This window comes from Sycon ciliatum, assembly GCF_964019385.1.
Source record: "Sycon ciliatum chromosome 5 unlocalized genomic scaffold, ocSycCili1.1 SUPER_5_unloc_1, whole genome shotgun sequence".
NCBI lineage: Eukaryota > Metazoa > Porifera > Calcarea > Leucosolenida > Sycettidae > Sycon > Sycon ciliatum.
The window spans coordinates 474,982-596,877 of record NW_027044462.1 but is presented as its reverse complement, the minus strand read 5'-3'; the positions used below and the strand labels follow the sequence as shown (position 1 = coordinate 596,877).

Genomic DNA, 121,896 nt, shown 5'->3' with positions numbered 1-121,896 from the left:
CATGTACATGTATCACAACCAAGTACCAACAGGAGAGTAATCATGGAGAAAAGTACCTATCGATAATGCGTGCACCCAGGGTTTTCCGGCAAATTTACTAGTTCAGCTATTCCATCCTTGTATTGTTCTGAACGCCGAGGGCTCTAGTGAGTTTATGCAACACCTAACAGCCAAAAATCCAATATGTTATGACCAAAGCAGCGGCAGAGAAGTACAAGCAATATAGATACGTGAATTTACCAATTTTAGGCAAATTTTGACAGTTTTTTGGATTTTTCTCCAGAATATGCACGGTGACCCCTATTTTCGCCGCGGTAAACCTGTTCCAACCCACTTATAGAATGTATTTGAAGTATTCACATATGGGGCAAACTCAAAATAAGCTGCAAAAAATATCCAAAGTTTCATTTTTTGCGTCTTTTTGTTCTTCTCCAGGAAATGACGACCTGGATCCCATCGTCAACCAAAGTGTACATTTTTCGATGTTGATATCATCTTAGTCAATACCTCGAACAGTCCGTAAAATTTTAGGTCATATTATCTGTCCTAACTGATGTTATGGACGATTTCTCATCAATTTTGGGATTTTGTGTTATGTTGTGTCATCAAGAAAAAATGTGTTTTTGGCAAGACCTATTCGGGCAATTGAAAAGCTGATGTTACTAAGTGAAAATATAAGGCTGTAGCTAATCAAACCTTATGTCAGATTGGGCTGATGTTGAAATTAAATTTTTGGGCCTAACTGTCCCGAACCCCCTTAAGACGTGTAAAAGTGCAGAATATTGCATTTGGTTGGAAATGAGCAGAGTGTGTGTAGTGAATCTAGTAGTGCATTGGGTTTTATCCACGCCTTCTTGGCTTCATTTCCACAAACTTCAAACTTTTGTACCCGTTATGATAGTACCCTACACCAGTGTACTCTCCATCACTACATCCGTACAATCCATTGACATTGACATAGTGACACTGGTTATACCACCAACCCACAGGTAAGGCCTCGTTTACGGGCAAAGCAAGCACCGGTGCTTGCTTGGTCCATGATGTGTTGTTCTGTTGCAATATTTCACTAACCTGGGCTGCTGTCATTGCTCTGGAAGCGTCGCGCTCTGTCCCGCTCATGCTTTGAAAGTGTGGAATGGCCATTCCCCCGAAACGAGTCGGCAGCCTGAGCATCACAAAATCCTCCGTGGTGAATGCATCTCGACCAGTTGCAGCCGGCAAGAACTCAGTTTCGATTACCTTGTCCAACGCTTATACTGCGTCCTCCGGAATGGGAACCGTACGAAAGAGGTAGACCCAACGACCCCGCAGGCCATGAGTCAAAGCTGCATAAGCCGCGTGAGGCTCTGTGCTGGCAAACTTTGCTAATGTGCGTAGCTCCTCGCACCAATCATCAACCCTCTCCCCCACTTGGCTGGCAACATCATCGGTTATACCACCGACCACCCCTGTAATTATTGGAACAGTCACTACTCCATGAGTCATGATCACGATCTCGAGTACTGAACTGTTGTCCATTGTTGTAAGTCATCCTGTCCACCAAGGTAGGGCTTGAGAATCCTGAAACGTGTAGTTTGTAATTGTTAGCTTCACCTTCAACACGGAATGTTGACCACTTGGCATAATGCTTCTCTGCAGTTGTTGCGAACACCATATCCATACGCAGTTCATAAGTACTACCAGCTTGTGACGTCAGATAGTGTAGTGTACCTATACCCAGCCAGATCTCTCCAGAAGCTGATCCGAATCCTCGTCTGTATGCATTCCAGTCACGGTAAAAGTCCACTGATCCATCCTGTCTTCTCTGAAACACAGTCCAGCCACCTCCGTCAGTCTCTCGATCACAGTAATCAGCGAATCTTGTTATCGGTGTTCTGCCATTGAATACATCTGACGGACCAGAGTCGGTTCTCTGGCAGAGAAATGATACTGCAGAATTAGGAATCAGAATAGTAATATAGTCATTAATGGAGAATTGTGCCAACGAAGTCCACAATGATTTACTGCAGACGCAACCTAGCCATGAGAAGAGAGGAAAGAAGTAGCAGCACAACACAACAATGGGAAGAGTAGGGGCTCCAAGAAGGAATCTATGCTAGTGAGACAAGCCAACAATAAACGCCGATCTGTGGTCTCGGCGTTACCGCGAGCTTGCGCAGCATGAGAGTTCGTATTTTGTATTCTTTTATTTTACTTCGCAAAGTCAAACGGGATCGTTGCCCAATAATATGACAGCGCAGGGTAGGGGGGGGGGGTGACATTACATAATAATTCTCTGTCGTAATCAAATGTGTCGGTATTCAGTTGGGAGGGATAAAAGAGTTAAAGAATGGCAGAAGGCTAAAGAGTTGACGTGGAGTATAGATATACGTGCCCATCACCAAAGCTACAAGTGACTGATCATAACAAAACTTCCAACTTCTTGTTGCATTACCCGGTAGTGGAAATGTAAAACTGCGTTTGCAATATCTGAAGGTAGGCAGGCATAGTGGGATGGTCTAAGACCATGATCTAAAAACAGAGGGTACCAGGTTCAAGTCCTGCTTGGAAGCGGAAGGGGTCCAGCCAAGTCTAACGCGAACCGTGAATATATTTCTCTAAGCCCGATTTTGGTCGAGTGAGCACAAACGGTAGGGTACTAAGATTCCTGGGCGCAAAGGTAAAACAACTGAGCCTCGTTTCCGCCCTAAGAAAGCCTTACTCTCCATAATTATAACAGCAGCTATCAACCTCGCTCTCCATCTTCCACTCACTACTTATTTGAAGTAGTAGTATCACAGTATCGCAGATTCTACATTCTGCAATACCAACACGTCATGAATACGTCTTGAGAATAATTTAACATATCAACAACATTTGGCTTGACTTAAAGTCTGGATAATTGAAGGGGAACAGAACACGGGATATCTCACGACGTTCGGAGAACATTGCCAATAACCTCCTCTACAATTGAAAATTCTGGAAAATGTACCTGGTACAACTTGGCTGCATGGCGCCTGCTAGTTAATCACTCATGACATGATCAGGGCTCATTCGGCGAAATTCAAACTCAACTCGATCGCGTTTGGGCTCTAATGCCTCTTGGAAAGGTCTTCTCTCTCACCTACCTCTAATTATGCCTCGTCTTGGCATGGAAAAATCGCGGAATGAAAGTATGTCGGTCAAGTTGATAGTTACAGTGCTCTAGCCCCCCCCCCCCCCCCCCACCGCTGGCTTTCCGAAACACCTACATACCTACCTACGTACCACCGCCCCACGAGCAGGCGAAGAAAAGGCAGTGTTGCGCCCGGATAGACAGTGTCCAGATAAGTTCTTTCGCACTATTAGTGTTTCCACACTGTGACAGGCATGCGTGGCGCCGAGGCATCCCTCTCTAGGACGAATATGGTAGATATCATATTGGAGAAGAATCATGGATTGCAGTATTTTGTTGTCATCAGCCAGCTTTGAGGCATTTTGTCACCGTGTCTGCTTCTTTGGGCAATCACATGATAAACTAGAGGGTCATGGGAATCATACAGGCGCAGTGGTAGGGCGTTTGTAAAAGCTGTATAAATGTTTGCCATGTCAATTTCAATATTCCATTAAATATTAATAAATAATTGCATTTTACCTTCTTGACTTTCCTGGACTTCGTTCAGCCTTTCATTCTGTGGTAAATCCCAACAAGAACAATCAACAATGTAACTTTAAACATTTGTAAAGATGAGGCCATAATTAGATTTCTGACGATCACCAATTTGATTTGCTTTTCAAAATGCACAAAACTATATAATATTTATGACAAATCCGTTGATCCCCGAGCTGCAATAATAATTAGGACAGTTTGGGGGTTCCCCCGTTTCGTCTCACTGGAATCAGTAGTACCAGAAGCTGCGATCGCCTGCGATCGCGAGGATAACAACTCAGTTGTAGAACATTGCTTTCATACCGAAGGTCTACAATTATTATAAAATACACATCCCGAGTTACATGCATATACAAACCACTGCTCTCTATTAAGCCTAGTTCACATTCGACGGGGCGCGACGGGACGCGACGTAAGGATCGACGGGAAGCGACGGGATGGTCTGACGGCGTCCAATGTGAACATCAGGGACGGGAACGCAACCGTACTACCGTACAGATTGGGAAGCGACGGGAAGAGTTGGATCGATCCAACTTTTCATACCGTAGACGGGCGTAGACGGGGACGCAAGCGTACAAAACGGCTGCAATTCGAGTGTGAACAGGTGACGGCGTCGTGCGCCGACTACTCCCGATTCGTACTTGGAATTTTTTAGCATTTCGAACACTGCGTTTCTCATGATAACTCACAAAATGGCTGGCACGACTTGACTTGAATTTTAGCAACATAAGATCTCATCTCACATAATTTTTATTGTATTTAGGGATAGTTCAGAAGCGTGACAGACAAACTATTCTATCATTTCCTGGAGCTATTATTTGAATGCCACTACTTTCAGGTCTAATTTTTCGGTCTTCATGAAAAACTGGTATCGTGAACTTGATTCCGCTTCTTTCAAGGAGAAATAATTGAAAAGAAGTCCCGAAAAACGAGAAATTGGGTCCGAAAGTCACCCCGTCACGGACCGTGCCGTATGACTCGCGCCGTTCGACGTTGAACGTCGCAACGACTGCTGCATGTCGCGTCGTACGAATCGTACAGGATTTTACAGCTCACGCCAGCCCTCCCGACAAGCCCTAACGTCCCGTACCGTCGGCGTTGCGTCAAATGTGAACTAGGCTTTAGAATTGCAAACGAACGCAATCCTTGCAAGGCCCGCTATCCTGCATAAGAGGGTGGTTTGGCACTTGAGTTCCTTCGGGCGTGGTTTCTTCTAATCCTCTTGTGTTTCCAATAACGTACTGAACCCGAATGGAGACCCAAGGATACTTTATAGTAGAGAAAAAAGGACCGAGAAACTACAAGTTACGCTATAATGTCCACTAACACCACCAGTTACTAAACGATCAGCTCATGTGATAACATTGCGCGACACTAACCGACGGTACTGACGTTCTACAACAAACTGGCTAACAGCTCTAGCACATCTTGGATGCGCACTCCAACAGCCTTCCAACTCGAAAGGTTCTAAATTATAGAAATAACATGTGGAGGGGAAGGTGAGCGCAACCAAGACAAGCACGAGCTGAAAGTCTCAGCTGCGAAGGACGTTGGCGGATGTTCATGCATGTCGATGACGATACTGGCAAGACATAGCCGAAGTACAGGGCTGTTTTACTGAGGCATTCGGTTTTGCATGATTCTTGTTCGCATAGCTTCCCTTTTTAATTCTATTGATCTTTGCGTCTTTGAGCCACACAAGTTGTATGGAATGTTCCTTGCGTCCTTGAACCGGGGTTTGACCGTATTGTCCAGTGGTCTTGCCAGTATCGTCATTGACATGCATGAACATCCGCCAACGTCCTTCACAGGTGAGACTTTCAGCTTGTGCTTGTCTTGGTTGCGCTCACCTTCCCCGCCTCATCTTATTTCTATAACTTAGAACCTTCAAACTTGGGAGGCTGTTGGAGTGCTCATCCAAGAAGTGCTTGAGCTGTTAGCCAGTTAGTTGTAGAACATCAGTACCGTTGGTCAATGTCGTACAATGTTATCGCATGAGTTGGTTGTTTGGTAACTTGTGGTGTTAGTGGACATTATACCGTAACTTATAGTTTCTTGGTCCTGTTTTTCTTTACTATGAAGTCACCTAACATCATTAAGAATTATTATCATAACAATGATGCACGTTCCACCTTTTGTGGCTGACTGCTTGCACGGTGGGTGCCCATCTCCAGGCTTCGGACGAATGTTGATGAATATACATCAATATTACAGGCAAACACCTCTGTATGGCATTGTTTGGATTGTATACTGGCTGATTACATGCCCTCATAAAGCATTCACTATCTTGTACGAGAAGTGAGCCTAACTTACATCAACTCTGATTCAGTCATGGCAAAGTTACTTATAGCTGGGTAAACACATGTTCAACTCGTACAATTGACGCAATCCGCTATATCATGAACTCACCAGGGAGGCAACCTGAGATGACATACGATTCATAGTGGAGTTTACATTTGTAAGAATCTTCGTGCCCAGTTGTTGAAGATATGATATCATCTCTTCTGCCAGTACGTAGTTCAAGTTTCAGTTGTTGCACATCCTCACTGACTTGATGCAATGTGTTGGATTGCTGTATAAACTTAGCTACATCCAGCCACTCCGGAGAGCAATCAACACAAAAATCACGTTTCGTATAGGATCGATCGGGTTAAATTTGCTTTTCAGGAGGACTGTTTATCCCCAATCATTGCCACGCATCATCGAATTCCTAATGGTTTTCCAAATCGCTTTCACTACCTTTTTATCAGTGTATATTGGTGACTAAGCCAGGCAATGACAGCTACCAAAATCATTTTAAAATTATCAGCAACCATCGTTCATCGGTGAACGAAAGCATTATCATTTTACGTACTCTATAGAAGTCATCTTTTATTTATTTATTTTATGTATTGATTTCACTCAACTCGTGGTTCATGAGCAATTGGAAAGCAAAATGCGAGAGAGGGGTGATAGCCAACCACGGCAAGAAAAGGAAAGAAAGGAATATAGAAAAACATGAACCGCGCCTGGGACCGATCGGTGTTGATGAGGAGAATGACACGGAGGACGACACTGAGGAAGAGTTGGTAGATGAGACGGAGGACGAGGTTGCGGTTGTTGGAGACGAGGAATCAGATGGTGATTGTGATCGTAAGAAGTCTGCCGTTTTTCTTCACTTGTTGTCTCATCCTAAGTGTCTGCAGGTGTATGATGATTTTAGTTTTTCTGTTCTTTGTCGTGCACGGTATGCTAGTCAGTTGAAAGCACTTGAGGCTGTTTGTATTCGTTTGCATAAGCCTGATCTTTGTAAGCAGAAGAACCATGTAGTGGCGTTAAAATTGTTTTCGTAGGTGCACAGCATGATTGTTTGTCTCACTACACAGTTTTAGCGTTAATATTATTAGTTTCTCACCCGCCGTTGCACTTAGCTCTCACTTCACTTCTATTGTCTCACCTTCCCTCATTCTATTTTGGCACTGTATTTTGTTCTCGTAACACATCATTGAATGTATATTTAATCATTGTTCAGCATGGTTACTCTTCAGTCACGACTTTCCACTGATGAATGTGACAAGAAAATTAATTCTGGTAAACTTTCATGACTTCGTTGTAGTGTGGCGATGACTGCAGAATTTGTTCTCTTTATTGCTATTAGAGAATCCAGCAATGAGATCCTATCGTACTTCATTATGCGATCGGAGTGCATTTTTAAAGCTGGAAAGACATTTTGATGTCTTAACATGCTGGGGAAGTTGCAGCGAAAGGCTGTAGGACAAAAACAGAGGAGACTTGGTAAATGCGGCTGAATTAGCACGGGGAAGTGAGAGACTATTACGAGTGGACCGGGACAGAGAAAACCAATTGAATACGGAGAGATGAATGGGGATTTTACATAGGCGAATTCTGTGGATCAAAATGCAAAGTTGCTGTTTGCGATTATCTTGCAGTGGCTCAGTATTGCTGATACAATACAGCTCAAGACTAGGAAATAAACGCTGCTTGTTAAACAATATTTTAGGAAGAGATTTATGTTGGATTTCAAATTTGTTCACAAGATGTAGACTTAGACTACACCAATACGGACATGCATACTGGAAAATAGGTAATAGATACGAGCGATAAAACATAGAACGGCATGTATTTGGCAAATGAACACGATGAGGATATTGAATGCCGAGAACACTACTAGTTGTCTTGCAAATATAGTCCACATGAGGAGCCCATGTTAGACAGTCGTCAATAATAATACCAAGGTGCTTATGTTCATGGACAATTTCTATGGGCGATGAGCTGCCAGGACATGATAAAGACACATTACAGAACTGATCACTAGTACCGCTACAGAAGAACATAACTTTGGTCTTACTAGTGTTCGGTCTCAGCTTCCAAGTCGACATCCAAGAAATTGTGGAGTTTATCTTTTTCTGGAGGTCATTAACTAGCAATTGCCTGCAACTACATGAAGCGGAAACTGTGGTGTCATCGGCGAACAGTGAAACATTAGGGACAGACATCGGTAGATCATTAACGTAGACTAAAAAGAATAGTGGCCCCAGGATTGACCCCTGTGGCACACCAGAATTAATTGCCTGGGGAGACGAGAGGGTGTTTCCGACGCGTACAGCCTGTAACCTGTCAGTTAGGTAGCTTTCAAAGAAAAAAGCAGGTTGCCACCAATGCCATAGGCATCCAACTTGGCAATCAGGCCTCTATGCCAAACAGTGTCAAAGGCTTTCGCCAGGTCAAAGAAGCACATGCCAGTATGTTCTTCCAAATGTCGGGCCTGCATGATGTTTTGGATTAGGTGGACTAGGTGCAGAGCTGTGGAGTCTCCTCGCCGGAAACCAGACTGCATGGTATGCAAGTACGGGGACAAGTGTCGATATAGCTGATCGTACACAATGCGCTCAAACAGCTTTGAAATACAGCACAGTAGGGAGATGGGTCTGTAGTTCGTTGCATCCGACCGGCAGCCTTTGCGCTTATAAGTTGGGACCACTAATGCGTATTTCCATGCGGAGGGAAAGATTCCAGACGACAGAGAGATGTTAAAGAGCAGCGATAATAGATATGCTAGGCTGTCTTGGAGGTGTTTCAGGATTTCGTTTGGTATACCATCGTAACCAGGAGACTTCTTATTCGGGAGACTGCGTATGTATCTGGTTACAGTACGGGATGAAATCGTCAGCGATGTAAACGTTGACTCTACAGGTATTTGGTGGATAGGAGGAACTAACCATTAAGGTCTATCCTTAACGCAGAAGCTGGAAAACTGCTCATTCAGAGCATCCGCAATATCAAGAGGAACAGTGGCGGAACTTTGGTCAGACCGTGTGATTGCTGTTGGACCAGAGCCCAATGACGATGCTGATTTACGAAGAGTTCTTATAAATGAGTGAAGTGATGGATGCTGGCTGTCGGTGAGAGAAGTAGTAATGGACTGGATGCATTCTTTATGGGCTACACGTGATAACGTTTTTGCTATATTCCGCTGACGTTTGTACTGCGTTGCATTGGACGGGGTAGGGTATTTTGTATAGATGCTGTAGAGGTCATGCTTTCTCTTAATGCCTGCCCTGAGCATTGGTGTCATCCATGGTGGATCCTGGCGTGAAGGGCGGCTTCGGTTTCTGGTGGTTGACTGGTGATCGCGGTGAGAAGAGCAGACTGAGAGAGACGATTCGAGGCCAGACGAGAAGTTAGAAACGGCTGTATCAAATTCAAGGCCGCATAAAAGGTCACTCCAGTGAGTTGCGGCAATTTCAGCATTGACGCCTTTCCATTGCGATTGAGTGAGCAAGTGATGGCTGAAGCGAGGCGGTGCAGTGTCAGATGTGGACTCTCGAGACTGTGCTATTTCGTTAGCTATGGAGAACCTGCCGAGGACGATTAAGTGATCGGAGGCACCCAGGAGGCTCAGGGATTCAATGAATGTGAACTTCTCGGGAATGTTTGTGGCGACCAGGTCCAGGCAGCCACGGGGCTCATTGGATGTTAGATGGGTGGGGAACGTAACAAGTTGAGACAGTGCTATGGAGCGAAAAAGGTTACATAAGGCAGAGCCTGCAGCAGATGTTGAGTCGGAGGCACACCAGCTCTGGCAATGGGCATTAAAATCACCAGTTACAATGGTAGATGATGGAGCAGGTAGCTTAATGAGAGCAGTCCGCAGATTGTCTACAAAATATTATAGGTCAGCAGCGTGCTGGTTAGGGGGTCTATACAAGCAGGCAAACAACAGTGGTTGGGATGAACCTATGGGAGTAGCTTCAACAGCAATTGCTTCAAAGTTCTGTTGGCGAAATGAGTGAATCTCTCTCACTTTGCTGAAGGCGGTAGTGAGCACCATGATGGCAACACTCCCATAACCTCTGAAGGGGTCAAGGTTAGAGGGAGTTTGCGGTCGGTCACGGCGGCATACTGCATAGTTCGGCAAGTGTAAGGTATGGTTGGTGGTGAGCCAAGTCTCGGTGATGCAGATAATGTCAGGCTTCTTGGCATTACAAAGGATGGAGAGTTCACCGAGTTTGTCGTTTATTGAGCGTGCATTTATCACCGCAACAGACACGTGGGAAGAAGATTGAGTAAAATGGTTAGAGGAGCTGGAGATAGGATAGAAGGGTGGTGCAAAAAAATTTAGTGTAGAGTCCAGGCTCGAGGAAACGGTTGGAGTAGTTGGAGGGTGTGGGTTGAAGGGGAGACTATTGGGATTTAGGATGCATGTACTGCTCATTTGCCTACACTGTCAGAGGAGAAGCGCCGTTCGCGAACACGTACGGAGGCAGGCAAGAAATCATCACGTTGGACCGTGGTGAAGTGCTCTTCAGGAATCACAACATGGGCATAAGCCAGTCCAAAATAGCGTGTTTCAGCCACAGAGCATTTGATGATGTGAAAATCTTTGTTTGCGCACCACTTAGCTATTGCCTCAGCATAGCAGCCGCTGTCTATGTTGCTGACGTGGAGCGCTTTGCACCTTACACGGGAACCACCGCGTAGGAGACCCTGTGTTGACTTCTTTGTCTTGTGGAAGTATGATGTGACTGAACTGTGCGTGCACCGTGTGGGTGTTTGGTCAGCTGGGCGTTGGTATGCCGGCGGTGGAGTACTACGGTGTGGCAGGATCATCAGTTGGGCGCTGTAGAGCGGACGCGTGTTTGTGAGCCTCTGTTCAAACTGTACGGGTGCGTTGGGATTCAAATGCTGCTGCTGTGAACGTGGGGCTGGTGCTACGGTGGAATTCAAATGCTGTGGATGGGATGGGGAACTACTCGTGCATGTAGGTTCATGGTGATCAAAGGCATACCGGTAGGTTGGGTGGGCGGGATAATTGCGTGGGTTTGTGATTTTAAACTAACGTCTGCTAGCTGGCAACGGAGAGACTAAACTTCCGCTTTCAGGTCTACAATGGCGGACATCTGGCGAACTAGTTCCTGCACTGTCTTGGCCAACTCATCAATGCCAGGACTTGCTTGCCTATTACTACTAGTATGTACATGTGACTGACCTGCGTTACCGATCCCGTGTTGGCGAAGCAGGCGGACCATGGCAACACGGTTCATATTGCTGGTGACCGAGATTTCATTTTTCTTGGCCAGAAGTTCGTCAAAGCCGAGGATGGCAAGGTCGGCATTAGATAGATCCTCAGACATACTATCTCCACTACCTCAGAATTACCATACGTGGAAACTAGTGGAAAACAACAGCTTAGTCATGCTCTGAAAGTCCGATTCATGAGGAGCAACGGAATTTGCATCCATGGAGTTCGGAACTTCGATGCTTTTGACTAGGTAATACCTTCCTTACATAATTATGTAATGATACATGTCTGTACAGTGCGGTCATTGTTTTCTCGTGCAGGACAGGTTACTCATAGACTTCGGAAATAACTGCAAAAATGTATATTTGCAAGACAAGCTGCTTGGAAATCAGTTGTTTGCCCGTGGAACAAGACTGACAGGAAGGTGTGAAGCGGCAATAGGTAAAAGGTTAAGCTTGGACATCATTGCCACACACCGCTTCTCACGTGTATCACCCAGGCAACTCACAACCCACTAGAAGTTAGTAATAACATATGAATATGATGTGTCTCATTGTCTAGGTCACAACTACTTGGCTACGTACCCTCCCCCCTCCCCCCCCCCCCCCCTCCCCCCGCAAGCGCCCTATTACATTATCAGGGAGTTGGAAGCATCAGCCAGCCCTGATTTTGTAAACCGTTTGAATTTGTTCGTTGTAGTGATCTATCTGCCAACTTTGTAAGACGTAAGTAGCATTTACTGATGCTTCCTTGTGCACCAAGGATACATGGTGGAATGTCTTTGGAAGAGAAAACGTCATTGTTTTTGATTATGATGCGAGCCAAGATATGGATAAGTGATGGGTATTGTGAACATGATCCCTTCCTAATGATTTCTTTAACACACTACATACAACCTTCCACTTGATCAGATCAGCATCGACGTGCTCTCTTTTACACACATACTTTCTTCACAACGTGTTCCAATATACAGTGGTGGACAGTGACAATGAAATGATGATCCTCTCTGTCGACATGTTGCACCGTTCTGACATGGATTACCAGAGCAGGATGGCGGTGCTGTGAGGTAGGGATGGCAAACAAAAGAAGAACAGGATGAAAGAATTCATTCAGAAAGTGATGAAGGAAGCAGCATTTTGAAGTGATAGTTTCACATATCACAACACGTAAATAAAATAACACTTGATCTCCCATCTATCGCTTGCAACCGTACAAGTAAAAGTAGGAAATGCAATGTGTTTGCTTATCCTAAAACAGAGCGAACGAAGATATACCATAATTATACACATGCTTCCATCCCAACAACGGTCTCTGATTACAGCGGGGAAAAATCATGATTGGTTTTGTGCCCCAACAGAAGTAGTTTAATAATAACTACCTGCCACAGGATCTTCACAAGATCTTCAACAAGAACTCAGTGAAGGTGAGCTACAGTTGTTTAACGAATGTAGCCACCATCATGCGTGGACACAACAACAAGCTACTCAGCCCACAACAGGAAGACCTGCCATGCAACTGCCGAGCTAAGCCTGACTGCCCTATGAGAGGAAAGTGCCAGACACAGCTGCTGGTCTACCCAGCTGAAGTGAAAATCAGTAATGTTAAAGGGAAACTGAACGCCAAAAATAAGTATGGCTTATCCGAAGGAGAATTGGGCACTGATTCCGATGAGCTATGTCTCGAGCCGATCAGAGAAGAGGAACCGTGTCAAATGTCATAAATAACACCTTCCATATTTGGAAATTGGGCTTGATGACGTGCGTACTGCTTAGCTGTCACCATGCTGTGCATGCTCAGCAGTGTAATTGAATGGAAGAAAACAATTACTTTGGTGTTTTGCAGCTCTATTTCGTTCCCTGACGGTAACCAAATCTAGATGTAGGAATCTGTAGAGCAGGAGAGTGACACATGTCTTCCCGAAGGCTGTCCAGGCTGCAGTGGTGATGAAGAAGACACGATCATCACCCCGAGATCGATTGTAGCGAATTGGAAAACTCATGGTGAATTTGCTTCCACTCCAAGGCAATGTCGAGGTATGAAGGGTGCTTGTACTGCCTTCCAAAGTGAAGAGGAGATGAACATGGCTGTGCATAGCTGTTGTTCTATGCCAACTTACCTACTCTTGCTGGTACCGTAGTGCATAATTGCAAATTTCGTGGACGAACAACTCGAGTCACTAGTGGCTAGTGAGCAACACTAACAGGTGAGATTTTTCAATTTGACAAAAATTGTTTTTGTTTGAGAACTGACAGTGGCAGTCATTTGACTCAGTAGGTGTCTCTCTGCTGCTTCTTTCCCTTCATCGGTAGGGTTGTGCTTGAAGTAAAAATAAATAGAAAATGTGGAACAAAATCTGATCATGTAATTCGAATTTCAACTTCAAAGTATGTGTACATCAAATCACAAAAATTTCAAGGTGGTGCTGTGCATTGAAAAAGACTGGGAGCTGGCAGCAATGGAAAGGGTAGAAACGAAACCAGTAATGTAGAGTATTCATAAGGTAGAGGGAGATGAAAACGGGAGAAGAGTACGAGTAGTGTCAATAGACAGCATCGTGTTGCATACGTTGTGAAAATTGTGTGAATCTAATAATTGGCGAAGGGTAGTGATTAGGCAGAGTATTGTTACAATACAAGGTACTTTGTGAGCAGATAGCAATCAATATCACGGCATGGTTTAGACAGGAACTCATAAATGTCACGAAATTGATAATCCAAATTAGTATTATCCCCTGAGTAGTATTTTTTTATTATGGTGTTCTTCTGTGTTTACATGCAGAGCCTTGACGTTGCTGGACGAGCGACAATATAGTACATAAACATGTAGCTCATGATGTGGAATGACTGCCGTATCGCATTACCAATGCAAACCCATCCTGTGTCAGTGCAGCCATCCAGCAACTTGAACTCCCCGGACCAGATGCCGCTGCAGCTGAACACCATGCCGATGGAAAGCCAGGAGTTGATAGCGAAGCATTCTGGTCTGCACAGTACAAGCCGGCAAAGAACAATTATGAATTATAACGCATTGTAATCCTTCCCACACGTCTTTGTAAAAACAAACAATGCCATTATCACAACACTTGATCAAGCTTCTTGATGAAGGTATTTTCCATTGTGCTGGCCCAGCATCTGCACCAGGAAGACCATGTACACTTACACGTATCTTGTGTGTGTGTGTTCGTGCTTGTGTGTTTGTGTATCCGTCTGTGTGTGTGGGGGGGGGGGGAGGGGAGTACATGCACACATGTGTATGGGTAGGAGTGTGTGTGTAGGGGGGGGGGGGGGCGGTACACGCACATGTGTATGGATGTGCGCGCTGCATGCATGTGTCTGTGGGATGGGGTGGGAGTGCACGCACATGTGTACATGTGTGTGCGCAATATAGCATGTGTGTATGTGTTCGTTGATCACAGGGCTCTAGGGTGTCCCAGCGATCCTCCTGATTCCATAAACTTAGTGATCATTGTGATTTCATGTGCTTTGAAGTTGAATTCGCAATACATGTACTGATGCTTGATTAGATTTATGTTCCACATTTTCTATTTATTTTATTTTACTTCAAGCACCTGTACTATTCAAGCACAACCCTACCAATGAAGGGAAAGAAGCAGCAGAGAGACACCTACTGAGTCAAATGACTGCCACTGTCAGTTCTCAAACAAAAACAATTTTTGTCAAATTGAAAAATCTCACCTGTTAGCGTTGCTCACTAGCCACTAGTGACTCGAGTTGTTCGTCCACGAAATTTGCAATTATGCACTACGGTACCAGCAAGAGTAGGTAAGTTGGCATAGAACAACAGCTATGCAAAGCCATGTTCATCTCCTCTTCACTTTGGAAGGCAGTACAAGCACCCTTCATACCTCGACATTGCCTTGGAGTGGAAGCAAATTCACCATGAGTTTTCCAATTCGCTACAATCGATCTCGGGGTGATGATCGTGTCTTCTTCATCACCACTGCAGCCTGGACAGCCTTCGGGAAGACATGTATCACTCTCCTGCTCTACAGATTCCTACATCTAGATTTGGTTACCGTCAGGGAACGAAATAGAGCTGCAAAACACCAAAGTAATTGTTTTCTTCCATTCAATTACACTGCTGAGCATACACAGCATGGTGACAGCTAAGCAGTACGCACGTCATCAAGCCCAATTTCCAAATATGGAAGGTGTTATTTATGAAATTTGACACGGTTCCTCTTCTCTGATCGGCTCGAGACATAGCTCATCGGAATCAGTGCCCAATTCTCCTTCGGATAAGCCATACTTATTTTTGGCGTTCAGTTTCCCTTTAACCCAGGACGTGTGTACTTAGGAGCAACAGAGCCAACTTTCAAGACCCGGTACGGAAACCACAATTCTTTTTTTACTCTCTTTCTCACTCCTGTGTGCAGCCACACCATACGTGCTCCCACCCCTAACACCCCTCAGTCACATGCACACCCACGTACACACGCACACAGCAACAACAAACAGCCTCTGCGGGGACAGCAGCAACAGCGGGGACAGCAGCAACAGCAAGCAAGTGTATTGTCAACTCACGGCGACAATAGTAAACAGCTTTAAAAAAGAAAGCAACTCATCTAGATCATCGAAATTAGTGCAGTCTGCAATCTGAGCACACCGCCAGCGGTGTGCTACGGAAATATCCAAACGACTCAACAAAATAACCATTCACTAGGGCGGGCGGGCATGGGCACTACACTTGCAAAGCAAGAAGAAAAAGAATGCCGCAGCCGGAGCGCATGCTCCTAATATCTCGCATTTGCGAGCAGCAAATGTTACGTCATGCAAAAGAAAGACAAAAAAGAACTACATTTCTCGTTTCTTTCCTACGTCAGCCAACGAGAAATGAGGCATTTCTTTTTTACTCTCTTTCTCACTCCTGTGTGCAGCCACACCATACGTGCTCCCACTCCTAACACACCTCAGTCACATGCACACCCACGTGCACACGCACACAGCAACAACAAACAGCCTCTGCGGGGACAGCAGCAACAGCAAGAGCAGCAAAGCATAGCTAATGGATGGCCAGTGCCCTTGACACTGAGAGCATTGCTGAGAGTGACTCCTTGAAGTACATCCGCATGGATGTTTCGCTTCTCCAGCCGCCCTGACGTTGGATCAGTCTATCCGGGACTCCTGCTGCCGCGGCCACCGATGCTCCCCCAGAACGCAGGCTATGCAGCCCAAATGCGCTTGGGTTGAAGTTCGCTTGGCACAGCGCGTCCTGGATCAGCTCTCGGGCACGGCTGTAAGACATCTGGTCCCGGACAACTTGACTAGCGTTTCCTTGCCGAATACAGCCGAACAACTTCTGGTGGCCTTCGTAGCCACCTCTAGACAGCAGTCGCTCTGTTAGAGCCACTGGGCATACTGCTCCATGCCATCTTGACAGCAGCACCCAGTTACCTTGGCGCAGTTGATCATTTTTTCTCACTTCGAGAAATAGTGCCATGTAATCTTCCTTGATTTCGATCTCGTCGACGTATATGTTTGACAAGTCGTTCCACCGCAAGAGCCCTGCGAAGCCAGCGGTCATCAGAGTCGCTGTCTGCAAGTTCTGCAGTGATTCATTGCGCAAGAGCCTGGTAGCAACTTGGTTTAGCATCTGCTTCGTCATCGGCCTCTTCCGGTTCTTCGACGCTGCCAGCAGTCGTTTGGCGGCCTGGACTAGGTTCCGAACCTGTGCGTTGTCTGTGGGGTCCGGTAGGCCTCGCACCTTGTGCGACCAGGCCAACGCGCAAATAGCGGATATTATTGGTGACGCTGTCCGTGCCTCCTGGAGCAGCTTCACGACATACAAACATATATGCCAAGACTCGGCTGGTACGCTCGGGATCTCTTGACTGCTAGCCCACTCTTGCCAGCGCTGAAATGTCGACAAATACTTTGTCACTGTTCCCGGTGCCCTACTCGCCAACATGACTTCTGGAATCTTCCTGGATAGGTTCACGAGCTCCTGGGTTGGCTCCACTTGAACCGCCCTCAGCTCTAGGCATGAACACAAGATCATAACGTGAGGCGCCTGTCAACAGAGTCATCAGCATTAGCGTCGGCTTCAGCATCTGCAGCGGCTATCAGCATCACTTGAAGAGCATTATACAACGGCATCAGCAGCAGCGTCTGCCAGCCCTGTGGGCTACAACATCGTCATCGGCATCACCAGCAGCAGCATCCATCCGCCCTGCGGATTATGACATTGTCAGCAGCATCTGCCTCCTGCCCTGCAGGCAATGGTGTTCCCTGAACACCAACATAGGACAATGCCTCGTGCACCGTGCACTCACATGTGCTCGCGCCACAAAACCACAGCAATCGTGTCAGTACGCAAATCAGCAACAGTTATTCTTCATGCACACTCTTAAAGCCAGCATTTCTGAATAATATTGCTTGCCCCCCAGCAAGTTGTAAGGGCAGGTACCTTCCAGAAATGTGTTTTCATCATGGGGTAGCACCAAAACTCCTTTTACAAATGGTTTCCAGCTTTGCCTCCCATGTAATTTTGGCCACCAATCCGCTGACACCCACTTAGGCACAACCAGTGTGCCATGGCCGCAGCACATTTTTAACATACTCAAAACTCTGGGTATTAGGTGGAACGGAGGTGTAAGCCACACCGTTTCCATTGACCAATCAACCGTAAAGGCATCGATCGCATAACATCCCGGATTCCACCACCTTGAACAGAAACGCTTTAACTGTTTCGTCCTCAGACTCGCAAAGCAATCTAGCGTATGGGGACCCCACAAACGCTCGATTTGTTCAAAAACAGCCGGGTTTAGCCGCCAATCATCTGTGTCAACTATTTTCGAATAGTAGTCCGCCAATTCATTTTGTTCTCTGGGAACCCATTCGGCAATCAGGCGGATTCCGTGTTTCATGCACACCTGGAGGATTCGCATGGCCTCCCTTTGCAAATGCTCCCTTCTGCTGCCCACCTGGATAATGTGCACAGCTGCCTGGTTATCGCTTCTGTGAATGCAGATACCTCCTTCTAGTTTGTGTGCTAATGATTCAAGCACCAACGCGATTGCTCTCAATTCTCTCCACGTGGAGCTTCTTCGGTCATTCAAAATCTCATTGGACCACTCTCCTCTGGCTACCTCGACTGCACTGCCGTCTACTAAAAATCCGCCCCAGCCAGAGTCGCTCGCATCGGACCAGGTCAGGACCGTTGCCTTTGGGCAGTTTTTCCAAAATGGTTTGCCGTGCCAGTCTTCAAAAACCGTGCTCCAAAATTCCAAGTCGCACCTGGCCGCATCCGGCCATTTCACTGGGGCGTACCAAGAACTCCTAGACAATATCATGCTGTAGAATGCCCTGGTACGCAGACGGCAAATTGGCCCGAGCGCAAGCGACATAGACAACAGGAAGCCGGCTAGCCTCGCCACTTCCCTCGCGGGTGGCGCTGCTAGACCGCTCAGCCGTGCTAGGCACTCTTTAAGCCTCGCCACTCTGCGCTCTGTCGCAAAAATTCGACCCTCTTTGAGGTCAATGCGCATGCCTAGCATTTCGACCGTTTGTGATGGCTCCCACTGGGATTTTTGTTCATTGGGCACAAACCCAGCTCTCAAGAGGTCAGCTTTCATCTGTTTTGCCACCACCTTTGCCCCTTCGACAGTAGAGTGCCCACCAGACCCGTCGTCCATGTAGAGCTGACATCTTATGCCCAACTCCCTCCAACGCCGCAGTAAAACACGTGTCACTTTTGTGAAAACATAAGGAGCCGTGGAGAGGCCAAACGGTAACACGCAAAATACATAGGTTGTGATAGTTCCCTCCGCATTAAACCACTTAAACCCCAAGTACTTTTGATGCTCCTGTGCAATTTCAATGTGGTGGTACCCGCTTTTCAGGTCAAAAGTAATCACGTAGTCGCCCTTTTCGTAGACTCTTGCGACTGTTTTCAGGTCTTCCATTTTGAATTTAAATTTCGCCAGATAAGTATTGACGTACCTCAAATCCAAAATGAGTCTTAACTTTTTTCCATTATTTACCACGCCTAAAGGGCTGCAAATCATTGCCTCCTCACTCTTGACCTCCTTTATGCACCCTCTTTCCATCAAGTCTCTAATTGAATCTGTGACAAAATCAAATTGGCACTGAGCGCTACTGTGATTTTTTTACAGTTTTCGACCTTGGTAGCTGCACAAACGGGAGTAGATACCCTTCACAAATGATCCTTAGCACAAATTCGGATGCCCCATAGTTTCCCAAAATGGCTTGCACCTAGCTAAACTGCCCACCACCACCCCTTGCCCCTCTAGTTCCCCTTGATCGTCAGATTCACACAAGCCCGCCACGCACCCCTCGTCAACAACACTCAGCACCGAATACACTTCATCATCTATTACATCAGGGGGGAGTCCGTCCGCACAGCCCTCAGAGCTATTTCTGAGCGGCTGGCTTCTGGCAGAAATTGATGAAGTGGCCTGGCTCGCCGCAACGGAAGCAGACTTTGGGGCCAGGCTGGATGGGGTTTCTCCCCGGTTGCGTCCTTGGTGCCTTGCTGGGCCCAGAAGGCGACTGCTGTTGTGGTGGCTGCTCAGCCCCTCGTGCGGCTGCTTTAGGGGTGACCACCCCGCCCCTGCCGAACCTGGATGGGATGCCCCCCCAAAAGGGCCGCTGCATGGCCACGGACTGCACGGCTGCATTCAGTCTCTTGCTCTTTTCGGCGGAGGTCACAATGCTGAGGATTCCCCTCCCTCCACAAATTTGTTCGCCACCTCTACCCCATGGGTATCGGCGACGGCGAGCCACTCTTGCCTGTCCTCTAGAATGTCCTCACCTTTCTTTAGGTTTTTCGTTGCGCTCCTCAGCCGGTCGGATTTTAGTGCCCTCCGCACTTTCTCCAGGCGCTCCTGGAGCCGGGCGTTGACTGAGTGCTGGTGTTCATACGCCACGTTCCTCCATTTACTGGGGCCCGTTGACGTAGCACTCGAGTGATGGCGATGACGGCGAGCCTTCCTGCCGGAACTTTTTGATTTTTGAATTTTTTGGACCTGGATCTCCGGCTCCTGGGGCTGGGTGACCGCGATGCACTGCTGGCACTCGACGATGATCTAGATGACGACGACGACGGCGACGACGATGACGGAGAACGTCTCCGTCTGCGACCTCTGCCGCGTGGGGATTCCGGGGCCCTGGCCCTTTCGAGCTCGATTTGGGCCTCGAGCAGCCTGATGCGAGTTGCCTGCTCCTCCAGGCGTGCCGCCGCCGCATCTTTCTGCTGCGCGTCAGCCTGCAGTCGTGCGGGTTCTGTGCTTGCAGCACGGCGGGTCCTTTTTCGGGGAGGCATGTTCCTAAAAAGGATCCTGAAAGTACGTTGAAAAAAAACGGGATGAGAAATACACTACACTTGCAAAGCAAGAAGAAAAAGAATGCCGCAGCCGGAGCGCATGCTCCTAATATCTCGCATTTGCGAGCAGCAAATGTTACGTCATGCAAAAGAAAGACAAAAAAGAACTACATTTCTCGTTTCTTTCCTACGTCAGCCAACGAGAAATAAGGCATGTACATATTCAACCACAAGCAGAGAAGGAAGAGCACCAAGCTATCCAAGTAAGTCTGGAAATTGAAGGAGAGACAAGAAAACTAATCGATCCAGTGGAGTGCTTTGGAACGAGCACGAGCTTACAGCAACATCAGCAAAGGGTGCCAACTCTGCCTCTCGGAGAAGTTCCGGATGAAAACCGCGGGTAGAGCAACATGTGTCAAGAAGAGAAGTGATCTCATCTGGAAGTGTAGACATTCCAACAAATTCTCGCTCGGAAACCACGCTGGGATCACATGATGAGATATTCAGTGTTTTCACACACACACAAACGTACACACACACACATACATGTACACACACACACACACACACACACACACACACACACGAACGCACACACACACACACACACACACACACACACACTCACCCGAAACTTTCCTGTCGTACAGTTCCACGAACAACAGTTTACAGGGTGCTCTTTTCATGACAATTAATGACGTGAAATTTATCTACCATGCATGCCACAGAAATGTTAGATAGTGTGACTAACCGTCAATTGAACTTCAGCTTTTGCTCGTGATTCAGACTACAGTGTGTTTGGTTTAAGCAATTAGTGACGTAAAACAACATAGAAAACAGCTGGTAAAGTGTGTAGCGCTAGATGGTTAATGTTCAGGTGGCTAGTGAGAGAATGCGGGTGATTGTAGTAGACAGGGAAAGTACAGTATATTAGAAAGAGTGATTGTATTCTTGTAACCACGATAGCTCGCTGATAAGAAGTATAAAACGAAAGCGCTCCTAGGAGATCAATGTGTTGTATGGTGGCGGAGAAGCTGGTTATGAAGATGCGCGCAATGCCCTGAAACGGTCAACACTCCCTTAGTGCATGTGGCTATTAATATTATGTTAAACAAAAAGCATTACTTGCTTTTTGGAACCCGGAGATTAAGAATCGAATGGCAGGTTGACTCTCCTGCAAAAGAAATTTATCGGTGGAAAGAGGTATAACATATTTCCAAGTATAGCCAAAATCCATCATGACAAGAGGAAACCAGTGAAAACGTTTAACAGTGCAGAATGTTTGCAGTTCGATTCAAATGAGCACAGTGTGTGAAGTGAATCTAGCGGTGCTTTGGGTTTTAGCCACGCCTTCTTAGCTTCATTTCCACAAACTTCAAACTCTTGTACCCGCCTTGATAGTACACTACACCAGTTGTGTCTTCATCACTACGTCCATACAATCCATTGAAATTGACATGGTGACAGGTGTTATACCACCAACCACCCTTCCATGCATTAGAACAGTCTACAAGACTGTTAGAGTCATGGTCACGATCTCGAGTACTGAACTGTTGTCCATTGTGGTAATTCATTCTGTCTGCCAATGTTGGGCTTGAGAATCCTGAAACATGTAGTCTGTAATTGTTAGCTTCACCTTCAACACGGAATGTTGACCACTTGGCATAATGCTTCTCTCCAGTTATATTGAACACCATATCAATACGTAGTTCATACGTACTATCAGCTTGTGACGTCAGATAGTGTAGTGTATCTAGACCCAGCCAGAACTCTCCAGACGCTGATCCGAATCCTCGTTTGTATGCATTCCAGTCACGGTAAAAGTCCACTGAGCCATCTTGTCTTCTCTGAAACACAATCCAGCCACCTCCATCAGTCTCTCGATCACAGTATGCAGTGTACAGTGTAGTCATTTTTCTGCCGAGGAATACATTTGACGGACCATAGTCGGTTCTCTGACAAGAAAATAGCCCTGCAGAAGAAGGAAAAGAATACCAAACTAGGTGCAGTGTATATGCACGTTCCATTCAGCAAAGCCCTGGGTGACTGTGAAAAGCACTATGTAATAATGGCATGTTAATACTGCTAATCTCTTGCTGAGTTCGTGGAAATAAAGCATCGCATTTGCAAATATTAGTCAAGTCCGATCTGTGTTGAGTGAGCGCAAACCAGGAAAGCCTCTTTGGAGTCTGGGTGCAAGGATAATACAAATAAGCCCCCGTTGCAACCCTAAGCAGCTTTACTATCCCTGGAAGTATCAACCTTGATCTCCATCGTCAGCAACAAGCACAGATTCTGCATTTTGCAATACCGAAACGTTGTGCATATGTCTCGAGATGTATTTAGCATATCAAAAACGTTTTCATGGGGATGAAGTTTCCTCGGAAGGTCCTTCAGGATTCCTGGAAGGATACAGAAGCCTGAATCTGTCAAGACGTTGGGCGAACATTGCGACCAACCTCTTCTCTTTGAATGAGAATTCTCCAAAATGTTCACTGCTACACGACGTTAATGACATCCCCTATTCAATTCCCAATATTTCTTTGTTTGCAGATGATACCACTGTCCTTGCTTCCTCCCCATCTCACACCACCCTGTACCCCAAAGTTCAGACCTGTATCAACGACATTGTTCACTGGATGAGCACTTGGTACCTTAAGCCAAATGTGACCAAAACCGAGCTCCTCCTTTTTCCCCCTCCCACAGATCCAGTGCCCATCTTCCACTTTCCCGATGATCTCGGTCACCCTATCTCTGTAGCGCCCCACCTTAAACACCTTGGCATTGTCATAGATTCCGCCCTCTCCTGGTCTCACCATGCTGATCATGTGTCGTCCAAAATATGCCGATCTGTCGGCATAATGTCAAGTCAATTGTCCCATTTGCCCAAAAATTGCCGGATTAATTTTTATAAATCATACATTCTTCCCCTCTTCACGTACGGCTTCCCTGCCTGGTCCACCATTAACGAAACCCACATAGGTAAATTAGAAGTTCTCCATCGCCGTATACTGCGCATCATATTTCGTACTGATCGTTATATCACAAATCTAGACTTGTATGCTGCTGCATCCACTACCACTCTGCAACATTACCTTGATGCTTCCAAGTGCACCCTGGCACATTCAATTTTTCTTGACCGGAACCCTGCTCATTTGCAGTCCCTTAATTAGTTCAATTCAGGTGGCACCACCCGAAGCTGCGTTCGTCTCCCCCTAGCTAGATCTACCCTATTCGTAAATTCCCCTTTCTTTCCCTCCTACTCCACGTGGCTCCAACTACCTCCCAGTGTTAGACAAGCTCCAGATATGCCCAAATTCCGTACCCTCGTCAGACAGCACTTCAGTATCTCCCAGTAAACAAAGTCACAGTCACCACTTCCGCTGCATAGCTCGCTGAGCATCCCATTGCTTTTAAAGTTGCTAATCCCTTCCCACTTTGTGTACGTGCTCTTCATTTTCTTTTTTTCTCTTCTTTCGTGGTTGGTCTCACCCTCTCCTCAATTCAATTGGCTGTCTTGACATGCCACGAGAGGCAGAAATAAATAAATAAATAAAATAATACATCTATACTGCATCGCACTAAGCTGGCAAACTATTCACCAATGACGTCATCAGGGATCGTCCCCAAAATTTAATTCAAAAAGTCGTCTTTCCACTCGATTCGATCTCGTCTGGATTCTCGTTCTTGGTGGAGAGGTGTTCTTTTTCACATACGGTCGTCATGGCATGGAAATTAACATCAAAAATGAAGCATTCCCGCGCGAGTTCTGAAGATGTGTGCTGACCCCCTAAGTAAGCCACTCTCCAAACTGTTCTCCCTTAGCTTCTACAACATGGTTATGCCGACTTTCTGGAAGACAGCTAGAGTCACACCCATTCACAAGAAGAAGTCCAAGAACCTGCCTCAACACTACTGACCTGTGTCTCTGCCGTCTATCATATCCAAAGTGATGGAAACAATTGTCAATCGTCAGATAACCAGTTTCGTGGAGTCCCACAATGTCATCTCTGCGAAACAGTTCGGGTTCAAAAAGGGCCTGAGCACAAGCGACGTCTTAACCAAGCTCCACTGTGAATGGTCCAGAGCAGCCGGCCTAGGAGGAGCCGCCCATGTTTTGGCGATAGATATAGCAGGCGCCTTTGATAAAGTCAGCCATGCTGGCCTGCTGCATAAGGCTTCCGTGTACGGTCTAGACTGACCGCTTCTGGGATGGCTGGAAAGCTACCTACACAACCGGCGCCTGCAGGCTGTTGTGGGCGGCCAAGAGTCCTCCCTGCACCATATCCAAGCAGGGGTATCACAAGGTAGCATCCTTGGACCAACGTTATTCCTCATGTACGTGAATGACTGCGAGGACACCTTGCCTGCTGGTGCTGAGCTTGCCACGTATGCAGATGACACGACACTGCATCAGTGCATCTCTGCCACCGCTAGCATATCCGACTCTGCAGCACAACTCCAGGAAGCAGTGGACGCCGTCTCCCACTGGGGTTCCAAGTGGAAGGTCACCTTCGAGGCATCCAAATCTCAGGCCCTCATCATCGACCACCGCAAGCCTCCCCCAGCGTTCCCACCAGTGCTCTTCAATGGAGTGACTGTTCCTGAAGAGAAGGAAATTAAACTTCTGGGCATAGCATTCGACTCGCAACTGTCCTACGCAGCACACTTCCGGGCCGTGGCCTCAAAGGCTGCCCAACGCCTACACTTCCTGAGAATGGTTGCGCCCCTGTTGGACTCCAGCGGCCGCACGGCAGTCTACAAAGGCTTCGTGCGGCCAACAATGGAATACTGCTGCCTGGTGTGGATGGGGTCAGGTACATCCAGACTGGACAAAATCCAGCACAAGGCGCTGAAGGTGATTGGCCCAGGCGCCTGGCTCCCCAGCCTGAAACACCGCCGACTGTTTGCTGCGCTTTCGTTCACGTTCAAGCTGTCCTACCTTCCAACAAGCCCACTGAAGCCCATCTTCCCACCTCCAGCCAATCCCCTCCCAGTGGGTGTTCGATCCACTAGGTTAGCCACGGAGACTGCCCACGGCCACCCGCTCCAGCTCAAGTCGACGCTGCCCGCGCATTCGTAGCAGCCTCCAGTGTTCCTACCCAGGCTGCATTATTCCCTTGTGGAACATCCTACCAGCGACCATTCTACCAGCAAAGCCACAACCCAGACAGCTCCAATCATTCAAGGAAAAATGCAACAAGTATCTGCTGCACCTGAGCTGGCAAGCAGCCACCGACGCCCTATGAAACGGTTTAGACCAGTGCCTCACTAGCATCTTCCCCCCCCCCCCCCTTACCACAATGTGACGTTATCTTTCACTCTGCTTCTCTCACGACCATCTACCCATTGTCCTTGTTTCTCACTATTATTCATTTCCCCTCTTCCTCCCCTCTTCATGGTTTTACTGCATTATGGCGCGCTTTGTCTGGTTAGACGCCGAAACCTTTGAGGTCGGCAGAGCAGCCTGGCCCCGCCACCACTTCTCGCACATATTCGGGAATATAGTGGACTTTCGTATCAAAAAAGAAATAAAAAAAAGCTCGAGGACTCCAAGAAACCGGAGCTGACCTTGAATTCTCTCCAGCAACCACTGGCATGATACTCGAGGGTAAAACGGAGTGGAATACGAGCTTAGAAGTTGATAGTTATAATTCAGGGATGAATTTACTGTCATATTTTTGCAAAGCAGTTTCTGCTATACGAAATCACCATTGTGTAGCAGTCTTTGATTTTGATTGGCATTTTTTTCTTTGGAAGTAGGGTATTTACCACATTGTCCTTCTTGAGAGTGATGCCTGAAAGCCCATTTGCAAAAATAACGACTGAAGCATACATGTGCACGCAGCTTGAGAGTGCCTGCACCACGTACACTGCACTGTATGCATATCACTTGATAGCACAGGCCAGGCATGGATAGTCTGTATGTATCGCAATTTTCTGCGAGTCACGGTGACTTTTGAGTAGCAGTAGATTGATTTTGCATGGCAAACTGCGATGCGATACAGGATAAATTCATCCCTGTAATTATGGTAATATAACCATCTACCTGCTGGATACCTCCCTATCTCTCTACCCACGTAACTAGTATCTACCTAACCACTGTACCTATCTACCTACCTACCTACCTACCTACATACCTACCAGTAGGCTGCTCTAGTGCTGCTGCATCGCGCAATGCCCGCTACATTTTGTAGTTTGAGCACTCTGGCGCTAGAGCGACGAGCTACCTTAATGTCTGTGGTGCCTCCTTTGCACCATGGCTGGTAGCTCGGCCTATTTAACTCGTAGCTGTACTGATGAGGCCTTTATGGCAGAAACAGCTTGCTGTCTACAGCATTGGGTACATACCTACCTACCTACCTACCTACATACCTACCTACCTACCTACCTACATACCTACATACCTACCTACCTACATATCTACCTACCTACCTACCTACCTACATACCTACCTACCTACCTACCTACATATATACCTACCTACCTACCTACCTACCTACCTTCATACCTACCTACCTACCTACCTACCTACCTACCTACCTACCTACATACCTACCTACCTACATACCTACCTACCTACATACCTACCTACCTACATACCTACCTACATACCTACATACCTACCTACCTACCTACCTACATACCTACATACCTACCCACCTACCTACATACCTACCTACCTACATACCTACATACCTACCTACATACCTACCTACCTACCTACATACCTACATACCTACATACCTACCTACCTACCTACCTACCTACCTACCTACCTACCTACCTACCTACATACCTACCTACCTACCTACCTACCTACATACCTACCTACCTACATACCTACCTACCTACCAACCTACCTACCTACATACCTACATACCTACCTACCTACCTACCTACCTACATACCTACCTACCTACCTACCTACCTACCTACCTACATACCTACCTACCTACCTACATATCGACCTACCTACCTACCTACCTACCTACCTACTTACCTACATACCTACCTACCTACCTACCTACCTACCTACCTACCTACCTACATACCTACCTACCTACCTACCTACCTACCTACCTACCTACCTACCTACCTACCTACCTACCTACCTACCTACCTACATACCTACCTACATACCTACCTACCTACCTACCTACCTACCTACCTACCTACCTACCTACCTACATACCTACCTACCTACCTACATACATACCTACCTACCTACCTACCTACCTACTTACTTACCTACATACATACCTACCTACCTACCTACCTACCTACTACCTACCTACCTACCTACCTACCTACCTACCTACCTACTACCTACCTACCTACATACATACTGACCTACCTACCTACCTACCTACATACATACCTATATACCTGATAATACTACCTATGTACTTACCCATAAACATGTACATGTCCCAACCCCTGCCTTAGGGCGCGTTCAGACTACCGATAAAAAGTGACCGATAGGGAAAGTCGCCAAGGTGATTTGATCACGTGACGTTACTGGCACGTTACCGGTGGGAAAGTTTTACTGCCGCGGCTGATGCGGCAGTAAACTTTTACCGGCAGTAAAAAAGTGCTCAGGCTGCATGCGCGCTGCGAAAAAAAGGGAAAATCCCTTGTCAGTGCCGCGGTGAGAGCTGAAAACTTCACGGTCACGTTAGTTTGTTATCGGTAGTGTGAATGTCCTTCACGGTTTATCGGCATTCACGGTTTGACGGGGTTCACGGTAGTCTGAACGCGCCCTTACCCACTTGCGTGTAAACTTAACCTCGCCTACTTGGAGTGAAAGGTTGCATTAGCCTAACAAGATACTGCTTGTACGGCAACAACTAGTTCAAAACGCGATAAGCAGTACAACATGTCGCAAGACGATTAGCAGATTGTATCCTCACTTACTGATATTGAGTATTTTCATTATGGGTCATGAAGTGCGGATAGTAAGGAAATAACAAATCCCACACCTGCAGATCGATGCATCCCTTCCCCTCATTGGAACTTTTCTCACCTGAGACTTCCCAGTTTGAAGTATGTTGGTTTGGGCTTTGTGGATGTGTTGGAGATAGGAGCCAGGTCGTCAAATGTCTCAATATCCTTGTCGGTTTTGTGCCTTTAGGTGGCGCTATCTTACAGTACAAGATCTCGTTACCCTGGTGGACTGTTAGACTAGTGTTAGTCATACTTTATATTTCATTATTATTGCATTACATGTTTACCTTGATTTCCCTGGACTTCGTTGAGCTTTTCATTCTGTGGGAAACCCCAACAAGAGCAAACAACATTGTTAATAATAATAATAATAATATGCATGTAAAGACTAAAAAGGCATTCGCACTCACAAGCTTGTTTCCATAACTCTGCAAAACACTGAACATAGTTTTCAAATTTTTACATTAATTTTCTTTTTAGCATCGTTTCCGCATTTTCGCATCAATTTGGGGTGCAAATCTACAGTAATTGTTTGGCTTGTATAATAACGGATTAGATGCACTCATAAAGCATTCACTATCTTGTAGGGGAAGTAAGCTTAATCACACCGACTCTGGTTCAGTCATTGAAAAGTTATTTATATCATGATAAACACATGTTCTACTAGTACACCTGATGCAATCCGCTATATCATGAACTCACCAGTTCGGCAACTTGAGATGACATCTGATTCATAGTGGAGTTTACATTAGTAAGAATCTTCGTGCCCAGTTTTTGGAGATATGAATCAATACGATTGATATCATCCTGTCTTTCAGCACGTTGTTCATGTTTCAGTTGTGAAACATCCTCACTGACTTGATGCAATGTGTTGGATTGCTGGTTAAACTTAGCTACGTCCAACCACTCTGGAGAGCAAACAACACAAAAATCACGTTTCGTAGAAGACTCGACCGGGTTCTATTTAGTTTTTCAGGAGCACTGTTTATTCCCAATCATCGCCACGCATCATCGAAATCCCAAGAATTTTCCAAATCGATTCCCTAGCCGTGTTGATCAATGTATTGTGGTGACTAAAACAAGCAATCAAAGCTACAGAAATCAATCAAGATTCATTCTACGTTTTACGATTATTGGCACCCATCGTTCAACGGTGACAGGATTATTTTACATCTACGTTCTCTCTAGAAGTCATCTTTTGACTAGGTAATACCTTCCTTACATATGTAATGATAGATGTCTGTAACGCGCGGTCATTATTTTCTTGTGCAAGACAGTTTCCACTTCGACGTCGTAAAGAACTGAAAAATTGTACATTTGAAAGGAAAGCTGCTTGGAAATTGTTTGCATGCAAGTGGAACTGGACCAACAGGAAGGTGTGAAGCCGCAATGGGAAAATAATTAGCTTGGACATCATTGTCACACACAGCGTCTCACGTGTATCACCTAGGCAACTCACAACCTACTAGAAGTTGGATAACGATAAGATGCCAATTGGATATGTCACAACCAATCACCGACACCCCCCCCCCCCCCACCGCAAGCGGCCTATCAGATTATCAGAGAGTTGGAAGCGCCAACCAACCCTGATTTTGTGGACCGTTTCAAATTGCTGGTTGTACTTCTAGTGATCCCACGTTATCTACCAACGACGTTTGTGCACCGATGATGGATTGTAGAATTTGGAAGAGAACACGTCATTTTGTTTGATTATGATGCGACCTAAGATAAGGATTAGTGATGGGCATTGTGAACATTATCCCTTCCTAACGATTTCTTAAAAATAGTACAACTTCCCACTTGATCAGATCAGCATCAATTTGTTCTCTTGTATACTTACTTTCTTCACAATGTTTTCCAATATACAGTGGTGGACATTGACAATGAAATGATGATCCTCTCTGTTGACATGTTGCACCGTTCTGACATGGATTACCAGAACAGGATGGCAGTACTGGGAGGTGGTAAAGGCAAATAAAATGGGAACAAGCTGGAATGTTGTAGCATTTTAAAGTGAGAGTTTCGCATAGAACTCAGAAGAAAGGCAAACAAAATACCGTTGAATTTCGCGGATTCCCTCCACGCATCTCATATGAAGTACATGCACATGTGTGTTGTGTATGTGTTTGAGGGAAAGAAATAATGTGCATATCGGCAGTTTGAGGATCACATTCTTCGTTTTTCCGTGAAGTGAAATGTCCCGAGCAAAGTCATTTTTAGGTCAAGCGATGCACAGAATGGTAGACTGTGGCCTGCCACCAGAATAAACAGTCTAACATACCAACATGTTTGCCATATATTGTGTTTGCACTTGTACTTGACGAATGTAAAGTGTGATGAGTTCTTTAATTAAAAATCTACAAATGAATTTGACAAACAAAATGATCCTTTTTTAACTCAAAGGGATCAGTGTCATTCAGTGATAAGTTCAATATGGTCATAATACTGTATATTAGTATCGGTTTTGTGTCTGAACAGCCGTTTCTTCAATTTAGTCTATCATTTGGGTAAACATAATTATGGACTCGGACATAATTATCTCTGGTACAAAACGGAGAAGGACAAAATGTTACGTGCTATGACTAACTGTCCACAAATGTAACGAGATCTTATACAGTCAGTTGTCAGTTTTGTGCCATTTTGTCGCACTCGCTAACTGTATAAGATCTTGCTACGTTGGTGGACAGTTACTGAGGTAGTTATAACGCGTAACATTTTGTCTTTCGCTCTTGATTACCTGCCTGGATTAAAAGAAAGGAGTAAATGTTGCAAGTTATAACTGACTGCCCGCTAACGTAACCAAATAATGTACAGTCAGCGAGTTTGACAAAAAGGCACAAACTGACAATGAGCACTGAGACATTTGACGACCTGACGTTGACTGTCTCAATGCCTCAATACTCCGTGGCCCTTTGTGCCTTTTTGTCGCACTTGCTGACTGAATATCATTTTGTTACGTTGGTGGGCAGTTAGTCATAACGTGTAATATTTAGTCCTTTCTTTTTCATCCATGATTACTTTGGCTCGACATTCGAGTTCAAATTCAAGTTTCGTACCTGTCTCACAAAACTTTCCAGTATGACCATCTTCACAGTTGCAAATGTACGAGCCTTGCCCTTGTCGAGAACGTGTAAAGATGCACTTTCCGGCATCGCTACAAGGGGGACTTTGGCGACATTGCTGAAGCTGACCGCCTGCATAAACCAAGAATCACGAGACAAAACATGCCCGATCAAATTGAGGAAAGAATGCTTATAGGAGAACCGAAGACAAGAATGTTCAAATGGAAACAGAGAAGGGCCAAGGCTTCACAAGTTATCTGCTATTTGTGTGCAACATTAGCAAATACCGGTATACAGTGCAAGATCCCCGTGAGTCAGAACGTGCAACATCAGCAAATACCGGTAAACAATGCAAGATCCCCGTGAGTCAGAAAGTGCAACATTAGCAAATACCGGTATACAATGCAAGATCCCCGTGAGTCAGAACGTGCAACATTAGCAAATACCGGTATAGAATGCAAGATCCCCCTGAGTCAGAACGTGCAACATTAGCAAAAACCGGTATACAATGCAAGATCCCCGTGAGTCAGAACGTGCAACATTAGCAAATACCGGTAAACAATGCAAGATCCCCATGAGTCAGAACGTGCAACATTAGCAAGTACAGGTATACAATGCAAGATCCCCGTGAGTCAGAACGTGCAACATTAGCAAATATCGGTATACAATGCAAGATCCCCGTGAGTTAGAACGTGCAACATTAGCAAATACCGGTATACAATGCAAGATCCCCGTGAGTCAGAACGTGCAACATTAGCAAATACCGGTAAACAATGCAAGATCCCGAAGAAGTCAAAACGTGCAACATTAGCAAATACCGGTATACAACTCAAGATCCCTGTGAGTCAGAACGTGCAACATTAGCAAATACAGGTATACAATGCAAGATCCCCGTGAATCAGAACGTGCAACATTAGCAAATACCGGTATACAATGCAAGATCCCCGTGAGTCAGAACGTGCAACAATTAGCACAAAACTGACTGGTGTGATATTTTAACATTCAACGACCTGATTCATAGCTATATCACGTCTAGAATTCACAAAACAACAGCCATCCGACCTGGAAGGTTCTAACTTATGACATGACGTAAGAAAGTGGAAGTAACCAGTTGACCACGCTCAAGACGAGAACAAGCTAAAACGACACAGCGAACTATGAATGTAGGTATTTAACAGTGCCGCTCTCTACGCCTAATAGACAGGGTATCTGTGGGGTAGAGGGGGGGGGGGGGGGGGGGCTAGGCAGTCGCTCATGCTGCAGATGTGTCCTAATCTCAACATGGTGTAGCATTGCAGCCTGAAAGGTCATTTATAAATAGATGTACAAAGTACGTGTACCTTGAAAGTGTCTGTACATACCCAAACAGTGCGTAAATCTCCTGAAAATATCCTCTCCACCCAGAATATAGGCCAAATTTGCAGGGTTTGCGCTGTCAACTGTCAGTTGATCGACTGGTGGTGAGAGGCTTTGCAAAATGCTTGTGATTGTGTGAATACTAGCCTGAGGAACTTGTGATAATTGAAGTGCTCGAGTGATACATGATTCCATGCCTGCAGTGAACGCAACGTAAGGCATACAAACAAGGCTTCTGCGTAAGCAAATAAAATGAACAAGAAAAGGTTTCAAGGCGGGGAATCCGGTGCAGGGGAAGAGCCTCCTGTCCGCGAGAGACGGCAGCCCCTATCGACTTGTAGTTTTAAGTACCGATATCCGCTGCATGGACTTGAAGTGTGTGTGTGTTGTGTTTTGTTCGTCGGGTTCGCGTACCGGGCAGATCAAGAACAAGGAGTCGTACAACTCCCTGGTTAAGAACCACCTTTCCGCTTCCGTGGGAAGCCACCACCCCATGATCAGGCATCAGATGCGGCTCTTAAACGGTGGGGGAAGATTAATGAATTGAGGCCAAAGGCCTCAATTCCATTTGCCACATCCATGTTTTACTCATGCCAGGCTAGGCCTTGACGGATTATGCTAGCATAATTTTTCGCATAATTCCTACCAAAATCGAATAATCGCATAATTCGAGGCAAATTGCATACGAATCGCATAAAATTGTAATAATCCGCCTGTTCGCATCAAATTCCATACAGTTGTACATGTTCTACAAGTACAAGTACAAGTAGATGCACTAGGAAGTTGTAGGTTTACAACTCCCTTGATAACATGTCCAGTCCATTACAATCAGTGATGGTCGTAGCTAGGTCGGACGATGCGTTGACCCCGTTGAACTTTTGCTACTACAGTACAACGCCCTCTACAAAAAAAATTCCCCTGTTATTTTGCACAGAACCATTATGCATAGCAGCATATGTGAGCATAATGCGGCATAATATGATAACTTTTGGCATAAAAATAGCATAATTCTGCAATTTTTTCAGCAATGCGAAAAGCATAATTTCACGAAAATATTAGCATAATCCGTCAAGGGCTATGCCAGGCCACGAGTTCCCAATTAACTGTGGGTCGCAGCACGGTTGGAAAGAATCCTTCCACTTTCAAGGAGGACTTGAATCAAGGAGGACTTGAACCTGGTAAACCTCGTTTCTCAATCATGGTCTTAGACCAACCCACTGTGCATGCCTGCACTTGAAGTACAATATATTAATCCTTTACTCAATTTATGCGTTCAATGCGTGCCATTTCAGGAAAACGCGACAACCTTCACACACATACATTGTACATCCGTCCAACATCATTCTGACAAAACGCTTCACAGCACTCACACTCTTCAGGTATTCGAATGCTGTATGAATCCTTTTCCTTTTTCTTTTTCTTCTTCTTCCGTTTTTGCATTTGATATTTACATTACAGAGTTATACATATCCACAGTGACCAATACACAAATTTGTAAACGTTTAAACAATAATAATGTGCTTTGCACTTACAGTATTACAATCTTAACTATTCGTATTGGATTGCGATTCGCTATACATTCCCTCACTTCTTTCAGTCCTACGCCAGCCAACGAGAAGCAACAGGTATTGTCTAAGATGCATGTGATTACATAGGGCTTGCTTATCGCTTATGGCTTGAATAGTGCCCCTGTGTCTGAGAGTCAATGAAATATAAAGTTCTCTCTGGAATGGTGCCCGTACTCCCAACAAAGGCTTGTAATCAAGCGGAAGTGCACGTTTGCTGTTGTTTATAATCTTAAATTCTTGCACATGTACATATGCATGTACATGTACGTTAGGCATTTCCAAAATCGGCCCCGATTTATTCGCCTACTCGGCTTTTCGATCTGCTAAGAGAATGTCCAAACTCGGCCATATTATGAGCCCCAAAGTCAGAATTCGGCTCAAAGCAGTACTTATGTATACAATAAATGAGGAGGCCTTGGGTTTATGACCAATAAAAACTAATTATAAAACCTCGGGGGCCATCGGTTTTATTAATAGTTTGTATTGGTCTTAAACCCTCCGCCTCCTCATTTATTGTATTTAGAATCAACCAGTAAAAACTCCTACTTCATCTCCAACAACAAAATTAGTGGACAGCTGTTATTTGTGTTGCTATGACAACTCGTGTGCTGGACGAGTATTTGTTGTCATTGGTTCAAGTTCTTTTACTCTTCATAGGCTATCAGATCATTTTCCTTATTCGGTCTATTTATAACCAGTATCTATAATGAGAGTGTGGTCTGTCTCCATGGTTACCGGTGTTCATTTCATAACTATAGCCACTTCTCCTTGTTAGACATTATCTGGAAGGCCCATTCTTGTATATTCCAACAGCAGCCAAGGGAACTAGCTCTCTTGGTTATGCGGCCTGGGTCCGATCCTAAAAAGCTGTTTTTATGAACTGTTTTTATTGGAAAGGATATGATTATGTTGAATAAACGAGGTTTGTGTCTATGGGAGATTGACTTGGAGTTTTACGAGTTAATTCTAATATTTAATAATACTCAATCTGCGGACAGAACTGTTTCGTAATAATAATAATAATAATAATGACAGTTTGTTTGTTTTGTTTGTTTGTTTTTTATTATTTCAGTTCGTTGCCTCAACAGTACAAAGTACAAATATCAAGAGGGACGAACGAAAAGAGAAAATAAAGCAGAGCAGAGAGGAAGATACAACTGAAAGGAAAGGAAAACTGAGAGAAACGGAGAAGGAATGTGGACTGGGCGGATTCATGAACCATTACTAGAGAGAAGCGGAGAAGGAATGTGGACTGGGCGGATTCATGAACCATTACTAGAGCAGGTCAATGCATGAACAGAAGGGGCAAGTCCGTCGATATTCATGTTTAAAAAATTCCAAGCCTTATATTATTGGTGAAATACATTTTCAAAAAGGAGGGGATATAGGGATATAGTCAATTTGTCGTCATTTAGAGCGTGCAAAAGTTCTGTAGAAAATGATCTAATGTCCTCACTTCCTTTCAAGTGAGCAGGGAGGGCATTCCACATAAGGGATGCTCTGGAGGAAAAGGAATTGTACCCTACCATGGATTTATACAAGCAAATTGACATAATGTTATTGTTTGTTGTAGTTCCACGAGTTGACCGCTTAGAGGTGGGCAAAGGGAAAAGACTGCGTAAGCATGATGCAGGCTGAACAATATGACAAATAAACGTAAACGTAAGAAATTGATAAATGTATCGGTATTCAAGGTGTTTTATTTGAAGAGAAGCAAGAAGGGGTGGTACAGCAGCATGATATGAAGCACCGCAGGTAACTCGTACAGCTCTACGGAACAAGGTAAACAATCTCTCCCTGGATTGTGCTGAGAGGTGAGATGCGTAAACAGGGAAACAATACTCAAAGTCGGGATGAATCACACTAAGCAGGTACTGGCGACGGGCACAGTTCGCATATCACTCATTGCATGAGGTCAATGCATCTGTTGACATTTTCGAGCCAAGCAGCTCTATCAGAAGCAGATTTCACAGCATCCAGAAGCGAGAGATTAATGCATTGTAAGTTTTTCTTGACAACGTCGATCCATTTCAGACGTGGTCGTCCGCGGGGTCGGACGACTCTTATCAACGGTGATGGTAAATCTATCCTTCTTCGATCAATCCATATCTGGCTTGCAAGTGTTGAGTTTCGGAGAGAAAAGAGCAGTACGTGGCATGTGGCCTCTAATTATTTTTATTATTATTACCAACTCCAGCAGCACCACCGTTGCCCTTGCCACCACCAGAACCGCCACCGGCTCTTCTTGTGGCGGGGGCTGCAGTGGACCCACCTACACCCGCGCTGGCATCACCAACTCTCACACGAATTGCCACGGCTCCCACATTAATCCAGAGACCTCGGAGGGCAACATCAAACTACTCCACAGATATTTATGCCAGAAACGGCCAAGGACCGCGCGTTGTGGACAATACCAACAGAAAGAAGGTCGAGCAGGATCATGAGTAAAATGAGTGAAGCGGAGCTGGAGGAACAACTCCGCTCACGGGACGAGCAGCTAGCAAATGGGAGACAAGTGGTCTGTACAGAAACGGAGGATGAGACAGGTGATCAGAGGATAGAAGAGCAAGAAGAGCAATTGGATGACGAAACGGTTGGTGAGGGGACAAAGGACGAGGCAGAGGATGGTAGTGATGATGATCGTGAGGATGACGAGCGGAACGAGGAAGAGGATGATGAGATGGACGAGGAGGAGTCGGGTGGGAAGGAGCGAGATGAGGCGGATGAATGTGTTGATCGTAAGAAGTCAGCTGTGTATCTACACTTGTTATCTCGTCCTGACTGTCTTAGTGTGTATGATGACTCTCATTTTTCTGTACTGTGTCGTGCGCGTTATGTTCAACAGTTGAAAGTCCTTGAGGCAGTCTGTATACGTATTCATAAGCCTGTTTTGTGTAAGCAGAAGGAACACGTTGTTGCACTGAAGTTGTATTCGTAGGTTGACACTTCGTTTAGCGCCTTCTCGCCTTTGGTTACGTAATCTTGTTACCTTTTTGCGTTTCCTCTAGTGGTTTTATTGCACTTGTATTTTGTTGTTATTTCTAACACATTTCTATTTACAGTACTTAACTTCAGTTTCTTTGGTTGTATCCTTAGTTCCGTATTTTTCCCACTGATGATAGGAACAAGAAAATCGATTATGGGTTTTCAATAATATTTTTGTTATAAAATACACAGTAAATACATGTCGAACAAGTAACGTAGTTGCGTGATGTCTGCGGCCTTCATCCTAATCATAGCTATATTAAAATTATTATCTCCACGTAGATTATTATTATTTTCACTAGTTTGAGGGAAAGAGACAAACGGGAAAAGTCTTTAAGAAAAAATTGACTGCCACGACCAGGACTCGAACCAGGGAACCTCGCTTGTAGCTAGTGATGCTCTAACCACTGAGCTATGGTGTAGTTATTATTATTATTATTATTATTATTATTATTTGAATCTAGGACGGAGGCAGAAAATATTACAAAACATGTATTATCCACGCATGCATCTGCGCAAGAATTACAACCAGCCAATTCGGACATGTATCAAAGTATTGAACATTTTGGTTCCCTTCTTCTCAAAATACTACAGGGAATGATGGAAATAAGCTAAAAGACTACAACAATAAAGAAAAGAAGTTCGTAGATACATCACTTCAATTATGTATAGAAGTGACACGAAAAAATAGAAGTGAAGAGTCAAGAAAACAGCATGCAAATCCAATAAGAGACAAAAACGTAGTGACAAGAAAAAGAGAGAAAATATCAAGAGATCATGGGATCTAATTCACACCTTCACGACGAACAGTGCCGAACAACTGCAAAGACAACACATTCTTCTTCTTTATGATGTTCAGCGTGCCCAGGATAGCACATTGCTGAGCCCTTTCAATGCTTGCCAATGCAAACACAGAGTGTGACAGGGACACACCAGTCAGTCCACCAAGCGCCCCAATAACCAGGGGCACAACGCGAACATCATCCACATGCCAGATGCGCCGAAGCTCTTGGCATAGGGGAGCATACTTTGTTATTTTTTCGGCGATTTTCGTAGGAACATTATGGTCCAAGGGAACACTGACATCCATCAGCACCACCTGCGTGCTGGACCGCAAAACCAGGTCTGGACGGTTATGGCGCACTTGCGTATCCGTTGAGATATTGAACTCCCACAGGAGCTTCACGGAGCTTATTATTATTATTATTAAAAAGATTACGTTGAGTCACCTTCACCATTACACTGCGCTCTTTAGCCGACTAGACCCTCCTGCACACAACCATCACCATTGCGAGGACACTTCCGTAGACGATATTGATAAACTCCTTCAGACAGCTGTTTCGCTAATACATAGCTCATAAGTGAAGGTATATGTTAAATGATTATAAATATAGACCACACTACTATTATATAGGAGGTTTCCGCATACAAAACGGGCATAGCTGTGGTGATAACGCGGGAAAAGGAAAGTGTGAAGTACGGTTGACGCGCATTGGACATGCATGCAGCGTTGGAAATTCGGCGCGGAAAATCAATCACTATTCAATGCAGAAATACCGTGCCAGAATCAGAGTACTATGTAGGTAGTGAGAGTCTGTGTACTAGTATTGCAGTTGTCCGAGCGCCATGAAGGCCTGCAAACGCACCTCACGACCCGCCGACGTCGACAGCCACAGCAGCCCCTGGGGCATGACACTGTACTGCTCGCCAGTCGCACCAAGACGCCTGGCAGTTACTAGGCTTCATGCCACCGATGTTGTCCGCAAGCTACCTTGTTATCTGCCCATCACCCACTGCCGCTGACACGCTGGGAGGCCCCAGAATATTGACAAAATGTTACAAGTTATGAGTAACTGTCCACCAACGTAACCAGATCTTATACAGTCAGCGAGTGCGACAAAATGGAACAAAACTGACCAGGAGTACTGTGACATTCGGCGACCGGACACCTAGCTCCAAAACTTCTCCAAGGCGCAAACCAACAACCTTCCAACTTGGAAGGCTCAGGTTCGGAAAGGTCCAAGAGGGGAAGGAAAGCGCAACGAAGAAGAGCATGAGCTACGCATCACGGCAACAAAGAATGCCGAAAGTTACTGGATGATGACGAAACTAGTAAGACTATTGGATAGGGGTGAAACGATCAAGGGATATTCCTTAACAGTTAATCGAAAACTTATCGAATACTTATCGATTATGTCGATTAAGCACCACTGACGACAAAACTCACCATTTTGCATCAACTACAATCAATTTTGAAACTTCGAAGAGAACAAAAATAATGGAAACATCGACCGTCGCACAGGCACAAACTGATTCTGAAAGCTACTTGTCCAGCACAGTGAGTTCCGTGAAGCAACCGGAACGGAAGTTCGCGGGTACGAATCAGTGCGCGGTGCAGAGAAAAGAGCCGCGTGTCACACAAATTACACACAATAGATCTAAAGTACATCAGGTAGATCTACCGGGTACGCATGTAGTGTGTATCCAGAGCATGAGCAACTCGCTGTGCGTGCTGCACGCGTTGATTGACACCTCCGTGCACGCGCGCATCGACTCGTACTCTGGTACATGTGCTGCACGCAGTAGAGTCATGTAGACACACTGCACCTGCCGGATATTTCGTTGTACCGTATAGGATGTCGTACGATAATGCTGTAGCGACTAGAATAATCGTAATCGACTAGATTTTTTCGACTAATTAATCGACATAATCCTTTCACCCCTACTATTGGACATACCGGCCTTACGACAACGCGACGACGCAAAGCAAAAGACCACCATACTTGGGAGGCTCAAGTTTATGTAATAAACATAGAAAGGGGAAGCTAAGCGAAGACGAATTGTGACAAACCGAAACGTCAACATCCTACTGAACTCTACTATCATGTATGATGGACTAGTTATGTTCACAATTATTTAATTGGCTCACCATCCGAGTTACATTAATATCATTATTATTATTTTCCCGTTTGTCTCTTTCCCTCAAACTAGTGAAGATGTTATGACTTGGGGCTCCCCGCGTGCTAGAGTGTACGTGAAGTGTGTGGGTACAGTGGGGGCTGCGTCCCACCCGCCTGTGTGGATTCACAGGAAGTGTGAGTTACGAAGTCTGAAGAAAATGTTGAACAGTCTCTGCTGGGATGACGACTACACCGTAGCTCAGTGGTAAGAGCATCGCTAGCTACAAGCGAGGGTCCCTGGTTCGAGTCCTGGTGGTGACAGTCAATTTTTTCTTCAGACTTTTCTAGTTTGTCTCTTTCCCTCAAACTAGTGAAGATTATTATTATTATTATTATTTTATTACAGGGCGCGACAGAGCTCTCGGCCATTAAAGAAAATGTTGAGTCACCTCCACCATTACACTGCGCTCTTTAGCCGACTTCACACAACCATCACCACTGCGAGGACACTTCCGTAGACGATATTGATAATTCCTCCAGACAACTGTTTCGCTAATACATAGCTCATCAGTGAAGGTAGATGTTGAATGATTAAAAATATAGACAAAACTGCTATTATAATAGGGGGGTTTCCACATACAAAACTGGAATAGCTGAGGTGATAACGCGAGAAAAGGAAAGTGTGAAATACTGTTGACGCGCATTGGACATGCATGCAGCGTTGGAAATTCGGCGCGGAAAATCAATCACTCTGACTATCAATGCAGAAATAACGTGCAAAAATCAGAGTACTGCCTGGGAGCGGTTTTTCCAGCCGTGCTGCTACCCACAGTCAACTGGGAACTTGTGGCCAGGCACAAGGGGTACATGGATGCGGCTAATGGGGTCTTTCTTGGCACTTGTGCCAGTGGTTGTGAGACTTATCTCCTCACCCCCACCGTTAGGCGCTGCATCTGCCGCTCAGGTTTACGGGGTGCTAGCGGCCGTCGTAAGTTCCTTTCGGTGACGGACACAATAGCTTCATTTTGTAATTTGTTTATTGTTATAATTATATAGCCGATCTCTACCTGCACTTTGTTTCTATTTGCCTTTTTTAATTTTATGCTGGATGACGTGAACGTACCAGAATTGGAAAATAGTATTATAATAATGCTACCCTCTCTTGAATAATGCCCTCTCTTTCATAGTGCCCCGTTATTGATGGAATTTGAAAAATTAGCTCCCCGGAGACCTAATCGCGTGGGTACAGTACTGCAAAGTGATATCTGGTTTCAAAAGGCTTCAAAGAGGAAATGTCACTTGCCTGTGGCATTAGTAGCCGGCTCCCTTTTTCCGCCTTCAATGCTCCTGCCCAGAGTCATCTTCGTGTTCACGGACAACATCACTGCTGCCACTGTCAACAACAACATTATCACCTGCAGTGGTTCCACGTGCCCCATCAGCAGACTTACATTTAAAATAATATTTATCTCAGTTGCACCCTCTCAAGTCCCTGTGGAGAGATAGGAAGGACGGTTGCTATTTTGCTTTGCTTCAAAGTAGGTTTGGAGAGGGCGAGATTGGCAACCTTCTTCGAAACTGTTAACATTATGAATAGGCGAAGACAGTGCTACACCAGGTGTAGCTTCACTTTCTGCCTGACTTAAAGCATGTAGACGATTTATAGCAGTTTCAGCGTGGCTGGCACTTCAGCAGGTTCAGGTTGCTGAATTCGTAGCCTAAGCATGGCAATGCGAGTATTCTGCTCATTCGCCCTTTACCGGTGACCGATCCGCTCAAGTCCTGCGTACATGTACATATACATGATTGTATATTCCAGTCACAGGCAAGTGCCATCATCGGTATCTCAATGCCACAAATACATAGCTCGAACCATTCCAATATCGTGTATCAATGCAGTTGAAAAAGTATCCTACTTCTTATAACGGAAATTGGGCGATTCAAAGTTGTTCATCATGGGCTTAGATTCAGGATCCCACAAAGCAGGACGGATTTGCACTGCACATGAAGGTTCAAATCTAAAGTCATGCAGAGCATCATTATTAGCATCATGAAACAATTAGCTGAGTACCAGGTTTGGCTTTTGCCAAATGCTCGAGTGGTAATAGACCTGCTGAATCTTTCTGCGTTGCTACGCACTATTAACTCTCGCAGCGTAGTCCTTGCAGTAGCAGTAGATACTGATTTAACATCTGAAAAAAATGTCACGCTGTTGCCGGTTTTACAAGATCACTGGCTACCTCTTCAATGGGTCTTTGCTTCCATGGCTAACTAAGCGTATCACTGCGACCGTCATCTGCAAGTACAATTAGTTGTTTCTAAAGTATCTGGTTCTGACATTCTAGCTGGTTGGCTGTCCTCCTTTTTCAATGTCATTCGCCAATTACAGCACTGCCCAGCCGACATGACCACTGGAATTATTGTGCCAATATATAAAAATGGCAAACCGAAGGGAGCCCCAAAGATTTACAGACCAGTAATGCTATTGTCAGTGGTTCGGAAAGTCCTTACAACCATAATCACAAAGAGAATTAGCACCAATATTCAGCAATTTGTGGACGAGTCACAAGCCGGTTTCAGACCTGGTCGCTCAACGGCTAATGGGGTTTTCTGTTTGTGGTCTCTGTGTGAGAGAGCTTTGCTAGGAAATTGGAACTATTCGGCAGCATTACTAGATTTCAGCGGTGCATTCGACACAGTGAACCCTGGCAAGGCGCTTGATCGAATGGCCGCTTCGGGTGTACCCACCTCAATGATGAAATTGCTAGTCTCCGATACGACAGCTAGGGTGAAGATTGCCCGGCAGCTCAGTGCTCCCTTCTCGACCAAAATCGGCGTGGTTCAGAGAGACCCGATGTCTCCGGCCATGTTCATTGTCTACGCAGAAGGTGCGATGAGGCAGGTGTGAGAAGCCTGCACCTCCCATTCATGCCTGCCTACTCATTTCTCACAGTATGCAGATGACACCACAATATATGACACTGATCGTGATGCTGTGGTTGCCGCTGCAGCGAAATGTGAGCCAATTTTCGCCCAGGATGACCTGAGATTAAATCTAACAAAACTCAATTTGTAACTCCTTCCAAGGATGATGACGCATGGAGAAAGACGAAACTACTTGGAAGTCTCTTGGGATCTGGAAGTGAGATCGAGAACCGTATCAATGCGGCTAATCGAGCGTTTGGCACTATAGCCTGGAAAAGACACACTATATTATCTAGATTGCCTTTGTTTACCACACTTATCCTTCCGGTTCTATTATACAACTGTGGCCTGTGAACCTTGAAAGTAGCACTCGGCAACAGAATCGATACGTGGCATCGCCGCAAACTAGCTACTATGATCCTTTTTTGGCGTAGTGTATCCCCAAATAATATCGAATAAAAACTTATACAAGCTGTCCAGCCAATTGCCTATCACCAGAAGATGCAGGGAACGGCGCTTGTTATGGTTCGGCCAAGTAATCAGAGAAGGCAGTGACTCATCATCCTCCAAAGCTCTAAGACTTTCACGTGACACCAAAGACATCAAGAAGCCCAGAGGACGCCCCGTAACTAGATGGATCGACAACATCAAGAATGACTTAAAGACAATAAAGTTTCCATTGCCGAAGCGGAAGCTATCTCTCAAGACAGGGAAGCTTGGCTCGGCATTGTGAATCAATGTACGAACTCATCATGCCTAAAATATCTGCGCTTACTCAAATATTTGAAACTCGGGTATTGAGCCAATAATAAAAGTAGAAAGGAAAAGGACATAATTATGGAAACGAGTTAAGAGTAACTCTCCACCACTGTAACTAGATACCATATACAGTCAGAAAGTGCAACAACTAGGCACAAAACTGACAGAGTACTGAGACATTCGACGTCCTGACACCTAGCTTCAACACATCTCCGTAGCGCTAACCGACAGCCTTCCAACTTGGAAGGTTCAAGGTTATGGAAAGACCAAAGAGTGGAAGGCAAGCGCAACGAAAACGAGCACAAGCTACAGTCTCAACGGAACAAAGAATGTCGATTGTCACTGGACGATGACGTGACCAGTAGGCGATTTGACAAAGCGGTCTAACTACAATTCGAAGCAGCAAAGCAGCACACCACCCAACTTGGGTGGGTCAAAAATATCAAGGATAAGTTAAGAAGGGGGAAGCTTTGCGAGAACGAATTGTACAAGCCGAAGTCTAAACTCCTACAGTACTCCTCATGCATGACATTGTGATGGACTAGTTGACTACAAAACAAGTTGTTTCACACGACGTACGTTTCGCCGTATGGTTCGTGACGGCTCATCAGTGTCAGGACGTCGAATGTCTCAGTACTCTGTCAGTTTTGTGCCTAGTTGTTGCACTTTCTGACTGTATATAGTATCTAGTTACAGTGGTGGAGAGTTACTCTTAACTCGTTTCCATAATTATGTCCTTTTCCTTTACTCAAATATCTTTTTGATAAATAACATTCTGTACTTTTATATTATATTCCTAATGCCTAGGCTCATGGTGGAATCGATGCAGTTTTTCCTGCAATAACAGAATGAAGAAGATGCGTATGTCATGTATTTCTCGTTTTCTCTAACTCTTTTTTGCCGACAGAGGCTTTAGCCCCATGGGTGATCCCCCCCCCCCCATGGGGTACATGCAAGCTGTTATTTTTATTATCATTATTATTATTAAAGTACCATCCCGAGTTCGCCCTCTCTTATCTGGTGTGCGCAAGTACAGCATTCTGGCCCATACTCTCTCCTTTGTGTACGATCCCGCTGATAGTTATGTTGCCCAATGTAGTGGTGTCGTGTACCAATGCTCATGACAAAGCTTTTCACTATTCTTCCATCAGCCAGTACTTCTGATCGGTGCTGCGATCACCTGCAGACTGATTGCATGACCTTTGCTGTGGAACAAAACTTGGCGGTTAAAGTTTGAACTTACAAAATCCCTAACATTTACTATCTTTGAATTCGGATGGTGAGCCAATTTAATTATGTCAAATAAGGAGCAGGACAACATGTTAAGAGTGATGAATACCTGTCTACCAACATAACCAGATCATATACAGTCAGCGAGTGCGACAAAATGGCACAAAACTGACAAGGAGTACTGAGACATTTCCGAGCCTCATCCTGCAGAGTTGGAAGGTTATTGGTTTGTACCTTGGAGACATGTTGGAATTACGTGTCAGGTCGCTGAATGTCTCACTTCTCCTTGTCAGTTTTCTGCCATTTTGTCGCACTTCCTGACTGTATATAATCTGTTTATGTTGGTGGACAGTTAGTCATAGAACGAAACATTTTGTCTTTCCCCTTTTTACCATAATTAGATTGGATCACCATCCGAGTTCGAGTTCGCACACCTTTTGAGCCGTCATTACATATACGGCGAAACGTGCGTCGCGTGGAACTACTTTATTCTTTATCCAGTAACTTTCGGCATTCTTTGTTGCCGTGGGGCGTAGCTCGTGCTCTTCTTCGTTGCACGTTCCTTCCCCTCTTGGACCTTTCCGAACCGGATCCTTCCAGTATACAAGGCATTCGTTCGTCCCCTGCTGGAGTACGCCCCACTTATCTGGATTGGAGCGTCACCCAGCCAACTCAGCAGACTGGACCGAGTCCAGCACAGCGCCCTCAGAATCATCGGTCCGGGAGCAATCCTGCCCAGTATGGCAATCAGACCGACAGTAGCTGCCCTAGCTTGTTTATACAAGCTACAAGTAATTACGGGCCCACCTCAACTTCTTGCGGTTCTGCCAGGTCGCCGTCAGCAGTTGGCCACGCCGTGAACCCGGAGCGACCATGCCAGCGCTGCCGGCCACCAGTTTCACCTGGACGCCAGCCTCTACCCCGTTAGTCCTGAAGCGATCATTTCCCCACTGTGTGCTCCACCAGTGGAATGCATTGCCCTGTGATCTGCTCCTGCATCCTCCCCATCGCAGCCGAATGCAGGCATTCAAGACGCAGGTATACCTGCGCGCCGAGAACTGAATGTGGACTACTGACTCAGTCTAATCACACCTATCTAGTATCTACATGTAGGTATTGCTCTCTTTTTCCATGTTTCCTCTACTCTCTGTCTTCAACTCGGATGGTGCCACCATCCAATTAAATTATGGTGAAAAAGGAGGACAACATGTTACGAGTTATGCCTAACTGTCCACCTACGTTGGTAGACAGTTACTTTTATCACAGACTTTACGGTAGTCATAACTCGTAACATTTTGTCCTTCCCCTTTTTTACTCGAATATTCGATCGGAGAAAATCAGAGTACTCGAACTCGGGATCTCAGTGCCAGCTTTCACCCCCCCCCCCCCAGTCTTCAGTAATAACGGAGGAGCCGCACATAGTACAAAGTAAAAGATATAGAGGCACCAGGAAACAGTTCTTACCTACCGTGCATGTCACAGACATTTTTGATAGTGTGTCTACCCCTCAATTGAACGTCAGCTTTTGCTCGCGAGTCATTCTACTGTGTGTTTGGTTTAAGCAATTAGTCACGCAAAACAAAAACAGTTGAAATGGATAGCGCTAGACGGTTAGTGTTCAGGTCTTTAGTGAGAGAATGCGGGTGGCTGTAGTAGAGAGGAAAAGTACCATTCATTACAAAGAGTGATCGTATTCTTGAAACCACGATGGCTAGCTGATAAAAAGTATAACACGAAAGCGCTCCAAGAAGATCAATGTGTTTTATGGTGGCGAAGGAACTGGAGCAATGCCCATTAAATGGCAAACACTCACTTAGTGAATGTGTGCAGTAATATTATATTAAACAAAGCATCGATGGTTTGTAGACTCTCGCGACTGAGAGTCGAATGGCATGCTGATTCTCTGCAAAGGAATTGTAAGCGTGGAAAGAGGTCTAAACGTTTCTAAAGACATTATGAAAAGAGGAAACTAGTTGAGACGTGCAGTATGTTGCATTTGGATGCAAATGAGCGCAGTGTGTGGAATGAATCTAGTAACACATTGGGTTTTATCCACGCTTTCTTAGCTTCATTTCCACAAACTTCAAACTTTTGAAAACACGGTTATGCACGTACACTACACCAGTGTAGTCATCTTCACGACGTCCATACAATCCATTGGCATGGACATGGCTACAGGTGTTATACCACCAACCACCCTTGTATTCATTGGAACAGTCACCACTCCATGAGTCATGATCACGGTCTCGAGTACTGAACTGTTGTCCATTGTGGTAATTCATGCTGTCTTGCAATGTAGGGCTTGAGAATCCTGAAACGTGTAGTCTGTAATTGTTAGCTTCACCTTCAACACGGAATGTTGACCACTTGGCATAATGCTTCTCTCCAGTTGTATTGAACACCATATCAATACGCAGTTCATAAGTACTACCAGCTTGTGACGTCAGATAGTGTAGTGTATCTAGACCCAGCCAGAACTCTCCAGACGCTGATCCGAATCCTCGTTTGTATGCATTCCAGTCACGGTAAAAGTCCACTGAGCCATCTTGTCTTCTCTGAAACACAGTCCAGCCACCTCCATCAGTCTCTCGATCACAGTATGCAGTGAATGTCGTAGTAGTTGTTCTACCAGTGAATACACCTGGCGGACCAGAGTCAATTCTCTGACAGGAAAATAACCCTGCAGAAGAACGAAACAAAAATTAATACCAACTAAGGGCACTGCACATATACGTTCGATTCAGCAAAGCCTTGGGTGACTGTTAAAAGCACGATGTAATAATTGCATATTATATATTTTATACTGCTTATCTCTTGCTGATTTCGTGGAAATAAAGCATCGCGTTTGCAATATTAGTCAAGCCCGATCTGTGTCGAGTGAGCACAAACCAGGTAAGCCACTAGGAAGTCTGGGTGCTCAGGTAATACAAATAAGCTACAGTTGCTACCCTAAGCAGCGTTAGTATCCCTGTAACGGCGGCTATCAACCCCACTTTCCAACGTCAGCAATAAGCACAGATTCTACGTTATGCATTACCGACACGTTGTGCATACGTCTCGAGACATATTTGGCATAGCAAAAACGTTTTGATGAAGATAAAGTCTCCTCGGGAGGACCTCAAGACTTGACCTTCACGCTATAATTTTTCTCCTGCTTTTCTCTTCTTTTTTCTTCCTCCCTCTCGTACCAATTTTCCCATCCCGCGTTTTTCATCACTCAAGCGAAAACAGGAAACCCCCTCGACAGGCGAATAGCCTTTGGGGAATCCTTTAAATAAATATATACGATAATTCAGAACCCCTGGAAGGATACACATGCCCGGATTTGTCAAGACTTTGGGCGAACAATGCGAGCAACATCTCAACATCACAAACCCAGATCTGTCAAGACGTTGGGCGAACATTGCCACCAACATCTCCTCTTCGAATTCTTCAAAAATGATAGTCCGTGAGGCAAGTGCCAGAATGTGAAATCGCCTTCCACCCCCCCCCCCCTCCCCCCTGTCGCAGAGGTTTTTTCGGCGTGGCTGGGTTGGCACTGGTTCACTGAGCAGCCTCGAAAGTGTAGGCAGTCCAGGAGACGTGCGATAGCCTCGCGGCGAGGCTTTTTTTCCTTCGCCAATTGTCGAATTTAGACGTAGGTTTAGCATCTAAACCTCTCCGGTTTGTCATAATCCCTTGACTGTAAGTCGCAGGCGCTCGATATGATAAGGGTCGCATGGTGGAATCAGGTTTCATGCGGTGAAAATCAAGCGCGAGCGCGCTAAACCTTTTGCAGATTTTTGAGCTGTGCACTAAGATTGTGGTTGCTGTTCCCAATTTCAGTTTAGTCTTTACCTTTTCAACAAATCAGGAACCTTATTTACCTTCCTTGACGCAGAAGTAACTCAACACGATTGTGGTACAGTAGGTATCGCGGAGTTGATGATTATGCGCGGAAATTAACGACCCTGCAGCGGTCTGACTAGTACGCCATTAGGTGGTAGAGGAGATCGATACCAAGCAGCAGAATCTCCTTCTTTGACCTTCCGGTATGCTGGCAGAATCCGGAATGAGGATTGGAGGCTTCTTGTTCAATATCACAAGCTTGCGAAGATGAAACGTGTGCCAGGCTTTTATCAGTGACATTTCTCAACATAGCTGGCCAGGTAAGAGATTTAGTTTCATCCATATAATGATCATTTCGAGTTACGAATGGAAGATGGCTTTCTATAAATGTTGCGTGTTTCCTCAGGATGTATGCTGGGACTGATTGTAAATGTTTGCCTGCGCATGAGTCGTTTCTGGAAGATTTCAGTATAAAATTGTGTGTGTGTGTGTGTGTGTGGTGCACATATGTAGTGGTGTGTTTGTGCGTGCACTGGTGTGTGTGTGTGTATTATGTGTGTGTATTGTGTGTGTGGGGGGGGGAGGGGGCGAGTGCGTACGCTCACATGCACTGATGTGTGTGTGTGTGTGCCCGCACCTGCACTGGTTTGTGTATATGTGTGCACAGGCGTGCATTCGTGTGTGTGTGTGTGTGCGCGTGCGTGTCCGTACATGCAATGATGTGTGTGCGGGAGTTTACTGGTGTGCACGCGTGCATGCGCTGATGTGTGTGTGTGTGTGCCCACAGACGTGCACTGGTGTATGTGTGTGTGTGTGTTTACATATGTGTGCCCGCATGCACTGGTGTGCGTGTGCGCGGAAGAATGTACTGGTGTGTGTACACACATGTGTACACTGAGATGTGTGTGTGTGTGTGTGTGTGTGTGTGTGTGTGTGTGTGTGTGTGCGACACAAATTTTCTGCTGCCAGCTGCCTGTAGCCGAACAGCAGGCGAACGTCAATGCCATGCCTGCCTTCGGTGGTTCCGAAGTGCCGGTGGACTTGCTGTGCACAAGTGCACAACACCAACCCCGGCAACACCGCCCACACCTCAGCGCATATCAATCACCAGCCACCAGTGTTGCAACCAGCACTGCGCTACCTGTGATTGCTGTTTTAAATCTGCAACTGGCTTTCGGCGACACAATTGCAATCGTGGACGGCGTCGTGGCGGAGCGGCTTCCTAGTGGCAGTGCTGACTTCTCTCGAACTCTCTCTTCTACTCTCCCCTGTCTTGGGGGCGGCGTGGCCAAGCATTTGGCGGCTGTACACCAGGGTACGCAAACTGACCTATTTCGGGCACACATGCCACCCATGTGGCTGCAACCTTGTACGTGACGTAATATTTGGTGTCGTGGATGGTAAGAGAAAGCGTGGTCGTCCAAAGATTTCCTTTGCTGACAATATCGTTTCGTGGACTGGTATGTCTCTGCATGAGAATTGCCAGTTGGCACCTGACAGAGATGCCTGGCAGTCACACTGTGCATCTGCTGCTTACACAGCTGCATAATGCCGTTTATTATTTTTATTTTTTATTCTGAAACTCGGATGTTGAGCCATAAATAAATGTAGAAGAGAAAAGGACATATGGATACGAGTTGAGAGTAACTCTCCATCACTGTAACATGATATGGAAAGACCAAAGAGGGGAAGGCAAGCGCAATGAAAACGAGCAAAAGCTACAGTCCCAACGGAACAAAGAATGTCGATTGTTACTGGACGATGACGAGACCAGTACGATATTTGACAAAGCGGTCTAACTACAATTCGAAGCAGCAAAGCAGCACACCACCCAACTCGGGTGGGTCATAAATATCAAAGATAAGTAAAGAAAGGGAAGCTTTGCGAAAACGAATTGTACAAGCGGAAAGCCAAACTCCTACAGTACTCCTCATGCATGACATTGTGATGTGCTAGTTGACTATAACCTTGAACCTTCCAAGTTGGAAGGCTGTCGGTTAGCGCTGCGGAAATGTGTTGAAGCTAGGTGTCAGGACGTCGCATGTTTCAGTACTCTGTCAGTTTTGTGCCTAGTTATTGCACTTTCTGACTGTATATAGTATCATGTTACAGTGATGGAGAGTTACTCTTAACTCGTATCCATATGTCCTTTTCCCTTCTACATTTTTTATTCTACTATTTATTTTTTCGGCAACGCAGATGATGATGATGATGATGATGATGATGATGATGATGATGATGATTTTTTTTTTTTGTAAGTCAATCTCATTCTCCACGCTTTGCTGTCATTTGGTTATGTTTTAAAGTAGTTTTTATGACATGATGTTTGTTTTTTATATTTGTAGTTCTATTGTTGACATCTTTTGTCTTTTCTTTGGGTTATAAGGTTAACTTCATCCTCGTTTTCTTATTGCCTTGTATTGGAATTTGCCCATAAAAGTGGCTACGGTGTGATAATGCATTTTTATATTTCGTGTTTTAACATTATTTTCAGAAAATTGCTCTTACAATACCTTGCGTTTTATATTCATAATATTGTTGCCCGTAAAAGCGGCTTGGTCACATGGTGATGATGATGATGATGATGTGTCTTTTGGTTATGTTTTAAAGTAGTTTTTATGACCTGATGTTTGTTTTTTATATTTGTAGTTCTATTGTTGACATCTTTTGTCTTTTCTTTGGGTTTTAAAAGGTTAACTTCATCCTCGTGTTCCTATTGCCTTGTATTGGAATTTGCCCATAAAAGTGGCTACGGTGTGATAATGCATTTCTATAAATTATTTCGTGTTTTAACATTATTTTCAGAAAATTGCTCTTACAATACCTTGCGTTTCATATTCATAATATTGTTGCCCGTAAAAGCGGCTTGGCCACATGATGATGATGATGATGATACATTTGCTTTGCCCGTAAAAGAGGCTTTTCTCATGATGATGATGATGATGATGAATATCTATCATGATTTTTGCACACAATCTCGGTTATCACCGTTTCAAGCCCGTACAAGAGGCCGTTTCCAATGATGATGATGATGATGATGATGATGATTTGATGTTTGTTTTTTATATTTGTAGTTCTATTGTTGACATCTTTTGTCTTTTCTTTGGGTTAAAAGGTTAACTTCATCCTCGTTTTCTTATTGCCTCGTATTGGAATTTGCCCATAATACGGCAAATAATGCATTTTTATATTTCGTGTTTTAACATTATTTTCAGAAAATTGCTCTTACAATACCTTGCGTTTTATATTCATAATATTGTTGCCCGTAAAAGCGGCTTGGTCACATGATGATGGTGATGATGATTTTTTTTCATTTTTTTATTTTTTTTGATCCCACCTTCCAACCCGGCAAATATTTTGATTTTGATAAAAACGATTCAAAGCCTCTCAATTTTAGTACTACTTGATGTATATATAAGAATAATAACATTAGTTACACTTTCACACCAAACTAGCTCGGCGCAGCACCAATCACTGCAGGGGAACCCGACCCTCCACCATCGCCAACTCACGAAGCATGTGAACTGGACGATGACGGGCCGACCGAGCACCCCTGACACACAACACAGCGGAACGTAGCAGCGCGAAAGACACCCGACAACGATAATAACTCATCAACGACGAATAGCTACCTCCCGAAGATTGAGCTGTAAGGAGGCAAAGGCGCCTGAGGAAGGCCGTGGATGCCGGCGCAGCAGCCCCATTCACGGAAAACACAAGAGGTGCAAAGGCACCACGCTCAACATTGACTACTCTCTCCTGATATTGCAGTCTCTTAGCGCCCTCATGTTGCCGGAAGAGCGCGTCCAGGCTTCTGGACGCGTAGGAAGAAGCGTCAGGATTAAACACCCTTACATCAAAAAATGCATCTTGCCCACGCGTCCAGAAGCCTCGAGCGCTCACATCAAGGCGAGCCTCGACAGAGGTGTTCGCCGACCTGGCCTGAAAAACCTCACCCTCGACAGGGCGAGAGGTGGCTCCACAGACACACTGGAACAATGATGATGATGATGATGATGATGATGATGATGATGATGGGCCATTACGTGCTTTCGTGGTTGCCGATGGTCTTATAACAGACGGCGGGTGAATTCCTTTGTGGCCCAGTGTCGTTTGGCCGCGTAGTGAATTTTTATGCTATGCCTCTCAACAATATCACTATGGATAACATCACATTTTTTTAAAAAACTATTTGGTAAAGTAACATCATCTGTCATTTAATATCTATGTGGTAAAATAATCAGCATTTGAACATCTATTTGGTACTAATCATTCAACTGTTAAATGTCATTTTTTACCTGAATACCTATCACGATTTTTGCACATAATCTCGGTTATCACCGTTTCAAGCCCGTACAAGAGGCCGTTTCCAATGATGATGATGATGATGATGCATTAAACCCCCCCCCCCCCCCATGAACGGGCAAAAAAGAATCAATATGCCAGCCGCGTTGTGAATGTCGAGCGAGGATCGTTCACCCCACTGGTGTTCTCGACTTATGGTTTCAGCGGGCCTGAGACAACTCAATTCCGAAAGTCTCTTGCCTCTCTCTTTGTAGAGAGAAGCCAGGATCTCAAATATCCTGTTGTCATGGGTATGTTGCGTACCCGCCTGTCGTTTTGCCTCTTGAGGTGGGCCATTACGTGCTTTCGTGGTTGCCGAGGGTCTTATAACAGACGGCGGGTGGATTCCTTTGTGGCCCAGTGTCGTTTGGCCGCATAGTGAATTTTTATGCTATGCCTCTCAACAATATCACTATGGATAACATCATATTTTTTTAAATAACTATTTGGTAAAGTAACATCATCTGTCATTCAATATCTATCTGGTAAAATAATCAGCATTTGAATATCTATTTGGTACTAATCATTCAACTGTTAAATGTCATATTTTACCTGAATATCTATCACGATTTTTGCACATAATCTCGGTTATCACCGTTTCAAGCCCGTACAAGAGGCCGTTTCCAATGATGATGCATTAAATGATGCAATCATTTAATTTTTCTTCCTTAATGGTGTAGGTAGATTCTGTTTTGTAAGCATAGTAGGACTACTTTTGTTTTGTAAGTCAATCTCATTCTCCACGCTTTGCTGTCATTTGGTTATGTTTTAAAGTAGTTTTTATGACCTGATGTTTGTTTTATGTGTGTAGTTCTATTGTTGACATCTTTTGTCTTTTCTTTGGGTTAAAAGGTTAACTTCATCCTCGTTTTCTTATTGCCTTGTGTTGGAATTTGCCCATAAAAGTGGCTACGGTGTGATAATGCATTTTTATATTTCGTGTTTTAACATTATTTTCAGAAAATTGCTCTTACAATACCTTGCGTTTTATATTCATAATATTGTCGCCCGTAAAAGCGGCTTGGTCACATGATGATGATGATGATGATGATTTTTTTTTTTTTTTTTTTTTTCGTGTTTTAACATTATTTTCAGAAAATTGCATAATATTGTTGCCCGTAAAAGCGGCTTGGTCACATGATGATGATGATGATGATGATGATGATGATGATGATGATGATGATGATGATGATGGTTATGGGTCGATTGCGGTGCCTGCTCTCGTTCACTTTACTCCGTTGGGCAGTGACCTGTTTTCGCGGCTGCCGTAGCTCCTACCAGAAAAAGTCAGTCAAGAATTTCAGGAGTTATTGTTTGATGGGTCGTTAGATAGAGGCCGGTGTTTGTGAGACTGCAATCATTTAATGTTTCTTCCTTAGTGGTGTAGGTAGATTCTGTTTTGTAAGCATAGTAGGACTACTTTTGTTTTGTAAGTCAATCTCATTCTCCACGCTTTGCTGTCATTTGGTTGATGTTTTGAAGTAGTTTTTATGACCTGATGTTTGTTTTTTATATTTGTAGTTCTATTGTTGACATCTTTTGTCTTTTCTTTGGGTTAAAAGGTTAACTTCATCCTCGTTTTCCTATTGCCTTGTATTGGAATTTGCCCATAAAAGTGGCTACGGTGTGATAATGCATTTTTATATTTCGTGTTTTAACATTATTTTCAGAAAATTGCTCTTACAATACCTTGCGTTTCATATTCATAATATTGTTGCCCGTAAAAGCGGCTTGGTCACATGATGATGATGATGATGATGATGATGATTCTGTACTGCTCTTGCCAGCTTTGCCCAATGCCTGTGCTCGGAGGACTTGGATCCGGAACACCTATCCCCATTTACCGCCGCTAGACTTATTCCATTGGACAAACACCCAGGTGTGCGGCCGATTGCAGTGGGTGAAGTGTTCCGCCGGCTTGTGTGTCGTGCCGTTATGCGGGTGCTTGAGTCCGATGTACTGCGTGCTACTGCTCCCATGCAATTGTGCATTGGGGTGCCGTCTGCCTGTGAGGCAGGGGTTCATGCAATGCAGGAGTTGTTCGCACGAGAGGACACGGAAGGCATCTTGTTTGTAGATGCTACGAATGCGTTCAATTCATTGAATAGAAACGCGGCCCTCCATAACGTGCCCTATGTATGCCCCGCTATGGCAAAGGTGTTCCAGAACACGTACAGTTCTTCAATTCGTCTCTTCGTCTCCGGCGGCGGGGAGATTGAGTCACTGGAGGGTACTTGCCAGGGCGATCCGCTGGCCATGGCTCTGTATGGTATCGCTACAGTCCCGATGATTCGGCGCCTCCAGGAATCCAATCCATCTGTGGCTCAGGTTTGGTACGCGGACGACGATTCTGCAGGTGGCCGCGTTTCTTCATTGTCCACATACTGGGGAGACATAAGCCAACTGGGCCCTGACTATGGATACTTTCCAAACCCACAGAAATCAGTGTTGCTGGTCAAGCCGGAGCATGAGGAAGAGGCCCAGCGCCTCTTCTCCGCCACTGGAGTTACCATCAAGACCAGCGGCAACCGTCACCTCGGCGGAGCGATTGGCAGTGAGGAGTTCTGCTCTGCCTTCATGGCCAAGAAGGTGGATAAATGGAAGCAGGTTCTGGATTCCCTGACGGGGATGGCTGTCACTCAGCCTCAGGCCGCATACACCGTTTTTACGAAGGGTCTGTCATCCACATGGACATACCACTTGCGTTGCTCACCTTGTTCGGCTGAGATACTGGCCGAGCTTGATGAGAGGATCAATGATTGCCTGATACCTGCCCTTCTGGGGGATGGCGTTCGTCCTGGTAGCCCTGAGAGAGAGCTGATGTCATTTCCAGTGCGTCTTGGTGGTTTGGCCCTCCCTCTGTTGCAGGATAGTGCACCAGCAGAGCTCGCAGCATCCTTGAGCATCACAAAGCCTCTTGTTCAGCTACTGTTGACTGGCACATATGCGAACCCTCCAAGCGTGCCTGGTGATATGGCAAGGAGCGATTTGTCGGATACTGCCCAGTCAGAGGGCTCCGGTGATACAACCCAGGAGGTTGCCGACCGAGTGAGGCTCTCCAATCATGATCCCGTCCGCGATGCTGTTGGGGACACCCGTCAGCTGGCACGCTCGACTCGGACAAGCAAAATGCGGAGCCTATGCAGCCGGCAACAAGACATTAAGGCGGACTTGAGCTCGGAGCAACAATTTCTTGTTGAAATCGCGTCCGAAAAGGGAGTATCGTCATGGTTGACTGTTGCCCCGCGGTGGCAAGATGGAACCATCCTGAAGAAATCCGACTTCCGTGATGCCCTGTGCATCCGCTATGGGCGAAGGTTGAGTGGGCTACCCGATTCATGTGTTTGTGGTGTGCCTCTCAGCCCCGCTCATGCACTTACCTGTGCCACTGGCGGCTATACCATTGCCCGTCACAATGAGGTGCGGGACTTGGTTGCTGGACTACTGAGGGAGGCTGGAGTGGTGGACGTAGAGACGGAGCCCCGGCTATTGCCCTGCAGCAGTGAGCATTTGCCTGGTGGTCGTTCCCTCAACCGATGCGCAGAAGCTCGTCTGGATGTGCGGGCTCGCGGCTTTTGGTCGTGGCAACAGGACGCTTACTTTGATGTGCGGATCACTCATCCCGCAGCGTCTGTGTTGTCTCGATCACAAGCCCTGAGTCAGCTGAAGTCTCACGAGCGAAACAAGAAAAATCAATACGCCAGCCGTGTGGTTAACGTGGAGCGCGGCTCCTTCACGCCACTTGTGTTCTCGACGTACGGCTTTAGTGGCCCAGAAACTACTCAATTCCTGAAATCATTGGCCTCCCTGTTTGTTGAGCGCCATACTGAACTGAAGTACCCACTAGTAATGGGCATACTACGCACCCGTTTGTCTTTCTGCTTGCTGCGATGGGCAGTCACCTGCTTCCGCGGTTGCCGCGGTTCGTACGGCAAGAGGCGACAGCCGAACTCATTTCTGGCCCAGTGCCGCCAGGCGGAGTAGGGTGCTGCCTTTGGCCTCAACTTAATATAATGCTATTTGGTTTTTCCCCTTTTATTACTCTGTGTTCATTGCTTGTTTTTGTATTGATTTACTTCCTTGACTGCTTTTGTGTTTCATCATTTTCCGGTTGGTTTTGTGTTGATTTCCCCTGTTCACTTTACATATTGTAATGATATACATTTGCTTTGCCCGTAAAAGAGGCTTTTCTCATGATGATGATGATGATGATGATGATGATGATTTTTTTTATTTTTATTTTTTATGAAGCCACTTCTTTGGGCAAACAAAACACAATTTCCCAAGATGAAGGAGTGGAACCCTACACAAATAATAGTTTAAATGAATCCAACGCAAAGATCGTTTTTCCATGAAATACAACAATTGAACACAATTACATGCTTAAAGGCATGAAAGCAACAAAACAACAACAAAAGGGTAAGCGCCATACCAATCCCGCATGCACAGTCAGGACACAGCACGATACTTAACAAACTAGACCTGACTCGGCCACGGCAATCGAGACATCATGAAAACATCTCGCCGGATGGTGGTACCGTGACCGAGCCCCACGTATGCACAACACAGCAGCACGCAGCAAAGCAAAAGACAGCCGACAGCGGAGTAAACCAATGACCTGGGAATAGTGAGATCCCGATGACTCGGCCTGCATCTGGCACAGTCTCTTGAGGAACACATTGCACAGCCTCCCACAACCACCTTGCACAGAGAACACGAGAGGTGTGAAAGCGGCTCTTTCTACATTTGTGACTCTTGGCCCATATTCGTTCCACTTACGCCGCTCGTGCTGCTGGTACAATGCAGGAAGGGTTCTGGACCCGTAGGAAGGAGCATCTGGGCAAAATACCCTTACATCAAAAAAAGCTTCCTCCCCACGGGTCCAAAACCCTCGAGCGGCTATGTCCAGGCGCGCATCCTCTCGGCGGTTCGTTGACCGAAGAGGAAACCTCTCACCAGAAAGAGGTTGCAGCGCTGGTTCTGTCGAAACGGCAGTGCAGACTTCAGTCAATTCCCTCGCCAGCAGGTCACGTATCTCGTTATGACGAAGTGTCGGGAAGCCGCCCCTGGCGCAACATAGCTGATGCTCAACTGAGAACAGCTCACCACACACACAGGTTGCTGGTGTATTGGCTAGCGGCCATGCATATCTCAATTCCAGAGCATCCCGGAAGTCACGCTTGGTGAGACGAAAGCCATGCTCCGCCAGGGGCAGCACGCTCAGCCATGAGGATGATCCTTTCTCCGTGTGTTCTTCTATTCGTCGCTTCGTCATCTCATCGCTCGTGTCCACTATTTTGTTCCTGGCTGCCTTTGCGCGCTCCCGGTTTTCGGTGTGGACGACACGTTTTTTGTGACGCATTTCATCGATCATCCTCTGAAAGGGGGTACCAGCACCAGCAACATCAGCAGCCACATCCGGTCCAGGGTTTGAGTTGCCAGCGACCTCCCGCGGCTGCACCTCCGTTGCCGTCATCGTGGGAGTGGGAGACGCTCCACCACGGTCAGCAGTATCTGCAGAAGCCGGCACATCTCCAGCGAGAGAAATTGGATCGCTATCCTTAGCGAAATCGCCCAGAACCTCCTTCACCATAGGTCCGGACACTTGCTTGGAGCCCTGGTGCTCAAACCGTGGTCGAGTCGTGAGGTCCGGAAGGGCCATCCCACCATCCCGTGTCGGGAGCTTTAGAATATCAATGTCTTTCAGAGGCACGCTCGGTTGTCCCACGAGCTCCGGTAGAGCTCCGGTGATGATGATGATGATGATGATGATGATGATGATGATGATGATGATGATACTTTTGTTTTGTAAGTCAATCTCATTCTCCACGCTTTGCTGTCTTTTGGTTATGTTTTAAAGTAGTTTTTATGACCTGATGTTTGTTTTTTATATTTGTAGTTCTATTGTTGACATCTTTTGTCTTTTCTTTGGGTTTTAAAAGGTTAACTTCATCCTCGTGTTCCTATTGCCTTGTATTGGAATTTGCCCATAAAAGTGGCTACGGTGTGATAATGCATTTCTATAAATTATTTCGTGTTTTAACATTATTTTCAGAAAATTGCTCTTACAATACCTTGCGTTTCATATTCATAATATTGTTGCCCGTAAAAGCGGCTTGGTCATATGATGATGATGATGATGCCTGGTGGATTGGGTGGTGTCGGTGTAGACACTTTGGTGTCTGGTGGTGGCTCTACCCAGCCCGTGTCTGACCAGTCTTTTGCTACTCGCCCTGCTGACATTGCACCTGAGACAACTGCTACCTCTCAGTCTTCTAACATATCTCCTAACACTTCTTTTCATCTTGATATATCGTTGGCGTATGAGAAGGTGGTTTGCTGGCGTCGAAATTTATTCAATGTTCCGCTGGGGTCTGCTGGTGGTGAATTTGTCGATGAAATCACCAGGCTGATCCAGGGTTTTACCAATGCCACATCGCTAAGGCCAGTTTCATGGAAGGCAGTGGTTGTTGCCTGCCACGTGCTTCTCCAGCGTCCCCATGGTTCGAAACTGATGGCTAATTACAGTGACCACCTGCGGCGCCGGCTTACTATGTGGAAGTCTGGCCATATAGATGATCTTCTTTCCGAGGGTCAGTGCCTTCAGGATCGCCTGGAGCCGCGGGCTCAGTCTTCCTCTGATTCCAATAATGAGAAGAGTGATATCACATTCAGTAATTTAGTATTTTCTGGAAAAATACAGTCTGCGATTCGGTATTTGTCAAGTGAGTCCTCGAGTAGCGTGATGGGCATGACAGACGTGGTGGATGAGGAGACTGGAGCCACAGTGCAGGAGACTCTGCTGCAAAAACATCCGCCTGCTGCTGAGCCGCCTGCTTCGGTTCTCCTTGACAACAATATTGACCAGATTAACAACATCGTATTCCAGAAGATCACACCAGAGCTCATCCGACGGCTTGCTCGACAGATGCAGGGCTCTTCGGGACCGTCGGGACTGGACTCTGAGGCATGGTGTAGAATGCTCACTTGTTACCGAAAGTCCTCAGACAGCCTCTGCACGGCCCTCGCTAAGTTTGCTCATTGTTTATGCTCAGAGACCCTCGACTCGGAGCATCTCGTGGCGTTTACAGCTGCTCGTCTGATCCCATTGGACAAGCGCCCTGGTGTACGCCCAATTGCCGTAGGGGAGGCATTTCGACGGATTGTGTGCCGTGCCGTCATGCGAGTGCTTGAAGTGGATGTACGCCAGGCTACGGCTCCTTTCCAGCTGTGCATCGGCATTCCATTCGCATGCGAGGCTGGTGTGCACGCGGCTCAAGAGCTGTTCCAACAGGATGACGTTGAGGGCGTCCTGTTTGTGGATGCTAGCAATGCGTTTAATTCACTCAACAGGAAGGCGGCTCTGCATAATGTACCGCGCGTGTGCCCTGCTATGTCCAAGATCTTCAGCAACACCTATGGCAGCCCGATCCGCCTCTTTGTCTCGGGAGGTGGTGAGATTCTGTCCCGCGAAGGGACCTGCCAGGGGGATCCGTTGGCCATGGCTATTTACGCTCTTGCGACAGTCCCGTTGATCAGGCGACTTCGGGATACCAACGTATCAGTAAAGCAGGGATGGTATGCAGATGACGATTCAGCCGGAGGTAGGATACCATCACTATGGTCATATTGGAATGATATCAGTCAGATTGGTCCAGGCTATGGGTATTTCCCGAATCCCAAGAAAACCGTTCTCCTTGTAAAGCCTCAGTATGAACAGGATGCTCGGCTACAGTTCCAGGGCTCTGGCGTCGTCATCACAACTGATGGTAACCGATATCTTGGAGGCGTGATTGGCAGCGAGGATTTTTGTTCTTCCTTTATGGAGCGGCGTGTCCAGAAGTGGGGACGGGTATTGGATACATTGTCTTCAATGGCAACCACACAGCCACAGGCAGCCTATAGCGTATTAACTAAAGGTTTGTCGAGCTCCTGGACCTATCACATTCGTTGTTCGCCATGTTCTCCAGAGCTCCTGACGGCGATCGACACCGTGATTGATGAACGTCTGCTTCCGGCCCTACTTGGCGATGGTGTCCGTCCTGATAGTCCTGAGAGAGAGCTGTTGACATTCCCCGTCCGGTATGGTGGCCTTGCCATTCCCGTTCTGGCGGCTAGTGCACCTGCTGAATTTATTGCGTCAAGGGCAGTGACCAAGCCTCTGGTACAGCTGCTGCTGACCGGCAATTACACAAGCCCTCCTGACGTTTCCTGTGTGCCACAGATGGAAGCCCAGGAGAAAATCGCACAGCCTGATGGAAATATTGGTGTGCTGGCGAATCCGGATCAATTAATCTTGACACATGATCCGGTTCGTGATGCAGTGGGCGATGCACGGCACATTGCAAGAACAACGCGTGCGGCCAGGATCGGGGATGTGTGTCGTCGCCAAGCCGATATCAAGCCATGCTTGACTGCCGAGCAGCAGTTTTTGATAGAAGTCGCAAATGAGAAGGGTCTATCATCGTGGCTGACGGTGGCTCCCCGCTGGCAGCATGGAACAATTTTAAAGAAATCAGATTTCCGGGACGCTCTATGCATCCGGTATGGTCACAGATTGAGTGGACTGCCGGAGAAATGCGTGTGTGGAGTGGATCTCAGTCCCGCACACGCCCTCACTTGCGCTACTGGTGGGTACACAATCGCCAGGCACAACGAGGTGAGAGACCTTGTCGCCGGTCTCCTGAGAGAGGCAGGTGTAGTTGACGTCGAGACCGAGCCTAGATTATTGCCGTGCGGTGGTGAGGATCTACCAGGAGGGCGTTCGCTCAACAGAAGTACTGAGGCTCGTCTTGACGTGCGGGCTCGGGGCTTTTGGTCGTGGCAACAAGACGCTTTTTTTGATGTGCGGATTACCCATCCCGCAGCGTCTGTGTTGTCTCGATCAAAAGCCTTGAGTCAGCTGAAGTCCCATGAACGGGCAAAAAAGAATCAATATGCCAGCCGCGTTGTGAATGTCGAGCGAGGATCGTTCACCCCACTGGTGTTCTCGACTTATGGTTTCAGCGGGCCTGAGACAACTCAATTCCTAAAGTCTCTTGCCTCTCTCTTTGTAGAGAGAAGCCAGGATCTCAAATATCCTGTTGTCATGGGTATGTTGCGTACCCGCCTGTCGTTTTGCCTCTTGAGGTGGGCCATTACGTGCTTTCGTGGTTGCCGAGGGTCTTATAACAGACGGCGGGTGGATTCCTTTGTGGCCCAGTGTCGTTTGGCCGCATAGTGAATTTTTATGCTATGCCTCTCAACAATATCACTATGGATAACATCACATTTTTTTAAATAACTATTTGGTAAAGTAACATCATCTGTCATTCAATATCTATCTGGTAAAATAATCAGCATTTGAATATCTATTTGGTACTAATCATTCAACTGTTAAATGTCATATTTTACCTGAATATCTATCACGATTTTTGCACATAATCTCGGTTATCACCGTTTCAAGCCCGTACAAGAGGCCGTTTCCAATGATGATGATGATGATGATGATGATTTGGGCAAACAAAACACAATTTCCCAAGATGAAGGAGTGGAACCCTACACAAATAATAGTTTAAATGAATCCAACGCAAAGATCGTTTTTCCATGAAATACAACAATTGAACACAATTACATGCTTAAAGGCATGAAAGCAACAAAACAGCAACAAAAGGGTAAGCGCCATACCAATCCCGCATGCACAGTCAGGACACAGCACGATACTTAACAAACTAGACCTGACTCGGCCACGGCAATCGAGACATCATGAAAACATCTCGCCGGATGGTGGTACCGTGACCGAGCCCCACGTATGCACAACACAGCAGCACGCAGCAAAGCAAAAGACAGCCGACAGCGGAGTAAACCAATGACCTGGGAATAGTGAGATCCCGATGACTCGGCCTGCATCTGGCACAGTCTCTTGAGGAACACATTGCACAGCCTCCCACAACCACCATGCACAGAGAACACGAGAGGTGTGAAAGCGGCTCTTTCTACATTTGTGACTCTTGGCCCATATTCGTTCCACTTACGCCGCTCGTGCTGCTGGTACAATGCAGGAAGGGTTCTGGACCCGTAGGAAGGAGCATCTGGGCAAAATACCCTTACATCAAAAAAAGCTTCCTCCCCACGGGTCCAAAACCCTCGAGCGGCTATGTCCAGGCGCGCATCCTCTCGGCGGTTCGTTGACCGAAGAGGAAACCTCTCACCAGAAAGAGGTTGCAGCGCTGGTTCTGTCGAAACGGCAGTGCAGACTTCAGTCAATTCCCTCGCCAGCAGGTCACGTATCTCGTTATGACGAAGTGTCGGGAAGCCGCCCCTGGCGCAACATAGCTGATGCTCAACTGAGAACAGCTCACCACACACACAGGTTGCTGGTGTATTGGCTAGCGGCCATGCATATCTCAATGCCAGAGCATCCCGGAAGTCACGCTTGGTGAGACGAAAGCCATGCTCCGCCAGGGGCAGCACGCTCAGCCATGAGGATGATCCTTTCTCCGTGTGTTCTTCTATTCGTCGCTTCGTCATCTCATCGCTCGTGTCCACTATTTTGTTCCTGGCTGCCTTTGCGCGCTCCCGGTTTTCGGTGTGGACGACACGCTTTTTGTGACGCATTTCATCGATCATCCTCTGAAAGGGGGTACCAGCACCAGCAACATCAGCAGCCACATCCGGTCCAGGGTTTGAGTTGCCAGCGACCTCCCGCGGCTGCACCTCCGTTGCCGTCATCGTGGGAGTGGGAGACGCTCCACCACGGTCAGCAGTATCTGCAGAAGCCGGCACATCTCCAGCGAGAGAAATTGGATCGCTATCCTTAGCGAAATCGCCCAGAACCTCCTTCACCATAGGTCCGGACACTTGCTTGGAGCCCTGGTGCTCAAACCGTGGTCGAGTCGTGAGGTCCGGAAGGGCCATCCCACCATCCCGTGTCGGGAGCTTTAGAATATCAATGTCTTTCAGAGGCACGCTCGGTTGTCCCACGAGCTCCGGTAGAAGTGAGGAGTGAAGCTCCCGCTCCAACGGCGCCAAGTCCTCCGCAGAAACAGCCATAGTTCGAAACACATAGTTCCATCTGTTGACTAAGCCATGGGTCAACGCAGAGTATGCTGCATGCGGCTCTGATGCGGCATAATTTGCTAAAATCTCTGTATGTTTCACCCACTCTTCTACTTTTGTCTCTTTGAATTCTCCGAGGAATGCCTCAGTCCCGATAGCAGCGCCCAGATACTGTACGCCACGAGACTTGACGTGGATAGTTGTGTCACCAAAAGTCTCGGCAGCCAAGGACTCAAAGCCAGGCTTGACGAGTAGTTGCGTTTTTATTTCGTTGATGTTGTAGCCGTATTTTTGGCCCTCTTCCTTAAGGAGGTTGTACCACTTTCGCAATGGGGAGAGCCCTCCGGCAGCTGCCGAGTCATCTGCAAACCATCCCTGGCACACATCTGCAACATTGGTTCCGACTGACTTGACGAGAGGGGTGAGAGCCGTGGCATAAATGGCCATCGCAAGAGGGTCACCCTGGGTTGTGCCCTCCTGTGACAATAAAGACTGGCCACCACGCACAAAGAGGGATGCAGGGTCTTGGTAAGTATTCAATGTTATTTGTGCTAGCGGGGGGCATACTCGAGCAATATTGTGCAATGCAGCGCGGCGATTCAAGCTATTGAAGGCATTGCGAGCATCGACTAGCAACACTGCCTCAGCCTTTTCCGAAGCAAAGGCAGCCGTCATTGAGTGCACCATAGCCTCCACCCCAGCCGGGATGCCCGTGCAGGCCTGAACTGGTCCGCAGGCTTGCATAATGTCGGGTTTCATCAGAAACAATGCCGCCTTGGAGCACAGTCTACGAAACACTTCACATACCCCTATTGGCCGAACGCCAGGGTTCTTGTTGAGGGCAATGAGTCTGCAAGCTGTGTACGGTGTGAGTGAGCCGGAGGGGACTGAGTCGGTACAGATCAAGCGTGTGAAGCACGCCACTGCCTCACGCAGATCAGTAGATGCACCTTTGTAACATGTGCATAGCCGCCGCCAAGCATCCGCGTCCAGGCCGGAAGGACCCGCAGAACCATGCAGAGAAAGGGCAGTGCGTTTGATCAACTCACCATTGACGCTGGCGAAGTAGATACTGCTGACATTGCCCGCCTCCTCCTGAAGCAGGATGTCCGGTGCTGCCGGTGCCGACCCCGGATGCTTCCCGACGAGAATTTCACGGACTGACTGGGATTGATGAGAATCAGAAATGATGTCGTCCATGCCCAAGACCGGTTTATCACACTTGGGCTTGGTTGCATTATCCAGCATTCTCAGTGCGCAGTGAACTCGGCCCTGTTCCATCAAGTGGCCAAACTCATGAGCAGGGTCTTCGCCACGCCTGGATCTCCGATTCTGCGATGTCTTGAGCATATGCTGAATAGTTCGACCCTCCTGCACTAGCTCCATATAGGAACCCTGGATCCATAAATTTAGTCTGCGACGAGTGTGGTCAGAGCACTCTGCGGCAGGGCAATTCCGACCTACTCGCTGGAGCACCAACGCTGGAAGCAGGAAGAAACGATATAGAGCAGTGGCTTCCGCTCCTCGGGACGAATTGAACTTTTGAAGTTCTGACGTGAGTGTCCGAACAAACTCTTTGCCAACACTGCCGGTCGGAGCCCGGAAGAGGTTCTTTTCCCAACTCGCCACCTCCTGATAGATGTCAGCCATGTCAAAAGGCATGGAGACCCGAGGGGTGGTGGGAACTGGAGAGGCAGCGTCCGGCTGGCTCGAGCCAAGCACCTGCGAAAATGGATCCACATCCGCATGACCAGAACCCGTAGCCTGCAAATCGATATTCCCCGTAGATGGGCATAGCTGGGGTTGGGATGAGATAAGAGTGGACCGTGAGTCATCCTCCCCATGCACTGCCTGTTGTACAGTACCCCCAGCGCCCGAATCCACACTCATCAGTGGCGCACCAGAGTCAGATTCCTCCAAACTGGTAAGCAAGTCAACCTGAGATGCTGTCGGAATCAATACAGTTGCAGCAGAGGTGCCACTCTGAATAATCTGGGGCTGAGAGCTCGGGACCCCAGGCACCGAAGCAACATTACGACAGGTGCCAAGTCGACCCCTCCCAGGATAGCAGTTACTACAAACTCTGCCAGCCCTGACACAAGCGCATCGTATGCACGTACCCCCTGCTTGGCAGCGACAACATGGCACCGCGCTGGCTAGACCGCACTCGACTATGTCACTTGGGGAGAATGGCGAGGAATCAGAGCTGGGATGAATCCCAAGTGGGTGATCTACACGCAGCCAGGAGTCGACATCGCGCCTGCCGCTGCCACAACCCTCATCTGCAGATGCAGTGGATTCATCAGAGCTATCCTCCGGTGATATGTTTCGCTGAGATGGCTGGCTGGCTGAACATCCTCCACCACCACTGACCACAATACCAGCGCCAACAGCGCCAGCAGGCTGCGAGGCGATGGATTCAGTTTGGTTGTGACAAAGGCTAGGGGTAGCTCTACCAGGGTAGCAGTCCACACAGCGCTTCTTCGCACGAACACATCTGCATCTAACACATTTGCGACCAATCTGGCAGTTGCAGCACGGCATCGCGACAGAACTGGCAGGGATAGGAGGTGTGAGGATGACTGAGGTGACGACTGCATCAGGACTGTACGACCAGAGTCACCAATCGTGTCAGAAACTGCCTCCAGCAGCAAGGCAGTCACACTCCTCTCCTCACTGGTCTAACACTGGCCATTGGGTGGCCATTGGGTGCCTCCAAAGGATAAAATGTGATGACCACTCCACCGAACAGCAACAGACAGCAGCGCCAGCCAAGTCAAGCTTCTCAGTTCCTCTCCAGCAACCAAGTCAACCAAGCAAACCAAGAGCCTCAGAATTGCCAACCGTTCTCCACTGATGATGATGATGATGATGATGATGATGATGATGATGATGATGATGATGATTGATGAGCAGACTGGGGAAGCTGGAGAAGAAGCCTTGGATAAGACTGCTACTCTGCCATGTTGTGTCCTGCTCAAGGCAGACCAACTTTTTGAAAGATGAGAATGAACCATCAGTAAAACGCAATGGCTTTTAAAGGGAAGCTGGCTGCAAAGGCGGCTTGAAAGGTGACATGTGAATGTGTTATGTGCAAGGCGCCAGAGGTACCGCAGTGCAGGGCCTAGGGTGCGAACAGCAGCACTAGCAGCCTGAGTACCAAGACCCATGCAGGGAAAGGTGCTACAATATCACCACATGCCCCCTCGGCTTGAGTGCGACTTGGGAGCACTAACACAAAGAAAATCCTGAAACTGAAATGATGATGATGATGATGATGATGACGAAGCCACTTCCCTGGGCAAACAAAACACAATTTCCCAAGATGAAGGAGTGGAACCCTACACAAATAATAGTTTAAATGAATCCAACGCAAAGATCGTTTTTCCATGAAATACAACAATTGAACACAATTACATGCTTAAAGGCATGAAAGCAACAAAACAGCAACAAAAGGGTAAGCGCCATACCAATCCCGCATGCACAGTCAGGACACAGCACGATACTTAACAAACTAGACCTGACTCGGCCACGGCAATCGAGACATCATGAAAACATCTCGCCGGATGGTGGTACCGTGACCGAGCCCCACGTATGCACAACACAGCAGCACGCAGCAAAGCAAAAGACAGCCGACAGCGGAGTAAACCAATGACCTGGGAATAGTGAGATCCCGATGACTCGGCCTGCATCTGGCACAGTCTCTTGAGGAACACATTGCACAGCCTCCCACAACCACCATGCACAGAGAACACGAGAGGTGTGAAAGCGGCTCTTTCTACATTTGTGATGATGATGATGATGATGATGATGATGATGTTGATGATGAGGTGAGGTGAGGTGAGAGACCTTGTCGCCGGTCTCCTGAGAGAGGCAGGTGTAGTTGACGTCGAGACCGAGCCTAGATTATTGCCGTGTGGTGGTGAGGATCTACCAGGAGGGCGTTCGCTCAACAGAAGTACTGAGGCTCGTCTTGACGTGCGGGCTCGGGGCTTTTGGTCGTGGCAACAAGACGCTTTTTTTGATGTGCGGATTACCCATCCCGCAGCGTCTGTGTTGTCTCGATCAAAAGCCTTGAGTCAGCTGAAGTCCCATGAACGGGCAAAAAAGAATCAATATGCCAGCCGCGTTGTGAATGTCGAGCGAGGATCGTTCACCCCACTGGTGTTCTCGACTTATGGTTTCAGCGGGCCTGAGACAACTCAATTCCGAAAGTCTCTTGCCTCTCTCTTTGTAGAGAGAAGCCAGGATCTCAAATATCCTGTTGTCATGGGTATGTTGCGTACCCGCCTGTCGTTTTGCCTCTTGAGGTGGGCCATTACGTGCTTTCGTGGTTGCCGAGGGTCTTATAACAGACGGCGGGTGAATTCCTTTGTGGCCCAGTGTCGTATGGCCGCATAGTGAATTTTTATGCTATGCCTCTCAACAGTATCACTATGGATAACATCACATTTTTTTAAAATAACTATTTGGTAAAGTAACATCATTTGTCATTCAATATCTATCTGGTAAAATAATCAGCATTTGAATATCTATTTGGTACTAATCATTCAACTGTTAAATGTCATATTTTACCTGAATATCTATCACGATTTTTGCACATAATCTCGGTTATCACCGTTTCAAGCCCGTACAAGAGGCCGTTTCCAATGATGTTGATGATGATGATGATGATGATGATGATGACGATGATGATGCCCTGAGCTAATAAAGAAAATCGGCCGAGGCATGCAGGGTTCCTCTGGACCGTCGGGCCTGGACGCTGAGGCGTGGTGCCGAATGCTGACGTGCTATGACGCCTCGTCAAGGCGTTTTTGTTCATCCCTTGCTGCCGCGGGGAGGTGCATATGTACCGAGCGCCTTGCCGGTTGCGCGATGATTGGATTTACATCCGCTCGCCTAATACCCCTCGATAAGAAACCTGGCGTGCGCCCCATCGCTGTGGGCGAAGTGTACCGGCGTATCATTGGTCGCGCCGTGATGTCAGTAGTGGAAAGTGATGTGCTGAGAGTAACAGCTCCTGTCCAACTCTGTGTGGGCGTTCCATCTGCCTGCGAAGCCGCCGTACACACAATGTCCCGTCTGTTCGCTGGCCCGGGGGTTGAGGGTGTCTTGCTTGTGGACGCCTCCAATGCATTTAATGCATTGAATAGGCAGGCTGCGCTACACAACATTCCGCGTCTCTGCCCCCCGCTTGCAACGGTGTTTCGTAACACGTATGGATCAGTTTCCCGCCTGTTTGTGTCTGGTGGAGGTGAAATCGAATCGCGTGAAGGCACGGCTCAGGGCGACCCACTGGCTATGGCAGCCTATGCTGTGGCGATCATGCCACTGGTCAGGCGCCTGGCTGCGACATGCCCCAGTGTTGTCCAATCTTGGTTCGCGGATGATGACTCGGGTGCAGGTCTTCTGGCTCGCCTTCGGAATTACTGGGATGAACTCCGGGCCATTGGCCCTGGTTATGGTTACTACCCGAACGCGTCCAAAACTGTTCTGATCACAAAGCCAGAGCATCTGGATAGGGCCAGAGAAATCTTCTTCGACAGTGGCATCCAGATTACTGCCGCTGGCGGCCGATTCCTCGGGGGCGCCCTAGGGTCAGAAGATTTCTGCCGCTCTTATATGGGGCAGTTGGCGGATAGATGGGCTGGTGACCTGCGCACCTTGTGTGAGATCGCCCAGACTCAACCTCATGCGGCGTATACCGTCTTCTCCAAGGCCCTGTCATCACGGTGGACTTACCACTTGCGCTCAATGCCGTTCTCGACAGGCGTTTTGGAGGCCTTGGATGAGATCCTCAGTGACCATTTCCTGCCGGCTTTGCTGGGTCATGGAATTGCGCAGGCCAGCCACCAACGTCGGCTAATGGCTTTGCCTGTCCGGCATGGGGGCCTCGCCGTCCCCATATTGTCGAAGACGGCGGCTGGGGAACATCAGGCCTCTGTCAGTGCCACTGATCCTCTGGTTCAGCTTGCGCTATCATCGCCTTCGCCTGACTGTGCTGGTGCATCACTGCCTCCGCCTGCGGGACCGCCTCTGCGTGATATTAACCAACCACCTATGGGACTACCCCCGCATCATTGTGCTAATATGTCACCGCCTCTGCCTGCTGGGTCGCCTTTGCCTGCCTGTGCTGATGCGTCGCTGCCTTGGCCTCCGCGGCCACCTCCGCCTGACTGTGCTGGTGCGTCGCTGCCTCCACCTGTGGGACGGCCCCTACCTGGCTTAGACCAACCGCCGGTGCGACTGCATTCGCCTGACCGTGCTGCCGTGTCACTGCCTCCGCCTGCGGAACCGCCTCCGCCTGACTGTGCTCGTGCGTCGCTGCCTCCGCCTGGTCTAGACCAGCCACATGTGCGACCGCCTCCGCCTGATTATGCTGGCGCGTTGTCGCCTCCACCTGCGGGTCCGCCTCCGCCTGATCTTGACCAACTACCTGATGCCGGATCGTTCTCTGCGCTGCGTGCGGAGCCTGTTGCCGTGGGATTAGGCGTCGAAGAGCCTGGCGAGACTAATCCTAGTGGTCCGTGTGGTGTCGCTGAGGCTGTTGCTGCGGTGCGTGCTGGGCTGCGCCGGGTGAGAGCACAGCGGGACCAGATTTCGCGTGGTGTGCAGGCAGAGATTGGCCCTGGACTGTCTCCGTGCCAGCGGCTACTGTTAGAAACAGCGGGTGAGAAAGGCACCTCCAGCTGGCTGACCGCCCAACCGTCATACAATCAGCCAGTAACCATACTCAATAAATCTGATTTCCGGGATGCTCTCTGCTTCCGATACGGTTTGGAGCTGGATGGCCTCCCTGAGACTTGTGTTTGTGGAGCAACTCTAACCACTGAGCATGCAATGGCTTGTCCTACTGGCGGCTACACCATCGCACGCCATAATGATGTTCGCGATTTGCTGGCGGGTGTACTGTCGGAGGTATTGCCTGACGTGGAGGTGGAGCCGGTGCTAGCGCCATTTGATGGGGAGGATCTTCCCCATCGTACAGCCAACAGGAAATCCGAAGCTCGCCTCGATGTGAGGGCGCGGGGTTTCTGGTCCAGGCAGCAGGAGGCTTTCTTTGATGTTCGGGTGACTCACCCAAAGCCAAACCTGCTGTCGCGTCCAGAAGTCCAGCGCCATCTCCAAAAGCATGAAGGCATGAAAAAGCGGGAATACGGAGCGCGTGTTGTGAATATAGACCGAGGCACATTCACCCCGTTGGTTTTCGCCACGAATGGCATGTGTGGCCGGGAGGCAGACCGCTTTCTCAAGTGTCTTGCAGCCCAGTATGTCGATAAACACAGTGACTTGGCCTACTCGCTGGTTATGGGTCGATTGCGGTGCCTGCTCTCGTTCACTTTACTCCGTTGGGCAGTGACCTGTTTTCGCGGCTGCCGTAGCTCCTACCAGAAAAAGTCAGTCAAGAATTTCAGGAGCTATTGTTTGATGGGTCGTTAGATAGAGGCCGGTGTTTGTGAGACTGCAATCATTTAATGTTTCTTCCTTAGTGGTGTAGGTAGATTCTGTTTTGTAAGCATAGTAGGACTACTTTTGTTTTGTAAGTCAATCTCATTCTCCACGCTTTGCTGTCTTTTGGTTATGTTTTAAAGTAGTTTTTATGACCTGATGTTTGTTTTTTATATTTGTAGTTCTATTGTTGACATCTTTTGTCTTTTCTTTGGGTTTTAAAAGGTTAACTTCATCCTCGTGTTCCTATTGCCTTGTATTGGAATTTGCCCATAAAAGTGGCTACGGTGTGATAATGCATTTCTATAAATTATTTCGTGTTTTAACATTATTTTCAGAAAATTGCTCTTACAATACCTTGCGTTTCATATTCATAATATTGTTGCCCGTAAAAGCGGCTTGGCCACATGATGATGATGCTTATTGCCTTGTATTGGAATTTGCCCATAAAAGTGGCTACGGTGTGATAATGCATTTTTATATTTCGTGTTTTAACATTACTTTCAGAAAATTGCTCTTACAATACCTTGCGTTTTATATTCATAATATTGTTGCCCGTAAAAGCGGCTTGGTCACATGATGATGATGATGATGATTTGCGGCCGCGACGGGACCTGTCGCCTTTGGCTAGGTCAGGCGGGAACTTGCGGCCTCGGCGGGGCTTGTCGCCTTTGGCTCGGTCAGGTCTTCATGTTGACTCAGTGCCCCGTGCTGATGCCAGCGCCATGCCTAGTACCTCGTTTGATGATGCGGGCGTGGATGCTTCTCGCCATGTTTCCAGTCGATCAGCGGGGTTTGATGGCGTCGGTGCCGGCTCTGTGTCGTCACCTGGTGACACTGATCAGCTCGCCAGTGGCTTTCCTGCTGGTCGACCTGGTGGATTGGGTGGTGTCGGTGTAGACACTTTGGTGTCTGGTGGTGGCTCTACCCAGCCGGTGTCTGGCCAGTCTTTTGCTACTCGCCCTGCTGACATTGCACCTGAGACAACTGCCACTTCTCAGTCTTCTAACATATCTCCTAACACTTCTTTTCATCTTGATATATCGTTGGCGTATGAGAAGGTGGTTTGCTGGCGTCGAAATGTATTCAATGTTCCGCTGGGGTCCGCTGGTGGTGAATTTGTCGATGAAATCACCAGGCTGATCCAGGGTTTTACAGATGCAACATCGCTAAGGCCAGTTTCATGGAAGGCAGTGGTTGTTGCCTGCCACGTGCTTCTCCAGCGTCACCATGGTTCGAAACTGATGGCTAATTACAGTGACCACCTGCGGCGCCGGCTTACTATGTGGAAGTCTGGCCATATAGATGATCTTCTTTCCGAGGGTCAGTGCCTTCAGGATCGCCTGGAGCCGCGGGCTCAGTCTTCCTCTGATTCCAATAATGAAAAGAGTGACATCACATTCAGTTATTTAGTATTTTCTGGAAAAATACAGTCTGCGATTCGGTATTTGTCAAGTGAGTCCTCGAGCAGCGTGATGGGCATGACAGACGTGGTGGATGAGGAGACTGGAGCCACAGTGCAGGATACTCTGCTGCAAAAACATCCGGCTGCTGCTGAGCCGCCTGCTTCGGTTCTCCTTGACAACAATATTGACCAGATTAACAACATCGTATTCCAGAAGATTACACCAGAGCTCATCCGACGGCTTGCTCGACAGATGCAGGGCTCTTCGGGACCGTCGGGACTGGACTCTGAGGCATGGTGTAGAATGCTCACTTGTTACCGAAAGTCCTCAGACAGCCTCTGCACGGCCCTCGCTAAGTTTGCTCATTGTTTATGCTCAGAGACCCTCGACTCGGAGCATCTCGTGGCGTTTACAGCTGCTCGTCTGATCCCATTGGACAAGCGCCCTGGTGTACGCCCAATTGCCGTAGGGGAGGCATTTCGACGGATTGTGTGCCGTGCCGTCATGCGAGTGCTTGAGGTGGATGTGCGCCGGGCTACGGCTCCTTTCCAGCTGTGCATCGGCATTCCATTCGCATGCGAGGCTGGTGTGCACGCGGCTCAAGAGCTGTTCCAACAGGATGACGTTGAGGGCGTCCTGTTTGTGGATGCTAGCAATGCGTTTAATTCACTCAACAGGAAGGCGGCTCTGCATAATGTACCACGTGTGTGCCCTGCTATGTCCAAGATCTTCAGCAACACCTATGGCAGCCCGATCCGCCTCTTTGTCTCGAGAGGTGGTGGGATTCTGTCCCGTGAAGGGACCTGCCAGGGGATCCGTTGGCCATGGCTATTTACGCTCTTGCGACAGTCCCGTTGATCAGGCGACTTCGGGATACCAACGTATCAGTAAAGCAGGGATGGTATGCAGATGACGATTCAGTCGGAGGTAGGATACCATCACTATGGTCATATTGGAACGATATCAGTCAGATTGGTCCAGGCTATGGGTATTTCCCGAATCCCAAGAAAACCGTTCTCCTTGTAAAGCCTCAGTATGAACAGGATGCTCGGCTACAGTTCCAGGGCTCTGGCGTCGTCATCACAACTGATGGTAACCGATATCTGGGAGGCGTGATTGGCAGCGAGGATTTTTGTTCTTCCTTTATGGAGCGGCGTGTCCAGAAGTGGGGACGGGTATTGGATACATTGTCTTCAATGGCAACCACACAGCCACAGGCAGCCTATAGCGTATTAACTAAAGGTTTGTCGAGCTCCTGGACCTATCACATTCGTTGTTCGCCATGTTCTCCAGAGCTCCTGACGGCGATCGACACCGTGATAGATGAACGTCTGCTTCCGGCCCTACTTGGCGATGGTGTCCGTCCTGATAGTCCTGAGAGAGAGCTGTTGACATTCCCCGTCCGGTATGGTGGCCTTGCCATTCCCGTTCTGGCGGCTAGTGCACCTGCTGAATTTATTGCGTCAAGGGCAGTGACCAAGCCTCTGGTACAGCTGCTGCTCATAGGTGATTACACAAGCCCTCCTGACGTTTCCTGTGTGCCACAGATGGAAGCCCAGGAGGAAATCGCACAGCCTGATGGAAATATTGGTGTGCTGGTGAATCCGGAATCAATTAATCTTGACACATGATCCGGTTCGTGATGCAGTGGGCGATGCACGGCACATTGCAAGAACAACGCGTGCGGCCAGGATCGGGGATGTGTGTCGTCGCAAAGCCGATATCAAGCCATGCTTGACTGCCGAGCAGCAGTTTTTGGTAGAAGTCGCAAATGAGAAGGGTCTATCATCGTGGCTGACGGTGGCTCCCCGCTGGCAGCATGGAACAATTTTAAAGAAATCAGATTTCCGGGACGCTCTATGCATCCGGTATGGTCACAGATTGAGTGGACTGCCGGAGAAATGTGTGTGTGGAGTGGATCTCAGTCCCGCACACGCCCTCACTTGCGCTACTGGTGGGTACACAATCGCCAGGCACAACGAGGTGAGAGACCTTGTCGCCGGTCTCCTTAGAGAGGCAGGTGTTGTTGACGTCGAGACCGAGCCTAGATTATTGCCGTGCGGTGATGAGGATCTACCAGGAGGACGTTCGCTCAACAGAAGTACTGAGGCTCGTCTTGACGTGCGGGCTCGGGGCTTTTGGTCGTGGCAACAAGACGCTTTTTTTGATGTGCGGATTACCCATCCCGCAGCGTCCGTGTTGTCTCGATCAAAAGCCTTGAGTCAGGTGAGGTCCCATGAACGGGCAAAAAAGAATCAATATGCCAGCCGCGTTGTGAATGTCGAGCGAGGATCGTTCACCCCACTGGTGTTCTCGACTTATGGTTTCAGCGGGCCTGAGACAGCTCAATTCCGAAAGTCTCTTGCCTCTCTCTTTGTAGAGAGAAGCCAGGATCTCAAATATCCTGTTGTCATGGGTATGTTGCGTACCCGCCTGTCGTTTTGCCTCTTGAGGTGGGCCATTACGTGCTTTCGTGGTTGCCGAGGGTCCTATAACAGACGGCGGGTGAATTCCTTTGTGGCCCAGTGTCGTTTGGCCGCATAGTGAATTTTTATGCTATGCCTCTCAATAATATCACTATGGATAACATCACATTTTTTAAATAATTATTTGGTAAAGTAACATCATCTGTCATTCAATATCTATCTGGTAAAATAATCAGCATTTGAATATCTACTTGGTACTAATCATTCAACTGTTAAATGTCATAGTTTTACCTGAATATCTATCACGATTTTTGCACATAATCTCGGTTATCACCGTTTCAAGCCCGTACAAGAGGCCGTTTCTAATGATGATGATGATGATGATGATGATGATGATGATGATCCTTATTGGTGTAGGTAGATTCTGTTTTGTAAGCATAGTAGGACTACTTTTGTTTTGTAAGTCAATCTCATTCTCCACGCTTTGCAGTCATTTGGTTATGTTTTAAAGTAGTTTTTATGACCTGATGTTTGTTTTTTATATTTGTAGTTCTATTGTTGACATCTTTTGTCTTTTCTTTGGGTTAAAAGGTTAACTTCATCCTCGTTTTCTTATTGCCTTGTATTGGAATTTGCCCATAAAAGTGGCTACGGTGTGAAAATGCATTTTTATATTTCGTGTTTTAACATTATTTTCAGAAAATTGCTCTTACAATACCTTGCGTTTTATATTCTAAAATTGTTGCCCGTAAAAGCGGCTTGGTCACATGATGATGATGATGATGATGATGATGATGATGATGATGATGATGATGACACCAGGCCAGGTGTGTGTGCGTGCGTGTGTCACTGTGCGTGTGTGTTTTTGTTTGTTTGTTTGTTTCTTTTATTTGAATTCGTTTAGAGCACAGGCAATTCTGCCTTCTCACCAGAGGAAAAACCTCCGGTTCCTGCTAAGAACGAATATAATATTATGAGAGAAGGAAATATTTACAAGAATCATAACATGATAATTCCAAAGCACAAATTTTGTGTATAATTCAAATGGGTGTGTGTATGTGTAAGCATGCAGTGAAGAAAACACCGAAAAAACATGCAGTAATGTTTAGGGATGCCGAGCAAGGTGGTTACAAATTACAATTAATTCTGTTCAGAGCCAGTTTAAAGGCAACCGCCGCACTGTGGAGGCGAATATCGCTGGGAAGGGCATTCCAAAGAGTGCTTCCCACAAATGTCAATGACTGACGACCGGAAGGTCCAGGAAGGAAAGGCACTTGCAGTAGCCGCTGCTCCTGTCCTCGAGTAATTCGGCGATCATCCCGGGATGCTTGGCCTGTGTTAGCCATCAACTGAAAGTAGGTGCAGAAAAGAGGACTTGCAAGATCATGTAGGCAACGGAAAACAAAAAACAAAACCTTGTAGTTAAAAATGTGAGTTAGGGATCGAATAGATAAGCGCACGAGGAGGGGGGCTGTGGATGCACGGCTGGAGAGTCGGAAAATTGCACGAATTCCGGATTTGCTGGATTTGATTAAACGACTCTGCAGCTGCTGTGTCAGCGACGGGAAGAATGCATTGGATGCGTACGTTAGTCGTGCTTGCACAATGCCAATGTACCAAAGTCTGCGGGCTCTTATGGGCAGAGATCGCCCATGGCGCCATAGCTGGCTGATGGCGACTGACGACTTCTGCACAACACTGGAGACATGTGGCTGCCAGGATAGCTGGTCATCAATGGTTACGCCAAGGTATTTGGCAGTGGAGGTAACAGTTAAGGCTTGATCCTTACTTAAATTTTCACGACTGGTATGTCGCCAGTGAGTCCCCGAGGTTGAATTACCATGACTTGGGTTTTGCCGGTGTTCAGCAGAAGCCCAATTTCGGAGAGCCAGTCAGATAGACGTGTCACAGCTGTAGTCAACGTCTTGCAAACAGTGTCCAGATCTGAATCAGAATAATCTAGGATGATGTCGTCCGCGAACTCCTGATGAACAACAATGCAAGGTATGACGTCGGAAATGTCACTCGTGTAAAGGACAAAGAGAAGCGGCCCAAGAACACTGCCTTGGGGCACACCTCTTGAGCATGGGACTGCATCAGAGAGAGCCTCACACACCTTGACACGCTGAGTACGACCTGACAGATAGCTAGCCAACCATAACAATACTCTGCCATTGACTCCCAGGGTGAATAGTTTATCAATCAGACGTTGATGTTGGACACGGTCAAACGCTTTTGACATGTCAACCATCACTATACCTGTGTATTTTCGCTCTTGTTTGGCCAACAGCCAACGGTTGGCGGCTAGAACTAATGCATCTTCGGTAGAGTGCATTTTCCTGTAGGCAAACTGACTGCTAGGTAATATGCTATGTTGCGTGAGGTATGCTGTGAGTTGCTTCTTTACAAAGAACTCCAAAATCCGGGACAGAATAGGGAGCAATGACACTGGTCTATAGTTAGTAGGGAATGTTGCATCGCCACTCTTGAACAGTGGACTAATGTGTGATGTTTTAAAACACACTGGCACAGTACCTGATGTCAAGGATGCATTGACTAGGGTGGTAAATGGAGGTGCCAGGGCATCTGAACACTGCTGCAGTACAATTCCAGGAATGTTGTCACTCCCAGATGCTTTGTGAGGACTCACAGTTTGCAAGCATTGTGCAACATCAGACACGCTTACCGGCTGAAATGTTGAGAAGCTAGATGCAGAGGCTGGACCATGTGGTATATGCAGCTCAGGTGGCCGCATAGGGTCATGCACAATGTCTCCAAACAATTTACTGAGTGACTCAAGCGGCGCTTCAGGTTCTTTCCGTGTCTTCTGTCGGCCTGTGACATCGTTCATGACAGCCCAAAGTTGCCGTTGATCTGATGTATCACATCTCTTAGTGAAGTACAAGTTGCGCAGACTCCTGTCCAACTTCCGTGCTTTGGAGCGAGCTGATCGGTGTGCTTCTTGAAGGTTCTGATCGGTTTTGTCTCGGAGCCAGAGACGATGCGCCCGGTTCCGTTCACGAACACTTGCCACTAACTCATCTGTAATCCAGGGGCAAGGACGTCGAGATTTGCGGCGCCGTTCCTGAAGTGGAGCATGTTTGTCTAGAGTGGTCTGGATTCCCGCAGTGAGTGACGACGCAAGCACATCCACACAGACAGAGTCACAGGTAGTTAGCGTCTTCTCCAGGTCACATGTAAACATATTCCAATCCACTTTGTGCAAACAGCGAGTCTTGCGCAGATGCTGTCCCTTTAAGTGGTGACTTGCTGAAATTGGCAGCCTGGCAAGTATTGCAGAGTGGTCACTGATATCCAAATGTATGGTCTCGCAAACACCCTGGATCGGGGTGGTAGACAAGAATAGATCCAGTAGTGTGGCAGTACTGCTGGTTACTCGGGTAGGAGATGTGACGTGGTTGCGAAGGTTAAACTGGTTGAGTACATGATGCAAAGGAGTCACAGCATGGGCATCATTAAAGTTTACGTTGAAGTCTCCTCCTAGCACAGTTGTGGTCTGCGGTCCACTGCAGGCAGTCTCTAGGTTTGACTCCAGCCCATCCCAGTAGCCCGCAGATTCACCAGGTGGTCGATAGCAGCAGCCCAGTAAGACCGTCTCATTGCCTGGTCGACATGGGGCTAGAATCTCCAGCCACAGCATCTCCAGCTCACATTCGAGGTCACGTCTTCGACGGACTTGCAAGGACGTATGACAGTAGAAGGCAACACCGCCTCCTTGCCTTCCTTCCCGATCTTTGCGGAACACACTGAAATGAGGAATGTTTACTTCTCCGTCTGTTACATCGGCTTACAGCCAAGTTTCCGCAACGCCTAGGATGTGTACTCCACGGGTTGAGATAAAGTCTTCAATTTCTGCTACTTTTCTCCTAAGGCTACAGACATTTAAGAAAGCTACACTGGTCATGATCTAATACGATATGGTGAGTTCGCCAACTGTCATATGCCGGTCGTTGATCTCGTTGTTACCCATGTCCTCCTGTTCCATGTCCGAGTCGGTCAGTAGCTCATTTCCTGAAAAGTCAACAAGTTTTTTGGCACTCTGAAGGTTTTCCGTCCCTTGGCCACCATAAAGCCTCCCTTGTCATCTGGAGAGCATTGAGCAGTTCCCAGCTCCTTGTTAAACTGGTCTGGTTTGGCTGATTCCTGACTAGGTGAAGAAACTTGATGTGTCCCAGTTTCAGGTGCTGAAGCTGTACTGCTTGTTGACTGGCTTGTACTCACTGTTGGTTCTGAATTTGCACACACTGTGTCATCCAGTGTCCCCTGGGCCTGGCCCTGAGTACCCTTCAGCGCGCTCGCTGCTGCATCAGCGTACGGACTGGGCCTCCTGGCCTGGTGGGTGCAGAGTTTGGCGATATGAGTACTGGAGCCACACTTGTAGCACGTGGGAACTTGACCCCTGTGCCAAACGCGCAGTTTCTGACGGGACTCAGACAACATGATGGTGGAGGGTACGATAGCTGTGGGTACTAAGTTTACGAATGTAGTACCAGTTGTGAAGGTGCAGCCTTCCACAGCCTTTGTTTCCCGCTTCGGAACACCAATGACGGATCCAAATTTCTCCATCGCGGACGTAATGGCGGACAGTGGGGTGTCATCCGCTACACCAAATATATGCACGGACACAACTGCTCCATCACCAACTACTAATACTAGTTGTTTTCCTTCAAATTCTAACCCTCTGGACAACACCTCGTCCCTAACGGCAGTGCAGGAAAACGAAACTCTACAGAATCCGCGCCTTCCACTCAGATCCACCTGCTTGATATCATCAGGTCTTACACCACCTGACAGAAGAAGTCTGATGAAAAAGGCATGATCCTTCGAGGACCACCCTTCATTCAGCTGAATGGAACAGATTCTAGACATCTTTATAACAATTCTACACGCACTCTAGCCAGTTTCTACAGAAAAAGATATCACTATCGGAGCTCAAAAGTTTGCTTCCACTCCCCACGCGTACAATCAACCAACGTGTATGTGTGTGTGCATGTGCTAGTGAAGATCTTAATAAACAGATCCACTCTAATTTAGCCACGCACGCTAGTACCAAGTATTACCCGCACTGTGGCAGGGGTAACTGCAGTTGGCTCTCAGGACGGATGCCCTGATTCTGTCAATCCTTTTTCTGCACCTTGTCCTCGCCTACTTACTGAGATGTGATGAGCCCGTACCTGAGATCTTTTGCAAGCCCACCCAGATTTTTGGGGATTTCAGGGGTGTCGGCCGTTCGGCGGTTCAATAGCCAATTGAGTCCTCTTTCCAAGATTCCTTTCGAATCCCTCTCTCTCTCCTCCCGGGAAGACCCACGTGACCAGTTTTAGCAGTGAGCAAGTACAGTACATCATGAGCGTGTGCATGCATGCGCATGGTTGTGTGTAGCGCGTGTGCATGCATGAGGTACCGTAGCCAGGAGTGGACTGGTTGTCCAAGGGCTTTCGCCCATTTGCAGGCGTAAGAAGGGAGGACGGAGCGTGGTGTGTCTTCTTGCTTGTGTAAATGTGTGTGGTTGGTCTGTGTGCATGTGCACGCGTGAACACGCAACTCTGTGTATGTTACCAATGTCCACTATAGGTACCCACCCGTTGAAAGAAAGCAGGCGAAACCTAAGCAGTAACCAGCTTCTTGCGATGGTCTTGTCAGCGTGTCTTGTCAGTATGTGTTGCCATTATCGTCCAGGCGTACTGTTACAGTTATCCTATGTCAAATCTCCTGGTGACGTGACTGGAAGGCGAAATCAACAGCCAGGACGGCGATCTTGGTGCCATCAACATCCATGGGATATTGTGCCCGTCAGCACTAGAAGAGTTCAAGTCTTTCAGCAAGCAATGTCGGCATGTTGCATGAAATCATTCCTCATGTTGCTGTGCTAAACTCCATTGTTTGGCTGCTCAGCTTGCAGCATTGGTTGGATCCATGAATCTTTGTGGCACATTAATTAACTTATATCTGCCGGCCATCGTAGTGATGTGTCAAGACCCGCTAACAGAAATGATGCAGATGAGGCTTCATCAGAACGTGGCAATTGCTGTGATCCTTGATCTTCAACCGGTCACTGATGTGTATTGTGCGCACGCACACACCGCAATGTCGTGTGTGTGTGCGCACGCGGGCGTGCATGCACGTGTTCAAGATGTGTTGGTGTGTGCATGCGAGTATCTTCACGTACTGATGGTGGTTATGAACATCATGCTATTGCGAGTTAATAGGCAGTGACAGCGATACAATTGTAAGGATGCAAGACCTTGCTATTTTCCAAGGTATTGGCATGCCTTATAATATTCTCTATTAGTACAGATTTGGACCGTGCCTCATTAAATTTAGTTTCTTGCTGTTACGCGCAGGTGCAAGGTGTGCTTGATACTGAGCACACTTTTTTAACCATGATTTTAGGATCATGAAACTCTACTAGTATTAGTTTGTTATTGTAAGATCTCTAAGTCTTACGCAACTATTCTATAACATTTAGCGTCCAAGCTCTTCTTGAATCCCTCACCCCCAAAAAAGAATGGGATTATGAAATCATAATAAATGTCTTATTCGTGCACATCGTGATCCATTATGCCTTTAGTAATGGAGGTCAGAGGTTGGATAACGACGATGTAGCATCATGATCATGGCCATATCACCAAGAGTACATTACTGTGCTCTTGATTTCTCTGTGGTCTTACTTGTGTCGGATGGCTTTCATTTCTGACACTCCAAGTTGAATCGTGTCGTCTTCAGGACAGGATGGCAATTACTTTCCTAAAATATTATCGTTCTGAGTCTCTGTTTAGAGCCAGTCCAAATTTTGAATACTAAAGAAGACTCAGACCAGGCCACACCGTGGTAGACAAGGACGGCGCCACGCCCACAGCGGATAGGCCGTCTGGGACTCGGACCAACAAGTGTATTTTAGCAATGCACTCTGTGCGAGTCGCGAGGCGCGCTGAAACACCAGTGTTGTAAAGCGTTTTCAAGACAAATACAAGTGTTTTAGTAAATCGACAGGGGTCGCGGCTTTAAACCCGACAAATACTGCGTATTCGCGTGACAATTGTCGAGCAGAAAAGACCCCTAGCGAGGTAGTCGCACCGTTCCTTGACTGCCTACATCGTCGAGGCAACTCAGTGAACCCATCCCTAGCCAACCACGCCGAGAAAAACCTCTTCGACAGGGGGTGGGGGGGGGGGGGGATTGGAAGGCATCTCGTTTCTGAGACTTGCCTCACGGAGTATGAATGTGCACTACTACATCCACAGTGCACTGCACTATTTGTGCATGAGGTATACGTGAGTGCGTGGAGCGTGTACAGTGAGATGCTTTGTGTTATTGTTCAGCTATCATTCTGTGCATGGTGGTAAAGGCTGTATGCTACACACGCGTGTAAGGCGATCTCTAGTCACCACCTTGTACCTCCCATTTACAGTACACCACACCGTGCATGTCTTACACGCCTCTTGTTTTGATTAGCATGTTCTGCCAAGCGTGGCGCGTGTAGTATACCTCCATGGCGATGTATGATTCAGCATTTCATTATATGCCACGTTTGCGGATTGTTAGTTCCGGTTCTGCTGTCCGCATACGCGACCCCATGTACTCTGTATAGATCTAACTTACGCTCAGTTCTTTAGTGGATTCGAACAGACTTGTCTTCTCGATGATGATGGTGGTTTAGGTTTTTGCTTTGAGTTAGTTTGAGTGAGGATCAAGAAATATCTGTCTCTGTTTCCAGCCGCTGACTTTGCGTTGTGAGTGACTGAACGGCGACCTTGGTGCTACGTAGGGAGTCCATCAAAACTGATTCCGATCGCGGTTTCATCTGGTAGCAGAGGATGGTTCAAGAGTAGCAGCAAGAACCCGTGGGAGTATAAGATATTTCTTCGAATTATGTCGGAGACAGACCGATCTGCCTCCCCTGGCGAGGGTCAGGTAGAGGAGGTGGATGGAGCGACAAGCGCTCCGAGTGAGCCCACGGACCCGAGTACGGATGGTTCGAGCCAGCGCCTGGGCCTGCGAGCCAGGAAGGTAACTTATAAAGGCGAAAGGTCAGTTCACGAACAAGCGAAGAGATCTCATTGTGAGATTGGCGGACGGCAAAATTCGCAGCGCAGACGTAGGAGGCGAACTGCAATATCTAGGCGAGGAGTACGACGAGTGTGCAAGAGTGCTCGCCGACCTGATGGACGACTTCACGGAAGTTGGAGACCAGAAGGACGTGGAAAAGCTTCTGAAGGAGTCAGAAACTCTCGAGAAGGAGTACGCCGATGCGACGAATCGGGTTCTCGCAGAGACTGCAGCACCAACCACGGCAAAAGGCTTGCCAGTGCGGGTGAGCGGTGACGAGGCTGCACTCGACGCCAGTCAGGCGGCTTGGAGGTACCCAGATTTGTGGGGAGCAGATCCGCAACGAGAGGTACGGACCAGTGTCATGGAGCGATTCAGGAGCGCTGCAGCAGGCAGTCGATCATGCTGGAACACCAGATGCCTACGACCAAGATGAGATGGCTGCACTTGGAGTCAACCAGGGTGACAGCAGTGGGCAGTCTTGGCTAGGACCAGGAACCACAGACTCACAGAACACCAACACCACGCCCAGCCTGCCTGCAACCACCAGTGGACACACAAGTAACACTGCCAGCCTGCCCCAGTCAGTTCCTGCTCTCACCAGTGCAAGGATCAGCATCAGTGGCAGTGGAACCAGCACTGTGCCCCAGTCAGTTCCTGCTCTCACCAGTGCAGGGAACACCATCAGTGGCAGTGGAACCAGCACTGCGCCCCCGTCAGTTCCTGCTCTCACCAGTGCAGCGAACAGCATCACAGGCATCAGTGGCAGTGGAACCAGCACTGTGCCCCAATCAGCTTCTGCTTGCCCCACTGCAGCCTGTGCAGGAAACACCATCAGTGGCAGTGGAGCCTTTACTGCACCCCATGTCAATAGCAGCACAGGCGCACCCAGAAACAACCAGGTCACCACAGCAGCCAGTACAGTCCAGCCGCCAGGAGGGGTCATAGTACCGTCACAGCATAGCAGTGCTCATACTAGAGCTGTGCAGCCAGTGTCTGCCTCCACCTACCAGCGCCAGACTGAGCCCTGGAGCCGCATGAAACGTGTGGAAATACCAGTCTTCAATGGCGATAAGCGGAAGTACGAAGAGTGGAAATCCGCATTCGTTGCATGTGTCGATGCGTCGCCAGCGGCGCCAGACTACAACATGCTGCAACTGAAACAGTACCTCAGTGGCAAGGCGCTTCAGTTCGTGACCAAGCTGGGCTACATGACAGCTCTGAAGGCAAGACTTGGTGATCTGGAGCGGGAAAAGACGGACCTTGCCGCCACGGTACGGTTTTTGACAGACGACGCCAGCAATACAGCAGTGCAAGGCGGACCAGTCAGTGCACCATTGACCTCTGACGCGGCAAATGCAGGACCGGTAGTTCAACTCGAACCATACAACCTCTCCGACATCATTGCAGAGGAGGTTGAGAGGTCCAACCGTACTACCAGCGTCATAGTACGAGGACTGCCTGCATCATGGAATGAAACCCTATCCCTGCATTGCAGTACTCTGTACAAATGTTCGACCTCTGACCTGCTGGAAGTCGAACGTTTGCGCCCACGCGCTACTGAACATGATACTACAGCGCCAGGTCCAGCTCCTGTCAGAGTACGCTTTGGAAACAAGCGCCTCAAGGCGTCAGCGTACAAGGATCGCCTTGGCCTGAAAGTGAATGGACATGATGTGTACGTCAACAACGACCTGACTCGACAACAGCAAACGAAGCGGAAGGCAGTACTACCGAAGTATAAGCAACTTCGAGCCAAAAAGGTCAAGTGCTCTCTGCCTTATGACGTCATATTGGATGACAAAGGGACACCTCTCTCTGACAATGCCATCCAGGATCTGCTGTCTGCCCAATAGGACATATCAGGGAACCCCCAGCCAGACAACCGCGCCGTCCTCAAAGTTGCTTATATAAACATCTGCAGTCTACGAAACAAAGTTCATGAAATCCATCATATCCTGCATGCCAATAAAATTCACATCATGTCAATTAATGAAACCTGGCTAGACAGCTCAGTATCAGATTCCCTGCTGAACATCCCTGGCTATCGGATATATCGGAACGACAGGAACCTAAGGGGCGGAGGTGTGTGCTTGTACGTCATGTCTAGTCTCTGCGCTCGTCTCATCATGCCCGCATCCAACACACATCTGGAGTCGTTGTTTGTGTCAGTTCGCATTGCACGGGAGCCAGATGCGTGTAAGCTCCTCGTGAGTTCAGTCTACCGCCCACGGAGCTCTGGTACAGAATTCTGGGAGCAGTACAGTGCCCAGTTGGATGGCATTTTCGTGGACAGCTCTGACCTGCTAGTTCTGGGAGACTTGAACACGGACATCTTACAACCGACTCTACATCATAATCAGCATCTACTTAAGCTTTGTGCAGAGCACCAGCTGCAGAACATTGTCCACGCACCAACTAGAGCGCCGTCAAACACGTGTCTTGACCTGGCTCTGTTGAACACTACCTTTCCATTGCCCAATCCAACGATCATTCCCATGTCAGATCTTACTGATCACCACCTAGTCCGCCTTGATATTGTAATACCGGAAGTGAAGCCCCCAGAAACCCAGAGAACTAAGGTTGTGAGAAAACCAGGAATAGCTACTATCAACTACTCTCAGTTTAATGCTGACCTGAATAATATGCTCGAGGACTCATCCTCATTTTCAACATTGGACAGTCAAACTTGCCATCTTCTAACGTCTATTGCTGCTGTTACTGATACGCATGCTCCATCTAAACAAGTTAGACTACCCCTCTGTCCCAAACCTAAGCCTCAACCGTGGGCAACACCAGAGTTACGGAAACTGCTGCAGCGCAGAACTACTCTGAATCGTAGAGTCCTTTCGCAGCCTGGGAATATGGTTCTTAAGCAACAGTATCGTTCTGTCAGACGTGAGGGGACACTTCTGAGTAGGAGACTGAAATCCCGTTTCCTGATGCACCAGTTCTCGGCACTCCGACGAAATCCTAGAGGTCAGTGGGCTCTTCTTAACAGTCTGTCTGGCAGGCGGAAAGTAAGAAATCCGCCAATTGCATCTCTCAGTAGTCTGACAGAGACATTTGCTAACATAGTGCACGATCCAAGCCGGCCTGCTGACATATGTTTACGCCCAGCTACCCAACAGCCAACTACTGCTGCTCGACTGTCCCATTTTCGACCCGTAACTGTGGCGCACATCACCACACTGCTCAAAGCAACAAACACAAGTAAGTCACCTGGCTCTGACAACGTCTTACCAGCCGTACTGAAGCATGGTCGTGATTCCATAGCAGTTTCTCTCACTGATATTATCAATAAATCTCTGAGCACAGGGTGCGTACCAGATATTTTCAAGAATGCCACAGTCAGCCCAGTTTTCAAATCAGGCGATGCAGAAAGCTCTACTAATTACAGACCAGTCTCATTATTGCCCATATGCAGCAAGATATTAGAACGAGTTGTCTTGGAGCAGCTGATTGCATTCTTTAAGTTACACAACATCATGTACGTGCCTGACAATCAATTTGCCTACCGTACCAACAGCTCGTGTGAGGACTGCCTAGCGCTAGTGGTCGACGAATGGCTCCAAGCCCTTGATAACAACGAGTACTGCGGCATAGTGTTTGCAGATATGAGCAAAGCTTTTGACCGAGTTAAGCATCAAGAGCTCATTGACGAGTTGAAGATGCTCGGCATTGCTGACACTGCACTTGCTTGGTTTGCAAGCTACCTGACCAGACGCGTCCAGCGAGTAAGAGTAGAACAACAGCTAAGTGGGGCCCGCCCTTGCACAAGAGGCGTCCCACAAGGCTCCGTGCTCGGCCCATTGCTATTTTGCATTTACACCCGTGACGCACCACAGTGCTTCCAACATGCATTAAATCAACTTTATGCCGATGATATCACACTCTATATCAGGCACAAGTCCATCCAGATCATCACAACCCAGCTGAGTGCTGACCTTGCCGCTCTGGACCGCTACCTAGATCAGAAGGGATTGGTGTTAAACCCGTCCAAGACTCAGTTTGTCCTGCTCAGGCGACCGGGCACGGAGCTGCCACCTGGCACCGCAGTCAACTGCCGGGGCACTTCCATAGTCCCATCTGCTTACGCTCGGTACTTAGGAATACTGGTTGACGAACATCTGTCTTTCTCAACCCAAGTGGATGCAGTATGTGCAAATGTCAATAGGAAGGTTGGAGCATTTGTCCATGCAAAGCAGAATATCAGCATTTTTGGCAAACGACTTTTCTATTTATCGATCATTCAGTCCACATTTGAGTTTGGCAGCACTGCATATATTCATTGCTTATCACAAGCCCTATATGACAAGCTTCTTACTGCCAGCCGCGTAGCATTAAAGAGAATATTTTCGTTGGATAGAATGACTCCCACCACTCTTCTATACAGTCATACTAACTTGTACGCCCTTGAGAAACGCCTCAACTTCAAAACCTATGTATTTGTTTACCGCTGCCTGAATGGACTTGCTAGTCCTCTTCTGCGAGACCACTTTACCTTGCGCGCCCATGGTGCTCGCACTGCAGCCACCACCCGTGGCCAAGTCTCTGCTGCTCTTGTTCTGCCCCCCGCTAACACCCGATATGGCTTTAGTGCAATTTCTTATTTGGGCGCTGCCAGGTGGAATACACTTCCACCGGCTTGCCGCATGTCTAGTTCACCAGCTGAATTTCGCTCATCCATCAAATTATACCTAGGGTTCCCTGTAAAAAGGCGCTGACGCCTGTTGGGAATTCCCTAGTAAAAGAAGAATAAATAATAATATAATAATACACGGCAGCAGATTATGCGGCGGCCAAGCAGCGGCTAGAAAGAAAGTACGGCGGTGCACGGCGCCAAGTGGCAGGATACCTGGAGGATCTGGCACAGTTTGCAGACCTCCGGAGCAGCAAGGCACGTGAGCTGGAGAAGTTTGCGGACCTGCTCGAGGTCGCGGTCATTAACCTTCAGGATGCAGGCCACACGGCTGAGCTGCGAGCAGGAACACTTCATATGAGCCTGCTCAAGAAGCTGTCGGAGCCGATGATCCCGCAGTTTCAGCGTTGGCTGTTTGAGCATCGCAAGGCCGAGTCCATGCTTACTCTACTCGAGTGGGTGCCGCAGGAAGCAGAATATCAAGTCACTGCATCGAAAACAGTGCATGGCTTAGCAGCAGCACGCATCAGCAGTGCTCCACCGCGCAGCAACCAGACGGACACGCGACAGGTGCGCAGACAGCGGCCACATCGGTCATTCTTAGCAACGCAACAACGCGCACAGTGCCCAGTGTGCACAGAAGACCATCAGTTATGGACGTGCACCACATTCAAGTCCATGGCACCGGAGAAGCGCAGGACGATAGTTAGGAATTCCAACCACTGCTTCCGATGTCTCGAAGCCGGTCATGGGGGAGTCGCGTGCAAGCGGGTTGGGTTTGTAAGACTGATGGGTGTTCCAACACTCACCACTGGCTGCTACACCGGAGCGGCAAGATCAGTGCAAGCGACAACAACAGCCGTGCGGCAGCAGGCAACAAGCAAGCCAGAGTGGCGGCGCCAACTACGTTAAGCCCACTGGCTGGGCCACCGGAATCGTCATTCATAACACAGCGTGCTACCAAGGGGGAGTGCTCTACTCAACCGGTGCCGGACAGAATCACGCTACGCACGATACCAGTGGTGGTGAGCAATGGTGGCCGGAGGGTGACGGTCAACGCCCTCATGGACGACGCCAGTACAACGAGCTATGTCAGCTCGGCAGTGGCAGCTCACCTGGGTTTGCAAGGAAAGTTGCAGAAAACGGCAGTCAGCACACTGAGTGGAAGAGTCTCCACTTTCTCCGCAGCACCAGTCGAGCTCACAGTCAGTAGTCCGAACGGCAGCGTCTTGCAGGCGATGGTGGCGATGACTGTCGACAAGCCAACCAGAGGTTTGAGGGCGGCGATCGGCCCAACACCAGCCAGGCATAGTACAGTTGACTTGTTGCTCCGTGGGGACCAGGCCGATCTCCATGTGTCACTCAGAGACGAGCGCGGGTTACCAGGTCAACCAATGGCACGCCAGACTTCACTCGGGTGGACGTCCATCGGGTGGACGTGCATGGTCCTTTCCAGCCAGAGCCATCACTGTCCGACTTAGCAGAGCCACCAGCCAGCTTCTTCATCAATTCTGTGCACACCAGCATGGACACCACACTGCAGCAGTTCTGGCAGATTGACGCCTGTGGTTCGACTTCCGACCTGCAGGGACCAGGGCCCATGACGAAGGCTGAGGAGCATGCACTAGGATCAGTGATGCAATCGCTCAAGCAGGTGGACAAGTGCTACGAAGTCGGGATACCCTGGAATCATCGACGGTCTGAGCTGAATGGAAATCTGGAGATGGCATTGCGACGTCTGAGGACAACCAAGCGGCGCATGCTTCATGACAACAACATCGCAGCAGCATACAGCGATGCATTGAAGCAGTACCAGACGAAGGGCTATGTGAGAGAAGTACCATCTCTCAAAGATGATGACAGCGCTTGGTGTCTGCTGCACTTCCCGGTGCTGCGGCCTGACAAAGCGACAACAAAAGTGAGAATTGTTTTCTATGCTGCGGCAAAGCATCACGGCTTGTCGCTCAACGATGCCATACATCCCGGCCCTAAACTGCAGCGTAATTTGGTCGATGTGCTGATACGGTTCCGGCATCATCCCATTGGTGTAATCTGTGACGTGTCGGAGATGTATTTGCAAGTTAGTCTAGCGGAGGCAGACCGACGCTATCATCGTTTCCTGTGGTGGAACCTCGACACCGCCGCCGAGCCCAGACACTACGAATTCCAACGACTGGTGTTTGGAGTCAATGCCTCACCGGTTCTTGCGCAACATGTGGCGCAGGAAGTATCTCGGGGGGCCCGAGGACACATTGCCGCTTGGAACAGCAGCAGTTCTGAAGAGCACCTACATGGATGATACCATGGACAGCACACGCACCGTCGGCGAGGGTCGTCAACTGTATGAGCAGCTCACGGAGCTATGGCACGCAGCCGGCATGTATCCACGCAAGTGGCTCTCAAACTCACCTGAAGTGTTGGATGGCATCCCGAGTGACGACTGTGCGGCCGAGATAGACTTGACGATGGGAGAGTTACTGTCGGTCAAGACACTTGGAGTGTCGTGGTCAGCACTGCACGACACATTCGCGTTCATATACGAGCCACCAGCTGCTACCAGCGCAATGACGAAACGCTACCTACTGCTTGGGATCGCTGTGTTCACTGTGTTCGACCCGCTTGGCTTCATTGCTCCATTCATCGTTCGTGCGAAGATTCTCATGCAAGATTGCTGGATAGCCGGTGTCGACTGGGACCAAGCTGTCGGACATGAGATTGAAAGCAAGGCACTCGAGTGGTTCACTGAGCTACCCGACCTGCAGGATATCCGGGTGCCCAGATGTCTATGTTGCACGTCATCGTTGACGGATCGACAGTTGCATACGGAGCAGTGGCGTGCGCACCCACAATTGATCAAGACGGAACATCTACCTGTCGTTTAGTAGCAGCCAAGAGCCGTGTGGCACCAGTCCAGACCGTTAGTGTACCAAGGTTGGAGCTCCTGGCTGCCATTGTCGGACACCAGCTCGCCCAGTCTATAACACAGGCTCTCGACACGGAGCTAGGAGAGGTGATGTTCTGGAGCGACAGCAACACTGTGCTACTATGGGTCCGGAGCTACAGCCGGCGTTTCAAGCCGGCTGTGGCTGTTGGTGGCAAATCGTGTCAGCGCAATCCAGAGTAACACTCAGCCAGCGCAGTGGAGGTATGTGCCTACGGGTGCCAACCCTGCAGATGTAGTTTCGCGCGTGCGAGCGTTGACGTGCTGGCCAGTTCTACACTGTGGTGGGAAGGCCCCGACTTCTTACGCCAAAGTGAGGATCACTGGCCTGCGACTGTGGTCGAAGCAGCGTCGCCGTCCTCCCTCGATGCAGAAGAGCGTGGCGGCAGCGTACAATCGTAAACATGCTTCATGAACACCATCAACGTGCCACAACTTCAGCCCAAGCGGTATTCCAGTTGGATGAAGTTGCTCCGTATCCGAGCATGGGTGAGCCGCTTCATAAGCAACGTCCGTTCGAACGATAGCACCATCGGAGAGCTCACACCTGAGGAGATCACCAACGCAGAAGCTGAAGTGATCGGTGAGGCTCAAGCAGAAGTGTTTGAAGGAGAGCTCAAGGCCGTACGCAGGGACAGCTGCTACCGGCTAGATCAGTGGTCTGCTACGATGTGATGATCGCACGCAGCTTTCGCAGTGGCTGCCATACGACACACGCTACCCGATCATCTTGCCACGGATGCACTGGGTGACACAACTCATCGTCAAGCATCATCACGAACTCCAGCAACACGGCGGCACCAGCGGTACTCTCAGCTCGCTATCAGCACGCTTCTGGATAGAGGCAGCACGGGAAGAGATCCGCGACTGGGAGAGGAAATGCATTGGCTGTGCACGATGCAAGGCCACAGCGGCGAGTCAAGTCATGGCTCCATTGCCCAGGAGCAGGCTGCAGACTCCACTCCGCGCCTTCGCACGTTGCTCTGTGGACTACGGCGGTCCATTCTTGACGCGATGCGGACGCGGGCGGAGCCGCCAGAAGAGATATTTATGCCTCTTGACGTGTATGCTCTCTCTCTCTCCCTCTCTCTGTCCCTCTCTCTCTGTTTTTAATGGACAAAAACATCTCTGGCGTTGATTGCTTTCTTGCTTCGACTTCTGCCACGCCTTTGTTCTCGTACTCCCCTTTATCATTTTGCCCTGTCAGGCTTAGATGTTTTGATGCATAGTGATTATGATGCTCATCATTTGCTCCCTTGTCACTGGACAGTTCTGTGCGTTTGGCTTTAGCGAATCCAAATAAAGAAAACAACAACATGCTCTCACGTGCCGTACATCTGGATTTGAGCTATGGACTAGATGTGCAATCGTTCTTGAACGCCTTCTCACGCATGGTCAGTCGCCGAGGACTGCCGATCGAGATAATCTCCGACAACGGTGGGAACTTCGCAGCAGTGGGTCGGGAGCTCAAGGAGCTGCTCCAGCAGCTAGATGCCAGTGCTGTCCACAAGTCGCTAGCCAACCGCGGCGTAGCATGGCACTTTAATCCGCCACTGGCCCCACACTTTGGAGGTGTCCACGAAGTAATGATTAAGGCCGCCAAGCGTGCAATCAAGGCCATCCTGGGCAGCGCGGACATCACTGACGAGGAGCTCGCAACAGCTATTGCAGGTGCAGAGTCGCTCATCAATTCTAGACCGCTAATGTATGATGCCGCTAGTCCGGGCGATAACGTACTGCTACCAAAAAAACACGTCCTGATCGGCCAAGCAGGAGGGCAGTTTGCGCCAGACAACGTCGACACAACGCAGTTAAGTCCGCGTCAGCGCTGGCGCCATGTGCAAGAGCTTGTACAGCAAGTATGGAGGCGATGGATGAAAGAGTGGGTGCTGACACTCAATACCAGGCGCAAGTGGCTGCAAGAGCAACGAGATGTGCGTGAAGGCGACGTAGTTCTTGTACTTCAGCAAGACACACCGCGAGGTCATTGGCCTTTGGGTCGTGTTTCCAGCACAACATCTGGCCCTGATGGTCACGTACGAGTTGTGAAAGTCCGAGTTGGCGATAAAGTGATCACACGCCGTATCACGAAGATCTGTCCATTGGGCGCGTAAGCAGCAATGGTGTTCCGCGTTATTCCATCTAACAAGCTGTTAGTCAGAGCTTGTGGACTCTTTATGTTCTTGTACGCTATGCTTATCGTTTATGTTCGATATTTGCTCAGCTGCATATTGTGAGGGGGAGAATGTGCGTGAGGTATACGTGAGTGCGTGGAGCGTGTACAGTGAGGTGCGCTGTGTTATTGTTCAGCTATCATTCTGTGCATGGTGGTAAAGGCTTTGTGCTACACACGTGTGTAAGGCGATCTCTAGTCACCACCTAGCACCTCCCATGTACAGTACATCACACCGTGCATGTCTTACACGCCTCTTGTTTTCCACCACCAAACGCTAATAGATGACCTTCACCATCTGAAGGTCAGTGGAAATGCTCTTGAGTGGTTAAAGGGGCTCCCTGGTGGTATGTTGTGTACTGCACTTGCCTGCGACCCGAGAGGTCGCGGGTTCGAGCCCTGCAGTCGCACATCTGACTGCAAAATCCCCACGACGCATTTCACCAGATCAAGGTGTGGGTCCTCTGCACTCAATAGAGTCCAATCGAGCGAGCTGCAACTCCTGGTGCCGAAAGGCGGGCTAACGCCCCTACATGGCTACTTTCCCTTGTCTAACCCCCAAGACTAAATGATAGTAGCCGACTGGCCAAAATTTAAAAAAAAGTCGTATCTGTCTCACCGACAGCAACGCGTAGAAGTGAACGGAACCACAAGTGACTGTAGAACCTGCTCTAAGGGCGTTCCCCATAGTTCCGTCCTAGGCCCTACCCTCTTCAGCATCTACACTCGACTTGTCCCACTCTGCCGTTGCGTTCCCAATGCCTTCTTTATGCAGACGACACTGCCCTGTATGCCTCTGGAAAGTGTCCACGAATTCTCATGTCTTACTTAGAAGAAGATTTTTCAGTGGTGTAGCAGCACCTCACAGATCGCGGGCTGCTCCTGAATTACAGCAAGAGCCAAGTACTACTGATCCACAGCAGACGCTCACATCCTCCACCTAACCTGAGCATTGTCTGTGATTCGACTGTTATTGCCCCGTCTGACGAAGTTAAGTATCTAGGACTGACTCTCGATTCAACTTTAAGTTTCAGTGCCCACGCTAACTCCCTCAGGGAAGATATCGGAAATAAACTAGGTGCTTTTCGACGTGGAAGGAGGAACCTTGCTGTCCAGGCCAGAAGGCAGTTTTACTTGTCAGTAGTCCAGAGCAAGCTCGAGTACGCCAGCACTGCCTACGTCCACTGCCTCGCTGACAAAGTGAGAGATCAACTGCTACGCATAAGTAAGAGAAGACTTAGAAGCATATTTGAGCATGACACATTCACGCGGACATCATGCTTTAGCGATACCACATAATTAGCTCAGACAAAAGATATTTGTCATATTAAGTCCATATTCTTCGTGTTCCGTTGCATCCACAATATCTGCAGTTCACTCCTCTCTGTCATGTTCTTCCTTCGCCGTGACTGCGCTCACACAGATAGAGCCAAGTCAAGCCACGGCCAAGTCAATTATTCCCTTTCCTTACCCATTTTGCAAGCTCAAGCTGGATACAGATCTATTTCATTCCTTGTTGCTGACCGCTTTAATGCGCTTCCCGAATCCCTTCGCACAAATCATATCCCCGATTCATTTCGCCAGGAACTTAACAATTTCATTCATCTTGGGCACCCTGTAAGAAGACCTTAGGGTCTGTTGGGAATGCCCAAGTAAAATAATAACATACAATACAATACAATACAATTGTTTTGATTAGCATGTTCTGCCATGCGTGGCGCGTGTAGTATACCTCCATGGCGATGTATGATTCAGCATTTCATTATATGCCAGGTTTGCGGATTGTTAGTTCCGGTTCTGCTGTCCGCCTACGCTTACCCATGTACTCTGTGTAGATCTAACTTACGCTCAGTTCTTTAGTGGATTCGAACAGACTTTTCTTCTCGATGATGATGGTAGTTTAGGTTTTTGCTTTGAGTTAGTTTGCGTGAGGGTCAAGAAATATCTGTCTCAGTTTCCAGCCGCTGACTTTGCGTTGTGAGTGACCGAACGGGGACCTTGGTGCTACGTAGGGAATCCTACAAAACTGATTCCGATCGCGGTTTCACTATTCACTCATGACGTCATCAGGGCTCGCTCGGCAAAATTTAATTCAAAAAGTCGTCTTCCCACTCGAACCGATCGTTTCTGGATTCTCGTTCTTGGTGGAGAAGTGTTCTTTTTCACATACGGTCGTCATAATAATAATAATAGTAATAATAATAGCACATTTCGCGTAGTAGAGCACTAAATAAAGAAATTCAGTGTTTTTTCCGCTTCTGTCTTGTGAGCACCATCAGTCAGGTGTAGTAGCTGCTGATACTGATTTCTCCTCGGGTGTCGATCTGCACAGTTTCTTCCAGTCTGTCTTGTCTGCTGCTTGTTGTAACACCTAGAAAGGTCTTCCATGGTCTTCATTGGCACACCCAGCTTATTCAGCTGAGCGACCAGACTTGTGGCCAGTGTCAACCTTGGCGGTCGTCATGGCATCGAAAATTGACATCAAAAATGAACCTGGAGTTCTCCCAAGACCAGAGCCGGCAATATCTTACTGACCCTGAACCTTAAATTCGCTCCAGCAAACATTGGCATGATACTCAAGGGTAGGATTAAATGAAATATGGGCGACGAAGTTGACAGTTATATGCTAATATAGTCCTCTACCTACTGGCTACCTATCTCTCTACCCACCTACCCACCTACCCACCTACCTACCCACCTACCTACCTACCTACCCACCTACCCACCTACCCACCTACCTATCTACCCACCTACCTATCTATTTACCCACCTGCCTACCTACCTACATACCTACCTACCTACATACCTACATACCTACCTACCTACCTACATACCTACATACCTACCTACCTACCTACCTACCTACATGTACATACCTGATAATACTACATATGTACTTACCCATATACATGTACATGTCATTAATACCCAACCCCTGCCTTACTCACTTGCGTGTTAACTTAACCTCGCCTACTTGGAGTGAAAGATTGCATTAACCTAACGAGATACTGATTGTACCGCAACACTACTTGTAGTGTAGCAGTAGAACATAATTATGGCAATTCGATTCGCAGGTTGTATCTTCACTTCCTTGTTATTGGGTTTTTTCATTATGTGTCATGAAGTGCGAACAGTAAATAAATATAAAAATCCTACACCTACAGATCAATGCATCCCTTCACCTCATTGGAACTGCCCCCCCCCCCCCTCCCCCCCTGAGCCTTCCAAGTTGGGGGGGTGTTGGTTTGCACTTCGTGGATGTGTTGGAGCTAGGTGTCAGGGCTAGCCCTTTCCCAAAAATGCCTTAATTTTTCGCAACTTATGCTTTTCGCAACCGTGCCAAAACAAGTGCTAGTTGCTGAAATCGCAGCCATCGTTTCTGAAAATGCTCAAAAGTTGCTATTATCGCAACTTAAAACTGGAGAGTTCTTGTGCAAAAACCACCAAAAAAGGAGCAGAAATACGCATTAGTAGAAATGCAGCGACAGAAAACTCGTAGTCGTACACCCCTTCCTGCTCAGGACCTGCTCTGAACCACCACTTTACACAGTGCCAGTAGCCTGTTGCATGTGTCCTACAGTATTCCAGTGTGCGGAGGAGGGAATGCACATTATCGTAATTACTGTTGATTTTTATTTATTTTTTATTTATTTCACTTTCCCGTGGCCAGAAAATATAGGCCAATATGGAGGGAGGGGGGGGGGGGCGGTAGCCAGCCATGGCAGTAAACAAAAAACAAGCGAAACTAAATAAATATTACACATTACTGGAGGCAAAGAGAAACAAATCTGGATGAAGAATTAGCAGTTATTAGAACACGAGCTTCATGTTGGCCTTGAAATCCTTTAGCGTACAAGATGATTTTACTGATAGAGGCAGGGCCAGCCAGAGAGAATAGGCAGCGAAAAACGGAGATCTGGTGTAAGCTGAGGTTCGGGCTTTAGGTAAAGTGGAGGGATTGCGCGTAGGACGAGTGGGAAGAAACCAGTTATATTTACGCAAGTGTGGCGGGGCTTTGTCAAGACGAATAGAATGAACAACAATACACAGTTTTCGATCCGCTTGACTAGAGATAGGGAAGGTGTTAAACATATCATACAGCTCGGCAGAAGGAAAGTATGATGGTTTGCGGAAAAGGACTTTGAGTATCATCTTATTGTGGACATCCAGGGTACTCATTAACGATTTACTTAGTAGGGATGACCAGGCGGTTGAGCAATAGAGAAAAATGGGGAGAAAATAGCAATGATAAAAAAGGCGAATGCATTCAAGCGGTAGGTGGGAGCAGTGAGACACGAGGTAGCCAACAGCTTTACTGACTTTGCTACAGATATAGTCGACATGTCCACTAAACGATAAGTCTGAGTCAATGACCAAACCAAGATGTTTGTGCTGTTTTACCACTGTGAGGTCTGTGAGATCTACTGTTTCTTTGAAATGAGTCTGAAGGCAGGCGAGAAATGAGCGAGTATGCATTTGTCCGACATGCAGTCCGTGACTTGACCTTTTGAACCCATATCTAAGGGCCAAGGTTCCGGAAAAGTTGCGAAATAGTTGGCGAAAATGAAGAAAGTTGCGAAAGTTGCGATTTCTTCCTAAACAACGAAAAGTTGCGAAAAAAGTGGCGAGCATCTTTGGGAAAGGGCTATTCAGGGCATCGAATGTCTCAATATCCTTGCCAGTGTTGTGCCTTTAGGTCGCGCTATCTGACTGTATAAGATCTCGTTGCCGTGGTGGACTGTTTGTCATAACTACTTCAAGTAGTAAATTATTGTCCTTTCTCTTTACATTTCATTATTGCATTTTACCTTCTTGATTTCCCTGAACTTCGTTGAGCCTTTCATTCTGTGGAAAACCCCAACAAGAGCAAACAACATAATTTTTTTACTGTACTACATGTATGATTGTAAAGATGAAAAAAGCATTCGAGCTCACAAGCTCGTTCCCATAACTCTGAGAAACACAGAACATAGTTTTCAGCTTTTCACATCATGCAATTGTACTTTTAGCACCGTTTCCGCCTTTTCGCATCAATTTAGTGTGCAAATCTACAGTAATTGTTTGGCTTGTATAATACCGGATTACATGCACTCATAAAGCATTCATTATCTTGTAGGGGAAGTGAGCTTAAAGGGGCACTCCGGCTTCATTTTCGACGCCGAGTTCTCGATGCCAAGACAAAGGTAGGTGAAAGAGAAGACCCCTCGAACAAGATAGAGTCTCCAGAACCGATCGAGTCGAGCAGGAAGACGACTTTTGAATTTCGCCGAGCGAGCGCTGATGACGTAATGAGGGATTAGCTTGCCAGTGGAAATGCACCTCCGCACACACATTTCACATACTTTTTGGCCAATTTTCAATCGAAGAGGAGGTTGTTTGCTATGTTCTTTCAACGTCGTGAGCGATCCCGTCTTCTATACCCTTCCAGGTACCCTGAAGGTCCTCCAGAGGAGAATTTATCTCCAGCAAAGCGTTGTTGATCCGCTAAATTCGTCTTGAGACATATTCACCCAGTGCAGTGCTGATAAATGTAGAATATTGAATCTGTGATAATTGTCGACAATGGAGAGAGAGGCTGATAGCCGCTGTCGCAGGGAGAGCGAAGCTGTTGGAATTAACAACTGGGAGCCCGTTTGTATCACCTGAACAACCAGACTTCAAAGCAGCTTGACCAAATCGGAGGGTGCCTTGTTGCTTGTCGTGAATATTACACCGACATGAATTACTACAATTACAAGTATACTGGTGAGTTTTATCTTGTTTTGTTCGTATGCTAGTACCCTGGCCTGGAGTTCTCGTTAGCAAATTCCTATTCCCTGGCGTTTTCTAAACATTCCGTGTAGTACTGAATACGTGATCAAGTATTCCGATTTGGGTAGATGTGGAATTTGGACATGCTTTTTATATAAAAATTCTATTTTCCAAATAGAGCGTTTGTAGAGAAATGGTTGCCCAAATACAACTTGTACTGAAATCCAGTTAAAGTAAAAATGATTCTTCATGACAGTTGGGGTCAATGAAATCTGATCCAGGCATAACGAATTGTGACGCCTGTCACCCCTGGAACAAATGCAGCAGCCCCAGGTGTTCTAAGTGGAGTAGAACGCAAGCGCCTTGCAGTGCTGCATATAGGAAATGTTGAAGTTGGCTGTGAGGCGCAATCTATTGTCAGGTAGCAGAACACCTCTTCTAGCGCTGAGGACATGTCCCCCATCTTCCTTTTGGGGTTTTCTTGAAATAAACTTTTTTGAATTTTTCCACTCGACCATGCTGAAATACGGCCAAAGTCATACCTGCGCAGGAAAGCTCGCCCCTCCACGGCGTCTCCTCAGCAATTTCTACTCCAACGCTACTCCCAAGGCCGCAGAACGAAGTGTAGTGTTGGCTCTGACAAGGAAAAGCAGCGGTGATCACTTGTCACTCCAAACGACAAGCTTCTCCTTGCACCACCAATAATTTTTTGTGCGACTGTTGATGCAAAAGTGACTGAATTCCTGAGCGCAGTTTTTGAATTTTTTTGCAAGATGCACGTAGAGATCGCGTGCTCTGTGACGTAGGATGACGCTTCCTGGATCACGACACGCGGCCATCGATCGGGAACGTGACTGGAACGCTACTCGGAACAGACCATGATGGCAGAGGTGAGATGAGCTGTATTTCCTGCTTGATCTACTGAGAACCCTCACAAACTGTCCTAGGAGTGTTGCAATGTCAGCAAGCCGTTGAAATATGCCCAGCATTGAGAGTTACTGTATTCATCTTTCATACTTACCTCCTGCAATCCGAACATAGTCCAACGGTAAAAGTCCCTTGTTTTCATGTCGATGCTCGACAATAGCTGCTAGCTCGGTCGCTTTGTGTTGACTGGCACGCGAGCAGCACTGGCTGCACGAACTTGTCGCGTGAACTGCATGAGAGATTTCTTACGTCATAAAGAATGTTATTTCATCATCATTTCACTGGTCTTCGACTACATGGTCAGGGAAAGTCCCGGTTCGTAGGCCTAAAAACATGGTCAGCGTGTTCTTGAGCGCAGCGCGCAGTAACAACACAAGTGTGATCACATCCAGACCAACGGGGGTTCAAGGCGAGTAACAAGCGCACTTGACGAAGGTGACTTTGAAATCTCGTGAGCCGTGATCCACGCGACTTGGCATTCTTGCGTCACAAGGCACGTGATTTCACCGTGCCTCTTGTAGTAAAATTCAAGAATTGCGCTCATGCCTTCAGTCACTTTTGCATCAACAGTCGCACAAAAAAATATTGAGTCTCGAGACGAATTTAGCGGATCAACAACGCTTTGCTGGAGATAAATTCTCCTCTGGAGGACCTTCAGGGTACCTGAAAGGGTATAGAAGACGGGATCGCTCACTACGTTGAGAGAACATCGAAAACAACCTCCTCTTCGATTGAAAATTGGCCAAAAAGTATGTGAAATGTATGTGCGCAGATGCATTTCCACTGGCAAGCTAATCCCTCATTACGTCATCAGCGCTCGCTCGGCGAAATTCAAAAGTCGTCTTCCTGCTCGACTCGATCGCTTCTGGAGACTCGTTCTTGTTCGAGGGGTCTTCTCTTTCACCAACCTTCGTCTTGGCATCGAAAACGTGGCGTCGAAAATGAAGCTGGAGTGCCCCTTTAACTACACCGACTCTGGTTCAGTCATGGCAAAGTTATTTATAGCTTGGTACACACATGTTGTACTAGTATAATGGACGCAATCCACCATATCATGAACTCACCAGGGCGGCAACTTGAGATGACATCTGATTCATAGTGGAGTTAACATTAGTAAGAATCTTCGTGCCCAGTTGCTCAAGATATGAATCAATACGATTGATATCATCACGTCTGCCCGCACGTAGTTCAAGTTTCAGTTGTTGAACATCCTCACTGACTTGATGTAATGTGTTGGATTGCTGTTTAAACTTAGCTGCATCAAACCACTCTGGAGAGCAAGCAAAGCAAAAAAATCACGTTTCGTATAAGGCTCGATCAGGTTACATTCGCTTCATCAGGATTACTATTTTATTGCCAGTCATCGACAAGCACCATCGAAGTCCCCAGAGTTTTCCGAATCGCTTTCCTCGCCAAGTTCATCAGTGGATATTTGTCGCTAGACTAGAGCAATGAAGGCTACAAAATCAATAAAGATTCATTCTACAAGTACGTTTGAATATTATTAGCAGCCATCGTTCAATCGTTTACTGTCTAGAAGTCATCCTATGACGCGGTAATCCCCTCTTTCACAAATGTGATGATCCATCCATATACAACGTGAATTGTGGTTTCTCGTTTTAATCGAACAGAACTGGAAAATTGTTCATCTCCAAGAAATTGAAATCGCTATTGTTTGTGTGCTAGTGTAACATGAACGAGGGGAAGGTGTGAAGCGGCAAAGGGAAAGTGAGTAGCTTGGACATCATTGCTACACACAGATTCTCACGTGTATCACCCAGGCAACTCACAACTTCCTAGAAGTTGGACGACAATAAGACACGCATGATATATGTCACATCGTCTAGGTCACAACCAATGGCCGATGCCCCCCCCCCCCCTCGCCCCCTGCCAGCGCCCTACCGGATTATCAGAGAGTTGAAAGCATCAGCCAGCCCTGATTTTGGGAACCTTTAGAAATTGCTGGTTGTGGTGATCTAACGGTATCTACCAACTTTGCTAGGAGCATTAATTTTACTGATGCTTCTTTGTGCTCCGAGAATGGATGGTGGAATGTCCTTACAAGAGAAAACATCATTGCGTTTGATTATGATGCGAGCCAAGATAAGGATTAGTGATGGGAATTGTGAACATGATATTTCCTAACGATTTCTTAAACACAGTACCACTTTCCACTTGATAAGATCAGCATCAATGTGTTCTCTTTTACACTTACTTTCTTCACAACGTTTTCCAATAAACAATGGTGGACAGTGACAATGAAATGATGATCCTTTCTGTTGACATGTTGCCCCGTTCTGACATGGATTACCAGAACAGGATGGCCGGACTGTGATGTGGGGATGGCAAACAAAAGAAGGACAGGATGAAAGAGGCTGCATTTTAAAGTGATAATCTCGCATGGAACTCAGATAGAAGGCAAATAAGACCAATTGAATTTCACCGTTCCTCTCCACACATCTTACATGAAATATTTTGTGTAGCTTGTTTGAGTAACAGAAAAAATGTGTAATTTGAATGTTCGAAGATCTTATTTCCAGTGAAACAAAAGAAATACCGGGACACGGTGATTAATCAACAGCATGCATGTACACTTTACATTTATCTTCAAACTTTCTCGTTTGCACTTGTCCCTCAAACCAATGAATATTGTTCAGGAAGTTCGAAGATACCTTTGTTTCTTATTGCTGTGTACTGAAATAAGGTTAAACAATGTCAAGTGTTACACAGAAAGGCAGTAATGTGGGCAGCCACGGAATACACACCACATAAATAACATAACACATGATTTCCCATCTATCGCGTGCAACCGTGCAAGTAAAAGTAGGAAATGCAATGCGTTTGCTTATCCTAAAACAGAGTGAACGAAAATATAAAAATTACACATGCCTCCGTCCTAACAATGATCACTGATTACCGAGGAAAAATTATGATTGGTTTTGTACCCTAACAGAAGTAGTTTTATTAATAATTACCTGTCTGACAAAACTTTCCAGTATGACCATCATCACATTTGCAAGTGTATGAGCCTTTTCCTTGTATAGAACGTGTGAAAATGCATTTTCCAGCATCGCTACACTGGGGACTTTGTCGACATTGCTCAAGCTGACCACCTGCATAAAACAAGAATCACGTGACACACAAATGTGGCCAGAACAAGTTTAAAAAAAGAAGAGAGTTCTAATACGTATCAACACTGTTGAGTTGTTCGATGTTAAATAAATACTACTCCTACTACCAATGCTGTTTTCCCTCTGCTAGAACGCAAAGCAAATAGAAGATACGACAGACTCCAGCGGGTTTCGAATGTTCTTCTGAGTTTCGTGTATGAGGCGATGTGTTGGTGAATGAGATTTGTGTAACTGCTGCCGTGAAAGGACGACATGCACACGAACATCGAGTTGATGACTTCGTAAAAACATGGAATCGTATTTACGCAAGAGGTACACAAAAGGAAGTATATAGGGCTGTTTTTTGTTGTAACTCAGAGTTTCATGGCAAAAACCAATCATCAGACAACATAAGGAGATTAGAAAAACGCAGGTATATGAAGGCAAGCAGAGGAGATAGAATAATTCAGTGCAGACAATATGATAATCATTCAACACCTCCCAGAGGCAGTCCGCTCTGACGTGCCAGAATCAACATCTCAGGTGCTGGGTGAAACATGAACACGCACACTCATCCACACACACACACACACACACACACACACACTAATCCACACACAGCCTCTCGTTCTCACACACTCCACACTCCCGCATTATCACACCTAAACACATGCGCACGCACACACACACACACGCACCAAAACACACACATGCACCACACACACACATACACACAGCCTCTCGTTCTCACACACTCCACACTCCCGCATTATCGCACCTAAACACACACACACGCACACACACACACACACACCAAACACACACGCACCACACACGCATGCACCACATACACATACCTACACACAGCCTCTCGTTCTCACACTCTCCACACTCCCGCATTATCGCACCTAAACACACACACACACGCGCGCGCGCGCGCGCCAAACACACACGCACCACACACACATACACAGACACACACACACATACACACATACACACACACGCCAAACCCATAGCACGTCATACACGTTATGTCACTTCATAACCCAGCAAAAACTTGCGCTGGTGGCGGCACTTTGATACTAACTCGCTCCTTTTGTTAAGTGAGATGGCATTTGGAGTGGTGAGGATGTGAAACTTCTCCGTGAGGCACAGACCGCATCGTTTGCTGATGTTGCTGTAGGATGGGGCGCGATCTTTTATTTTCCAGCTGATGTCAAAGTTGCGCTGGGCGTTCTGAAGGTCCCAAATATGTTTTGAGAGCTCCGTCGATGTAGAGTATTTCTCATGCCGGAATGTTGTGGAGTGGTTGTTGTAGCGCGATTTAAAGGTGTTGGCCGTCAGTCCGGTGTATGTCTTGGTCTGGGGAGATGACACATGTGACTGGTATATGACGTCAGTCGACTAAAAAGAAGGAAGCGGCGTAGCAGAGATGTGATTTGGTTTAACCCGCCCTATAGCACAACGGTCAGAACCAACGTTGGTGCAAGGTTCCTGGGCCTCATCAAAAAGCATTTTCCAAAGGGTTCGGCACTGAATACAGTGACGAACCGGAACAAAGGAAAAGAAGGAAGCGGCGTAGCAGAGATGTGATTTGGTTTAACCCGCCCTATAGCACAACGGTCAGAACCAACGTTGGTGCAAGGTTCCTGGGCCCCATCAAAAAGCATTTTCCAAAGGGTTCGGCACTGAACAAGATCTTCAACAAAAACAAGATAAAAATCAGCTACAGCTGCATGAGAAACGTAGCCTCCATCATCAAAGGTCCAGCCAAGGCCGCCCGTTGAGCCTTGTAACTGCCGGGTCAAGCCATCCTGCCCGCTCAAGGGGAATGCCAGTCGACTGACGTCATATACCAGGCACATGTGTCATCTCCCCAGACCAAGACATACACCGGACTGACGGCCAACACCTTTAAATCGCGCTACAACAACCACTCCACAACATTCCGGCATGAGTAATACTCTACATCGACGGAGCTCTCAAAGCATATTTGGGACCTTCAGAACGCCCAGCGCAACTTTGACATCAGCTGGAAAATAAAAGATCGCGCCCCATCCTACAGCAACATCAGCAAACGATGCAGTCTGTGCCTCACGGAGAAGTTTCACATCCTCACCACTCCAAATGCCATCTCACTTAACAAAAGGAGCGAGTTAGTATCAAAGTGCCGCCACCAGCGCAAGTTTTTGCTGGGTTATGAAGTGACATAACGTGTATGACGTGCTATGGGTTTGGCGTGTGTGTGTATGTGTGTATGTGTGTGTGTGTCTGTGTATGTGTGTGTGGTGCGTGTGTGTTTGGCGCGCGCGCGCGCGTGTGTGTGTGTGTGTGTTTAGGTGCGATAATGCGGGAGTGTGGAGAGTGTGAGAACGAGAGGCTGTGTGTAGGTATGTGTATGTGGTGCATGCGTGTGTGGTGCGTGTGTGTTTGGTGTGTGTGTGTGTGTGCGTGTGTGTGTGTTTAGGTGCGATAATGCGGGAGTGTGGAGTGTGTGAGAACGAGAGGCTGTGTGTATGTGTGTGTGTGGTGCATGTGTGTGTTTTGGTGCGTGTGTGTGTTTGGTGCGTGTGTGTGTGTGTGCGTGCGCATGTGCTTAGGTGTGATAATGCGGGAGTGTGGAGTGTGTGAGAACGAGAGGCTGTGTGTGGATTAGTGTGTGTGTGTGTGTGTGTGTGTGGATGAGTGTGCGTGTTCATGTTTCACCCAGCACCTGAGATGTTGATTCTGGCACGTCAGAGCGTACTGCCTCTGGGAGGTGTTGAATGATTATCATATTGTCTGGACTGAATTATTCTATCTCCTCTGCTTGCCTTCATATACCTGCGTTTTTCTAATCTCCTTATGTTGTCTGATGATTGGTTTTTGCCATGAAACTCTGAGTTACAACAAAAAACAGCCCTTTATACTTCCTTTTGTGTACCTCTTGCGTACTACGCTCTGCCCATTCCGGGCATTTGAGCACTATTGCAGGTTAAGGCGCACACCCTCTGTGGAATCGTATTTATGGTTGTCTAATAATTTAAAAATACAATATAATAAACAGACGGCGAGGAGAAAATAATTTGATAACCGCAATAGATAAAATTAGCTGAACTGACATTAATTTGTGTACTTTATTCATGCAATGTAAAAACGGTGGAGACGATGTGCAATATAACGATGAAAGTATGAAGAAATGGTGATGAGAAAAAAGGAATTTATTCAAACAAGTTTTCGTACAACACTCATCAGGAATCGTCATTGTACTAAAGGACTCTGAAACAAAAATTGAACTGTTATATAAAATCTAATTTAGAGAAATAACACTAAGAACAACAGCATTGAAATTATACAAGTGTGAATTTTAACAATCAAAGCGAGAAATGAACAAACAAGAGAAAGAAAGAAGGAAGGACAACATAACAGCAGTACATTTCACCTAGAACATTAACGGCCAAGCTTGGCCCCACCAAACACGACACGTTACTTGAACAAGTTCAACCCAATTATACAATCTTTCTGTACACACGAATTAGGCTTATACAGACGCTGATAGATAGCTTCGAACACTTTTAACTGTAGTCCATAACCATGACGAGCACGGCACAATACAGTGAACGAAGAGTCGGAAACGAATTGCAACAATCAGGACTAGGTAGCAGATGATTGTACACTGAAGACTTGCTACAACGAAACCTACGCACAACACTAACACTCTCACCGGCACTCTCACCATCACCCCCATCACTGCTCTCCAACTCACTGCTCCCTTCGCCGTCCGTTCCATCTTCCGCTTCCTCTGCACTCTCTCTCTCTCTCTCTCTCTCTCTCTCTGTCTCGTCCATCCCGCCTGACCGGGTCCATTGAACTCAACTCGGCCATCACCCTACTGTCACGTCCCTCCTTTCGCCCTTGTGCGTTGAGTTCGTAGCTTCTGTTGTAGTTGGCTGTTGATCGTCTTGGTCTTTCAAGTATGGGCTTGGGTGGTGGATTAGTTGTGGTTCCTGTAGATTGCGTTGTTGGTGTTCGTGTGGGAGCTACTGATATGCAAGGTGGGTCTTTTTGAATCGGCATTTGCAGTCCAAAAAAGTCCAAAAAATCACGTTAAAAAAACACGTATTGGGCTGCACGGCGGCGGGCGAAGCCCGCCACCATGCAGCAAGACTTTACCAGCACCCTCGTGACGTTGCAGATATGTGGCTTGATTATTGTAGTTGACGTTCATTAAATGAACGTCAACTACAATAATCAAGCCTTGACCTTGGCAAGCTTGAGTCGTGTCAAGAAGTCAGGTAGGATTCAGTACTAGGCAGTAGTGGAACGTGATTGGTAGTCTTTGCCAGTTTCTGAGGGTATCCTGGATTTGGTGTGCAGCGCTATGGAAATGGCTTGCTGTGGAGGTCCCAGCACTGGATGTTGTATCAAAGGTACGACCTCGTAGCACGTGCTAAACCTAAAAAAATTCAAAAATTGACTTGGGTCTGTGGGAGTCTGTGAAAGAACGCCCACTCGTTCCGTTGTGACAGATTCCAGGGCAACGTTGAGGAGCCCTACCCCACCACCCATGGCTGCTTCTGGACTTGTTTTAGGTTTGGGTCCCGCGCACGTACAGAATGGGCACGAAGATGTGAAAAAATTGTAAATGCATTTGTTTGGCTCCTGGGTGGCTCGCACACCGTGGCACTATGCCGGAAATTTGAGTTTTTCCGGCCTGGAAAGCCTGTCAGTAAGGCGCAAGAACTTGTAAATCATGTCCTGAGGGTCAGCATAGTGGCAGGAGTGTGTTGTGAAAATTTCACTCAAATCCATTGAGAAACACCAAAGTTACGGTGAAATGAATGCCATATGAAATTTATGGGTAGGCTACCCCCTTAATTTAAATTTAAATTTAAATAACCGCAATCAATAAAACTAGCTGAACCGACATTTGTGTACTTTATTCATGCAATGTAAAAAGGGTGGAGACGATGTGCAATAAAACGATGAAAATATGAAGAAATGGTGTAGGGAAAAAATATGGTTTCAAACAAGTTTTCGTAGAACACTCATCAGGAATCGTCGTTGTACTAAAGGACACTGAAACCAAAATTGAACTATTATAGAAAATCTAAGTTAGAGAAATAACACTAAGAGCAACAACAGTGAAATTTACAAGTGTGAATTTTAACAATCAAAGCGAGAAATGAACAAAGGAGAAAGGAAGGAAAGACAACGTGATAACACATAACAGCAGTACATTACACCTAGAACATTAACGGCCAAGGTTGGCCGCACTAAACACGACACGTTACTTGAACAATTTCACACTTGTAAATTTCACTGTTGTTGCTCTTAGTGTTATTTCTCTAACTTAGATTTTCTATAATAGTTCAATTTTTGTTTCAGTGTCCCTTAGTACAACGACGATTCCTGATGAGTGTTGTACGAAAACTTGTTTGAATCCATATTTTTTCCCTACACATATTTTCATCGTTTTATTGCACATCGTCTCCACCGTTTTTACATTGCATGAATAAAGTACACAAATGTCGGTTCAGATAGTTTTATTGATTGCGGTTATCAAATTGTTGTCTCCTCGCCGTGTATTTAAATTTAAATTGTAATAGTAGAAAGTAAAAGAACATATGGAAACGAGTTAAGAGTAACTCTCCACCACTGTAACAAGGTACTAAATACAGTCAGAAAGTGCAACAACTAGGCACAAAACTGACAGAGTACTGAGACATTCGACGTCCTGACACCAAGCTTCGACACATCTCCTTAGCGCTAACCGACAGCCTTCCAACTTGGAAGGTTCAAGGTTATGGAAAGACCAAAGAGGGGAAGGCAAGCGCAACGAAAACGAGCACAAGCTACAGTCCCAACGGAGCAAAGAATGTCGATTGTCACTGGACGATGACGAGACCAGTAGGCGATTTGACAAAGCGGTCTAACTACAATTCGAAGCAGCAAAGCAGCACACCACCCAACTTGGTTGGGTCAAAAATATCAAAGATAAGTTAAAAAGGGGGAAGCTTTGCGAGAACGAATTGTACAAGCCGAAATCTAAACTCCTACAGTACTCCTCATGCATGACATTGTGATGGACTAGTTGACTACAAAACAAGTTGTTTCACACGACGTACGTTTCGCCGTATGGTTCGTGACGGCTCATCAGGTGTGCAATTTGAAACTCGGGGATTGAGCCAATAATAAAAGTACTTGTAGAAAGGAAAAGGACATAATATGGAAACAAGTTAAGAGTAACTCTCCACCACTGTAACTAGATACTATATACAGTCAGAAAGTGCAACAACTAGGCACAAAACTGAGTACTGAGACATTCGACGTCCTGACACCAAGCTTCAACACATCGGGTCTCGTCATCGTCCAGTGACAATCGAACTTCTTTGCTCCGTTGGGACTGTAGCTTGTGCTCGTTTTCATTTCACATGGTCTATGAACTGTAAATCATGTCCTGAGGGCCAGCATAGTGGCAGGAGTGAGTGGTGAAAATTTCACTCAAATCCATTGAGAAACAACAAAGTAAAGTAAAGTAGATTATCGTGTCCGTTCCCGAAGGGAACTCACGACGGCCGATAACACCCGATAAACTCTTACAACAAAGTTACGGTGAAATGAATGCCATATGAAAGTTATGGGTAGGCTGCCCCTTAAATTTGTTTATGATCCTCGCGATTCCTTGGATCGGAAGCATAATGGGATGAAGTGATCATAGACTTACTCAGACACTGTACCAACAAATCAGCATTCTGCCGTCCACCTAAGAACGCAGATAGTGGTGCTCCGTCAGCATTTGCGGAGTTGAGCTGATCAATGGGGTGACGTAAACCGATTAGCACAGCCTCTGTATCCTGGATGCTGAGCCGCAGAGCCGTAGATGGTAGTAGATGAAGAACTCGTGCCATACACGACTCTACGCGCCAACAAAATAAAGAAAATTGAATCATTGCAAAGCAACAAGTACATTTGTACGTGGAAGAGAATGTATAATTCATTGTAACTCCGAGCTTCACGCACTAGGCGATCACCAGACAACTGTGAACAGTAGTAAGATAAATCTGTATGCTGTTCTTGTTGAATCCTCGCAAAGCAAATGAATGGAGTATTTGCTTTCAGCTACAAAAGTTATAGTGCATTTCATTCATTCTCATTGAAGGCGAAAGTCGTATCGACGGTACGGAAAGAGCGAAGTAGAACTGAGTTGCTGAAGAGTGTAAGCTTTCTGACCAGATGACTTGTAATGTTCAAGTCGGTGCAGTAGTATAGAGCCTATTAGAGGAATCACACTGGCAATGCCCCTACCTGTTTCATTTCCAGCGCTGGAGTGGGTACCTGCAGAAACACTCCTTGCAGACACACTACTGACGGAGGCCGCCAGCCACAATGCTATCCACATAGTGAACGGCGTAGTGGACGAGAGTCTCATTCTGCTTTCGATCAGGGTTGAGTCGTTCACCGAACTGTTAGGATTATTTCTGAATGTGGCGAATCAGCTCCACAAATCGGTACATGTGAGGCGCTCCGACTTCAGAAATAATTATATTTACAATGACGTCAGTATCTCCTACTGATGCTCTAAGAAATCACGACCTTGTACAATTGCTAGCAGTAAAATCATGAATATGATCGTCGACGCTTGCTTTCCCCAGTCATCTACATAATGGAACTAACGCAACATAAGGTTCTAGGTTCAAGCTGAAGAGATTCGGTCAATCTGGTAGTTGACACAAACTCAGTACGGGTGCATTGATCGCATCTAGAAGAGTCAAACGTGTCCAGAACCTGGCACGTTCTTGCACACAAACTGACACTACACTTTCCCGTGTATTCTGCAACTGAATGCTTGGACAGCTGGCCCTGAGCTGGGCTCCACAGATCTGCAGTCGATCATCTTACCTGTCATGATGGAGTACAGAGCATGTGTTCGACATGTCATTGGTTTACAGGCTCCGGGCTTTCACCCTGCTGCTTGCCAACAAAATTATTGATAACAGAATCATTGTGTGTGCTGGCCCGTGGGAGCGCTGTCATCGTTTCTTTGGCGCCAGTGTGCCTCAGTAATGATGATGATGTAATTTCAGAAGCAAGAATTTCTGTCCGCTAGATACTGTAACAGACAATAGATACGGATTAGTCTTACTGGATACACTGATCTACCGTTGTTGGAGACTGCTGGACACAGTGTAAGATACTTATTGTGATGTTTGCTGACGTTGTGATAAACTGTGATGCTCTACACAATATTGTTTAGTGTGTGTTTGAGCTGACTGGTTTTGCCGTACTTGACAAAAAAAGTATCTTCATATTTGGCTTCCCTCGTGTAGCTTCAGAGAAATGTAGACTCCATTCAAAGCCTTGACAACATCCAAATCCCTTTTTCTTTATTCAAAACCTCCCTTTTATGGAATTGTCTCCCACCCACATTGACTTAGGAATCTTCTGTACATGTATTCAAGAAAGAGCTGCGCAAACATTCTTGTCAGTATTCATGTCTACTCGCTGGCATGCCGTTACCCTGTTAATCGTAGTCCTCCCCCCCCCCCCTTCCCAATCTGTACTCTCGTGTACCATCGTCCTTCAATGCGACGGACCCCACGATAGGCGGTCAGCCTTTGGGTCATCCTAATAAAGTTATTATTAGTGTTAGGTACCACCTCCCGTACATTTTCTAGCTGGCCTGCATGCACTTGCGTACGCACCTTTTGTCTCCTTTTGCTCCGTTGGCCTGGGTAGCTACTTGCGCGCCCATATTTGCCATAGCTACCCAGGCCCTTTATCTTGCCGTTTAGACTTGATCTCTCTCTCTCTTTTCTCACTCTTCAATGTAGTCGTTTCGCTCGTCTTGGTCTCTTGTCTCGTCGTCTACTAGTATAATAAATGTCGTTCCCACTAACCTGTTCCCGTTGTAATGTCTGGATACGTTGTCAGTCGTCCTGTTTCGAACTCAACATTGGCGCCCGATTATTGATCGACCCACGACCCTGAGATCATCCCATGCCCAGCCGTCCTCAACCACCATTCGTCTCGTCTATGTGAACCTCGTCTCGTCCATGTCAGTCTCGTCTCTCCTACGCCAACCTCGTCTCGTCTCTATCAACCTCGTCTCTCCTACGCCAACCTCGTCTCGTCTATATCAACCTCGTGTCGTTCAAGCCATGCAGGTCAGCTACCTTTCTCTCTTTCTTTTTTTTGTATGCGTTCCTTCTTCGTCAAATTTATTTTCGTGATTTTTTTGTTAGTGTGTGTGCGCGCGGGTGTCCTTCGTTAATATTAGGGGTCCGATCATGGTGAGCCACGCTCTCTTATTTATGTCGTATATTAAAGTGTAACTAGGCTCTATTAGCCGTGCAAAATACTAGTCATCAGAATACAATTCAAGTCCCTCGTCGAACTCAAATAGTTATTTTTTGTGCCATGTTTTGAAGGGGCGTTTGGGCCCGTTGTTATTGGCCTTGTACACACTATAGTATGAGTAGTACAGGAACGTTGACGGTTGTAATGATCTGTAGTGCATTTTTTTAGTACACACTTTTGTGAGGCCCGTGCGTTGTGTGTGTGTGTGTGTTTTTTCTCCTTCAGTCGTTTTTTTTTAATCTTTTTCTCTCTTTTTTTTTCTCTCCGCGAGGACGCGGGATTTTTTCATGGAGGGGTGGTATGTTAGGTACCACCTCCCGTACATTTTCTAGCTGGCCTGCATGCACTTGCGTACGCACCTTTTGTCTCCTTTTGCTCCGTTGGCCTGGGTAGCTACTTGCGCGCCCATATTTGCCATAGCTACCCAGGCCCTTTATCTTGCCGTTTAGACTTGATCTCTCTCTCTCTTTTCTCACTCTTCAATGTAGTCGTTTCGTTCGTCTTGGTCTCTTGTCTCGTCGTCTACTAGTATAATAAATGTCGTTCCCACTAACCTGTTCCCGTTGTAATGTCTGGATACGTTGTCAGTCGTCCTGTGTCGAACTCAACATTAGTATTATTATTATTCATTCATTTTCTAGGTCGCACTAACACACACACGCACGTACACACACACACACACACACACACACATACACACACACACACTCACACAGCCACATGCACCATGTATCATGCATGTACCATATATACGCTCGTCGCAAGAGAAGCACGCAAATAATTTACAAAATTTATTACACTTTTTCTGCACCCACAGGTTTTCTCTCATACTATAGTTATGGCAACGATAAGGGACAAGATCTGAATGAGACAGATCAAGTCTAGCGCCAGATAAATGTCCAATCTACACAATCTTCGAAGCAAGGCGAATCGACCACCAACTCACACCTGGTCTACACCACACGGCCGCAGTACATAGGCATGAAACGGCCAAGACAGAGTTACCTGTGCACACTCTACAGTTGCTGGGGGAACCAGTATAGACAGCACGCTGCTTTGATAGAAGAAGACACTACTAAATCTGAGGACAGAACTGTTTCGTCCTTTGTGGACTCATCAGTGCAGCACAGAGGAAATGAGGCCGAACCGGGTAACAATGAAAAACTTATTCTCCAAAGCCAGATATTATAAACCAGGCCCGAACCTACCTTGTCAGAGTACTCAAACTGGCAAGTCAGTGAGCTCTGCATAACGCGAACATCAAAGGCACTACCCCACAAGTGTGCTCAAATGCTACAAGAACAGAAGCGAAATAAAAAGCAGACACTAACTAATCAGCCTCGGCTACCGAGTACTGGGAACCCAGAGGCAACAGACGTACCAACAACCTCAGCGATGAAAGCTATAATAATTGCACAATGGATTGTGGACCCGAAACTAGTACTGCCTTCCAAATGCTTTGACAAGAAGATAGCCTTCCAATAGGTTGGCACACACACACACACACACACACGCACACACACACGCACACACAACACGCACACACACACACACACACACGCGAACGCATACTACTACTGTAGCTTGGTTGCCACAAGGGCCAAACCACTCCGAAAGGAGCCAGAGTCACTGTCAGGAGCAGAAACGGAGATGACGACTCAGGTCACTCTGTCGACGGAACTGACGGTTGCAGCGAGAACAGCGAACACCATACGACGCTCTATCAGACTTGGTTGCTCGATGGCCACGGTCGCACTTGTGACGTCTGAAACCAGGCACTGACTTGAATTGCCGATTGCATGTCACACACAAGAGAGAAGTTGGGACGTTGAGCGGTATAGGTGATGCCGGCACGGACGCTTCCGATGGCTCCAGGGGCAAACAATGATGTACACGCAAGCCACCACGAGAGTGAAACCACCTCCTGCATGTACCACACTGCACAGCACCACGCTGTTCCTGGATGGGGAGACTTCGTTCTGCGCTACACTTGTGTCTTGCTTTGTCACCTGGCCGACGAATTGAACGGTGGCAGATAAGACAGTCCACCCGTTGAGATTGGTCATGGGAAGGACCGCCGAGGCTCGGTCCAACGGCAGACACCCACCAGGCAGATCGATCCTGAGCAATCCCATACCAAGCCAGATGTTCAATGCCGATGTGCCGAAGATCAGCCGAAATCACATCCCTCCAGCGACGACGGGGACCACACGCAGGCCGAGGCGACGGTAGGAAGCCAAACAACAGCTGCTTGGGCACACGAACATCCGACATGCGGGCCACATGTCCAAGCCATTCAAGCCTCCGCTTCCGAAGCCGGGACGCATACACACACGAACGCATACACACACGCACACACCCAAAACTTTCTTGAAGTAGAATTCCACGAACTACAGTTTACAGAAGGCTCTTTTCATGAAAATTAATGACATGACATTCCAGAGTGACGTAATCAAGTAGGGTACCCCACTGGCCGGAGAATGCGCGATGCCCTTGTACGGCAGAGTATTGAACGCAGCCAGTAGGGGAATGTACGAAGATATGTTACAAATCTGAGTGTCACGTTATGTAAGATTTAGTCGTCCATTACTGGTAGTCTGAAATTAAGGAGGAGCGAGGCAAGGAGGGGAAACAATAACACCACCTTTTGGTTCAGATGATAAGACCATAGAACGGTGGACTGCGAGCCATTCAGTAGTGGTGCAATGGTGGTATACATGCATGAAATGCAATGCATCGCTGAGAAGACTCGGACTGCCTTCTAATTTTTTCCTTGTACACATGATAGGCATGTAACCTCGGTAGGATAGACTACATTTTTGCGGCCCTGCTTCCACCGCTGCTTTGGCAAATCAATTGACATGTTTCTAAACCACTCATTCTCTCTACAGTAGGCTCTATCTGACCGTTGTGTCTTTTAAGTATATAAAAGTAGGAGCCGCACATAATTCAAAGTAAAAGATATAGAGGTACCCTGAAACAGTTGTTTAAGTACTTTAGTTTCCCTTTAAATTTTCACAATTACACATTCCGCTGGGTGGGTACTAAGTGAAGTATCCCTGCCTGGCTAATACGGAAGTAATACGGAAGTAATACGGAACTTTACCTGATGTGTATTTTAGTGTATCTCCGTATGTAAGCGTACGGCGTCTGTTGCATAAAAGCTGCTGCGCATTTCTGTTTTTATTAGATTTTATAGCAACGACAAACCTAACTCGAAGAAGAAGTAGTCAACCTCCAGGCGTGCACCGGAGAGAAAACTCTATTTATTTCCCGTTTCTTCTTTTACTTACTTACAATATATCCCAGGTGTGTACCTGAGAGAAGAATAATAAAAGCTAACTGGTGTTGATTTCACCGCGCCTCCACTCGACTACCATTACACTAGGTTCACGAATATAGTAGCAGCAGTTGTGAAGGTGCAGCCTTCCACAGCCTTTGTTTCCCGCTTCGGAACACCAATGATTGATCCGAATTTCTCCATCGCGAAACGAAACTCTACAGAATCCGCGCCTTCCACTCAGATCCACCTGCTTAATATCATCAGGTGTTACACCACCTGACAGAAAAAGTCTGATGAAAAAGGCATGATCCTTCGAGGACCATTCTTCATTCAGCTGAATGAAAAAGAGATTCTAGACATCTTTATAACAATTCTGAACGCACTTTAGCCAGTTTCTGCAGAAAAGGATATCACTATCTGAGCTCAAAAGTTTGCTTAAGGTAGAGTACTCCACTGCCTGGAGAATGTGCGATGCCCTTGTCCGGCAGAGATTTGAACGTAGCCCGAAGAGGGTATGTATGAAGATATGTTGTAATTCCGAGTGTCGCGGTATGTAAGATCTAGCGGTCCGAGATTGGTAGTCTGAACATAAGGAAGAGCGAGGCAGGGAACGTAAGCAATAGCACAGGCTTTCAGTCCATAGAACAGTGGACTGCGAGCACTTCAGTAGTGGTGCAATGGTGGTACACATGCATGAGATGCAATACACCTCTGGGAAAAGACTCTGTCTTGAAATATTTTCCTTGGTCACATGAGGGTAATGGAACCCCATCAGCAAAGGCTACACATTTCCGTCCCTGCTCTCACCCCAGTTCTAGCAACGCATTAGATCTGTTACTAAATCACTCATTTTCTCTACAGTAGGCTCTATCTTACCGTTATGTCTTTTAAGTAATAAAAGTAGGAGCCGCAAATAATTCAAAGAAAAAGATATAGAGGTAAAATGAAACAGTTGTTAGCTACTTTATTTTCCCTTTCAATTTTCACAATTACACATAGGCCTTATGCACATTGTACAGATGCACGAAATCCCGTATAATCTTGTAGAATCCCGTAGACCCGGTTGGGTGTTGAATGTGCAGGACCCTATTGTGTTTACTGCTATTTCCACTATGAAATGGGCCATGAAGGCATTTCATACGAAATCTTTTTCCGGCAGAGATCTAGCTAGTCGTTAGTTCAATCCCAAAGTGAAGAAGGCTTGAAAAGTGATCATTTGCCATGAATTGTGAGGCTAAATGGGTCAAACGCGCATGTATAGCACACAATGAACACCCAACCGGGTATGTACACACCTACGGCCATAGTACAGAACTTCGTACATCTGTACAATGTGCATAAGGACTATTCCGCTGGGTGGGTACTAAGTGTTGTATTCCTGCCTGGCTAATACGGAAGTAATACGGAAGTAATACGGAACTTTACCTGATGTAGGAGCCGGAAATAATTCAAAGTAAAAGATATAAAGACGCCATGAAACCGTTCTTACGTACTATGCATGTCACAGACATTTTGGATAGTGTGACTACCCCTCAATTGAACTTCAGCTTTTGCTCGTGAGTAACAAAAACAGTGTGTCTGGTTTAAGCAATTAGTGACGTAAAACAACATAGAAAACAGCTGGTAAAGTGTATAGCGCTAGATGGTTAATGTTCAGGTGGTTAGTGAGAGAATGCGGGTGATTGTGGTAGACAGGGAAAGTACAGTATATCAGAAAGAGTGATTGTATTCTTGTAATCACGATGGCTCGCTGATAAGAAGTATGAAACAAAAGCACTCCTAGGAGATCAATGTGTTGTATGGTGGCGGAGGAGCGGGTTATGAAGATGCGCGCAATGCCCTGAAATGGTAAACACTCCCTTAGTGCATGTGCGTAGTAATATTAAGTTAAACAAAAGCATTACTGGCTTTTTGGAACCCGGTGATTAAGAATCGAATGGCAGGTTGACTCTCCTGCAAAAGAAATGTATGGGTCGAAAGAGGCATCACATAATATCCAAGGATAGCCAAAAGCCATCACGAAAAGAGGAAACCAATGAAAACGTTCAAAAAAGTGCAGAATTTTGCATTTGGATGCAAATGAGCACAGTGTGTGAAGTGAATCTAGTAGTGCATTGGGTTTTATCCACGCTTTCTTAGCTTCATTTCCACAAACTTCAAACTATTGTACCTCCCGTTATGCATGTACACTACACCAGTTCCGTCTCTATCACTACGTCCATACAATCCATTGACATTGACATAGTAACAGTTCTTATACCACCAACCACCCTTCCGTGCATTGGAACAGTCTACACTACTCCATGAGTCATGATCACGGTCTCGAGTACTGAACTGTTGTCCACTGTGGTAACTCATGCTGTCTCGCAATGTAGGGCTTGAGAATCCTGAAACGTGTAGTCTGTAATTGTTAGCTTCCCCTTCAACACGGAATGTTGACCACTTGGCATAATGCTTCTCTCCAGTTGTATTGAACACCATATCAATACGTAGTTCATACGTACTACTAGCTTGTGACGTCAGATAGTGTAGTGTATCTAGACCCAGCCAGAACTCTCCAGACGCTGATCCGAATCCTCGTTTGTATGCATTCCAGTCACGGTAAAAGTCCACTGATCCATCTCGTCTTCTCTGAAACACAATCCAGCCACCTCCATCAGTCTCTCGATCACAGTATGCAGTGTACAGTGTGGTCATTTTTCTGCTGAGGAATACACTTGACGGACCAGAGTCGGTTCTCTGACAATAAAATAGCCCTGCAGAAGAACGAAAAAAAATACCAAACTAGGTGCAGTTTACATGCACGTTCCATTCAGCAAAGCCCTGGGTGACTGTGAAAAGCACTATGTAACAATGGCATGTTAATACTGCTAATCTTTTGCTGAATTCGTGGAAATAAAGCATCGCATTTGCAAATATTAGTCAAGCCCGATCTGTGTTGAGTGTGCGCAAAGCAGGAAAGCCTCTTTGGAGTCTGGGTGCAAGGATAATAGAAATAAGCCCCCGTTGCAACCCTAAGCAGCTTTACTATCCCTGCAAAAATCAACCTTGATCTCCATCGTCAGCAACAAGCACAGATTCTGCATTTTTCAATACCGAAACGTTGTGCATATGCCTCGAGATGTATTTAGCATATCAAAAACGTTTTCATGGGGATGAAGTTTCCTCGGGAGGACCTTCAGGATTCTTGGAAGGATGCAGAAGCCTGGATCTGTCAAGACGTTGGGCGAACATTGCGACCAACCTCTCTTCTTTGAATGAGAATTCTCCAAAATGTGCACTGCTACATCTATACTGCATTGCACTAAGCTGGCAAACTATTCACCAATGACATCATCAGGGATCGTCCGCAAAATTTAATTCAAAACGTCGTCTTTCCACTCGATTCGATCGCGTCTGGATTCTCGTTCTTGGTGGAGAGGTGTTCTTTTTCACATACGGTCGCCATGGCATGGAAAATTAACATCAAAAATGAAGCTGGGGAACTCCCGAAACCGGAGCTGACCTTGATTCTCTCCAGCAACCACTGGCATGATAATCAAGGGTAAAACGGAATGGAATACGAGCTTAGAAGTTGATAGTTATAATTATGGTAATATAACCATCTACCTGCTGGATACCTACCTATCTCTCTACCCACGTAACTAGTAACTACCTAACCACTGTACCTATCTACCTACCTACCTACCTACCTACCTACCTACATACATACCTACCTACCTACAGGTCATCAAATGTCTCAATATCCTTGTCAGTTTTGTGCCTTTAGGTGGCGCTATCTTACAGTACAATATCTCGTTACCCTGGTGGACTGTTAGACTAGTGTTAGTCATACTTTATATTTCATTATTATTGCATTACATGTTTACCTTGATTTCCCTGGACTTCGTTGAGCTTTTCATTCTGTGGGAAACCCCAACAAGAGCAAACAACATTGTTAATAATAATAATAATAATATGCATGTAAAGACTAAAAAGGCATTCGCACTCACAAGCTTGTTTCCATAACTCTGCAAAACACTGAACATAGTTTTCAAATTTTTACATTAATTTTCTTTTTAGCATCGTTTCCGCATTTTCGCATCAATTTGGGGTGCAAATCTACAGTAATTGTTTGGCTTGTATAATAACGGATTAGATGCACTCATAAAGCATTCACTATCTTGTAGGGGAAGTAAGCTTAACCACACCGACTCTGGTTCAGTCATTGAAAAGTTATTTATATCATGATAAACACATGTTCTACTAGTACACCTGATGCAATCCGCTATATCATGAACTCACCAGTTCGGCAACTTGAGATGACATCTGATTCATAGTGGAGTCTACATTAGTAAGAATCTTCGTGCCCAGTTTTTGGAGATATGAATCAATACGATTGATATCATCCTGTCTTCCAGCACGTTGTTCATGTTTCAGTTGTGAAACATCCTCACTGACTTGATGCAATGTGTTGGATTGCTGGTTAAACTTAGCTACGTCCAACCACTCTGGAGAGCAAACAACACAACAATCACGTTTCGTAGAAGACTCGACTGGGTTCTATTTGCTTTTCAGGAGCACTGTTTATCCCCAATCATCGCCACGCATCATCGAAATCCCAAGAGTTTTCCAAATCGATTTCCTAGCCGTGTTGATCAATGTATTGTGGTGACTAAAACAAGCAATCAAAGCTACAGAAATCAATCAAGATTCATTCTACTTTTTACGATTATTGGCACCCATCGTTCAACGGTGACTGGAAGCATAATTATACATCTACGTACTCTCTAGAAGTCATCTTTTGACTAGGTAATACCTTCCTTACATATGTAATGATAGATGTCTGTAACGCGCGGTCATCATTTTTTTGTGCAAGACAGTTTCCACTTCGACGTCGTAAAGAACTGAAAAATTGTACATTTGAAAGAAAAGCTGCTTCGAAATTGTTTGCATGCAAGTGGAACTGGACCAACAGGAAGGTGTGAAGCCGCAATGGGAAAATGATTAGCTTGGACATCATTGTCACACACAGCGTCTCACGTGTATCACCTAGGCAACTCACAACCTACTAGAAGTTGGATAACGATAAGATGCCAATTGGATATGTCACAACCAATCACCGACACCCCCCCCCCCCCACCGCAAGCGGCCTATCAGATTATCAGAGAGTTGGAAGCGCCAACCAAGCCTGATTTTGTGGACCGTTTGAAATTGCTGGTTGTACTTCTAGTGATCTAACGTTATCTACCAACGACGTTAGGAGCATTTACTGATGCTTCTTTGTGCACCGATGATGGATTGTGGAATTTCTATGGAAGAGAACACACCATTTTGTTTGATTATGATGCGAGCTAAGATAAGGATTAGTGATGGGCATTGTGAACATTATCCCTTCCTAACGATTTCTTAAAAATAGTACAACTTCCCACTTGATCAGATCAGCATCAATTTGTTCTCTTGTATACTTACTTTCTTCACAATGTTTTCCAATATACAGTGGTGGACATTGACAATGAAATGATGATCCTCTCTGTTGACATGTAGCACCGTTCTGACATGGATTACCAGAACAGGATGGCATTACTGGGAGGTAGTAAAGGCAAATAAAATGGAACAAGATGGAATGTAGTAGTATTTTAAAGTGAGAGTTTCGCATAGAACTCAGAAGAAAGGCAAACTAAATGGCGTTGAATTTTACTGATTCCCTCAACGCATGTCATATGAAGTACATGTACATGTATGTTTTATGTGTTTGAGAGAAAGAAATAATGTGCATATGGGCAGTTTGAGGATCACATTCTTCGTTTTTCCGTGAAGTGAAATGTCCCGAGCAAAGTCATTTTTAGGTCAAGCGATGCACAGAATGGTAGACTGTGGCCTGCCAACAGAATAAACAGTCTAACATAGCAAGATATTTGCCACTTGGTCATCTACATATCTTGTATCTTGTGTCTGTACTTGACATCTTGTACTTGACGAATGTAAAATGTGATGAGTTCT

General features: G+C 46.9%; 4 protein-coding genes across 4 annotated transcripts in view; all 4 read right to left on the bottom strand.

Annotated features, from left to right (window-relative positions):
* Positions 1–16,172: 16,172 nt before the first annotated feature.
* On the bottom strand, positions 16,173–17,078 carry LOC135830313 (uncharacterized). Its single transcript, XM_065342577.1, has one exon. It carries the CDS (start codon positions 17,076–17,078, stop codon positions 16,173–16,175), a length of 906 nt encoding a protein of 301 aa, XP_065198649.1.
* A 4,036-nt stretch (positions 17,079–21,114) lies between these two features.
* Positions 21,115–41,890, bottom strand: LOC135830331 (angiopoietin-related protein 7-like). The gene is made up of 7 exons (XM_065342594.1): positions 41,575–41,890; positions 32,824–33,015; positions 31,457–31,594; positions 30,241–30,354; positions 29,103–29,308; positions 28,688–28,721; positions 21,115–22,425 (listed from the first exon to the last, which is right to left on the bottom strand). Exons 1-7 carry the CDS (start codon positions 41,708–41,710, stop codon positions 21,794–21,796), a joined length of 1,452 nt encoding a protein of 483 aa, XP_065198666.1. The 5' UTR covers positions 41,711–41,890; the 3' UTR covers positions 21,115–21,793.
* Positions 41,891–46,783: 4,893 nt separating this feature from the next.
* On the bottom strand, positions 46,784–110,935 carry LOC135830335 (angiopoietin-related protein 7-like). Its single transcript, XM_065342604.1, has 7 exons — positions 110,580–110,935; positions 109,999–110,190; positions 103,155–103,292; positions 102,395–102,508; positions 101,244–101,449; positions 98,310–98,346; positions 46,784–47,865 (listed from the first exon to the last, which is right to left on the bottom strand). The coding sequence occupies exons 1-7, from the start codon at positions 110,701–110,703 to the stop codon at positions 47,234–47,236; spliced, it is 1,443 nt and encodes a 480-aa protein (XP_065198676.1). The 5' UTR covers positions 110,704–110,935; the 3' UTR covers positions 46,784–47,233.
* A 6,410-nt stretch (positions 110,936–117,345) lies between these two features.
* The window catches only part of LOC135830327 (fibroleukin-like), a 20,200-nt gene continuing 15,649 nt past the window's right edge, over positions 117,346–121,896 (bottom strand). Inside the window, exons 4-7 of the mRNA XM_065342591.1 lie at positions 121,366–121,479; positions 120,199–120,404; positions 119,784–119,817; positions 117,346–118,670 (exon numbers count right to left, since the gene is read on the bottom strand). Of these exons, the coding sequence (XP_065198663.1) occupies positions 118,036–118,670; positions 119,784–119,817; positions 120,199–120,404; positions 121,366–121,479 (989 nt within the window). The 3' untranslated portion in view covers positions 117,346–118,035. The remainder of the gene's footprint in view (positions 118,671–119,783; positions 119,818–120,198; positions 120,405–121,365; positions 121,480–121,896) is intronic.

What these genes read in the sequence shown, in the direction of transcription:
- LOC135830313 (XM_065342577.1), bottom strand. Translation starts at nt 17,078, where the DNA reads ATGTTGGCGAGTAGGGCACCGGGAACAGTGACAAAGTATTTGTCGACA.
- LOC135830331 (XM_065342594.1), bottom strand. Translation starts at nt 41,710, where the DNA reads ATGGGGCACGTGGAACCACTGCAGGTGATAATGTTGTTGTTGACAGTG. An exon ending in TGGAAAGTTTTGTGAGACAG is followed by an intron (nt 30,355 to 31,456) that starts GTACGAAACTTG and finishes ACCACCTCCCAG; the next exon opens with TACTGCCATCCTGTTCTGGT. An exon ending in CGAAGTCCAGGGAAATCAAG is followed by an intron (nt 22,426 to 28,687) that starts GTAAACATGTAA and finishes CTTCTTCTGCAG; the next exon opens with GGCTATTTTCTTGTCAGAGA.
- LOC135830335 (XM_065342604.1), bottom strand. Translation starts at nt 110,703, where the DNA reads ATGAGACTCTCGTCCACTACGCCGTTCACTATGTGGATAGCATTGTGG. An exon ending in TGGAAAACGTTGTGAAGAAA is followed by an intron (nt 101,450 to 102,394) that starts GTAAGTGTAAAA and finishes CTTGCTCTCCAG; the next exon opens with AGTGGTTTGATGCAGCTAAG. An exon ending in CATCTCAAGTTGCCGCCCTG is followed by an intron (nt 98,347 to 101,243) that starts GTGAGTTCATGA and finishes GGTTTTCCACAG; the next exon opens with AATGAAAGGCTCAACGAAGT.